A 144,179-nucleotide genomic window follows, 5' to 3' on the forward strand; every position below is an offset into this window, starting at 1 on the left:
GACAAAAACAACACGGGTTGACTCAGCTGTGTTGAAGGTCACCTATGTCCCTGTGAGTAAGGTCCATGCTAATCGCTTCCCTAGTCTTGCAGATAAGGTTTGTTAGGCTTATGGAGCCATAGTTGTAGTTCTGCATGTTAACAGATTGATGTACATCACATATGACATAGGATTTGATATTACCTTCTGTAGTGTAGGTGATGTATGTGTGGAAAGAGTACTGAGACACCAGGGTTGCAGGTATGCAGGTAGCAAAGTGTATACTCATGTGAGATACACCTGTTTGCACACTGCTTAGAAAAGTGAGGTGCATTTCTAAAGTCTGACAGTTGGTATTGAATCTATGAAAAATACCTGCCACTTAACTGAATCTATGCTAGCAGGTGGTAATGCATTGATATTTTCATTTTTGAGGCCAGATTGTACTGGGTTCGAATTTCTCTCTCTCTCTATCTCTGTTTTTTCCAGTGTTTGCGCACTGTACCACTTAGCACAAAAAAGGGAAATGGATAAAATGAATGTCAGGTTTGGCTGTGTTTATCTGGTATGCTTGAAGTGCAGCAATGAGCAAACTGGCCCACCCAGGAAGCAGACATGGCTCAGACAGCCAAAATTAAAAACAGGATCCATTCAATCAACACTACTGGACATCACACAAGCCCACTAAGTGACCCTGTGGCAGCAGGTTTAAGTGTAGGGCTGGAGTATAGATGGTCCTGTGTTCTAGGACAGTCTTTGCAATGTTTGTTTTAGTGTTGTGACTTTGCAGTTTATAGCAATGAACTTGAGCATGAGCAGCTGTTATTTCAACTCTCTTGTGGCAACAAGTGTTAGTGTAGGAATGCCATACGCATGGTCCTGGGTTCAGCATATTCCATATACTTTTAATAGTGTTCTACTTCCCATTAGAGTCACTTTCTGTTATAACCGTTGACATAGTGTACATGATATTAATTATATGTATGAGGGCTGATACACTAATATATTGTCAGTTATTTATTTATTTATTTATTTATGTATTATCACATTTATTATCAACTGTATCACTGTGTGTATACTGTGTACTATAGTCCTGTAAGTATGTTTCTTTTCTCTGGACTGCCATGACTTTCACATTTGTCAAACACAAATAGACAACTGCCTGTACATAACATAACCATGAAATTACATGTCTTGAAACTGTTGTACACCACTTACCATCATGCAAATATGTTACTTGGCAGTGCGTACCACCATGCACAGTGTTTGCACAATGGTAAACATTGTTCAACATTATCAAACAGTGTGCACACTCCCAGTAAATGTGATGACTGGAATTGGTGGGAAACCATATTCTCCACTGTTCTTGATCCATGATAGTCATGGCAGGCGTTCATTGACAGGGTGTGAGATTTAGGGCTCAGAGATGGGGTGTCCAGGAGTCCAAGATTTTTGTTGGACTCCTAGTGAAACACCACAGTGTCAGGTTGCTGCAAGGGGACTATTCTGGGTCCCAGTATAAGTCAGAGACTTGGAATAGTTTGGCCTAAGCTGTAACAAGTGCCACCGGTATCCTCCACAGTGATAAACAATGTAGGCATCACTACAATGACATCCAGAGGAGGAGGAAGAGGGGTACCCTTGATGCTTGGATCAAGGAATTTAGGATTGAGGGCATCCCACAGATGTGTAAGTATCAACTCCAGACAGTAACTGTAAGGCTTAAAAGCTGAATATAGGCAAAACTGGTATTTATAATGGTATTCTTTTCTTTTCTGATTTTTTCCACAGCTGCCATCAAAAGGGAGTGCAATCTTAGGACCCATGGTGCAAGATTGATGAGGATGAGGGAGTCATGTGGTATGCATGCAGCAGAAGAATAGTCTCATTGTAGCACTAATAGTTAAAGATAGCTTGTTTGGTATTTTATACAGTTGTATCAAATTGGGCATGCATATCTCAACTGTAAAAGCAAGTATGCATGCATTAGTCTGTAGCACAAACTGAGAGTACAATATTAGACTTTAGCACACATGCCCTGCTGTAAACTGTAATCTGTATAAATAGAACACACATATGTGAATATATGCACATGTACTTGCTACAATCTGTAGTATAATGTGCATCTGTTAGGAGCTGGTAGTCTTAAAAGTAATAGTTATCTGTTAGGGGGTGGTAGTCTTACCAGTAAAGGTTAAGATAATAGAGTCGAATAATTATATTAATGCATTGTAAGTTACATATGAAGGTACTAATCTTATCTCTTTTTCTTTCTCTCATCCCAACCCTTCTCTCTGTCTTTTTTGTTTGTTTGTTTCATATTATGTGTCATTAAAATGTGTCCTTGTCATCCACGTGTACTTCATCACGAAATCCTCCATAGCACAGCAGGATAGACCTGCCCCACAGGATCTGGCTGCCCCTACTCCACTGGTCCTGGCACCATTGCCCACACATCTGGGAGCCAGCCTGGCAGCACCACCTCTGCTGCTCCTGCATTACCTGTCCTGTCAGGTAGTCTTGTCAAAGAGGATAGTCCAGTGGTTCCCTCCTGGAGCATTGACAAAGGCGGTGAGTTTATCTCCTGTGATGAACTGCCAAGGGTGGTACACATGGTTGTGCACCACACTGTTGGTGCATGCCTATGGTGTATGGAGGGGCTGTTCTCCCTCACTTTAAATAGGACCGGGCAGAGGAGGAGAAGGAAATGTTGAGCTCTTCAGCAAGTGGCAGTGTGAGGTAACAGTGATGACACTCCATTGGGTGAGGACTCAATTCTCATTGTCACCCAGCTTGACAATATTTGGTCCTGGATGTCCCCACCCTCACCCCATCCATGGTGTCCACTGACCTTTTGTGCCACCACCATCCCTGTATCTTGTTTTGTTTGTCTGCAATTGTTTCCTCACCTACCCAACTTACCAGACCCAGACATAACTACCTCCCTTCCCCAAGATTCCTTTTTCAAACTCAAAAAAAAAAAATAGTGACAAACGTTGCGCTGCATTTTACACACGTGTCTTCTTGACACACTTGATTTGGTCCGATTGGCTACAAAACATATTTGTGTTATGGTCACCCCTCTCTCTGGAGGTGACAGGCCAAATTAAGCTAATATTCTGCATATATTATCAGTTTTTACTGTTGAGGAAATGGATAACTCTGGTTCTTTCCTACCTCCCTCCTGCATATTCCTGTATTACTTTATATTTGTTCTTCCCCCTGTTTGGGCCCCATTTCACCACTGTCCTATCTTCTCCATTTTTTTTCTTTAATGCATTATTACATGATGTTATATATCTCACACCAACATGCAGCAACAATATTACGAAAATACTTCAAAGTGTTAGATTAAGCTGTATTCAAACCCAGTACCATCTGGCTCCAAAAAGGAATGTATCACTGCATTAACTGCATTAACACATGCCGGCACATTAGCAGTTAAATAGCAGGTGTATTCCAGAGACTCAGTACTAATTGTCAGACTTTAGCAATGCTGCTCATGTTTGCCCAATGCTTAGCAGTGCACAAATGTGTATCTTGCATGCCTATACACTTTGCTAGCCATCGTGCAAACCCACTGCTCGTCACTCTATGGAAATGTATATATTATGCTGTATTACTGCTGTTTACTGTCCATTTCCATCAAACTGAGGCCTAACTAACTATATGTCATATATTTAAATACATCCATGTGTTGGCACCCCCAAGCACTACATCCCTGGGTTCTCAGTAATTTTTCCACACATATATTAACCACACTATAAAATGTAATATCAAATGTTGTGTACTATGTAATTCACATCAGTCTGGTAACATGCAGAATGACAACTGATCCATATGTCTAAAAAGTCTTATCTGCAAGGCTACTGAAAGAATCAGAATCGACCATATCCACAGGACATAGGTGATCTTCAACACACCTGACCATACCCATGTTGGTTTTGCCAAGGGTAGATCTTGCTTATTGACCCTTGTGGACTTTATAGATACTGACCCCAAAGAACTGGATAAGGAATTACAGGAGATATCAATATGTTCAGTTATCCAAGACCTTTGACACCAACCCCCATTCATGTCTCATAGTGAAGATCCATACCTCTCAACCATACAGAATTCCTTGGTATTTACTGTTTTTTAAGATAAAATGTTGGAGTGGCATGAATTCCTGAGTGGTCCCCTTAATTTCCGAATTTCACGGTCTTTTTTTTTTTTGTATTAGTTACCACTTTAAATTTCTGGCTGATATCACCACTCATCACCAGGCTCCAGAGTGCACCCCTGCAATACCAGGCTACAATTCTTACCACACTTTTCGGCCACAAAACCAAGACTGAAACACTAAAGGTGGAGGAGTGTCCATATTCACCAAGGATATTCACACCTCCAAGCTAGTTGCCCAACACAATGAGTCTGAAATTCTCCAGGTGCAACTAACACTAGGTAAGACTGCAATCCAAATTGTTGCTTGCTACAGATCCCCCACAATGCCCCAAGATTCTCACTACACCTTTCTAAAGATACAACCAAACACCCTAATACTGGGTGATTTCAATTACCCTGTCATTAATTGGGAAAACTACTCGGGTACCAACTCCTTTTCCCAACGGTTCTTGGAATTCATAAATTCCAACGCCTTGTATCAACTAATCCATTGTTCCACCAGGGGCTCCAATATCCTAGACCTGGTCATTACCAACATGGGAGATAGATGCTCCACACCAGTGGTCACCCCCTCATGGGTCAGGTCTGACCATAAGCAAATCACCTTTGACATCCACATCCCACCCCCACCCCCAGTAAGGAAACCTCCTTAAAAAACTTCTCCAAAGCCAACTTCATGCTACTGAAGTCAGAAGTGACAAACTTCACAACACCCACGCAGACGGCATCTGGATGTTCGACTGCAGAATCCTACACTAAGGCACTGTACGAGCACATCCACTCATGCATGAATCATGCCATCCCAAATAGAACCAAGATGCTCTTCTCCAAAAAAAGGAAGCCAATCTCGTGGTCCACTGCTATAAACAAACTATACAACAGAAGGAAGAAACTGTTACAGAAAAGAGGAAAATCCCAGGATGCAAAAAACTCCCTCACCAGCCTCAGTAAGAAGCTGAGATCCCTCATAAAATCCTCAAAAGCTAGTTATGAAAATAAAATTGCCAAAGATTCCAAAGACAACCACAAGGCATTTTATAGTTATGTCAAGAATCTAAATGGCAATGCTCAGATCTGCTCTGAGCTACAACAGAATGGCATTAAATATACTGATCCCAAGGATATTGCCAATATCCTGGCAGATCAATTTAATGCCAACTTCACCCCCCTCACCCCCTAAAGGGCCCATCTCAATACCAAAGGATTGCCAAATTCCGATAATCATGGCCACACAGGTAGAAACCTCACTCTCCAAAGCTAAGAATACAGCATCCACGGGACCAGATGACATCCCAGGCTGTGTACTACATGGACTACAAAATGAACTGGCACCACACCTAAGTGTCATGTTTAATCATATCCTCACCTCAAGCTTCATGCCCACTGAGTGGCGCACAGCTACAGTTATCCTGCTCCACAAAGGAGGATCTGCCTTGGATCCCAGGAACTCCTGTCCCATCAGTCTGACAAGCCTGATCTGCAAGGGCATGGAACGCATTATAATGGAACTTATAAATAAAGACATTGGCAACCTTCAAACACTGGACCCCACCCAGTTTGCGTTTGTGATGGGCCAATCTTGTCTCCTGAATCTGATTGACTTCTTCGATTCAGTCTCCAGAGTTGTGGACGAAGGTAAGGCAGTCCACACAGCCTATCTGGACCTCGCCAAGGCCTTCGACACCATCCCCCACTCTGGAATCATAGATAAACTTACTAAGCTGGGCATAAATCCCTATGTCACTCGATGGGTTGTCATCTGGCTTACTGACAGAAACCAGACTGTAAAAGTAGCCAACTCCAAATCCAGCTCCAGACAAGTGACAAATGGAGTACCTCAGGGTTCAGTCCTGGGACCACTCTTGTTTGGCATCTACTTCTCTGAAGTACAGGCTAACACTAAGGGACTCTGGCTAACAAAGTTCACAGATGACTGAAAACTGGGAGCCATTATTGAATCCCCAAATGATGTGGATATTCTACAAAATGGCCTTACAGAAACAGATGCCTGGTGCTAGAGCCATGGGCTCAAGCTTAATGCCAAGAAATGTATAGTTATCCCCTTTGGAAAAAAACATGTACCCATGAATTACCACATAGGTGGCAGGACACTAAACATCAAAAGTGTGATGAGAGACTTAAGGACACAGGTGGACAGTGGTCTCACTTTTGATAACCACATCGCCACAACAGTCAGGAAATCCTTCTATGTGGCACACCTCATCACTAAGGGATTTTCATCCAGAAAAAAGGAGGTCATTGTCCCACTGTACTTATCCCATTATAGAGTATCATGCCCCATTTGGTATGTACCTCACAAGACATCTGCAACAGCTGGAAAGGCCACAAAAGGCCACAGAAATACCTCACTAAAAGAATCACAGGCCTAAAGCAGATGCCATATGCTGACCATCTAAAAAAACTCCAGCTATACTCTGTGGCATATCGTCTACTCAGAGGCGATCTCTGCTTAACATACAAGGCCATGTCAAACCCTGAGCTGTTGGACATGCTCCACTTAAAGAAATCCCAATCCCTCAGAGCCAAACGCTCCAGGGATCTAAACCTTGTCATCACAATGAACAAAGCATGCTGGAGGGATAGGTTCCTGACCCAGAGACTCCCCATACTCTAGAATAGACTACCCATACATGTCAAGCAGAGTGCCTCCTTCACCCTTTTCAAAAGGAACCTTGATGATTGGATGGGAGATAGGAAATTCACTCCGGGGATCATGTCAGTCGCCCTGCTAGACAGGGGTCCAGGATAGTAAATATTGTGGGAAGAAATAGCCAGGGAATTGTTATGGCTAGGCTTACATAGGCCCTAAGGCCAGTAGCCTAGTACCAACCTATGAACCTATAAACCTATAGGGGCATGCATCATGACATCAGCTACTGCTTGTTGGACTAGGAGGGAATAGGATTATAACAGCAATGGCGGGTGGATTTAAATTCAAGGTAAGAAGAACACAGAACAACTGTTATTATTGCATTATTTTATTTATCTGCTCTGCTGGCCAGCCAAGATACTGTGTGCAAGATACGGTCTGTGTGCAAGTTCTTTATTTGCATTTCCAGCCAGCCTCCCTAATTCAGTCATTGCTATCTTTAGATCTACTTTTAGAGTTTGTTTTCCAGCCAGCCATTTAATTCAGTTTATCTAATGTGTATTTATGGCCAGCCATGTACTTCATCTCTTGCTGCTGCAAGTTAGATCTACATACTGTTGCAAGATTTACATTTAGAGTTTGTTTTTCAGACATCCAGCCACTCTAATTCAGTGTGCATTTATGGTCACTTGAATATGCCGCAAGTTAGATCGACATTTGGATTTCGTTTTGCTGCTGCAAGTGTGTATTTATGGCCACCCACAAGTTAGAGCTACATTTACAGTTCGTTATGCTGCTGCAAGTTAGATCTACATTTAGAGTTTGTCGTTTTTCCAGCCAGCCACTCTGCAACAATAAATTTTAGTGCTCGTTCTTTCAGGCCAGCTGCTCTAATTTAACCATTGCTGCAAGCAACTGTAATGTCCAACTTGTGTATTCAACCATGGTTCATTACTGCTTCTCTGCATTTACTTGGGGGGGGGGGGTGAGACTGCAAGCCATTTGTGAGATCTCTGCAAGTTAATGGTCCATTTGTGAGATCTCTGGAAGTTAATGGTCTGTTTGTGAAATCTCTGCATTTATGCAAGTTAATGGTCCATTTGTGAAAACTCTGCATTTATGCAAGTTAATCATCCATTTGTGAAATCTTTGCATTTACGCAAGTAAATGGTCCATTTGTGAAATCTCTGTATTTATGCAAGTTAATGGTCTGTTTGTGAAATTTCTATAGGTTAATGGTCTGTTTGTGAAATCTCTGCAAGATAATTGTGTGTGCAAGTGTAGTGTATTCAATCATGGTCCGTTGCTGCTTCTTGGCATTTACTTAGGAGGAGTGCAAGCAGTTTGTTTGATCTCTGCAAGCTAATGGTGTGTGTGTGCGTGTGTGTGCGTGTGTGTGTGTGTGTGTGTGTGTGTGTGTGTGTGTGTGTGTGTGTGTGTGTGTGTGTGTGTGTGTGTGTGTGTGTGTGTGTGTGTGTGTGTGTGTGTGTGTGTTTGGCTCCTCTTCAAGTTTGGATGGTGCAGTGGTAGTGTTGTTGCCTCACAACAAGACATTCTCTGGTTTGATTCTGGGCTGAAGTGCCTTTTGTGAAGAGTCTGCATGTCCTCCCTGTGTTTGTGTGGGTTTCCTCTCATTGCTCTGGTTTCCTCCCATGATACAAAGACATGTGTTGTGCATTTATCGCCAGCCTCTTCTGAAGATTAGCTGTGTTCCAAGTTGGACTTTCCCAGTAAACAGATATAAAATAAAATGTATGGTTTTCTGGAAAATCAGTGAGAACTGAATTCACTCAATAATAATAGCCATTTAAGTTTGTCTTCCTATCTTTAAGGAAACACATGGTAACACAACATTTTATTCTAGCAACTTTATAAGATTATACAAGCAATGTTTAAAACATGTCCCCAGTTTCGGGCCTTTGTCCCCCCCAATAAATGTTGGCTTTTTCCTGATTTCTTGTGCTGCACAGTTCTTCAGGGAAAGAGAACTTTAGTGCTGCTTATACAAAGTCAGCTTCTGTTGTTAGTAGCACAACAGGTAGTATACTTGCACTGGCTACAGAAGGCTGTGGGTTCTACTCCCACAGCATGTAGATGGATTGCTGATACTGTACTGTGTTATACTTTTAAAGGGGGTGGATGCTGCAGCCCTGAGAATGTCCTCCTTTGACGGAGATGCCTATTAACTATGACCTGTTATTAGTTTGCCATCTATTTCCTATTGAAATATTGCTAGCTTATCATTTTTTAATGTAACATAGGCAATGTACTCTTCTAGGGCAACAGGCACTTTACTTGTGGATGAAACAATGAAATATAAAGCTGTTTGCTAGCAGCAACCTCTTCATTAGTTACAGATCTCTTTAACGTGGAATTTAGATGACTGACTTCTGTGAGATTGTGCATATTTACTTATACTTGTGGACTGTAGAAGTGTGAGTAGACTTTTATCATGGGAATATTCTGAATTGGGCAGTTTTGTCATTATTGGTTCATGCATTTTGTTTCACTGCTTACTGGAAAAAATGCTCAAAACAATAAATTTAAAACACTCTGTAACAAGTGTGCTGTATTATATAAGGAATATAATTTAATAAACTCAAGAAGCTGTATCAAAGAGCACATGTATGTTTCATGTGCAAGGGGCCTATGATTTGAAAAGACAGCCCAAAGGTAATTTTTATCCACCACTCACCAGATGCATTTTCTTTGAATGTGGGTTTCAGTGTCATTTCAATGAATGTGAGTTTCAAGGACATAGAAGTTTTAATGCTAAGTCTATTTTCATTGTGAGATTGTATTGCTTTATTTTAGGAGATGTGTATTAGTGTTTGTGCTACAAAATGTAAAATAAAATGCAAATGATCATTGTAGAAGTAAAGCAGCATGCACTTTACAATTTTTATGGTAAATGGGGAAAATTAACCAAGTAATGGGACCTAGGAATGGCTGCAGGGGAACTCTGGGGCCATATTTTGGTTGTCTGTTCTTCAGTTTGCATTAGAAAGTTGGCATCCCACAATTCCATCAGAGTGTGTGGGGGTTACATAATTATGTATGCAAATGTTATGTTAATCAGCATACAGATTTGTACCTATTTGCCTTTGTCCAGATTTTTGATGTTTGCAGGTTGAGAGGTATGTGAAGATCTCCCATCTGGGAATTAGGCTATACAGTAACAGATGGAGAGTCAACCGGCTCAATGACAGAACACACACTCTCAAAGTTGGGGACTGCATGTCCACCACTAGCCCACTCATCAGTGGAATACCACAAGGATCTGTGATGTGCTTTCAACTGTTTGGAAATACTTCCCTGAAGCACAGGCAACAGTAGATGGTCTGTGGTTTACCAAGTTTGCAGATAACTGTTAACTGGACACACTCATATAGAGTCTCCCAATGATGGTAACATATTACAGTAAGGGTTAACAGAGACTGATGATTGGTGATAAACTCATGGAATGAACTTCAAGCATACTGACTCTTTGCCATCTTTGTCAATGATGTCCCCCTGCAAAGTATGATATTCATAGCACCCCACTTAGCTCAAACACGGTGTTGTGAAACTTGGTATGGCATATTGATAGAAATCTACACTTTCATCACTATGTGTCCATAGTGGTGACACACACAATCTGCATTGCACACATCATACATATGGACATCACATCCAAGACCAGGATAGTCATAGCTTTGCTGTACTTTATCCTTATCACACCAATAATGGAATACAATGTTCACATCTCTCATCTCTCTCTACATCACCAGGCACCTGCAGAAACTGGAGAGAACACAGGGCTGTGCCTGGGAGACTCCAAGGCCTCCAAACATGACATACATGGAAAGACTGACATACCTGTCACTGTACTTGGTATCATGCAAGCTGCTGAGAGGTGACCTATGAATGTCCTACAAAACAGTCTCAGACCCTGCCCTTCTGGAAGTGATGGACATCTGCAGTTCAAATGGGACAACTGTAAGTTATCCCTGGGTGCTCATCCTAGCCTATGACATAAACAGAACATGCAGGGAGACAGACATATCCTGCAATGATTCACACTCCTCTATAATAGGCTCCCACTGTGTGTGAAGCAGTCCACCTTAATGACTCTTTTCATGCACAATCTTGACTACTGGTTGTATGTCATTGTAATGTCATCTCTGGGGTAGCACCTATGTCCCTCATTGATAAGGCCAGTTGGTACTGCTTATAAATATGGTCTGCTAAAAATGACCATCCAAATATGCTCAATGTGGATACTTTTAAACACCCTAGTTCTATCAGGCTAGTAGTCTCATATGAACCTATAAAGCTATGTGCCTATGCAGGCATCACAACCAGTTGACTCCCATATAGCCTGTTGATGTCATCTATTGTATGTTCACTTGCACTGTTTTATAAATCAGATTTATGCAATGGTACTTGTGTAACATACTGTTTTATGTCATCTGTGTACTTAGATAAGTAACTGTTCTGTTCTCACTGTAGTTAACTGTGTATGTGTGTGTGTGTGTGTGTGTGTGTGTGTGTGTGTGTGTGTGTGTGTATGTGTCTAGACATCAGAGCAGACATATGTACCCTACAGTTGCTTCTCCATTTACATAGATTGCCAGTATTTTGATACTTGCCCATGCCTACATATCTGTTTCATTCAGGCCTCCAAACCTCTTGTCTTCCACATAGCCTGCTGATGTCATGTACTATAAGTTCACCTGCATTCTTTTTTAAATCAAGTTTGTGCCATGGCATTTGCATTAAGTACTGTGTTGTCTGTGTACGTAGATAGGTAGGGGTTCTATTATTACTGTAGTCAACTGTGTGTGTGTGTGTGTGTGTGTGTGTGTGTGTGTGTGTGTGTGTGTGTGTGTGTGTGTGTGTGTGTGTATGTATGTGAGCTGTTGCTTGGCATTACAAAGAGCATTTTACACCAGCATGTGGGACACTGTTACCTTCTTCTCAACAGACACTGCTGATGTAATCAGCTATAAAGTGGTGCCTGATGAACTCCAACTTGGACTTGATCTATGGTGTTCACGTAAAGTACTGTGTTTTGTAGTCTGTGTACTTAGATATGTAAGAATTCTATTTGCACTGGAGTCAACTGTCTGTCTGTGTGTGTATATATATATGTGTGTGTATGTGTGTGTGTGTGTGTGTGTGTGTGTGTGTGTGTGTGTGTGTGTGTGTGTGTGTGTGTGTGTGTGTGTGTGTGTGTGTGTGTGTGTGTGTGTGTGTGTGTGTGTGTGAGACCTGTTGCATGACATTACAGAGAGCATTTTACACCAGCATGTGGGACACTATGTTCTCATCAACAGACACTGCTGATGTCATAATCTATATCACATTTATGGATCTGCAGTGCTCCCACCAGAGCAAGGTCAGAGACTTGCTTGGGGGCCAGACAGAAGTCACATCATTCTATACAATAAAGTTTACAGTGATACAGCCTTTAATCTATCCACATGCAACATGGCATGCTGTGCAGGCCCTATGTTATCTTGCTGAAAAAGGCCTGTGGTCTCTCCAGCTGCTACATGTGTCTGGTGTGGTACATATAAAAATGTGTGTTATACTCTATTAGTGCTGAAATTAAATTTAACTATAGTGCTTTCATACAATCCTAAGATCTCAGTATGATGGTGTGACTTATGATGTGAACAACATAGGCTTTGAATAGCAGTGTGGACACTTTGTGGTCAAAGTTCAGACTGGCTATCTAAATGTGTTCCTAGTGCTTGCATCACTGAGTTTCTGCATTGTTGTAAATGCTGTGACTAACATGGTACTCTACTTTACAGATATGCACATTTCTGCATTTATTTGTACATTGTGTGCCTTTGTCACCATTCAGTTGTGTGGGTTAGCTCCTCCTGTACTGTTATCACCATTCATGGACTTAATAATTGCATACAATATGCAAGAATGAGCAAACTTGGTAAGCCAAAAGCCATATACTTTAGTCTGAACTGTTAAGAAATACAGTTAAAACAGTGAAAGGCCAAGCACAGATCCCTGTGGTTTGCCAATGGTGACAGCTTTACTGGTAGAGGTTGATTAACCAACTTTAACATGATGTGTTCTGCTAGGGAGCCAATTGTTTACCCATCAACTGACTTATGGTTTAATCCCCAGCTTGGGAGTATCCTCAATAATACCTGGATATGTGATTGTGTAAAAACCATAGGCCAGATCACAATAGGTAGTATGCACTATCTTACCTTCATTTAGGTCTATCACATGGAATCCATGTGCTGCGTCAACATCACCAATCACCTATGGGATTACCCAGCACATACACCTTCCTGATACGGTTGAATACACAGTTCAACCCACCATCCACATGGCCTTTATTCCCACACAAAGGTGTACATAAACATGCATCCACCTGAGTTGAGAGGGGGACAGCACCTGATGCATACATGCATAGGGACATCCTGACTCTCCTTGACTGTGAGGCAGACCAACATGTCATCATGGACCTCTTTTACATGTATGCTAGTAATATTCTTGGTGTGTGAAACAGACTTGTGTGAGTTGTTACTGCTGTTCTGACAGATGTCCTCAAAGATGTCATCGAGGGCATGCATGCTGACAAAGTTTCATTTTGTGGAACTTGAAGAGGTCAAGGCATTTGACAAAAATCCAAACTGAGGTATTCAATCAACAATGTCAGATATGGCAATGAACAGCTATATCACCAAGTGGGTAGACCATTCTGTGACATACATGGCATCTCACTGTGTTGAAATGTGTAATGTGACATATATCTCACGTCCAGTGATCAGGTTGGTACATCAGGGGTGTCTGCCAGGCCCTTTCTTGCCCATTAGTTAAGTGATGGACATCACAGATAACACACATGCTCTGTCCAAACAGCTGCCTGAAGGACTACAGCTTGTGGACAATCATTGACTCCAACTGTGATATTAGTCTAATGCAGACAGTATCAACACATAACATTGACTACTGCCACAGCCACGACAACACATGAATTGATGAGACATGTGGAGAGATTTGTTGAATCAGAAAACAGACACACCACCCAAGTATAATGTGGAGAGCACACCATATAATCAGACCAATAGGAATGTGACCTGTGTCCTGGGGGAGATGGTAAGAGGTACATCCACCAGCATGTGGTCACAGTGCTGATTACTTCCTTTAATGTAACATACCTACAGAGTAAGTGAAGAACATGCACATCACAGGCCATAATAACTTCATGGTTCCCAGCCTTCATCACACCATTTACTGTGTACAATGCACCCCTTCTTCATGTAGCTTCCTACATATCTTCCAGTGATGTATAACTGAAGTGTACCACATTTGTCCCAATGCACTGTCACACAGCTTATTGGCCATACTTATGTGTTCTTTCTGGGGAATATACATGAATGCCTGATGGTGTGGAATACCAATAGGTTCATAGGTTCTTAACTGTTTACTAGGCTAAAGACCACAAGGACTTTTTTAAGACTAGCCATGCATTCCAAATCTCTTACAAGTTCTGATAACCTTGAGAAGTGTAAGCAGGGGCTTGAGAGATAAACCATTTACAGGTATCCTGTGTCCAGTAGAGACATAGATGCCAAACCAGGGATGAATTTTCTCTTCCCCATCCAACTGTCCAAGTTACACTTGAATTGGGTTAGGGAGGAACTCTGCTTCACTTGGCTGGGGAGCCTGTTCCAGAGACGGAGTAGTCCCTGGGATGCATACCTGTCTCTCCAGCAGGTACTATTTATATCACAGGCAAGGTTTAAGTTTTTAGAATGGGTAGATCTGGTACTGTTTGTTTTGTGGATATAGAGGAGGTCCATCAGAGTGTGGTCTGACAATGCCCTGTAAGCCAGGCATAGATGTTTCCTCAAAAGCCTGTAAGAGACAGAATACAGGGATAGAGCCTTGAGGTGATCTGCATAGGACATTTTCTGTATGCCCTGTATTCTTTTAGTGAGCAACCTCTATGGACATTCCATTCCAAGATGGTGGCCGCCTGGTGAACTGCATCCACACTGAGCTCCCTATCTCAGTTATTTATATCTTACTTTTTTATATCTCTCGGAGTTTCGGGATGCTCTACGGAACAAAGGAATTGACGCTAGTAGCATAAAGATAAACCATCCAGTACATACAGCTTTTGAAAGAAGCTAAATTCATCTCTATATTCTGTATCAGCTCTCTAAATCTTGTACTTACTGTGATCTAGAAGGCCTCAATCTGCTGCAGCACTCTGAAGACCACATGGCCAGACAGCAAAAACCTTCAAGTGATTCTATATCAATGGAGACACAGACAACAAAAGCTAAGTCTTCGATAATCTTCTCACCAGAAAAAGAGAACCTCTCAAAAAGGCAAAAAACCAATAAACAACAACTGGATCTTAACAAAAACACTACTAATACCACTGAGGATACTGGCTTCCACATGGTTGAATTAAAACAGGCCCTACAACCCATACATGCAGCCATCCAGAATTTTTCGGAACAACTCTCAACCATTGGAAAATCTGTCACTCAGATTGCTGAAAGAGTGGGCACTCTTGAACAAAAAATACAGTCAAATGAGTTTCAAATACAAACTCTTACTGATGATCTTTCTGCTAAGTCTACAGTTATAACAGAACTTCAAATGAAAATAACAGATCTAGAGGCAAGAAGTCGGAGAAACAATATCCTAATTAGAGGCATTCCTGAGAGCTACGACAACCAAAGCTTAATCACTACTGCAAAGCAAATCTTTGAGTCTCTACTACAAAAAGATGGTGAGACATCTGAAATCACCATCGAAAGAGCCCACAGAGCACTCCGGAGAAGGCAAGACACCACAGACCCCCGTCAAGTGTATGTCAAACTACTCAATTTCCAAGTAACACAAAAAATATTAAATGCAGCAAAAAAACATAAATCCTTAATTTGGAACAAACACAAAATTACATTCTCGCAAGACTTACCAGCAACTATTAAGGAAAACAGACAAAAACTGGCTCCGTTCTGCGCAGATTTAATCAGAAGAAACATTCGCTTCCAAATGCGTTACCCTAACAACTTAATATTTCATAACAATGAAGTGAGATACTCAGTCAATAATCACATCGAAGCAAAAACAGCCTTTATTAAGGCTTTCAACAAAGATCCCACTTCCTGAATCAACAATATCGCTAGCGACTCATTATCCTAGCTAGATAACCGATCAGAACTTTGCTCTTATGGACTTATTCAAAACCCGATTAATCTACAAATATCAATCCGACTGAAGAAATATTCCTTTACATACCTGCTAAAAATCTTTAATGGACTTCTTAAATGCTAGCGTTTATCACGTGGAGCTAGGCACAGTTTTTCTAGTCAGTCGTTTCCATATGGGTCCCACTTGACTGTAACACCTGGATACACCTGCAACATCCAAGCGACACTAGGATTAGCTCACAGCCTGCGTCGCATAAGGAGACATTTAACTCCCAGTCCAACATGGCTGAATGTTCTCCGGTACAAGACACACTGACAACCTTTCAAACAACTGAGTCTTCAACTACCAGTTTGAATCAGTTATTAGCTAGCAAGGCGTAACGTCAGGCGCTGTGGGTTCCTGTTGATCTTCGTTTCGTAATCCTTAAGTATCCGTGCGCTCCTTGGAAATGTTGTCCACTTTTTGAAGTCTAGCAAAGCCCTGTCAAGCATCTACAGCCATACTTCCTAAAGCTCACTAGCATGGATGAATCAGCCTCCCGATGCAGTCGCCAGCTGCCTGTTGCTTCTCACATGAAGTACGGAGCTTCTGATAAATCTTCATCCTTGCACCGCGCACCCTGCCCAGCACAAACTTTGAACCTTTTTCTCCCTGACAAGCACGTACATTCTACACGCAACTCTTACGAAGGTTGCAACTCTCTGGTTATTTACCAGTGCTAAGTCTACCAATAACACTGCTGGTCAGAATGCGGATAATACAACGTCTTGTTTATACTGTTAAAAAAAAGTGAAACATTGCTAGGAGGGAGCATAGGATGTCAATGAATCTTACACTATAGTAAATGAATGTCAATACAGTTTTTTACCTCACACATGACATAACAGCTAGATGCTTATCAGAACTGGTCTCTTAATTCAGTCCCAGCAATAATACCACTGTTTTTTAGTAACCTAAATATGCATGGGACTGCTGTATGCATAGTATGCCTATTGTAGGGGTTATCCCCCATACCAGGGATGCCTTCCCTGAGGGAGCAACACTTGTTTACTATGCACAAGCATCACTGTTCAAGCCTCAGTTCTATTGTACTCCAGCACCATTAGTCATATCTTTAGTCGCTTCTTGACCTCTGCTACTGTTTTCTTCTCTAGTATGGTTGTGGGGCTAATAATAACAGCTCTATTTGCAGGTAACCCACTAGATTATAACATAAGGCACACAGTATAGTCTAGGGTTGCAAACGGACCCCAGATCGGGATCTATGTTAAGGTGTTAAATCCAAGGAGTGTAAAATTATGTTTTCTAAGTGTGTAAGGCTCTGTGGCTGAGACAAGTGACTCTACCTAATCTAACCAACTAGATCTTCAGGCCACGTACCCTGATAGGAGAATAGCTGATCGTTTATTGAGCTAACTATAATACTTAGTTGAATTAACCGATCCCCCTCCTTCCCTTTCTCTATATTTATGGGGGATGATATAATACTATCATAACAAGCTGGTGGTGTAAGAGTATTAGACACAAACATATGGTTCAGACAAATGTTTTTTGGTTTGCATCACTTGAGTGTGCTAAATTCTACTACTGTTGAGCCTAAAGGCGTCTGTAGCAAGATGTGAGTCACTAACTCACCTCCATCATCATCAAAACCTTTTTGTTTAAATACTTATAGTTCTTCAGGTACTCAGAATACTTGTTAAACGGTGTACCTCCGAGGGTGTACTTCCCTGTAAAAGGCATGTAGTCATATTTTTCCTTTTATACTACCCTACCCTTCCACAGACCATGCCGCAAGATATACAAACTGCATATTACATAATGTATAGCCTTGGAAGCTCAGTGGGTGGTGTTGTAAGTAATCTAGGTAGGTTATGTTTTGGAAAAGTTATATTTTGTACATATGTATAGTAAAGGTTAGGTTTGTGTTTGTGTGTTTATATACTTCTTCATATAAGGAGTATGGGTGGATAGGCACTGGGGTTAGTTTGAAGAAGCTGTGGGCTACCCTTACCGCAATGATAACTTCTTAGTAGAAACAGTGTTAAAGAAATATCAAGCTCTCTTCCTTCTGGTATACCCAAAAATAACTCTCTCTAAACAAACCCTCATATGTGCAGGTATAACAATAACCTCCCATTCATATCACCTTTCAATAATACTAATTAAATTAAGGAATTCAGTAGCTGGCAAGTAGACTGCTGGAATGTTAAAGGCCTTCAGAACGCTGAGAAAAAAAATTTAATACTACATCTTTTTTTTAAATCTCAGGCTACTATCTGTTTCTTACAGGAGACGCATCTACCCAAAGAACGCTGGGAAAAATCTTCTAACAAAAAATGGATTAGGACTATAATAGCGGGGGGTGATAGTTCAAACTCTAAGGGAGTCGCAATCTTAATCAAGAAACAATTCCAGGGCACTATCATAGAAGGCAAGTCTGATAAATCTGGTAGGTGGTGTTATTTTACATCCATAGTGCCGAATTCCGTCAAACCCGTTTTATTCCTGAACGTATATGGTCCCTGCACTCAACAACACATCTTCTTCATGGAAATCTATAATATCCTTAGCGCATTCTCAAACCACCTCTTTATTATAGGAGGAGACTGGAATGCAGTCATAAATCCCAGTTTAGACCGTACCAGCAATTCCTCCTCATATAACTCCCAAGCTTCTACTGCTCTGGAAGAACTAATGTCGGACTATAATCTCATGGATACAATTGTCTTTGGTACGGATCCATCTAAAAGCAGTATGTACACCTTCTACTCTCAATGCCACAAATCATGGTCACGTTTAGATTTTTTCTTAATCTCTAAATCCTTCTCTAATTTCCAGATCACACTGAGGTGTGAACCTAGGCTATTATCTGACCATGCAAAAATCTCCCTTATGATGGTCTTCGCATCCGATCCCTCCCCCCCTGCGAATTGGTCCTTTAACAATAACCTACTAAAACATAAAGAGGTTGTACAGAGAATCAATAAGACATTGTCTGAACTATACGCAGGATTTGGTAATTCCCAAATAGCGCTTGACATACAATGGGGCCTGCAAGGCGAACTAAGAGGGTATCTGATTAGTAAAGCTACATTTTTTAATAAACTTAATAAAAGGAAAGAATCTGATCTTGCTTCAAGGCTAGCGTCCTTGGAAAGAGAATTTAAAACACACCCCGACCCCAAACTAGAAGAATCGATTAACGCTGCACATAAAGAACTTTGCGATACACTTATATAACTATTCGATTCATGAACAAAAACAAATTGCAATCTACTCTGAGTGGGCACAAATCCCATCTAGAACCCTGTCTAGAATACTCAAAAACAATAGCGGTGCTCCGACAATCTCCATCTTGCAACATAAAGGGGAAACCTACAGAACAGACTGCGAGATTATTAAACTCTTTCACGACATATATACAGACATATATAGCAACAACAAACACAACACCTTCAATCCGCAGATGGCTACATTTCTTAATTCTATCATCTTCCCATCTCTTAATCAGGATCAAATATCCTCCCTATCAGCTCCATTTACTATCCGTGAGATTCAAACCACCATTAATAAACTCAAATTAGGCAAATCCCCTGGCCCGGATGGCTTTACTACTAATTTTTTCAAGACCTTTAACCCAAAAATTGCCCCTATCCTCCTAGAAGTTTTTAACTTTATTGTAAAACATGGAATTACAGACATACACTGGAATAACTCAAAAACAATCCTGCTACTTAAAAACAATAAAGAAAAAACAGACCCACACAATTACAGACCTATCTCGCTTATAAATGTTGATATCAAAATCTTCTCTGCCATCTTAGCCAATAGACTTAAACTGGTACTACCACACCTACTATCACCTGACCAAGCTGGGTTTATGTCCAATAGACATACATGGGACAATACACTAACACTAGACTCTCTTATCCAGTTTACCAAAAAAGAGAAAAACCCGTTATACGCCTTAACCCTAGACGCATCCAAAGCATTTGACAGGGTAAACTGGGACTTTCTCTTCTCCACCCTATCGCTTTTTAACATACCCACAACCTTCCTAGATATGATCAGAACTCTTTATTCAAACTCAAGCACATATCTGTATATAAATAAAAAAAGATCTAAGCCCATTCAGATTACTAATGGCACTAGACAAGGTTGTCCACTTTCTCCCTTCCTCTTCAATCTATTTATTGAACCTTTCTTCCTCTATCTCACTCAAAACACACACCACACTATTCCTAAAATTATCAACACACAAGTAGCATTATCGGCCTTTGCTGACGACTTAAACCTCTACTTCCATTACCCCAACACGGACCTGCCAAAAATATTAAAAGCAATCACTTCCTTCTCTAAGGCCTCTGGATACCAAGTCAATGATAAAAAATCACATATTCTTCCAATAAATCCTGAGGCATAAACCTTTCTTCTTCCCGAATCGTCCTTCCATATCTCATACAGTCTCAAATACCTTGGCATCAACTTTGAACACAATCAAGCCTCTATGCTTCAAAATAACCTGCTAAAATCATGGTCTATCATATGTCAAGACTTACAAAGATGGAAACTAGTGAAATTATCATTCCTTTCAAAAGTAGCTATTGTGAAAATGAATATCCTTCCCAGACTCCTCTATCAATTCAATGCAACAAATATAAATATTTCAAACAACTTCTTCTCACAGATTGAAAAAACAATAATTAAATTTCTCTGGTTTCCTAAGAATGTTAGGATCTCTTTTTCCAAGTTAAGTCTTCCCAAGGAGAAAGGTGGGGTGGGCCTTCCAAATCTTCATCTCTACTATCTGATTATTAGCTCTAATAAACTATGGTCCATTGCATACATGAATAACGAAGACCAAACTTACTACCCAGCGTGGCTAAAGATATGGCACGGACATATCCTATCTAACAAAATTAATCCTAAGGCCACTCCCTTTTTATCACCTACTTCCTTGAATAGCATAAAGCTATCCTCTCTACTGAAACACCAAATAAAACTTTTCCAAAAATTGATTAAGGACATCAATCTTCAACATATTTTACCCCTTTTTCAACCAATACACCTCAACCCAAATCTTAAAATCAATAACAAGATGATAGATCTTGCTGATTTCCCTCTCATCAAAGACCTTAAAGTATGGGATATTCTTAAACATAAAGCTCTGTCTCTTGCCGAATTACGATTAGCCCTCAAGGTTAATAAAAAGTATTCAATTATCCTACGCCAACTCAGGGAACTTATTCCTTCACAAATCAATATTACAGTTCCCGATATACAGCTAATGGACAAACTAAACCTAATTATTAATACAATTTCTAGTAATAATAAAACAATTTCTTCGTCATATAAATTATTACACCCATTACTTCACAAAGGAAATTGCCTTTTTTCCAAATACTGGGACAATCAAAATCCCCCTATTACAGAGGATCAAAAATTACTAGCCATAAAAACTAGCATTGAACTATCTCCCTTCAAGAAATTCTTATACACCCAAATGATGCTGAATAACAACGCATACCTTACTCCTGCAAGAATTAACAAATTTAACTCTAATAGCTCTCCGTTATGTACATGCTGTTCAGGCACGAGCTGACCTTTACATATTATGTGGCATTGCAATAACTCCCATAAACTTTGGTGTTCTCTCAAAGTGCGTCTAAAAAATGGGGTACTATAGCTCCACCCTTTCATGGGAAACGGCTATTCTAAATATTCCCCCTCATGGCCTGCCTAAGTTTCATACTCATATCCTAACAACGCTTTGCTTTCTCATAAAACTTTACATCACCCACAACTGGTTGGATCGCACCAAATTATGTTGGCGGGATTTAAAAATATGGCCATTAAATATATCTCTGCCCAGAAATTCATCATAAATGGACCTATGAAGAGAGCTTACTTCAGTAAACTTTGGAAAAGCCTGTTCGAAGTAATTCTATGTGACTAAGCTATGGTTAACATCTGCACCCCCTGTGCTGAGGGTTCCCCCTTCTAAGACAAGTCATAAGTAGGGCTGTTATTCCCCAATTGTACAAGTAATGGCACTGTTTCTTCCACCCTGGTTCAGTATTGGTAGCTTTGTAAATATTGTTTAGTTTGGTTTGGGCTTCTAGTTTGTGTACTATGCATACTGCAAGATATTGTACTTATTCTATGTTCATTTTAAACATGTCCTTTGTACTATTGTTGTTACAAACCACTTTCTGTGTTACATTTGTGTATTTCCCATGCGTCTACCTTCATAAGTATGCATGGTTTATTACAAAATAAAAAATTATTTTTGAAAAAAAAAAAAAAAAAAAAAAAAAAAAAAAAAAAAAAAAAAAAACCTCTATGGACATTCCAATTGTTGGATATGCCTGGTTAGGCACATACCAAAGGGGATATTATACTCAATGATAGGTATGATGAATGTCGAATACAGTGGAATCATGACTTCCTTGGACTTAGATGCCATATCTTTGTTTATAAGTTATGCAACATGAAATGATTTCCTCACTACTGTAGACATGTGATGGTCAAAGGCTAGATTACTGTCTATGTATGTTCCTATGTCCCTAACTACTGGGTTAATTATAAGGGGTGTGTTGTCAATATAATAATTAACAGGGGTGGATGACTTACTGAAGGATACTATTATGCATTTCTTGGCATTTAGTTTTAGTCTATGGCTCTGACAACAGTTTCTTGTCTGTGTCAGCTCTTCCTGGAGAACATTTGTGTCAGTGTGACATTCAATGACAGCTCCTAATTTACAATCATCTGCAAATTTAGTCAGCCAGAGACCTTTGAAATTGGCCACCTTGACTTCAGAGAAGTAAATGCCAAACAGGAGAGGTCCAAGGAACAAGCCTTGAGGGACTCCACTTGTGACTGGCTTCTTTGTAGAACTTCCTGGGTCCTGTCTGTGAACCAGTTAGCTACCCACTAGGTGATATACAGCCTTGTACCTAACCTCCTAAGTTTGTCACCAATGCCTGCGTGGGGCATTATGTCAAATACCTTGGCCATGTCAACATAGGCAGAGTGAACCATTTTGCCCTCATCAATTGCTTTCATGACTTTCTCAAAGAAGTCGACCAGGTTGAGTAGGCATGACCTGCCTTTGACAAAACCAGATTTGGTTGGGTCCAGTGCCTGGAGGTTGACTGTATCACTATTGATAATTTCCATGATAATTCTTTCCATGGCTTTACATATAAGACTAGTGAGACTTATGATTCTGTAGTTTCCCGGGTCTGTAGATGGCTCACCTTTGTGCAGAGGGATGACTGTTGTTGTCCACCATTCATGAGGCATGAATCATGTTTGGAGATTCCAGTTAAATAGCAGTTCCAGAGGGCCTGATTGGTCATGTTTCATGCTATTTAGAAGGCTTCCTGGGATATTGTCTGGGCCATTGATGCAGTGTTCTTGGCCTTAGAGAGTTGTTACACCAGATGCATGTGTGCTACTTTTTCAGCTTATGCACACAAGGCATACATAGGAGTTTGACTACATTAATGGCATGTATATCATTCATGACAGTGTGGATTGTGCCATAGATATATGCAGTGCACACAAGGCAACTAGTCTGTATTGCCCATATTGTCAAATACAGGTATAGCAGTGTCCCTCCTAACACCTTCTGCAGATATTACAGTACTAGGGCAGTGTGCGTAGTTACCCTTATAGAATGTGAATGTATCATAATAGCTGTCGTGTGTGTGTGTGTGTGTGTGTGTGTGCGTGTGTGTGTGTGTGTGTGTGTGTGTGTGTGTGTGTGTGTGTGTGTGTGTGTGTGTAGGCTCATGTGTTATCACTCCACATCACATATGTTATGTCACAGGCATTGGATTAGTGGTGATATTATTCTGATATTGCCCATGAGTGTGCTTGGTTCTTGCAATGTTTGCCATTATCCTTTACCTATGGCCATGTTGTTGGAGACCTCTGCTGAGAGTACACTCATATTCATGTATAACAGTTTGCACAGCTTCCTAATATGCACCCTATCCCTGATAGGTGTCCTCTGCATTATTCATGTAAGGATGCTAATCACACACACACACACACACACACACACACACACACACACATACACACACACACACACACACACACACACACACACACACACACACACACACACACACACACACACACACACACAAACACACACCCTCCCCATTGTTATGTCACCTTGTGTGACAGTCACAGGCAACACGTTTTCACTGTACAGTCCATGCTGACCCATATAGATATGTGATTGGTGCTGCTGCTACAACCATCATCCATTGACATGCCCTCCTCTGCTGTACATGCAGAAGTTTTACCTGCACTCTTTCCCTGTGTTCATTCCCACAATTCGTCTGTTTGTCCCTAGACAATAGACACACTTGCCCTGAGTGATCATTTTATATGGCAGTCCTATATCCTTTTACAGGTCATTAACACAGCTTCAGTACAGTATGCCAAAAATGGGCTATAACAATATTCTGCACTGTAGATACACTGTCCTGTACTGCATTTGGACCATATCCTTCACATTCATACCTCTCAACTGCCCAGATACTCCCAGAATGTCCAGATGTTTTCCTTATCAAATTTGTGGCTTTCTGCCATAACTGGGATAATCTCTGGACTGGTGTGACTCAATAATACATACATGTGAGCACATACCTCTCAATTGCCCTGATCTGTGTAGACTATACAGTTTTTGTCTCATATTTGTGATTTTTTTCCAGGCAAATCATTGACATGATATTGCACAGTGTAGTCAGAAATTGATGACTGACATTTGAGTTTCAAAATCCATGTTCTTCAGAAAGTTCATGCTAATGTACAGTATTAAACATCTGTCCCATCATGCTAAGATGTAAACTCCGTGTAGGCTCTGCATGAAACCTACACAGAGTTTATTGAATACCCAGTATATGACAGCACACAGTAATAATAAAATAAGAATTCTTTTAAATGGTTGGTTAAGTAAAGAAATACAGATGAGTAATGGAATAAGACAAGGATGCTGTATGTGTTATATTTTATTTGCTTTAGTCATGAGTCATGAATATGGTAGTAAGGGAGTTGAACTGTAAAACGAAGAATGCAAAGTACATAATGCAAACAGGGGTAGAAATTCAAGTTTTTATGACACATGCAGATGTTATTATTGTAATATCTAAAAACAGTGTATGGATGACAAAAATTATAGTTTGCTTAGCTGAATGTTTAAAAGAAAATAGATATGTCATTAAATAAAGATAAAAGCAAAGGACTGGGAGATATATCAGAAATACGGAGAATACAATTTACAATGAAAGAAATTTCAGTGTTGGAAATACATTTTGGTAAAGAAGTGAATAGAACAAAATGGGAAAAAAATTAAAGGAATTCATTGTTTCATGGAAAACATACAGATTATCTTATTAGAAAAAAGTGATACCAGTGGTCAAAATAGTGTATTTATCAAGTGTGTTTATGATTCCAAGAATATATGAGAAACAATTATTTGAAGTGATTTTTATATTTATATAGGATTTTAGAGTAAATCCAGTAAATGCATGAGTATTATATATGAATAAAGAAGAAGAAGGATTAAGATTGCTAAATTTGGTGGCCTTTGTAGCATCTTCAAATTTCTATAAAGTATTGAAATGGCTAAATTAGAAAAATGAGAAACTAGTAATAAGATTGTTTAAATACAAGTTTGGAAAATCTGAGGAATTAATAAAAGGAAGTAAAAGAGTAAAAGAAAAAAAAATGTTTTAATGAAGAAATAGAAAATTATCAAGAAAAGATAAAAATGTGGAAAATAAAGATTTATGAGACAGAAGAATATCAAAAAGTGTGGTATAAAAATATAATGTTACAATATTATTTTGTCAACCCATGGGAAAACTCAGCTGAGAAAAATATTAAAGCTATAAAGGAAAGAAACAAATGGACTAGTAATAAAGTAGAATGTCAAGATTTCTTATGAAAATTGGGAATAAATAAATTACCAGTAAAAGGAAATATGCCATATAAAAGGAAAAAGTGAGAGAATATGTCTATATTGTGATGAACAAGAAATGACAGAGTGTTTTTTTTTTTAATGTAAGAGAGTGAAGAAACTATGAGCAAAATTATGCAAAGAGAATTTTAGGGAATATGAATGTGGATATGACTGAATATGGGTATTATAAAAATAGAAACAAAGTATTTAAAATAAGAATGGACAAAACTGCTTTATACAGTATGGGTAATTTGGAATGTGATAGTAAATTAAATTATGTTTAATAAGAAATGGATATTTTCAATAATATTAAAAAAATAAAATGGTAGTTTTGGTAAAAGGAGTACAGGTTTAGTGTAAATAAAAATGTATAAGAATGATAAGATAAGATTGATTTTTGTATAATGTATAAGGATATAATCAATGAAGCAACTGTGTAATTTTGTAAACACATACATTTGTAAATAAGTAAAAAATGAAAAAAATGTACATAATATGTTATGTAAATAAGATTTAAATAAATAAGCAATCCCTACTTCTTTTAGATAGCAGCTCTGAGATATTTTACATCCACCAGAGCTACCATTAACTTAGGCAGATGGGTCCTTGGTTTAATGTCTCAGTTACTAAAATTAAGAGTACTGAAGATGAATGATTATTCTCACAGATGACCCTTACTACCCATTGAAGTACAGGCCAATGAAAACAAATCAGATAAGGTCAGGGGCTGCTGGTAAAGAGGCAAAGTCTATAAAACCCAATGAATAATACCTTTCCTGATATATTTTATGTTGCATTGCTGGATTAAGAACTTAACCAAATAACAAATAAGCAAACAAAATACTTCTTGACATTCCCATCATGCCTAATGCCAGAATGCAACCTGAATATTTATAGAGTATAAAATGTAAGCTTTCTATTTATAAAGAATCAAGAGCTTCAGTCTTCACGGAGAAGTCAGTCCTAAAAGAAATGAAGTATACATAATAAACGACAGCTGAGGAAGTAATAAATTTCAATAGGTTAGCATAACATAGAAAATGTCTAGTCCACTACAGAAAAAAGCATTCGTAAATCTGTGAACGTCTCCTGAATCTCATGTTTTATAAGAGATCCACTATTCATATAGGCAGAGACTTATTTTTAAAAAGACAGAGAACTCTGCATAATCAAGGACAGACAGCCGTGAAAGTGACTTTGTAGAGTACGTTAACACACCGCAATTTTTTTTATAGATTCATAGATATTCCAGGGCCACTTAACTCTTGTGCCATTCTTGCCATGCCAGTACCCTCTCAAAGGCAGCACCTCCTTTCTCCATGACAGCTATACCAGTCAATTCTGGAGTAAGTTTGTGAATACACATCCAGACGTCTAGTTTATGTCTAAGGGAAGATAGTGAGTAACACTGTTTAACAGACAAAGGAAGGTTATTTCAGAAATTTGGAAGGTGCTCAATTATAAACCCATCCTCTCATTTCGTTTATTTACCTCTTGATGAAAATTTTGGTCCCTGATTCTAGTATTTGTGGAGACACTGAACTTGCAGAAAAGCAGAAGGTCCAGAAAAATTGGTCTTTAATGGTATGGTTACTAAGACAGATATCTTCCCTCAAAAGTCTATAAGACAGTGAATAAAGGGGTCTATATTACAAAGTCGAAGCTTTAGATAATTGAATACCTAAAGTTCGACACCTAAACAGCGAAAGCTGTTAATATCGAATTCCTAGGGAAAGAATTCACTTGGCCGAAGAAAAAAAAAATTATCAAACCCATCCCCTAACTAAATATACCAACTTCACAGTTGCTCTACAGTGGAGAAAAGGGCAGATTCCCTACAAAAGAATTTGTGGAAGTGGCCATTCGATATTTACAGCTTTACCTGTTTAGGTGTTGATCTTTAGGTATTCGATTACCTAAAGTTTCAATCACCTAATATAGACCCAAATAAAGGGATATAATTTCTAGCTTGTCTTTGTATCTCAAGAACTTGAGGCTTGTGATCTTTTGGTAAGGAACCACTGGGATCTTTCTAATCACTCGATGTGTTTAGTGAGGTACATTCTAAAGGGGGCATTATACTAAATAATTGGCCTGATCAATGCTGAGTATAAGGCAGTGAATACCAGTTTTGATTTTGATGATATTCCTTTGGCAATGGGATAAACAAAAGGATTTCCTGACAATCATTATTACATGATGGTGAACGAAGAGGGAGCTATCAACCCAAGTACTCAAGTCCCTAACTCCATTTTCATTTTGTAGAAGTGTGATGTCTATACAGTTTGATGAGAGGAAAGAAACTCTACCAAAAGTAATGATATTACATTTTTTGCATTTAGTCTGAGCCCAGTTTTAGTTCACCAAATGTTTGCTAGGGTGACTTAGTTCTGTAGGGTTTGGGTATCATAGGGTGACAACACCAATCTCCTACTTGGACATCTGAGAAGTAAATACCAAAGTGGATAGGTTCCAGCAGTGAGTCCTAAGAGACACCGCCGGTTACCTTCATTCTTTCTGATGAAGCACCTGCAGCTTATTATTTGTTGGTTCTGTCATTCAGCCAGTTTACTATTCATCTTACCCAGTACAGGTTGATTTTTAAAGCCTTTAGCTGTTATATGATGCCAGCATGGGGAATGGTGTCAAAAGCTTTAGCCGGATGAAGATGCACTATAAGCACTGCATGGTCACCATTTGCAACCTTTATAACCATTTCAAATAAATTTACAAGAGTAAATAAACAGGATCTACCCTTCACAAAAAAAATTTTTGGGAAGGTTATGTTCATAAGTTTATAAGTTCATAGGTATATACTAGGCTAATGATTAGAAGGGTCCATATGAGCCTAGCTGTGCAACCAAAATGTGACCCACAAATTTGATTTATATAGGTGGTGATTTACTGACTGCCTCTATCCATCAGAGACATTGGATCCAGATTGAGGTAAATTTCCGATTACCTATCTGTTGGTCCAAATTGCACTTAAAAAGAAATAGGGGGGAACTCTACTTTACATGGATGGGGTGCCTGTTCCAGAAAATGGTAGTTCCCTGAGAAACATGTCTGTCTATCCAACATGTCCTATTTATGTTACAAGCAAAATTTGGGTCTTTTAATCAAGTAGTTCTGATGCTGTTTGTTTAGTGGGTTTACAAAAGGTTCATCAAAACATGATCCAGGGATGCCTTGTATGCCAAACAAAGATCACCTCTCAAAAGTCTGTATGGTACTGAGTAACGAGAAAGGGCTTTAAGGTCATCACTATAGGACATTCTATTTACTCCCTGTATTCTATTTGTAGGGAACTTTGTGGACATTCCATTTGCTGCATATGTCTGGTCAGGTGCATACCAAAGGGAGCATTGTACTGTATGACGGGTCTAATGAGGGCTGACTACAGCGGTATGTTGACCTCTATGGATCTAAATGCCATGCCTTTGCTTATAATTTGAGCAACACAAAATGATTGTCTTACTTCCTTGGACACATGGTCAAAGGGTAGGTTACTATCTACATGAATTCCCAGATCCCTGACTAGTAAATCAACTTTTGATGGTATTTTATTGATGACATAGTTACTTGGAGAGGTAGACTTCCCAAAATGTACCATAACGCATTTCTTGGTATAGAGTTTCAAGCCATGGCTTAGCACCAAGCATTTGACTATATTAGACCTTCCTGAAGGTTGTTCTCATCATCAGGGGATTCAATGATTGCTCCCAGTTTGCAATCATCTGCGAACTTGGTCAGCCAAAGGCCTTTGAAATTGGCTTTCACATCTCAGAAGCATATACCAAAGAGGAATGGGCTCAGCACAGAGTCCTTGGGAGCACTGATTACTGGCCTTTATATGGAGGTGGCCTCAACTATTCTAACCTCCTGGGTCTAAAATATTACTTATCAGGACCTTCATTCTTTCTGATGAGGCACCTGAAGCTCATATTTTGTTGGTTCTGTCATTCAGCCAGTTTGCTATCCATCTTACCCAATATGGATTGATTTTTAAAGCCTTTAGTTGTATGCCAAGCAAACAGTTAGCTATCCAGCATGCTATAAAGGGGTTTGTGTCTAGTTCCATAAGTTTGTTGACAATGCCTGAGTGGGGTACTATATCAGTTGCTTTAGCCAGATCTAGGTAGGCAGAATACACCATTTTCCCACATCCATTGCCATAGTGACCTTTTTAAAAAAAAACACCAGATTCAGTAAGCATGATCTTCCCTTGACAAGGCCAAAGTGGGATAGATCCAGGTTTGGAGGTCTGCTATGTCCTCATTGATAATTTCCATGATAATTATTTCCATTGTATTGCAAATAAAATTAGTCAGACTAATGGGACTGTAGTTTCCAGGATCTGTTGAATGTCTTCCCTTATGCAGGGTGATGACCATTGCAGTCCTCCATTCATATGCACAAAGCCTGTTATAGGCTTACAGTTAAATATTGACTCTGGGGTCCTGATAAATAATAATTTAGACTTTCCTGGAGGCATCCTGGGATGCTATTTGGGTCCACAGAGGCCATGTTCTTTGCTTTAGGGAGTGCAGCCAATACATGTTCCCTAGTTATTGCTGAAAGGGTTAAGTTTGAGGATATTTTTGAAAAAAATGTTTGGGGATAAGAGGGGGGTAAAGCTGGAATTGAATTTGTCTGCTAACAGGTTTGCTATTTCATTAGGCTTGGTGAGTATGGCACCATTAACCACCAGTTCAGCACATTGCTGTATGCTGCCCTTGAGATTTCTGACATAGGTGTATAAGCCCCTATAGTTATCTTTTACCTGGGAGGCTATCTTAATGTCAGACATGGCTTTGCTTGCCCTAATTAGTCCTCTCAGTTGCTTATTTATTATGATGACAGTTTCTGTCTTTACGGGAATTACCCTTCCTGATATTTTGCTATATCTTTTTCCTTTTGTTGTACACCCTCTTTAATTTGGGATGCCACCAAGACAGTTTGTTTCCAGGGCTAGTCCTGAGCTTACATCTGGTAGGTACAGCAGCCTCTATGCAGCTATTGACATGGTTGTACAGAGTTTCTAAGATCAATTCAGCAAAGAGTGCTGTGTCCTCTGGGATTGGAGGGGCACTGAGTTTTGACAAGTCATCACTTAATAAACGATAATTTGTCTTAGAATAGTTGATTTTGATTTTGAAGGCAACAGTTTTATGTACTGCATTTACCAGGGAGAATGAGACATTGGGAGGGAGGGGAATTCTTCCATATTTGCAAGCACAAGGTCCTGTATGTTAGAAGCTGTATTGGGCATATTCACTGTGTGGCTGAGGGTGCTGCATTTATGAAGTCCAAGAATCCCTGTTCCTGTAGATTTGAGGCTAAAATTCCCAGTCTATAGAGGGGTAATTAAAGTCTACCATTAGCAGGATGTCAGTTTAGATGGTAAGTCTCTCCAGTAGGTCCAAATATGCATTGTGACCTTCTTGGGACATAGAGGGTGACCTATAGATGACTAGAATATGGTACAGAAATTTGCCTGTGGTAATCTGCACATGGAGGAACTTCAGTGCATCATCCTGTGTGGCCATCCTAGAGATCTGCTTATTATTGATGTATATAGACACCTCCTCCTTTAGCACTTGTCTGTGCAGCTACTGGTCTAAAAGTATGAAAGGCACTGAAACCTTGCACTGCCAGGGTACTCTCTGCCACTTTAAAACCATATCTCGGTAACTGCATAGATGTCTATATTCCTAAGTGTGAGGAGGGCTTGGAAAGAGTGTAGTTTTTTGTTTAGGCTTCTGGCACTGAACAATAACACCTTAAGATTCAGTTGATTTGATTTTGCTACATTGGTTGGTTTGTCAATGTGGTATTACCTAAAAAAGGCATTATGGAGTGGGTAAGAATTTAGACAATATTCAAAAGTTTAGAGGGGAGAGGTGCAGACCATCCTTAGTAATGTGGTCAGTTAACCATGCTCCCCCAAGTGGACAGATATTAGATCCCCTTAGAATGACACCAGAAAAATATGCAGTTGTTGAAATCAATCATTTTTGGCTAATATTGTGACATCATCCTCAGTGATGGTAATATGCTGCTCAATGCTAGGCTCATACCAGCCTGAGACACATAGTCTGAAATCTCCATAATATCTGTCTTTCTATAGTCCAGAGAGGTACATCTCAGGTCATTTGCACCAACATGGTCTATGATGCAATCATACTGGTTCCTGTGGCATAATGACTTGAGTGTATGCAAAATTTCGCAGATCCTGCCTCCAGATAAAAAACTGACAGCCATCTTTCCCTTGTTCTTCCTGGATAGAGGGTATATCTTACAATGGAGTCGCCTGTGATGAGAGTCTTCGGAATTGTGTTTGCTTGCCTTAGGGGGTTAGTGTTTTGATCTCCACTGACAGTGACAGTATGTGTGGTGTTAGGTGTTGTTTTCCTGTGTGCCTTTGGGCTTGCTGAAGCATAACTCTGACAACAGGTGGTCAAGGTGATCATTGTTCCTTAGGAAGATTGCTTTTAAGTACCTCAGCATATGTTAGTCATATGTGTGTTGTGCACTATGTGAGATGGGTGTTGTGTGCATGCTTTTAACAACCCGAAGTGCACCTTTATGCATGAGTTTAACCTCTAGTGTAGTTGTATAGTACACCACTCACACATTGTGTCTGCTTCTTTAAGGACTAAGTGGTTACCAGTAAACATGAAACAATTTCTACATTGTCTCAAGATGCCCCATATCCACCAAGCTGACTACAGAGACGTTAGGTAAATGCATATCCACACTGTCCAGCCCTTTTATTAGTGAACTACAAGGGGATGGTGTATTGGGATTAGAAGACTATTAAGGGTGTTTTGTTGGAGCAGATTTTGCTAAACAGTACTAACTTTTACCAACTTTAATATTTACACAATCCTGATTTCAGCTAAATCTGTAGGGATTCCCACTTGACTCGCAAATGGCTGCTCTAAGCTTGTCAGTGCACAAGGTATTTGCTCTATATTGCTGCTTTAGAGAGCATAGTTTTTTGAGCCGTTCTTTCTAGATGTTTGCAATTGTACAGGGCATTGCAAACCCACACAAATACACAAAATTTACAGCAGCACAAAAAAAAAAAAAAAAAAAACAGAACACTAACTAATGAGCTCTCTGGCCAATAAAATCTCTACACTATAAGTCCTTTTGTGCATTTCCTGACTCAGGTAGACCAAGCAATCACCTTCTGTTACAAGATGAATAAACACAGTCCTCCTAATGTAAAAACACTGAAGAAGAGGTCCATAAGTGCAATGCTACCACAAACCACTTAAACAAATAGATGGAAATCCGTTGCTGAAGGCAATTTCAAGACAGTCTTACAACAGTAACAGTGAGAGGAAGAGCAAATTTTTATAAAAAAAAAAAAAAATCATTGAAACGCACACATAAAAGCAGGAGACAGTAGTGATCACTCAGAGTAAGTGTGGTTTAGCAATCAAAGGTACTCATCTTTGCCAAATCAACAAAAGAATGGCTTCACCAGAAGAAAATTAAAGTTTTGGCACTGCCCAGCCAGAGCCCAGACCTAAATCCAATAGAAAATCTGTGGGGTGACCTGAAGAGGGCTATGCACAATAAATGCCCTTGCAATCTGACAGATTTGGAGTGCTTTTGCAAAGAATAGTGTGCAAATTTTGCCAAGTCAAGATGTGCCATGCTGATAGACACTTACCCAAGAAGACTGAATGCTGTAATTAAATCAAAAAGTGCTTCAACAAAGTATTAGTTTAAGGGTGTACACACTTATGCAACCAGCTCATTGTACTTTTTTTATTTTTTATAATTTTCCCTTAACAGATTTGTTTGTTTTTCAATTGAATTGTACAGGTTATAGGTCACATTAAAGGTGGGAAAAGTTTTGAAATTGTTTATTCTGGTCTCTTTTTTATATCACAAAAACCTAGCATATATATATATATATATATATATATATATATATATATATATATATATATATATATATATATGTATGGGTCCCTTTCAGTCGATTGAATGTTTACAAGTTCGAACCACATATGGCCGAGACCATATGTTCGAACTTGTAAAAGGTTGATTGGACTGAATGGAGATCTCCGTACAGAGCGGAAAGGGAAGATTTCCCATTTCCGCAATGTAGTGCGATCTCGTAGTTGGTATATTTAAGTAAGGGAGGTATGGGGAGTGCGGGGGGCACAGCCCCTTTTTTGTTTTATGTGTTTTTATTTCAGTGTTCAAACTTTTACGAGTTCGAACATATGGTCTCGGCCATATGTGGTTTGAACTTGTAAAAGTTCAATCTGCTGAAGTAGATCCATATATATATATATATATATATGTATATACATACATACATATACATGAACTTATATTATTATAACTAGAAATATGTTATAGCAACATTTTTCTATCAACAGCAAAACAAGTACAGCTGTTTGTAATGCTTGCATTCCATAGGATAACATGTAGTGCATAGGAGCGTTTGCCAGTAAATCATGGAAATCTGTTCTTAGAAATGCCAAGCAGTGTTTCATATATTGTCTTATGTGTCCTTTCACCAAATGTAGGCCAGTACTGGTGTTAACAGTGTGACAGTCTGCAGTCCTCCATAATTCACTTATTTATCTGTTTATTTCTTTGTTTATAGAGTACTGACCTACATGGACATTTTTCAGGTTCACTCTTAGGTAATGTGAGTTGAGGCAAACAATTGTTATGTATACAGCTCATAGTAATGCTTCACAAAGATAATATAAATAAAATGAACATGCTTTATAAGCTAGATTTTAACAGTGTAGTTAGAACAACATAATGTTTGCTTATACCTTAGCGATTTATAAACTATATAAACAGTCGCAGCTATGTTCTTAAATGGATTATTGCTTAGAGATGTGATAGAGTTGTGGAGAATTAATTAAGGATATAATTAGAAATAGTTGGTAAATTTTACAGGGTCATGTGAAATGTAGTTCAGGGACGTATTAACCACAATGGAGAAAGAGCTGATTAGCAACTAATTTGCGTGCCCTAGAATCTAATGTTAACACTAGGGCTCATCAGCACATTTATTTATTCATATTTGTTTTCTTGGGTAGAGTACTGATCTACATAGATCTTTTTCACACTCAGCCCAAGAGGGGTGTCGCATTAAAAGACTTGTTCAGTCACACACTTAGACAATGAAGGCTGATGGAATCAAACCGTGCACCTCTCGACCACGGGAAATAGCTCATTAAAAAACTCCTTAATCCTCAATCCAATTGACAAACTTTTTTTGTAGTCACCTCTGGTGGCCTATTCATCACACTGGCACACGCATCCCCTCATTCATTCTCCCTGTACATACAGTCATTAAGACACACAAGCACACACACATATGCACTGGGGCAAAGTGCCATACCACTTACCTGTCCTTGAGATTACTGAACATCTCTGATGTAGTCTCCGTCTTTCCCTGCCAGCCACTGCAGTCAGTCAAAAATGTCAGAAAATTGCATTCTTCTTATTGTTCAGAAACTGGATTGTCATGCCAGACTTGTTGCTCAATTAACTTTATAAGTGCCACATGGTAATATTTAAAATTTCTCTGTGGTGTCATCTGTGTCACTCCTGCATTTGTCCAAAAGTCTTGAGAGTGTCAATGCATACACACACATGCACACACATGCACGCATGCACAAACGCATGCACACACACACGCACACATGCGCATGCGCGCACGCCCACACGCACACACACATGGCTACACTAACATCCTTCACAGCTGTAAAAGTGCACCATGAAACAAAGTCCACACTGACTTCAGGAAGTATAAATAACCAAGGAGAAAGGCAAAGAGAGGTACCAGAATAAATGGTGATTTATACTTTCTGAAGTCAGTGTGGACTCTGTTTCATGGGGCACTTTTGCTGTGTTTATTCCAGTTTCTTCAGTTTTTTGTCTTATTTGGATTGTTGGTGTTTATTAAACTTCACAGCTGCCCCTGAATTGACCTCCTATGTCTGCTGTATCTTAACTCGTATTACAGATAATACTAGACAGTGGAATTTCATACTTAATATTGTTCTGAAACTGTATCAAGATGCAAAACATGATTCTATACGAAGTCCTCGGTTAGTGCAGTGGGCTAAAGTTCTGTCTTGTTATGAAAGTGTTTTTCCTACTAAGTATGCAGGGATTAAAGCTGTTCATCCCTTTCTTAATTTTTATAATTGACTTAAGGTAATAGAAAAGAATGTCCATGGTGTCTAGTGTTAGCACAAAGGACCAAAATTCTACATTGTTAATGAGATGCTTTCTGTGCTGAGGGTACAGTTTCCAAGTCTTTTCCCTTTTGTACTTTTAACTTCATAAAGTGAGTAGGGAAAGCATTTAAAGAGCATCCCTGGTTTTGAATGTTAGCATGGAGGACTAAAGGTCTGTCCTGTTAGATTTGTCTCCTGTGACAAGGGTACACGGTTTGAAAACTTTTCTCTTTTGTTCTTTTAACTTTCTAAGAGACTTTAGGGTACTATTTAAAGAGTATCACTGGTATCTAGTGTTACCCATGCCCCACCCACACATAATTCAAGTTACAAAACCATTGCTCAGTTAGCTTTTTAAGTGAGTTTAGAGTAATATTTAAATTTTCCTGTTGTTTGCTGTCCCCCTCCATGTATTGCACAAAGTGCTCGTTTGTATAGGTATGTATGTTTAGAGGTATGACAGCCACCCCCCACCACAAACACAGACATGCACACATGCATGCATACACACATGCGTGCGTCTTGTGTACACACACACACACACACACACACACACACACACACACACACACACACACACACACACACCCACACACACGCACACACACACACACACACACACACACACACACACACACACACACACACACACACACAAACACGTGCACATTCACACATTCATGTTTATGCTCACATAGCTTCCCAACTCATGCATACAAACACATACACACTAACACACCTACCTTACCAATATCATAACTAACTCTTTTTCTGTAATCACCCAGGCAGACCCACAGTCTGAACATGTAACCATGCACAAACACATACGCACACTCTCCCACCACTACCTGCTTGCTAAACTCCCCATCACTTACCTTTTACTCACAGTTCATGGGTTCATAGGAGGTTACTAGGCTAATGGCTCCAGGGCCCTTACAAGCCTAGCTAAGTTCAACCTGTCTTCTCAAGCATTTCTGGTTCAAGCAGACACTAAAATCAGCACCTATTACCCCTGTCCAAGAGGGACGCAGGTAGAACCCCAGTGTGAATTTGTAGTTACCCATTCAATCTTTCAAATTGCACTTAAATAGGGCCAATGAGGCACTTTGATTAGCATGAATAGGAAGCTTGTTACAAAGGTGGGGCAACCTCTGTGAGACAAATCTGTCTCTGCAGCAGGTTCTGTTGATGTCACATACCAGTTAAGGTCCTATGAGTGAGTGACTCATGTGCATTTGACTTGTGAATGTGCAGCATTTCCATCGAAGCTGGGTCAGACATTGGGTCACCTCTGAGCAGTCTGTGTGACACCGAGTAAAGTGACAATGATTTCAGTCTCTTCGCATAAGACATCTTGAAGACCCTGAATTTTCTTTGTAAGGAACCTTTGTGGTCTCTCCAATTGCTGCAGGTGTCTGGAAAGGAACGTACCAAAGGTAGCACTGTACTCTATTACTGGCCTAATGAGGGAAGAGTACAGGGGGGTTATAACCTTTTTTCGTTGATGTAATGCCCTTAATTATGAGTTGAGCAATATGCTCTTCTTTCCATTGTGGAGACATGATGATCAAAATTAAGGTTGCTGTCTACCTGTGTGCCCAGATCTCTCACCGCTGACTGTGTGCTTAGGGTATTGCTATTGATGTGGTAGTTTGCAGAAACCTCACCCTTGCAAAGGGGATGATAATGCATTGTTTTGCATTAAGGTTAAGACCATGACTTTGGCACCAATCATTAGTCTGAGTAAGACTTTCTTGCAGGATGTTGATATTGCTAGGGTTTTCAATGATTGCTCCCAGTTTACAGTCATCAGCAAACTTTGTCAGCCACAGTCCTTTAGTTTTAGCCTGCACTTCGGAGAAGTAGATTCTGAACAGTAGGGGCCCCAGAACTGATCCCTGTGGAAACCACTGGCTACACGTCTGCTGGAGGAGGTGGAGTTATACCCTTTTTCCATTACTGACCCAGTTGCATGGTCTGCATTTGCAGTGTGAGCCTATAATCGGCACGGACTGCCCTTTTCCAAGAGGGACATAGGTGACACCCCCAGGGCAAATTTACAGTTTCCCATCCACTTGTCTAAGTTGCACTTAAATAGGGTCATTGAGGAGCTCTGTTTTATGTGAATTTGACCTCACCCATTAAGAGTAAATTTTGGCCAAGCTGGTTTACTCTGCCAGCTGAGCTAACTTATATAGTTTTGCGATTCAGCTGAATAATTTACTTACCAGAGGATGTTCTGGAGGAGAGCACCTGGCTAATTAGCTTAGACAGCTCCACAGGATTACCTAAGTAGCATATAGCTCAACTGAGGAGGACAACCCACAGTGGTAATTTTACAGGTAAGTAAGGGGTCTCATTTTTTTTTTTTTGTTCTTGTTGGATTTTTGAGCAAAAATATATGGGTCTTGGAGAAATGTTCTTGCTTGCCATTTTTGAGTAGAAGTAATCAGGCAATGGCCACTAAAAGAAAGAAAAAGGGTGGACAGTTTTGAGACTGAATTAGGATTATCAGTAATTGCAAAGCCTAGCAGTGCGGCGTTGCCTGTTTTTTATTTTTTTTTTGTTTGTTTGGTCTTCTTGCTTTATTCATTAGAAAAGTGAGGCCTTGACTACCAAAAATGTAACAGATCTCTCTTTGATGGGTTTGTGAGGCTGATATGGAAGTAGCAATAGATGATTGTCACTGTTGAAGTGATATCCTAACCACAAAATGTGGTACAAAATGTGTATAAAAAATGGCAAAAGGGGTTGTGGATGGATGGATGGAATTACCCAAGAATAATTATGTCTAGTCCTGGTTTTCTTTATGATACCATTTAAAAGATATACACATTGTTTGAGTCTTGCTGGTGGGTAGAGATAGGGGACTATAAGAGAAAAGGTGGGTGCTGCAATTTTTAAAAGGCATGTTTATGGTTTGTGTTTTTTTAATTTCTCCAATTCTTTTGGGTTTCTAATACCATGACAGGAATGGACCACATTATTAAGTCAAAGTATAATTAAAGTTCTTGAAATTAGTATTGTTTCAGTCTTTGATGTCAGCCAGAAGTGCCCTTAGCAGCATCTGCAATGTGCCTAGTATTGACTCTTTCTGCACTTTGTACGGGGTTACATGTATTGTAGATTCTTTTTTATAAGACGTTGCTCCTACTACCACTGGAACTCTCTGGGTATTTTTCTTCCACATTGCTCTAATTTCTGCCTGCAAATCCTGATATTTTATGACTCTGTGTCTCTGTATGCAAGACACTGTAGGCACTGGGTCTGTCGATTTCAATGATCAGTGCTACTTTAGTCTTCTTTACATGGACTATATCCAATTTTCTAGTATCTGTCTTTTAAACTGTTAGTAATGGGTGATTTCATGTGATGTAGATTACATAATTTTCTATGATGCTTTGTGGCTCATGTTTCCAGTGTTTTTCAGCCACTTCAGTACTATAATGTTTGCACAATCCCTAGTGCAACAGTCTTGACACATTATTATGCCTTTCAGTATACAGTCCTTCTGCCATTAGTATGTCACAATCGGAAATAAGGTGTGCACCTGTTTCCAGTTCTGCTTTACAAAACCTACATTTGTCTGTTTCTCCCCCATGTTCAATGGACTTTGTAAACCAATGTGTACATAGCCCACTATCTTGGGCCACCAATATTAACCTTTCATCTCTTGGTTCAAATTAGTCTCTCCTTAACCATTCCTGCATTCGATCCTGATCAACACGAGGTTCTTCCAGAAGTTTTCTGCACTTTCAACTATATTTATGCATTTTCCACATTTCTTGCCTTCTCATCTGGTCCTTCACTTTATATTCTTTCTTTTTTTTCTGGCGCATTCAGTTGCTGTCTGATTTTTATCTACTTCTGATTGAATTTCCATTCCTGCTTGATGCCGACATGCTTCTGCTAAACTAAGCAGAGAAGTCATCTTAGATTTATTTTCCTCATGTTTCAAAATTTTCACTACATTTGGGTCTTGTCAGGTCAGCAGATATGTGTGCAGTCCTACTATTGCAGATCTATACATGTAATCAATTTCAAGGAGACCCATACCTCCTTCGGAATGGGGAATATATAATTTTGGTATGCACTGATTTTTATAAATCATTTGGTTAGCATTAGGCATCCTTCTTATTTTCCTGTCTAATCTATCCAACACATTTTGAGGCCAGTCAATAACTCAAAAACTGTCAGTTAGGACAGGAAGAGCAAATTGATTTATAGGTTGAATTTTGTTCCTAGATTTCAACACTATTTTCAGGATTAATTTAAGTCTTCTAAAGTATTCCTTACTAAGTTTTATTCACATTTGTTCATGTTTTATTGTTGATCCTTCATCACTCCCCAAATATTTATACACTTCCTCTTGCTCAAGTTCTTTTATATCACATTCTTGTCCCAAACTGATTTCTTGGTGCTGCAGTTTTCCTGCTTTAATGTTGCTTTTGCACATTTATCAAGGCCAAATGTCATTCTTATATCATCTAGAAAGGTTTTGACAACTTGCAGTTCTGCTATCATTTCCTCATCTGATGAACTATACAATTTTAAATAATTGACAAAGAGAAGATGAGAAGTCTTTATAATTTTCTGTTTTCTAGGAGCCAAATTATAGTCATGGCCTAAGCTGTTAAATAGACAGCTCAATGGGTTAAGGGAAAGGCAGAATAGCAGCAGTGACAGAGTGTCACCCTGGAATATTCCCCTTTGAATTTTTATCCCTGGGATAAAATTTGTCCTTTATCATGGCTTAATTGTAAAGTGTTTTGCCACTGTTTCATGGTCACTGTAATGTAGTTGATCAGTGTCGGGTTTATCTTATACATTTTTAAGCACTCTTTTATCCTTGAATGTGGGACACTATCAAATGCTTTTTTGTAGTCAGTCCATGCCATACTTAGATTCTTCCCCTTTTTACAGTTCTCCACTATGGCTTTATTTAACAACAAATGATTCTTTGTTCCATATGACTTTCTTTTATTGCCCTTTTGTTCTTCTGCCTTAATTGAGTTTTCTTCTAAGTGACTATAAGTTCTGTCAGCATCAATTCCTGTGTATAGTTTATCTGTCGTCGGAAGGCAAGTTATTGGTCTAGAATTTTTAGGGTAGCTTGCAGGTTCACTGTTAAGTAGGAGCATTGTTTTTCCTATCATTAGCCAGGTTGGTGTCTGTTCTGGGTGTGCATATAAATTGTTCTTACTCATGGCTAAATCTTCATGCAAAGATGTCAGCACTTTTAACCTAAAGTTAGGTACTGCATCTGGGCCTTGTGTTTTACATTTAGAGGCATTTCTTAACTTGATTTCAATCTCTCTTGCTGCTGCTTCATCCCATTTTATATTCTGTACCTATAAACTTCTTATTTTTCCTTTTACTTCTTCTGTCCATTTAGCATCTTTATGTTCCACAGAATCTTCATAAATACTTCTCCAAAATATATATTTCTTCTTTTTGGTGGTCTTTCCTTTTACCATGTTTCCCAATTCTCTATAAAATGTTTTTGGGTCACCAATAAATTGCTTATTTTGTACTTTTCCTTTATATTTATCTGTATCTCTCCTTAAGTTTTTCAACCTGTGCTGAGATTTTTAGTTTATTTGTGATAGTGCATGATAGATCCTGATCTGTTCTAATACTGCACATTGCTTTTATCAGGTCTATCTTAAAGCTATTTATACAACGATCTCCCATTAATATTCCAAAATGTGCACACTGATTGGTGAGTGTGCACGTTGTAAATCAGAGTTATACTAATGGAAAAAGGTCCGGTCGCCTGGACTTTTTCCATTAGTATAACTCTTTTTTCACAGCAACAGAGAATGCAAGATCTCTGTTGCTGTTTACATACTGTCTCACTATGTTAAACGAGTTTAACATAGCGAGACAGCTTTAAAAAAAGTCATGGAGATCTTCCTATCTCCGTTACTTTTTTTAAAGGTGTCTCGCTATGTTAAACTCCTTTAACATAGCAAGACTCTTTGTAAAAAGCAACGGAGATCTTGCTTTCTCCGTTGCTTTTTTTAAAGCTGTCTCACTATGTTAAACTCCTTTAACATAGCAAGACAGTTTGTAAAAAGCAATGGAGATCTTGCTTTCTCCGTTGCTTCCGCCCACAGCTCTGATGTACTGCGTAAGCATGCGCATGCGCAGTACATCAGAACTACCACAGAATACCAGACAGCTGTGGAAGGGCAGCAAGGAGGCATTATACAATGCCATTATTTAAGAAAAGTAAGTATTTTTTTCTTAAATAATGTCATTGTATAATAACAATAACCCACTTCTGGGTGTGGGTAATGCTGGATTTACCAATGGTTGTCTTTGTTTGGCCACTCGGGATTTGCCCTCGTGACCAAACCACACCAACCGTGGGTAAATCCAACATTAGCCACACCCAGGCGTGGGTTATTGCTATAATACCTTGTATCATGATTATTTAGTGATGACTTTTTGCAGATGAATTAATGCCAGTATTTTGTTTTACAGGAAAAAAGTACTTCCACCTGCCCTGGTAGCTGTTTGGCAGTAAATAGATAAATGCAATCAGGAAAGTAACATTTAAACTTGGGTGCTTCTTGTTTTACACAAGACTCAGTGTCTGACAGAATGTCTGGTTTTTCAGTCAACAAAAAAGCATAAAACTGTTTTAGTTTATTTGGAATTTTTCCTGCATCAAACAAAACTATTTAATCAATGCTGGTTTGTGAGTTGTTAATGATTGGCACGTAGCACAGATGATTAAGGCTGTAAGCTGTATGTTCATTAACACCTAAGTGATGTCACACCTTTAGCAGCCTATGTACCAGAGCATTTTCTGAAAAATAAACCTAAAAAGCATAAGATAAACAAAAGTATGTATTTTCATAATTACTAACAACAAAATAACAATATATCATACACACACACACACACACACACACACACACACACACACACACACACACACAAAATATAAATGGGCACTGGCAATGGATTTTCCTGTCTCCCACCATGGCATATCACACCATATCCCTCAATATCATGCAGATATGAACATAAATATGAAAATATGAATAGTAAGTGATGATCCGTGATAACTTTGACTACTGCATGACATCTTAGATTAACAATATTAGTGTCATTTTGTTAATAAGTCCTTGCCCTTTCTAATATTGCCTATTATTAGCTGGAAAGTCACTTAATAAATAAATAAAGCTAGACCCAGAAAAGTTCTGGATGCCATAAGGAGTTATGGGTGTAAACTGTAAGTATGCAAAAAATGTGCAATCGGCTTGAATGAGTTAACATGCTGCTTCCTGTAGTTAGGAGTTTAATTCCTTTAGCTTCCTTTTGCCAACAGTATGATTCTGAGCAAGCCACTTTACTAGACTGTGTCTCTGGGTTACCCATAAAAAGCAAATTGGGTTCAATGGGTTTATCCAATTAATAAATACAATATTTAAAAATTAATATTGGTAGCAATAGGATTGAAGACCTGAATTTGATTTAAGATAACTGTAAAATGAGAATATTCTCAGCAGAGGGGTTAAGTATATTGTGAATTTAAGAAACATTTTTGTGAAGGAATGTTTCAGAAACCAGTTTAATACTAAAAGAGTTGTTTGGGGTATAGAGATGCAGCAAATAGTCAAGTTAGAAAAAATGGCTTATTGTGGGATTATGTGATACATATTTGATGTTATGCTGTAAGATAAATAATCTACAAGTCCATTTATACATTTGCAATGCCTGCTTTTATATTCACTCTTTACGTTGGGCCATAGGTTCATAGGTGTGTACTAGGCCAACGGCCCTGGAGTCTTTACAAGCCGAGCCCATAGAAGTGCTCTGGCATCATGCCGCTGTTAGCTCCCATCCCATGTCTGAGAACCATCCATCTACCAGTGCATTCCATCATTATCAGCATCATCATCAACCCTTTATTTCCCATTTTTACATGAGGAAGATGTTACATAAACTGCTGCCACCTGTCTCTCTCTCCAGAGACACTTTTTCAGCAATTATACTCACGCCTGTCAGGTTTTTTGTCTCATGAAATGCAGCCCTCTCTTGACTGGCATATTTATCTCTTCTTGTTTTCTTCCTTCTCTCCCAAATCTGCTTTACCAAATCATCTTCTGCTTTCCTAAACATGCAACAAAGCCAATGTAAGCTGTTCTCCTTGACCTTTTAGTTAATTGAGGCTACTTTGGCTTGACTGATGTAATTGTTTCTTCAACTATCTCGCAGTGTTCATCCCATTTCCCTTTTCAAGTGTGTCAGTTTCATCTCCTCTACTTCCTCAACTGCCCTTCCTCCCCTGCTCAGGTCTCTGTTCTATGCAGAAGCCCTGCTCACAACACTGTTTTGTATACTTTACCTTTCAGCATCTTTGGAATTACACTACTCCTGACAGTTTATTCCTGCTAGCTGCAGCATCATTAATTCTGTCTTTAAGAACCTCATTCAGATTTCCCTTCTTCTCAACCTCATCTTCCCAGATACTTGAAGCTACTGATGTGAGCCATGATTTCCCTCTTGTCTCAGTTTAAACTTCTTCTGCTTTCCTGTATTTGCTGCCATAATTACTGTCCTGTCTACACTCATATTCTTCACACATGCCTTCAGTTTTGCATTGCAATCACCTATAATTAACTGATGTACCTGTTCAGAATCTTCTTGGATGCCACATCCCCTGCCTACAGTAGCTTTGTTGATCTGTCCCCTCTAGTCTGTCTGTCAATATAGTCCTTCACTAGTATGAACAGGAGTCTGGTCACATCTGTGACCTAATGCACATCAAGTCCTACTAGGAACCCCTCTGTGAATTTGAACGCTGCTTATACTTTTGTCTTTCTGTCAGTATATACATAGACTGTGATAATTCTATCAATGTTTCTGGGATAGGAATACCCAAACCTGCCTTCCTGGGACCTTAACATATACTTTCTTCAAGTCTAAGCATTCCTAGTGGGACTTGTCCCTCATCTCCAGGTTCTTCTCCACTGTTCAAATGCAAACATCGGGCCACTTGTACTGCATCCTTATCTGAATTCTAGCTGTTCATCTGCCATTTACATTCAACAGCTCTGCATATTAATTTACCAATTACTTTTTCCACCATTTCCATGTGGCATGGCAGGGGTTTGATACCTCTGTACTGCCTACAGTTTTGATTACCCCCTTTTTCTTGTACACTGACCCTAGAATGCTTATTATCAAGCTGTCTGGGATATTTTTCTCAAAGTGCTATAATGAGTACTCCCTGGAGCCATTTCTCCCCGAACACAACCAACATCCTGACTATATCTGCAGTGACCTCATCTGACCCTGCCATTATTTCCCTTCGTACTTTGTATTTCTTCTAGGGTTGTTTTTTTTTTTCCTCTTTTGTTGTAGGCTGTGCATGAAGTATTACAGCTTTTGTAGGGTTTTCATCATTTAGAAGCTTCTTGAGCTACTCTATCCATTTGTGCTTTGTCTTCTGGAGAGGTGAGAAGATTGTTGCTGGCATTTCTTCTGCATGGTGTCTGTTGACTGTTTTCTTTATATTTCTCTTGTTGCCTTACAACCATTCACAACCTGCAGGCTGGCCTGATATAAATAAAAAAGTGCTATTATTGGAACTATTAGGAAGTCAGTGGGTATTTGCATTTCTCATTAATGTAGTTTGAAATGAATCACTTACAGCAGCAGAGGCAGTATGGAAGAAAATTCAGAATGTCAGTTTTGTTGTGTGTTATGTGAAAGGACCAGTCTCTTTTCTTTGTACTACCAAGGTTTTTGAGGTGAAGTGCAAAGCAGTGATTGACATGTAGTAGTTGGTAAGAGAAAGAGAAAAACCTGAGGTTCCTTTTACTATTTTTTTTAAAGTAGTGTGGTCTTTCTTGCTGGGCTCAGTGTTTAGCGCAGTGCATTCCAAATTGGCCATTGCTTTCTATTACAGGCCTAATGTGGAAAGAATAAAATGGGATTATGTCATCCTATGATCTGAGGAATATATCCTTGTTATTTTATTTGACAGAGAAAGGGGATTTCCTAATTATATGTGATATGTGATAACTGAAGACCTAAGGAAGGGGTCTAGATCTCTAATGAACATGGTGATCTTCAGTGCAGTCCCATTTTATGGTTATCAGTGGGATGGACTTGTTTCCCAAAAGCAACTGTCATATATTATTTGCCATTAAGCTTAAGGCCATGTTGGTTCACCTTATGCAGTTTTGGGAAAGCCCCTCTTGGAGGTTATGAGCATTTCTGGATATGATAGTAACAACACTCAATTTTGAGAATCTTTAGCAGGTTCAATTAGCCATAGAGCTTTGGCACCTGCTTTCATATCAGAGCTGTAGATATTCAAGCGAACAGGACTCATAACAGGGTCCTCAGACACACCACTAGTGATGTGCTTTTTAGGTGAAAAGTACCAACAGCTTTGATTGGGAGTATTAGGGTGGAGAGCCAATTGGCAAACAATTGCATGTTATAGGGATTCATACTTAGACATATGACTTAGTCAGTGATGTAAGCACAGAAAATCAAACTGAAGGATTTAACAAAGTCAAGATAAGCAGAATGAAGAGAATGGTCTTTATCAATAGCATCTTTTTGAAATAAAGGTCCAGACTAAAGATACAGGAAGGATCTACCTTTCATGAAGCTAGACTGATTACAATCAAGAGCTTCTAAAACACAAACCATATTCCTATCAGAGAAGCAAATACTTTATTGGGTATGGACCATCATTTTTGAATAAAACACAGTTTAAACCGGCATAATATTTAAACTTTTATCTGACAAAACCAGTCTCAATAGCATTTATTGTGCTGACAAGAAAGCATTATTTCAGACATATGCCAAGATATTTAGAAGTCTACTTGTCTTCAGAAAACTGGAGTCATAAGATACCACACATTTGGGATCATATGAGAAAGTATGTAATCCCAGAATGGCCACATAGCTTAAAATACAGAAGACTAGGTAATACTGTGTTTTTAAATGCTCTGTTTTTAATGTATCTTAAAAATGTATGGAATCCCGATGTCTAAAATGCTTGCATTGTCAGCTCAAATATGTCGGACATGTGTGTGTGTGTGTATACATATATATATATATATATATATATATATATATATATATATATGGTCACTTCTTAATTTAATTTTTAAAAGCCATATATATATGTGTGTGTGTGTGTGTGTGTGTGTGTGTGTGTGTGTGTGTGTGTGTGTGTGTGTTTGTGTGTGTATTATTTATGGTCACTTCTTAGTTTAATTTTTAAAAGCCATATATGTGTGTGTGTGTGTGTGTGTGTGTGTGTGTGTGTGTGTGTGTGTGTGTGTGTGTGTGTGTGTGTGTGCGTGTATGTGTGTGTGTCTGTATATGCCTTTTTTATATGATTAATCTCTTGCCCCTTTTTAATTTTGACATCGGCTGTCCACGTTTTATCCATCATAATTGTGCATGATAGGAATAAAGCAACCAGTTTATATACTCTACAAATGTATAAAGAATATCATGTCATTATCAGAAAAGATTTGAACAAGGCAAGCTATTTAACTTGTATACTTGCTTTATGCCTGTTAAAATCTCAAATTAATTAGTGTTATATATAGGTAGTATTTAATTATTTATTTTATTTTGTTTGGCATTTGTTGACTGGGATAGTCCAACTGAGCTTGCACCCTTTTTCAGCAGAGGCCCGGGGAGAAAAAGCTCCACAGTACAAGTTATATAAGTAAAACATTGGCAGTGCATATTATGCAAGTAAAAAATGCATAGGAGTGATGTAAAATACAATAAACACAATAGAAGTTTATACACTAAAATGATAAACCGATGTCAACTACATTACAAGTAAGAGATTTCAGCAAATGAGGCATTTCAAATAAGTAGTAAGAAATGAGAAGGATGGAAAGAACAAAGTGGCAAAAAAGATGTAGAAACTTGTTAATAAGATATAGTTAGAATAGGTAGCATAGTTGTAAGAAATGAAGAAGTAGGAACAGGAAAGAGGGAGGGAAGAATAACATTGGGGGTGGTGGATTTAAAGTGAGATGATTACGGCGACAGGATCAGGTGCTGTATAGGCAATATATGAGAGCTATGTTGATTTCATGAGGATAGGAAATATTTCTGAGGCCCATGAGAAGCTTATTCAGTGAGAGGGTTGGAAGGTAGCTGTAGAGATTTTGTCCAATTGATTTTTTAAGTTTTTGAATTTGTAATAGACATTGGTATAAGCTTCTGAGGGAGTGTGGTAGGTTATAGAGAGACATAAGAGAGGATATGCTGGGGCAGTAGGAGGGCTTGTTCAGGATAGTGTGGATGATGAGAAGTTGAGTAAATAAGAGTTGATTAGGAAACTCTTAACCAGCTGATTGTTTGGAGAGCATGACAGTGGTGAGATTTTGGTGTCAGATTAGCTGCAAATCTAGCTACTTTGTTATAGGTGGTTTCAAGTTTGGAAAGTATTGAGTTAGTTAAGTTGTAGAAGCAGTTAGGGAAAAGATAAGCCTTGGCAAGTGAGATGTTGGAGTTGGGAGTAAATAACCTTTTGTTTCTATACAGTAGACTGAGCTTTGGTGTTTTTTTTTTTTTTTTTTTTTTTTTTTTTGATACAGTGGTGTACATGGAATTCAAATTTAAGTTAGTCGTCAATAATTACTCCAAAGAGTTTAGTGTGGGGTTCAGTTAAGGTTGTAGTGTTGCTAAGGGAAGAGATGGTGAATGATGATATAAGATAGCAGTGAGGTTTGGGTAGGAATAGGAGATGTTTTGTCTTTTTAGGGTTTAGTATGAGTTGGTTGTTAGTAAGGCAAGTTTCATTGAGGTTAAAAGAGGTTTCTGTTAGGGTGAGCAGGTCAGAGAGGTTGTCAGCAATGGTGATGACAGTGGAGTAATCCGCATACAGTATGAGGGATGACTGTGAACAGGATGTGTGAAGTTGGTTAGTAAAGATGTTAAAGAGAAGGGGGCCTAGAATTGATCCTTCTGAAATGCCCATTTTTATGTTGAGAAAGAGAGATAGAGCAGACAGCCATTTGACAGATTGCTGTCTGTTAGTGAGATAGGTGGTAAACCAGGAGATAGTTGATGGGGAGAGGTTTAGTTGAGAATGTTTCGAGAGTAGGATAGAGTGGGAGACAGTGTCAAAGGCATTGGAGAGATCAAAGAAGAGCAAGAAACTAGTTTATTATTGTCTCTGGCTAGGGAGACGGAGTTAGTAAGGAAATGAGAGTGGTTGTAGTGCTGTGGTAGGAGCAGAAGCCATTCTGGGTAGGGGTGATGAGGTTTTCTTGAGCATGAAAAGCCAGGAGTTGTTTATGAATACAATGCTCAAGGATTTTGGAGAGGGGAGAGAGTATGCTGACAGGAAGATAATTAGAGAGCTCTACAGAAATTCCACCTTTTTCAATAGGTATGGTACAGAATTTCTTACAGAGAGTAGAGACAGTGGATTCATTAATTGAGTGATTAATAAGGATGAAGACTGGGTATACTAAGGAGTCAGCAGCAGACTTTAGGAAGAGAGGTGGCAAGTGGTCAGCTGATGGGTAACAAGGTTTAAGTTTAAGAAGAAGATTTTTAATGTAGCTAGTAGGGAAGGGGTTTAGTGAAAAGGGTCGTTTTGTAGTAGGGGGATGTGGGCTGTGAGCATACGTTTGCTGATGATATCAATAAGGTAAGAATTGAAGATGGAAGCAGTTTTTGGGGTGAATTATTAGGGCAGGGGGTTTGGTGTTGAGGGATTTTCGTGGTGGAGAATTTGGTTGATGGTATTCCAGAATTTTTGGGGATTTCTAGGTTTACTCATTTTACATTTAAAATGACAAATTTGTTTTCTTCCAAACAGTATAAATGTTATTATATTATACAATGGTAGCTCATTAAAAAAATGTGCATGCTGATTGGTCAGCCCAACTAACACGGCCGTTAATTGAACATATACCAGCAGAAAAAAATCCAGTCGACTGGACTTTCTTCTGTTAATATATACTAAGACATTGCAGTTTTCTTGACCTAAGAAGTCAAGAGGTACATATGGAAGACAGAGAAAATGCAAGGAAAATCGGGTACATTATGCAAAACGAAAGAAAGATATCTGATTTTCCTTGTATTTTTGCCCTGTCCTTCTCATACGTCTAAACTATCCAGATTTTACAGTTTGCTTTTTTTTTTTCAAAAAAAGAAGCAATGGAGGTATTTCTTTCTCTGTTGCTTGCTTTTCAAAGCACTGATGTACTGCATAAGGATGGGAATGTAAGTCCCATACACGTGCAGTACATCAACAAAGTGGCAGAATGCAGAAACAATGTGGGAGAACACCACAACACTGTTATACAAAGGGATTATTTAAGAAAAGTAAGTAATTTCCTTGTTAAATAATGCCTTTGTATAATAGCAATAACTGTCTCCTGGGTGTGGTATATTGAGATTTACCCATGGTTGCTTTTGTTTATTATACCATGATCCCCCCAAAACGTGCACGCTGATTGGCCAGCGTGCCCATTGTAAATCGAGTTATACTAATGGAAAAAGGTCCGGTCGCCCGGACTTTTTTCCATTAGTATAACTCTTTTTTTTTTAAACACTGTCTCGCTATGTTAAATGGGTTTAACATAGCGAGACAGCTTTAAAATAAGCAACGGAGATCTCCGTTGCTTATTTTAAAGCTGTCTCGCTATGTTAAACCCATTTAACATAGCGAGGCAGCTAAAACAACGGAGAAAGCAAGATCTCTGTTGCTTTTTAGTGTCTCGCTATGTTAAATGAGTTTAACATGGCGAGACAGTTTAAAATAAGCAACAGAGATGTCCGTTGCTTATTTTAAAACTGTCTCGCTATGTTAAACTCATTTAACATAGCGAGACATAAAAGCAACGGAGATCTTGCTTTCTCCGTTGCTTTTACAACTCTGATGTACTGCGCAGGCGCGCAGTACATCAGAACCGCGGATGCCAGACATCTGCGGAAGGGCAGTAAACAGGCATTATACTATGCCATTATTTAAGAAAAGTAACAGTTTCTTTTCTTAAATAATGTCATGGTATAATAGCAATAACCCACTTCTGGGTGTGGGTAATGCTAAATTTACCCACGGTTGGCTTTGTTTGGTCCCTCGGGCTTCACCCTCGGGACCAAACCACGCCAACCGTGGGTAAATTTAGCATTACCCACACCCAGGCGTGGGTTATTGCTATAATCACTCAGGTGAGTGATTAAACCACACCAACCACCACTAAATCGTCAATATACTACACCCACTCATTGGTTATTGCAATATTGTATTATATTATATTATAATCACTACAGTGAATGTTAGAGAATTCTAACCTAATTCTCTAAAACACCCACTCCAGCAGTGTTCCTAAAGTCCGTTCCCCTAAAATTGGCAATCCATATGACAGCATTAAGAAAAACAGGTTTGCTGTGAAGAGGTAATAACAATTGTAAATGTCATGCTGTCATGAACTTACAGCCCATAAGGCTTTCAGTTTGCCCATTTTGCAAAAACTCATTACTGAAATGCTACAGTTATTCAAAATGTAGATGGCAGCTAAGACCAAACACCCTGAAACACTAAAGAATAGATTAACATTTAACAATTATGAGAATAATTCTGCACATTTTTTATACTCTTCACTCCCATCTAAGACATAAAAACACAATCACTGCACCTGAGGTTCAATAGGTCCAGGCATCTAATCTCTTGGATTTAAGCAATACAGCTGAAGTCAGCAAATGGTATATTGATTTAGAAGAAAGGTGGCATTTAAACTTTTTTAAGTATCAGAGCTGTTCATTTGTCAATAACTACATGACCTGTGTAATTAACTAGCAGGTCTGAGAAAACACAGTGGAATGTGGGAGCAGAAATATTCTTGAGTTCAGCTGAATCAGATGCAGAAGTCACGTTTCCTTCTTTACCACAATTTCAAGGGGCTTGGCCTGCTTTTCATTTCCCGTCATGGATGCTAAAGTTGATTTTCAAGCGCTGCAATATCTACCTCAGTGTCAGCCAAGATTAGTATTTAGATACTGAAGTAAAGTGTTGTTTAGTCTATCGGCTGTGGAGGTGTTAGATTTCAGAAAGGCTGAAAAAGTGCAGTCCAAGTGTCAAGCACCATCTGGCAGAAAATGATGTCATTCTCACATGTTAAAGATTTATCCACAATGATATTATAAAAGTTGCTTCAAAATAACTTCTAAATTATTCAAAAAAAGAAAAAACAAAAATCACTTACTCATTATTTGAAGTACTGCAGAACAGCGAAACTAGTCTGTATGCCTAGACTGTTTTATTAATTCTCAGTCTTTGACAATCAGTTAATAGTTTCATAATGCATTAATTAAAATACAGCTGTTACTTTTAATATTAATATCTTAATACTAACAAGTCCAGACTTTTAAGCATTCTCTTGAGGTCTACAAGCATATATGATCTGCTAGCAGTCATGCAAATGCGTATATTTGAAGACTGTCCAGTTAGAAACTAACATATTAAAGTTTCTTTTAAGTTAATTTTCGCATCAACAAAAGTATTATTAATAATAATAATAATAATACATAATCACCATCATCATCATCATCATCATTATTATTATTATAAAGGCAGCTGTGCCAGTGTGTAAATTAAAACTTTTCCAGATTTTCATGAAAAACATACTTCCTTGCTGTGATGGCTAAGATCCTTGATGCATAACATCAGTAGCATGTTGGAATGTATACAGTGATGACACCACAGAATGCAAACTAAACAAAGTTCCTTTTGGAATCATGAGATGTACCTTGTGAAAAGGTCTGCAAGGCTGACTGAGCTCTGCAGCGACAGTCAGACAAATCGAGTTAAACAGAAAATTAACCTGAAGTGTCAATATGCATTGCGTATGAAAACTTTTACTACTGATCTTCTGCTGCAAAGCGACACCTTTAATTGCAGTAGCTTGGTAATCCTGATTAGAAATTGCAGACAAGAAGAGCCAGGATGATCAGAGAGAATGGAGAGAGTGGGGAAGCTGGCAAACACGATTTGAGGACACGACAACTCCATGGGACTTGTACAGTCTCACATGAAGACTGTTGCCAAGTATATATAAGGAATAAATCAAATTAAAGGAATGGAAACCTCTTGATATATCTAGGTGCCTAATATGAATGTCTGCATTCTTCAATTACAGATGTCAATTAAGCATTTTTGTTCCAGTCAAATTATGAAACTAGAGAAACAAATTAAATATGGATTATTTACTTAGTAAAGATATGCTAATAAACTAAATGGGTTATTGCAACTGAAATGTCAGTCTTAATATGAACTGCAAACAGAACTAATTGGCTCACTCAATACTATATAGTAAATCAATAAGCAGATATGTTATCAGTTGTAAGGGGAATGCAACATGTGCAGCTAAACTCCATATTATTTTAGAACACATGAGCATTCTGTTTAATGGCAATGTTGTGCAGGTAAAATTAAAAAAAAAAGGAGAAGTCGAAGGAAAAGCCTTTAAGATGTCACATTATTGCAGAAAATGTTATTGAATACTTCATTATAATCTTAAGACTAGATTTTTGATCTGATCAGTTCAAGAACAACCTAGGGATTCATTAATAAGTCTGTACATGTCACGCTAAGCCTACATGTTTTATTCGTATTAGCTGTATGAGTAGCAGTGCTTATCAAATGTGCAAGCTGCTAAGGAACCTTACACATTAAGAAGCACCAATTCATGGCCAGAGCTCCTACCAATGGCCACATTGAGGTGCAGAGAGGCTTCAGCACATAATATAAAGAGCAGGCTATAAATAATCACAGTAAGCAACCATGCGTGGACAGCACAATATAAGGCAATGGTAATTGAATTACATAATTAAGAGGCAGGGGGAACTAAATGAGTAACATGTAGTCATGATTTCACTTTATAATCTTGAAATACTGAAATGTCGAATTTCAGTATTTTGAGACTATAAAGTCGAAAGTGCAGTTACGCAAAACTGCATAATAGCGAATGCGGAAATGTTGGTGCAGGGGGGCCTGCCCCCCTGCTTTTAGCAAGAATGTTTGTGTGTGTGTTAGTTTTGTTGTGTTTGCGTGTGTTGGTTTGTTTGTTTTTTTTAGTGTTGGCAGGTAGGTGTATTTGTGTTTGTGTGGTGTAATGTTTTGTTTGTGTTACATTTGTGGTTTGAAATTTCGCAGTTTTAATGTTTCAGGCTTTTGATTTTTCAGCTTTATAGTCTTGAGATACTGAAATTCGATATTTCAGTATTGGGAGATTATAAAGTGAATCCGTAGTCATATATAATTAGATTAGTGTACAAACACCACTGTTTAAAATTAGGACACATCTGCATAACACAAACGCAATGTTGACAATGGGATTTGAGGACACAGCTGCAGTGTAATAAAAGGAGTAAGTCTGATACATGTAAAATGTATTAATTTATTATTTATATATTTGATATTTACCTGGAAAGTCTGACTGGGCCAAAAAGTGTCTATTTTCATTCGTGGCCTGGAGAGAATAGCTCCACAATCACAATCTTTCAAAAATCAATTATAGATATAAATGACAAAGTATTGTATAACGCTACAAAACATATGGGTAAAAAATGTTGTAATGAAAAAAACATAGAACATATGTTTCACAGTAGAGTGCAATAAAAAACAATAACAAGAGCTGGAGAAAATATGCACGTGATTGATGTTAGAACATACATACAGGTTAATGGATTATTAACGTTTTCACTTCCTTATGTGTATGAAGAAAACAATAGTAAAGTTGTAATGGCAATGTATACACTTGTAATAACGGGATCATAATGAGAAGAAGCACGCACACCTGTGAAATCATTGCAATAATAGTATTAATTCCAGAAGAAAGCATTTGTCGCTGCAACCTACATGTTGTGAATGGTTGAAAGCATGATTGTTCATGCATGCTGTGCATGTATATACTGCAATCCAGAAGGGCATGACATATATAGAGAACTGCCACTTTGACCAGTGTATTATCAAAATATATTTCTGCTGTCCATACTTCATAGGTTCATAGGTAGGTAGGTACCTATTTAAGCCACCCAAGAAAATTATATTCCTGTGCCCCTGTCGAGCAGAGCTGCAGAAGTGATCCTATTTCCCATCCAATCATCCAGATTTTTCTTGAAGACTGCTAATGAGGAGCTCTGTTTAGTCTGTTCCAGAGTATGGGAAGTCTCTGGGACAGGAATCTATCCCTCCAGCATGTTCTGTTTATTGTGATGAAAAGGTTTAGGTCCGCATGTCCAATAACTCTGGGTTTGGAGATTGCCTCTGAGTAGGTGATATGTGATGGAGTAAAGCTTGAGTTTTTTCTGTTTGAGGCCAGTAATCCTCTTTGTGAGGTATTTCTGTAGCCTTTCCAGTTGTTGTAGATGTCTTGTGAGGTACATACCAAAGGGGTGTTTGTACTCTATAACGGGTCTAATTGTGATTATCAAAGGAGAGATTACTGTCCACCACCAGGCATCTGTCTCAGTGAGGCCCTTTTGTAGTATGTCCACATCGTTTCAATTATGGCTCCTAGTTGCAGTCATCTGCAAACTTTGTTAGCCAAAGACCTTCTGTGTTAGTCTGTACTTCAGAGTAGTAGATACCAAACAGGAGAGGACCCAGGACTGAACCCTGTGGTACTCTACTTGTCACTGGTCTGAAGTCAGATTTGGAGTCTGCTACTTTTACAGTGTGGGTTCTGTCCATGACTCAGTTGGCAACCCATCTTGTGACATAGGGATTTATACCTAGTTTAGTGAGCTTATCTATAATTCCAGAGTAGGGGATGGTGTCAAAATCTAGATAAGCTGTGTGAACCACCTTACCCTCATCTATGGCTTTGGTGACTGCTTCAAAGAAGTCAATCAGGTTTAGGAGACATAATCTGCCTTTTCCAAACCCGAACTGGGTAGGGTCCAGAGTTTGGAGATTACCAATGTCTTTGTTTATGAGTTCCATGATGATAGGTTCCATGGCCTTGCAGACCCGGCTTGCCAGGCTAATAGGGCGGTAGTTTCCAGGGTCCGTCGTGGCTCCCTCTTTGTGGAGTGGGATAACTATCGCGGTGCGCCATTCAGTGTGCACAAAGCCTGAGGTAAGGCTATGATTGAACATGATACTTAGGTAGGGTGCCAGTTCATTCTGTAGTTCGTGTAGAATACAGCCTGTGTATTGTCAGGTACCATGGATGCTGTGTTCTTGGCTTTGGAGAGTGTGTTTTTTACCTCTGCAGCCGTGATTACAGGAACTTTGCATTCTTTCGGTATAGAGATGGGCCCTCTAGAGGGTGAGAGGGGGTAAAGTTAGCACTGTACCCATCTACCAGGATGTTGGCAATATCAGTTGGTTCTGTATATTAGTGCCATTGTGCTGTAACTCAGAGCAGATCTGAGTGTTGCCATTGAGATTATTGACATAGCTATAGAATGCTTTGTGGTTGTCTTTAGAGTCAGTGGCAATTTTGTTTTCATAACTAGCTTTGGAGGATTTTATGATGGATCTCAGCTTCTTACTGAGGTTGACCAGGGTGTTCCTCTAGTCATGGGATTTTACTCTTTTTTGCAACAGTTTCTTTCTTCTGTTGTAGAGTTTGTTTATAGCAGAGGACCACCAGATTGTCTTCCTTTTTTTGGAGGATAGCATCTTGGTTCCATTAGGCATAGCATGATCCATGCACTCGTCTAAGTGCTTATAAAGTGCATTTGGGTAGGATTCAGCAGTCATACCTCTATTGAACGTTTGCATGGGTGTCATGGAGTTTGCCCACTTCTGTCTTAAGAAGTGTGAAGTTGGCTTTGGAGAAGTTTTTTATGGTGGTTTCCCTAATTGGGGGTGAGGGCGGGATGTGGATATCTAGGTTGATTAGCTTGTGGTTGGATCTGACTAACAAGGAATTGCTGGTGTGGAAGACTGGTTGCCCATGTTGGTAATGAAACATACATATGTTCTTTGATACACCTTGTGAGGGAGTGAATAAGTTGATCCAAGGCATTGGAATTTATGAATTCCAGAAAACATTGTGCAAAAGAGTTGGTACATGAGTAATTTTCCCAGTTAATGGTGGGGTAGTTGAAATCGTCCATTATTAGGGTGTTGGGTTGTACCCTAATACTTTCCAGTGTATCAAGAAATGAGGGGTGGGAATCCTGGGGCATGGTGGGGGGTCTGTAGCAAGCTACAATTTGGATTGCAGTCTTGCCCAGAGTTAGTTGCACTTGGATCAACTCAGATGCATTATGCTGTGTACTTACAGTTGTTTGAACATAGCAGTCATGTGACATATACTAACATGCACAAAAATCAAGGAAAACATCATGTGTACTCATTCACTTGGCAACTGGGTTGGGTGTGGAGGAATTTCAGTATATCACTGTGTCTAGACTGTATGTATGTATCCATCTGTGATACAAATAATGCAAGTGGATAAGTAGCCCATACAAGAATTAGGCCAAACAAACTAATGTGCCAGCAGTAATAACATCAGCTGCAGAGAGAAAGTATCCATTCTCATGTTATAATTAATTGAATATGATGCATTTGTGTGAATGCAATCAGCCAAATAACGTGTGTCCTTCCTGCTTCACCTGCCACACCATCATACCTCCCAACCATACCGAATTACTTGTGGTCCAAATAATGGGGTGCCATGATTCCTGAGTGGTACCCCTAATTTCTGAATTTTTTCCCAGCTTTTTTAATGCTTTTCAGCTGACATCACCAGCAGTCTGTCGGAATTGAGCTCAAGGGCTGTGCACGCATTCCCAGCTGGCTGCACTGTTTGAAAACTTTGAATGGATCTTTGGATGGATCTGCTTCAATGTGGCTGCATTCACTAACTGCTCTGTTTCTGCAGTACCTTAAAATATTTTTTTTTACCTGGATGCTGATTACTTCTCATTTGCTGCATGGCTGAACAGCAACGGCAGTAGCTTAAGGCATGGAGACTGCTTTCACTAACTGCTCTGTTTCAGCAGTAGTGGGTACATCAAGTTGAACAGATTTATTACCTGGAGAGAGGTGTTAGATTTATTTTGTTTCTGAACATTTATTTTTGGCAGTCACTTAAGGTATACCTTGTTTCTGAACTTCTCATTTGCTGTGTGTTGGATTTATTTTTGGCAGTAGGTATGGGCTGAACAGACCTACCTAGAGTCAAACTGTTTTTGACACAACTCAACACAGCAGCAGAAAAAAATGTTGGTACCACAAGTACATACGAGGCAAACTTATTCTATTAACTTGTCTATTCACCTTAATAAACTTCTAAGTTTTAATATACTATTATATTTATGGCCATTAGCCAAGTATCTACGAGCGTTTTAAACTTGGTGAATGAAAACTTGTTGAGATTAGAATTAGAAAAGAAAGAACTAAGTTGGCAACTTCGTTTGGTGGCCTGTAGAGAACCAGGACTGAATGAAGTATGCTCAATTACATGTATATTAAAACTTAGAAGTTTATTAAGGTGAATAGACAGGTGTCTTGTTAGTAGGATTTTCATGAGTTCTTCCAGCGTTTGTTTTGGCTAAAAACTATTATTAAGTAGACAATTTATAGTCTAACCCAATATTTGGGTGAGGACATGAACACTAAACAACAACAGTGAATGGGCAACAAGGAAAAAACACATGTTAGGTGGAGTTAGACTTAGTAGAGGTTTTGACTACCATATACAATATACATTTTTCAATTTTAATTTATATTGTTTTTTAAAAAAGGTCAATGTTGTACCCCTCATTGGGAGGGCTATTAACAGACCTTTTTAATTTGATTTTTTTAATAACCGGGAATGAATTCTAACTAGGTTGAAGCCAATTTTAGTATTAGTTGAAGTAATGTCATCCTTACAGTAACAGCTTTTAGATATGAGAGATGGATTGTATACGGACTAGTTGAACAAGAAAGGAAAGTTTTATTTAGAGAAGACCTGGATTTGATGTTTTATTATTATATATAAAATGTGGACACATTGATTTTTTTATTATAAGGTTCAACGTTATTTATAATGTGAAGTGAAAGCAGACACATCCGAAACAACGGTTGGGGAACATTTGGTATATTAGATTTGGTTCTTGTACCTTTAACTGTGGTGAAATTATTTAATTTATTTAATTGATTAAATGAAGTAATGATGTCATAATGAATTATTTAAACACGGGGATTTGGAAGTGTCAGTGTTTGTCTGAAGAAGTTCGGACACTGTTTCGAACGAAAAACGCCAAGTGTGTTTTACGTTTATTGTTTTTTAACAAAAGTATTGCTCGCTAATAAACTTTGTGGATATTAATAGAAGAAGTTTGCCTCGTATGTACTTGTGAGACCTACCTAGAGTGTCGTACCTTGTTTCTGAACTTCTCATTTGCTGCATGGTGGAGGTATTTGTTTAAGGTATACCTTGTTTCTGAACTTCTCAATTGCTGCATGGTGGCGGTATTTGTATGTATCTGTAAATGCCCCAAGTGAATACACCCGGTAGCTAGAGGTACTCAGGTTCAAACCCTGTACCTTGGGTACAGGTAAAAAGAGCCTAAAGTCCCTAGCCACCACTACTTCTGAATTTTTGCCTCATATTGTTCTGTTCCTCATAAAATATGTGTTTTTTTCAGGATTTTTGTGGCAAATCCCTGAAGGATTGAATTCACTAACTAATGACAAGCATTTGAATTTTAAACTTCATATTCTTCAGAAAATACATGGTAACACAAAACCTTTTATTCTAGCAATTTTCTAAGTTTATAAGATCAGTATTTGAAATTTGCCCCTAGTTTATAAGATCAGTATTTGAAATGTGTCCCTATTTGGGGGCTGTATTCCCGATTATTGGCTTTGTCCAGGTTTTTTGTGCTAAGAGGTTGAGAGCTATGGTGAGACGTGAGAACTGAATTCACTAAATGATAGCCATTTAAGTTTCAGTCTTCTTATCTTTCAGGAAACTGCTGATTTGGCATAGCGGTATGTTGCTCTGACCCTAGTACACAGGGTACTGTGTTCAAGACTTGGCATTGAAATGCATGGTGGTAACACAACATTTATTCTAGCAACTTTCCAAAATTATACAAGCAATGTTTAAAATGTGTCCCTGGTTTTTGGTCTTTTGTCCCCGTTCCCCCTGCCAAAAAAACTCAAAAAAACTGAAACTGAAAATAAGTGCACGAAGCTGTGCAAGATGCCTATGGCTTACACTACTGTCATTCTATTTATATATATATATATATATATATATATATATATATATATATATATATATGTGTGTGTGTGTGTGTGTGTGTATATATATACATATATATATATATATATATATATATAATATTGTGTGTGTGTGTGTGTGTGTGTGTGTGTGTGTAAGTGGACTTTTATGATGGAAATATTCTGAATTGGGCAGTTTTGTCATTATTGGTTCATGCATTTTCTTTCATTGCTTACTGAAAAAATGTTCAAACAATAAATTTAAAATGGGATTTTGTGTGTGTGTGTGTGTGTGTGTGTGTGTGTGTGTGTGTGTGTGTGTGTGTGTGTGTGTGTGTGTGTGTGTGTGTGTGTGTGTGTGTGTGTGTGTGTGTGTGTGAGTAGACTTTTATGATGGAAATGTTCTGAACTGGGCAGTTTTGTCATTATTGTTTCATGCATTTTGTTTCGTGGCCTACTGGAAAAATTTTCAAATAATAAATTTACAATACACTCTAAGTCTAACCTGTGTACTGTATTAATCAAGGAATATACTTTAATAAAGTCAGGAAGGTGTATCAAAGAACATATGTATGTTTCTTGTTTTGCATGCAAGGGGCCTATGATTTGAAACAGACCAAAGGTAATCTTTATCCACCACTGGCCTGATGCATTTTCTTTGGATGTGGTGTGGGTTTCAGTGCTGTTTCAATGAATGTGAGTTTCCAGGGCAGAGAAGTTTTAATGCCAAGTCTATTTTCACTGTGAGACAGTATTGCTTTGTTTAGCAGATATCCATTAGTGTTTGTGCATTGTGCTATAAAATGTAAAAATAAAATCCAAATTATCATTGTAGAAGTAAAGCAGTATGCACACATTAGAGTTTATGGTAAATGGGGTAAAATAGCCAGGTAATGGGACAATGGAATGGCTGCCGGAGGACTCTGGTGTCATATTTTGGTTGTCTGTTCTTCAGTTTGCATTTGAAAGTTGGTATCCCACAATCCCAATGGAGTAGGTGGGGTTGCATATTTATATATGCAAATTGTATTTTAATCAGTGTACAGATTTGTACTTATTTTTCATGGGCCTTGTCCAGATTTTTGATGTTTCCAGTTTGAGAAATATGCACACCATACACATTAAAATACTAAAGTCTATCAAAGTACACCTGTAACTGCAGTATAACATCATGTTATACATCTCAATTAACCTGAAATGAGCCTTGTTAATCACATTAGTAATTTCTGTATGACAGTACAGCAACATAAATCATGGACATGTGAAACAATAGCATGTATTAGTAAGTTAACTGTTGGCAATTTACATTTCACATACACCAACTGTACACTGGACTGTAACTAATATTGCTGTCTTCAATGCATAGGTCAATACTCCATTGCACAAAGATGATAAAATAGAACAAATGACCACAAATAACAACTATATTGTAACATTGATTATTTAATGTACTTTGTTCTAAACAGTGCCCATCTACTACTTTATTATACTGTGCATGTTCATAAGGAAGTATATCAATGTCTACAGTAACATCAACTATTCACCACAAAACTCTAAAAAAATCATAACACAGGGTCATTCACACTTTGTGACAAATGTTTAGCATGGTAGGCCTCAAAAACTGATGAATAATCCATTATTTCCTTTAATGCCCTATATTGTGAACAGAATAATAAATGATGCATCTAACAGTTTGCATGAAGTGATGCAGGACAGAACAGTAATTCAGGGAAACCAAATGTCCATCAGCAGTTACATCCTGCCAGTCTGAAATGCATGGCTGAGGTCAGAGAGAAGTGTATTCAACACAACTGAAAGACGCATATCAGTTGTGTCATGAAGAACAGACTTCAAGGTGTGAACTAAAACAGGCTTTTAATGGTCATGTATGTAATACAAGTTATTCTAAGAGATTTAGTAACATTGCATTTCATACAAATATGATTTAACTATATTACTCTTTGTGGGGTATGCCACTGTTGTCCACCCACATTGTTTTGCACTTACACATTCTAAGATTCGAACCAATGTCTATCTGGGTGCACATGCTGTAGAAGTATTAACTGCATGCACCAAATGTGATTGAAAGTAATGGTGGAGCCCTCTCCAAATCTAATTCTACACAGTAAACTGTGGAGGATGCCTTTCATCCCTAGCCGTAAATTCAGACATATTCAGTGCTGGTTTTAAACACCTACCTATCCAAGTACACAAGCCACAGGACATTGTATTGACTGTGTGTGCCACTGGAAATGTCTTACTACAACTGTGAGACAGAGCACATTTGAATGAATGACATCATTATAGTGGTGCAAGGTATATAAGTGTCTTAAAATGGATTGGAAGAGTGGTGTGATCTGTCTTGTGTCATTATCTTGTATGATGGTAGTTGTATACAACCACATGTTTTGCATAATTTAGTCATCAATGTGATTGTGGACACACACATATGCACAGCACTTTAAGAAGGCCAGATTCAAACTAATGCCTAAGTCCACAAGCTAAAGAACACTAGCATTTCCTAATGCCACAGGGGGGATGCTTACCACAAGGGAGATATAAATCAGATTTCAACAAATAGCCTCATCAGTGCTTAACAAAGCAGTTTGGGCTAAAATTGAGAGAACGTAGTAGAAAAGCCCTCTACCCTATACAGCTCAAATCAGACCTTTCGGTGATTCGGTGATGCCATTACCACCTATGTTATATATTAGCATTCACACACACACACACACACACACACACACACACACACACACACACACACACACACACACACACACGCACACATTAATGTATGGATTTGAACTTCACACCTAAGATCATATGTTATTGGATATTACATGAACTGCAATTACCACATGTGAAGTTTGATTGCTACTGGGAAATGGTGCACATTTGAAAAGATGACATCAGTAATGTTTGGCAAGTGAGATGTGTATAGTAAAAGGGACTGAGGATGGGGGGTGCAGGATGTCACTGTCAAGCCACATCAAATCTGTGGGTGAAGCCACTAGCATTACCATGACATGAACACAAACTCATAGTAGTCAGTCACTGTGGGATTTAACCTATCTTTCTATTTAGTTACACAATCCAGAGTGCACTGTATCAACTGCAAACATCACAGGAGAAAACCTAGTGTGATTTAGAGAACATATTAAAGGATGGCCTCATCAGTGTGTTTTAGAGACAATGTTGTGGATAAAAGTGGAAGAAATTGATGAAGAGCCCTCTCCTACTGTAAATGTATGTCCTAAGTGTAAGTGTATACAGAAGATCTGTTTTTGATGCCATTTTTACCTGACAATACACACACACACACACACACACACACACACACACACACACACACTCGTAACATTTTGTCACTGCTGGATTCAAACTACTTACCTAGCTACACTTACCTAGTTACACAATATAGAATAAAAAGTATCAACCACAAGTGACCTATTTAAATAAGTGATCTGTCTAGTTACAAAATGTAGTGCACATGGTATTAATCACAGGAGCTATCTTATTTTAACTGTGAGCTAGAACACATTTGAAAGGATGACCTAATCCATGTGTGTAGATAAGATGTTTTGGATAAAAGTGGAATACATTGATAAAAGCCTTTTTCCAGTGTCTCCTAAGTGGATGTTTATATGTAAGATCTGGTGGTCAGCCTACTTCTACCTGACACTACAGACATACTCATGCTACTTCTTCACTTTTGGATTTGAACCACCTAGCTATCTAGTTACACAGTCTGAAGTACACAGTATCAACCACAAGTGGCAGAGAAGAAGCCATATTTAAGTGTGAGTAAGAGCACATTTGAATGCCTCATCAGTCTGGAGTAAAGAAGATATTTTGTATAAAAGTGGAAGCAATTGATGCAGGAGCACTCTCCCAGTGAAAATGTTTCTCCTGAGTGAAAATGTACACATGTGATGTGTGGGTACAGCCAGTACTGCTTGACACTACAGTCACACAAACACATTCTAGTTCCTCAGTGCTAGGTTCAAACTACCTACCTAACTACTTACACAATCTAGAGTATACCTTATCAGCTGCAAGTGCTACAGAATGCTGACTACAAAAGTGAGATATGTCACATTTGAAAGCTGACCTTCTCAATGTGTTGCAGAGATAATGTTTTGGCAAAAGGTGGATGAAATAAATGGGGGAGCCATGTCCCTATTTAAATGTTTCTCTTGACTTGAAATGTCCACATCAGGTGTGTGGGTGAAGCCAGTCCTATGTAGCCACTAGAAACACACAAGTGCTAGTCAGACACTGGTATATTCAAACAGTTACCCATCTAAAATACATTGTATCAACTGCAACCGCAACACCAGAAGTATGACTCTAAAATTGAATTCCTGAACATTTCTAAGGAGCAACACATTATTATATTGCAGGAAGATAGTATGCACCACAGATTTGGGTGAAAAGGGATATGCCTTCACAAGTAGAAAAAATAACAATATGTTGATCACAAGTAATTACATACAGCTCAGATAAGTTATATACCCTGTCACTCATGTGCATTGCAGTACTGTGTGTGACTTGTAGCTGTTTCACAGTATGGTGTATTGTGGATAATCACACTTATGGACTGACAGCCAAGCATTCCTGACTGTTTGTCATAATAATTATATGGGGACTGACAGCCAAGCATTCCTGACTGTTCAGCATAATAATTATATGTGGACTGACCGCCAAGCATTGAGTGTGGCATAATAATTATATAGAGTATAATTTTCAATATTTCATCATGCTTGGACAAAGTGCAATGTAAATTAGAAACAGACAGGCTAAACGTGAAAGTTCACCACCTATTACCACTCAGCAAGTATGTGTGCAAAGGCCCCACACCACTGTACATTGTTTGCAAGTCTAATGTGTTGGAGTGCAGACATAATTTACAGTATGTAGTGTTTTGACATCATCATCACAATGAACTCGTCAGAGCTTGAGTACAATAGTCTGTTACAACATGCACAAATAACAGAAGTAATATAATTAAAACAAGACATAACTTTATAGGTTCAGAGTTTCATACCTATATACTAAGTTAATGACCAGAAAGGGAACTTATAAGCCTAGCCAGGTAACACAAATATGACCCACTAGTCTGATTTATATAGGGGGTGATTTACTCACTGCATCTGTCCATCAGTGACATAAGTACCAGACCAGGGGTGAATGTCTGATTACCCGTCCATTAGGATAGGGTGGAACTCTACTTCACATGGATGGGGAGCCAGTTCCAGAGAATGGAAATTCTTTGAGAAACATGTCTGTCTCTCCAACATGTTACGTTTATGTTGCAAGCAAAATTTAGGCCTTTTAATGTAGTAGATCTGATGTTGTTTGTTTTGAGGATATGCAAACAGGGTCCAGGGATTCCATTCATGCCAGGCAAAGATCATCTCTCAGAAGTCTGTATGATACTGAGTAAAGAGACAGGGCTTTGAGGTGAACATTGTATTTACTCCCTGCATTCTAAGGAACCTTAATGTACATTACAGTTGCTGCATGTGTCTGGTCAGTACATATGGAAGGGGGCATTATACTCTATGATGGGTCTGATAAGGGCTGAGTACAGTGGTATGATGACCTTTCTGGACCTAGATACCATGCTCTTGCTTATAAGTTGAGCAACATAGAAGGATTTTCTTACTACCATGGACACATGTTAGTCAAAGCCAGGTTTCTATCTGCATGAGTTCCCAGAACCCTGACTAATGAATCAACTTTTTGGGGATTTTTATTGATGATACAGTTACCTGGGGTGGTTGACTTCCCAAAAGGTGCTATAATGAATTTGCTGGTGTTGAGTTTTAAGCCATGGCTTTGGCACCAAATGTTTGTCCGTGTTATACCTTCCAATCTTGGGGGGATTCAGTGACTGCTCCTACAATCATCTGCAAACTTGGTTAGCCAGAGGCCTTTGACTTTAGCTTTGACATACAAGAAATAGGAGACAAAGAGGAGTAGACCTACATTGTGCCCTGGGGGACTACATTGAGGAATGGCCTCTTTGTGGAAGTACCTGCACTGATTCTGACCTCTTGGGTCCTATCAATGAGCCAGCTTGCTACCCAGTGCATTATAATCGTGCTTATACCTAGTTCCATAAGCTTGTTGACAATGCTCAAGTAGGGTAATATATCAAATGCTTTAGCCAGATCTAGGTAGGCAGTATGCACAGGTTTTATCATTATGCATTGCCTTAGTGGTCTTGTTGAAGAAGTCCAATAACCATGATCTTTCTTTGACAAAGCCAAACTGTGATGGATCAAGTGTCTGAAGTTCTCCTACATACTTGATAATTTCTATGATAATTCTTTCCATGGCTTTGCAAATAAGACTATTAAGACTATTTGGTCTGTAGTTTCCAGGATCTGTTGAAGGTCCTCCCTTATGAAGAGTGATGACTGTTGTAGTCTTCCATTCACATGGTACAAATCCGGTTTTAAGACTATTGTTAAATAATGTCTACAGAGATCCAGAAAAGTCATATTTTAGACTATTCAGGAGGCATCCTGGGATGGTATTGTGACTCACTGAGGTCATGCTCCTGGTTGTAGTAACTACAGTTAGTTCATGCTCCCTTGTTATAGTTGGAGGGGTTATTTTGAGGGTACTTTTCGGTGATTACTGTGGTTGATTAATGGGAAAGGTTGGAACTGAATTTTTCCACAAACAGGTACACTGTATTTCCAGGATTGGTGAATGTGGCCTATTATCCACCAGTTCAGCACATTACTGGGTGCTTCCATTGAGGTTTCTGACATGGATGAAGAAAATCTTATGGCTTTCCTTCACATTGGAAGCTATTTTAACCTCAACGTTGTCTTTGCTTAATCCCATTAGCCCTCTTAGTTGCCTGTTTAGTTTGATGAAAGAGTTTTTATCTTTATGAGAATTATACTTCCTGATTTTTGTCATAATATTTTTTTGTGCTTTTCTTGTATAGATTGTTTAATTTGGGATGCCACCAGGGCAGTTTGTTTATGGAACTAGTCCTGCACTTAATTGTAGTAGGTATAGCAGCCTCTATGCAGCTATTGGCATAGTTGTAGAGAGTTTCTGAGAGCAATTCAGCATAGGCTGTTGTGTTCTTGGGGTTTGGAGGAGCATTGGATTTTGATAAACCATCTATTAACAAAAGGTAATTTGTTTTGGATTAGTTCCTAACTGTTACTGATTTTAATAAGATTATGGAGTTGATTTTGATTTTGAAGGGGACAACTTCATGACCAGATCTTACCAGGGAGGATGAGACATTGAAGAGGTGGGGGGTGTGCAATGTTCTCTCATATTTGTGTGCACAATGTCCAGTATATTGGAGCTTCCAGTGGGTGTAGTCACTATTTGGTCAAGGCTGATGTAGTTACAAATTCCAGAAATTTTTGTGCCTATAGATTTGAAGCCATGTAGGATTCCCAGGCTATGGGGAGTTAATTAAAGTCTCCTATGAGTAGGGTGTTAGTTGGATGGTAAGTGTCTCCAGTAGATCCAAGTATGCATTGTGATCTTCTTGGGACAGGGAGTGTAACCTATAGCTGCCTAGGATATGCTACAGGATTTTGTCTATGGCATTCTACATGTAGAGGAACTCCAGCACATCATCCTGTTTGACTACCCTAGAGGTATGCTTTTTACTGATGTATATTGAAACACCTCCACATTTAGCCCTTAACTGTGCAGCTACTGGTCTAAAAGTGTGGAAGGCACTGAAACCTTATACTGCTGTGTACACTCTGCCACTTTAAAACATGTATTGGTAATTGTACAGATATCTATATTCACAAGTGTGAGGAGAGACTGGATGAAATGTAACTTTTTGTTTAGGCCCCTGGTATAGAGCAGTAACACACTGAGTTTCAGTTGAGTTGATTTTGCTATGTCCTTCTCAGCTGTAGATTCTTGCATCTCTACCTATGCATTAATCATCAACCCCCAATAAAACCAAAGTAATGCTCTTATCAAAAAGTGAAACCCTGACTGTCTATCCTCCCTTCTCATCTATTGATTTAACTATGTCAAGATTGATCCTGTATCTCCCACAAAACTGCATGGAGTCGTTATAGACAGTAACATGAAATTTGACAAACACCTTTCTCTGATCATTAAAAAGGCCCACATAAAACTAAGCTCTCTAAACAGACTCAAGCCATACCTCACCAATGCCACTAGACAATCTATTGTCAGAACTCACCTACTGTCTACACTGCTTCATGCTTCTCCCATCTTCACTAATCTTAAAAAAACAGATTTAACTAAAGTAAAAGCCCACTATAACAAGACTGCCAGATTTGCCACCAGCTCACCATATAGATCCCACCATTATGCTGCTCTTCGTCAACTAATCTGGTTAGAAGTACCCAGTCTATTAACCTTTACCAACTTTCAACTGTCCATACCATGATATACTGAAAAGATATGTGCCTTTCACTTCAAAATCTACTACATCTGCACTCCAATATTAGATCCCTGAGAACGTTTGACAAATTTCTACTACAAATTACAAAATCTAATAGCACTTTTGAGGACTCACTCTACTCCAGCCGTATCTGCAGGGCTTGGATCTCTATTGTTCAACATATTGTAACTTCTCCAGCCATATCTGCAGGGCTTGGATCTCTATTGTTCAACATATTGTAACTGCTACCAATCTCTCTAAGTTCAAACAACTGCTCAGGACTTACTTAGCCAACACCTGGCTCTGCACGTGCTCATTGCCTGGCTGAAATCTGTAGTTCCTCTATTTCCACTTCTTTCTTCCTTAGTTAACTTTTTCATATGCTAAGTGTCCTACTCAAATCGAATACTCCTGTCTCTAACATCTCCACTTCTCCTATATTTCCTCCAGTACTTCTTTAACTTTTTTTTCTTTAAACATGCTTATTTTCCATCCATTTTATTAGTGTCTTCTACATATATTGTATTTCTGCTCTAACTCTAATCATATGTACCATGTAATTTAATTTATGATTTTAGTATTTATACTGCGTAAAAAGAGTATGCTTGTTAATCTGCATTTTGGGGCTTTACCCCCGGACCTCCTCTGACAATGCACATTTTGTCCAGTTGGACTTCCTTGGTAAAGAAATGACAAATAAATAAATACATGTCGGTAGGTTTGTCAACTTGGCATTCACTAAAAAAAGTCACTATGGTGGTGAGTAAAGTTGTAGCCAGTATTCGAAAGCCTTGAGTGGAAAGGTGCAAACTATCCTTGAAAAAGTTAACATGGTCTGTTAAACATGTCCTTCTGAGCTGGCAAATAGTGGATCCCCTTAGAATGACACCAGAAAGACAGCTGATTGTTGAAATAAATTATGTTTTGCTCATATCATGGCATCGTCCTTTGGTGATGGTAATGTTTTGTTCAATACTAAACTCAGCTAAAGACACATAATCTGAAAACTCCATAATGTCTCTTTTCATGTAGTCCAGAGAGATACATCTCATGTCATTTACACCTGCATGGCCTATGATGGAATCATACTGGTACATGTGAAGTAATGACTAAAATGTGTATGTGATTTGGTGGATCCTGGCTCCAGATAAGCACCTGACAGTTATCTTCTTCTTGTACAGCCTGGTTAAAAGCACATCAGTATACCTTACAATATGGTTCCCTATGATGAGAGGCCTGGGAAGTGTATTCACTTGCATTACAGGCTTTGTGTTTGGGGGTCCACTAAGAGTGACAGTATGTGTGGTGTTAGGTGTTTTTTTTCTGAGTTTGTCCAAGACACTTCCTGAAGTGCAGTGCTAACAAGCTTATTTGTGTGACTTAGGGGGCAAAGTATTAGCCCATGCATAATTATTTTTTTTTAGGTTTTGACATTAGATTGGGAATTAACAGTGGTCTATGGTGCTCTATGCCAACCATCATGCAAATAATGAGTGCAGACATATAAACAGTTCTGACTGAACTGTACAGAGTTTCACAGAATGTCCAGAGTTTTTTCATAAATGTATGCTTTTTTGGCAAGCTAGTGGCAAATCATTATAGCTTAAAGTTAGAAAATAATGACAGACATTTGAGTTTCTGACTTTACACCCTTCAGAAAATTCATGCTATCAACTTTCTAAGTTTGTAAGAGCAATATTTAAACACTGTCCCTATTTGTGGGCCTTTGTCACACTTTTTTATGGCTTTGTCCAGACTTCTTGCTCTCAGAGGTTGAGAGGTATGATTCTGATCCACTTTAGACTAGATGTGTGTTTTGTAAATGCTTCCTTTGTCACAATTTACACATTTGTCATGGTAATTGCAGTGAAGTACTAATTATATGGATAATACTGGTACATATTTAGACTGTCCTCCTATCTGGGAACTGTTCATAGATTTAAGGCATGTTGTACGGCTCCATGTGCAATTGTACATGCATATATGACATCGCTGAGTGCTACAGTATGTACATGATAACATACATGTTGGTTAATTATATTAAAGACTTCAGAAAAGGGATGGCAATGAAAAATAATTCAGCCTATCACCTTCTGTGTATATAGCAGCAATACCTGTAAAAAGCACGTAATGTAATATGCTTGTTATCCCATTAATCCTTTACTATACAAATAGCATGCACTTATTGTTGGTATGGTAGGAACAGTTTTTGTCTGATTGTGAGCCGCACAAGGGTACAAACGTATTTAATGCTGGTAGAATCACAGATATATGCATAAACCCATAGGTCAAAAATTAATGAGAAATGATAACATAAAATATTTCTGGACCTGATGCTGGATTCAAACACCTGATAATCTGCATCAAAAGTCGATAGACATGAACAATAGGAAGGCAAATATCAAGTGTCAAAACATAAAGACATTTGAAGGGACTATGGAAACAATATTAAGCAAGGAAGTTTGTGTACAGCATGCTTCATAACAGTAGTTAAAATTTAAATATGCCATAAAGTGTGCATTCAGCTCTGCATATGTCAACTGTCTCCTCATAGGGCTTTCATTCTGTCTTTCCCTACTACAGCGAAGAGTAGTGTGAGGGGCAGCAGACTAATGTGTCCAAAGGAAAAAGCTCACCAGTTTTTGCCATGAGATATGAACTGCCATTCATCATCAGTTACTATTGCTGCTCAATGTCAGGAGTCATGCAAATACTGAGGACAAAGAGTGATGAGACAGAAGGGAGGGGGAAAAGAGAGAGACAGTGAGAGAGATACGGGAGACATAACATTTCTGTTTATGGGCCATTTCTGGCCATCTTTGTGGTGTGTTAATCCAAGGTTTGTCATCATAATGTTTATTAATAGCATATGATACCAAGACTTGTACACATATTAAAAAATATAAAATAATGTTTTACATACTTCTGGATTTGAACCCTTGACACTATGCAAAATGCAGTCAACAGACCTGAGCACACTACATAGGAACTCATTCTTCGCTTGCTAAAAAATCAGACATTTGAGACAGTGACAAAAGCTTGAAGCAAGGGAGAATGTAGGCATCAGGCTTCATCACAGTAATGGCAGTTGTAACATCCTGTCAGTTATACACTACATTTAGCAGCCTACTAAACACACATGAGTATCTGTCTTACAATAGTGTTATGAGTCTACATTTCTACAGCACAGCAGGGTTAAGCATATTTGTATGAGGATAACTGTATTAGTGTGGTTAAAATTAAAATACTCAGTTTTTGCCATAGGACTTGAAACAACATTGAACATCACTCAGCACTAGAACACAATGCCAGGCATCATGCAAATACTAATGACAAAAGTGCAAGGTTTTTTATGGGCGATCTCTGACCATGTGTTTTGTGTGTAGTTCTATTTTTTGACAGGATTAAACAGGTGAAAAAGGGTTTGATAGGAAAATGGTAAAAATGGGGGTGATGTTTGGGGAGGGCAAGCAGACAGTAAGACACATGGGGAAGAAAAAATAATGTGTAGGATAGTGGTGGGAGAGCACCATAAGTATCCCCTTCTTCACACAATAAATATACACTTGCAATACGAGTCTGATGAATGTGGATAGTCATCACATCAGGGTTGGGTGCCAACAACTGAACAATGTTGTATAGCCGATTGGATCATACCATTTTGCATATCCCTGGATGGATGCTAGTCAGGACATCAACTCTGCATTTTGACTCAGTCCTTTTTCTACTCTGCCAATTTGGGCACTGAGTCCCCCCTACATAATGTTCTTTTCCAGCCCTGGCAGTTCCTGATGGGTGACAAAATCACTGCCTCCAGTAATACTACATCTAATAGCTACCACTGAACCAGTCTCCAGGGCAGAGTTACCTGATGGGGTTGGAGCAGATAGTGCAGGAGTTTTGGTGGCAATGCTGTCAGGGTGGGACTCAGATGCCACCACATTCACCTGTGGATGTATAGCAGTCATATCCCCAGTGATCAGTCAAGCTCTCCATGCTGATGGTCATTTGTTTTGCAGTAGCATTGTTTCCCCACAGAAAAAAGAGAGATATAGGGTTAGGGAAAGAAAAAACATATAATAACATCACTTTTATGTCATATTAATATTTTGAAATATAAACAAGTTGACACAAACATATAGTAAAATTTGCCTCATCTAGATATGATGTGAAGTCATAAATGTGCCATAAAATACATCAATCTCAGTGCTATTATACACTTTAGGCAAACATTTAGGCAACTATGGCCTATACGATAAATGCATTCCAACTAAAGACATTGATTTACAAAAATAAAAAGTTTGCTGTTAGTTAATGATTGCAGAAAATAGATTTTATATAGTATTCTGTACTAAAAGCTAATTGTTGCTACTTGGAATTGAACCCACACACAGCTAAGTTGATTTACACATTGTCTAATGCAATGATCAAGGGCTATCGGAGCAGGCATGTATGCTTGATATGTAAGAAAGGTATGCATACTCAGTGGAGTGTGTCTCAAGCTCATATAGACCGATGCCCTGAAATTTGATAAATTTAACTAAATTAGGGATGCATTATCGTCTTGTTTGTTTTTATAGCTGATCCATACCAATCCCGTACCTCTCTGGGGGATGCCAATAATTCCTGATGCACCTCCTTGTTTCTAGCTATGTCTTCTGCAGCTAAACAGAGCACACTATAAACAAATAAGACACATAATGAAAAAGGGTATTTTTCTGGCCAGTCCCTGGTATCGTTTTTCTGGGGAAGGGTCACTATATTTATAAAAATCAGGAGTGCTTGCATTTCTAAATTCTGCCACCCGTCAGCTCAGGATGTCCTTCTTGCAACTCTTTATGTTACAACAATGATGATAACATTGTTCACCAGTGAGTAGAATGCCAGCTGTACCAGTGACAGTCTTGCCAAAGCCATTCCAAGCCACAGCCTCATACTGAGACCCAGTATAGTCATCCTGCATAAGCCTATGGCTGTAGCACTTTATGAGGAGTGCCACAACAATTCTGGACTCCTGACACTACCTTTGTGCAATAAATGGAATGTCACTCTCACATTCATCAGAAATACACATAGATATATAGCAGTGAACTGGCACTCAATACAGATCTCACTTCTACCAGCCATGCTATGAGCAATGATAGACAACCTTGTCAGTTACATTTGCATGATAGAAAGGACAAAAATGACCTTGAAGAGCAACTGAGTATGATTCTTTCAAAATACACTGCAGGTGTGAACTGTGGCAATGAGACTTGGCCATCTGTGATACTCACTCTAATTACACAAGTTCCACTATGACATCCTCAGATGTTTCTGATGATAACAGCTGAATTATATTTCAAGGGACATATCGTCATCTCTGGGCATGTCCTCTGTTATGGTGGATGATAATCATACATACAGTCTTTTGACATACTGATATTACATGGCATAAAATGTATGATGCTGGTAATAATCATTGTTGGTAAGAGATAAAATTACATAAATCAGGACATAATTTTTTGTTGTAAAATACAAATTACAAACTTCAACTGATACTACTTGGGAATAGAAGCTATGACTAAAAAAAGGCTAAACTGCCAAATTCTGTTCATCAACTGTTTATGCCGTAGGAGAGCTAACGTTTTGAACTTGTATGCTGAGCTAACAATTTCAACATGAATGGAAGTCTAATTATGAGACGCCTCCATGTGTTTGACTTGTTATGTTATATGTTGAAGCCATTACTTATTGCGGGTAAATCAATTTCATATGCATTAATTTGAGTGAGCTGAGTAAATATGAGCTCATTGTCAAACATACTTTACTTGACATACTGTTCTACACACCTTATAATTAGATTGTTTTGAGTCATACTTTTTTCAAAAAACTATTATGAAGATTATATATATGCAAGTGTAGTTTAACTGTGAGCATTGTTATGCTTAACACAATTCACACAGAGTATAGTTAACTTGCTTAGCCTTCATTAAAGATATTTGTTTTACAAATTTCATTTTGCAACTTAATAGTTTTATTTCTTGTTTAGTTCCTAATTATTATTTATTTACTGACATTTGTTTACCAGGAAAGTCCAACTAGGCACAAATGCCCTTTTTCAATGGAGGCTCGAGGAGAAAAGATCCAAGGTATCATATCTAATGCAACCAAAATTTACAATAACAAATTTTATAATACAGTATCAGTGAAAACATAGCATAAAAATGTAATACAATTTGTATTCATATTCACAAACATTACATTTACAAGCCTTGTGCTGAGACTTTACAGATATAATAGTGATGTATAAGATAGGTATGATTTAATTAGGATATACAATAGAATGAGGTATTAGAGGAGATAAACAATTCTGACTGTTAACAGAGATGTAGTGATAGAACAGTAATTTGGTACTGCTAATTACAAGTAGGTATAGTTGTTTAAAAAGTACAATAAGATGAGGTATTAGAAGAGGATACGCAGGTTAAGTTTTTTAGTGTTTTAAAGGGAGGTTTAAAAAATATGATGAAGGATGTTAGAGGATCTATGCCCTAGATGAGGAAAAGAGACAAAGCCAGGAGGCAGAGAGGACGTCTTTTAGTAATGGTTTGAAAAGATGAAGGTGGGTAATAGACACAATTTATATCAGCATTTTATTCCAAGTTTTAGCTGCACTACTGGTATAGAGACTGACCCAAGCAGCTTTTCGCATTTTGCAGATGGTAGGCAGTTGTCTGTGAAAGTTTGACCAAAGGGGACAATTTGGAAGAATAGTACTGGAGTAAAGGTGTAGTTACTGAGAAGGTGGATGGGGTATGAATGATGTTATGGGTTAAGGAGAGCTGAGTATAAGATAGGTAGTGATGAAGCTTGAGCCAATTAAGTGTTTTTATTACTGTAATGAAAAAGTATTTTGCAATAGGTACTACCTCAGTAAAACTATCTGTAGTCTGGATTCAGATCCTGACTTATGTCTCTTGTTATTTCAAACTTACTGCATTAACATTCCTTGAGCTGCAGAAAAAAGTTATTTAGCAGGTGTATTTTCTTCACAAGGACTGTCCAGAGTGCTGACTGAAGTGCACAGCATCAGTCTCATTTGAGCTACTGATGGCACCCTATATTAAATATTTCAGTTTTTGCCTTGGGAAATGAACTGTCATTGACAGCAAATGAACACTACTAGTCAACAGTGGGGATTTTCAAGCTTTGAGCAGAGGCAGATTACCCCCCCCCCCCAAAAAAAAGAATGCATAATAACAATAAGCAGTGTACTGATTTATTCAAATTGTGAGCTTTTAAAATATCTAGCACTGAATCCAACATCTACAGTATTACCCTAACAAATTCAATCTTTAACAGTGTTTGTCACGTAATCACTTGCAATTCTGTTACACATTATCATGCCTTCTTAAGGAAAGGGCCACATGACATTAAACACGTTTATTTTGTACACAGCATATGCAAACAGAGAAGAATTGCATCTTTATAAGGAAAATGTCTTAGTGTCTATATTGCTTTTTCTGACATCCGTCAAATGGTCTGGAATAATTATCTGTATTTCACAAGTCATTATGTTGCTGATTTTATTTCCTCACACTTTAGTCCACGTCATATTTGTTGTATTATACATATAAACATGAGGTATTACTAATACCAATATTTCAGGTTCTAACACAAAAACATTTGTATAACTGTGAATAGTAAATTGAAATATCAAAAACAAAACATCAAACCTGGTATCAAGCCATGCATTATTGTATCTGTTTCTCATGTGTTTCTGCATTAACCCCTTGAGACACAGAGAAAGTTACTTAATAGGTGAAATGTGTCTCTTTGTGATGACTTATCAGCTCTCTGGTCTTCTACCATTAAAATGTGAATAGTAAGGGTCCCTACTTTCACAGAAACATTACCATCCCTAAATTTTAACCTTCAAACCATGGCATTACCACAAGACTTTAAGGAGATTAAAAGTATGTGCTACACACTATGAGGTATTTATGAACAGAGAAAGTGGAGTAACTATACACCTAATTTGACACTGTAACCCTTTACATTGATGGAGCAATGTACCCATGTTCACAAAGTTTTCCTTTGTCATTTCACAACAGATGTCTGGATGAATGTGATGTTTGTACCATTTAACTTAATAAGTTATATCATAGTTAAGAACAAATGTATGCAGTGCCACAGTGTATTCCAGCATTGCTTATTTGAGTAATACTGTCTTTTGATGCAGTAGTAAAGTGATTGCATCATGATTTGCATTTATTTAGAAATTTACTGTTTGTGTGTTTATTTTTTATATACTTCATATAGCTTGTACACACTTTGCACTCAGAGGTTTATTTATCCCTTAAGCATATATTGAAAAAGGTGGTATAAACAATACCTCCTAGTTAAGTTTATGTAATCTCAAACCTGTTTTATGAGTATATCCTCCCTAAAATGCCCTCTGTAAATGTACATAAAGGTGACAGGAGTGTTAAACACATAAGTATTTGTGCACTACTGGTAATGATTCATACGTTCAAGCCATTAGCAAGCCCTACTTCTCAAAATTCACTCTTAGTCTGCTAGGACATATGCATGGCATAATGTAGATCCTCACACCATGTTACATCATGTTTACCTGCACAGAACTTCAAGCAGAATGACTAAATCATGAAGGATCTTGAGCTGACACCTGATTTACATATTTACCATGTCCAGAGGGATGAATCTTCAATATATAAGAACACCCTGGAGCTAAGGAACATGTATCATAGTAGGGAAGACTGCCCAAATTCATCAACTTCAGATACTGCTGTTTGTTGCTTTACTTTTGGAGAACATTCCTATAAATCCTATCAAGGTATGTGATGTTTCTTTAGAAGTAACAGTTAAACAGTTCTGATGTTATTATTTTTTAGAGAAAATTGAGTGATGTCTGCATTTTTCCATTTGTGATGGTACAGAAGGTATAGCAGTTTTATTGAAGGATCTTTGTCTAATGTTACATCCCTTTACAGTAACACTTCCCTGAGGATGTGAACAAATGTAAGAAAATTATATTAGTAGTAGTAATGTGAAAGTTACATTTTAGAGAAAAATATGTGTTAAGCCTATAGTATATGCCTTATGTAAGTAAATGTTATCCCATTAGAATGTTGTGTGCTTGGCATATGTGTTTGCAGATGTAGGGTGTGGGAAATAATTTTTCATTGGTGGTCTTTGATTTTCATTACAGAAATCAGTGCTGTCCACAATTTGTAAATTCCATTTTTATGGGGGGGTTTAATGTTTGCTGCTAGAGGAATCTCATTGACTTGTATTGCATACCAAAGTTTTGATTTAAGAAGCTTTATGATCAGCATTTTGTACATGAATAGATTAATACCTAACAGGATAATAATAGCTGCAAACGACATGAGCGATTTCAAAATATTTTCTCCCCACCAAGAAAGCAAGTTAGTCAACCACGCTCATTAACAGCAGTCAACCTCTTTTGCTTGAGACAGCTTTACAACCTTTTGTATAATTTCTAAGTGACTGTAAGTGCTGAATGAGCAGAACTCCAGTTTCATGACTGCACATGTAGTACCCTTAGAAACAAGGATGAAACTAAGAGCTATTCTTTTCTGCAGCACCACACTGAGTGTGGCAGTCATTTCAACAATAATCTAATTTTTTATTCAAAAGTAGCATCAATTAACTTTTATAATAATTTAGACAGTTTTCTCAACTCCCAAATTGACTCTACTGTCCCATAAACAGGCAGAATTCCAGCTCCTGAAATAATCCCATCACAAAGATCACAGTCCTATAAATGCAGTCTTCTCTATGTTATGATGATAAACCCAGGAAGCATCTATGTTTCCAACTGGAATTTTAATTTTGTTTGCATCCATTTTGGGTCAAGCATCAGCAATTTTCCAACTAGGTAAAGTATCTGTATTTTGAAAAGCTAGAATAACATACTTAATGTACCAACATCCCGACCATTCCATTGGTAACTATGGATACGCATAATCTCAATATATATATATATATATATATATATATATATATATATATATATACATATATATAAAATAAAGCTCATGTAATGCTGCCATACCCAGTTCTCCAGCCCCATCATATATTTTTTTGAGTAATTTTACAATGGATCCACCCATCAGGAAGTGTTCCAATTTTAAAATAACAAATATGTCCCTTCACAGTTATTAAAAATTGCAGTGGAAGCAGTATAAAGGGTGTTGAATTATGCAAGAGTTATATTTGCCTTCTAATTTTTGGTTAAAAAAGACAAATGTTTTTACAATTTCTGCCACAGAAATGAGCACACCAATCATGTGCAGTTGGTATATATGTGCACACACTCAACAGTTATTGACATTCATTGCCTTTTAATACATATACAATACAGCTGAGAAAGTATTAAACTTAGGATAACAATTTTAACCAAAGAGCTATCTCTGAATTTAACCAGACACTTATCACTGATAAAACATTGTTCTGTACTTACAATTCTGAGGGTTCCTAGTGAAAAAAAGAACATGCAGTAATAAAATAGTGATGAATACCACAATAGCAGTAGCAATAAGAAGTCCAAGTGAACAGAGGACTGCGTCTGGAAAGGATTCACAAGAGTTTGCAAATAAAGATAACAAACTTTTTTTTAGTAGTTCATATAGCATTAATTTCCAAACAAACTCCATCCTAAATTCTGAAAGGGTTGAAATCCTGCAAGTGGTGATTGGTCATCTGATTCATTGCATGGATCCTGTACTGATTTCCACTCATTGTCCATTGTAGATGGTGCTGCTGGATCAGTAAGCCTCACTTCTGATAATGTTTTTGATGTTGAAGAATCTCTAAGCCTTATGCCTGACCACAATGATGTTGCTGAATCTCTAGACTCCACTTCTTCATACCTTGGTTTCCCTATTTTTTTCTTCCTCTAGTACAGGATGTGATGGGTTCATCATCATTGAATGGAATGATGTTGTTGGCATCTTGTTAATATCCATCACTATGGAGGCTTTCTTGACATGTGACACATGACTCCAAGTGGGTGATCCTTTATATCAGAAGGCTGTAGCTGTTGCAAGCAGAACCTGGAAGGGTTCTTTCCATCTTGGCCAAATAGTGTACCTTCTGGAATGTGACTTGAGGAATCCCAGATCTCCAGTGAAACATTGTGAGAGGAGGTTGGACTAGGCTGCTGCCATGCTTCTATGACTTTTTGATGAATATGCTGCAGGACAGAAAATGGACACATAATAAAGAAAACAGATTCATCAACATTCTGCAACTTCAAATTTTGGGGCAAAATTGTTGTTGGCATTCTCATAGCTCTTCCCAGGAGAATTTCATGGGAGGAATACTTTCCTGGACTGCTTATTACACTAAATACACTATGTGTGGCAAACTTGACCACACCTATTTCCTCGGGTAGCAAAAGTGCATTCAACAATTCATTAACAAAATCTGAGTTTTAATAATAGTCCCAGCTATGTCTTTTCATGAACTACCTCATATGCATAATGCAAGTGTATAAAAACCATTACTGTTTTGTCCTTTGCTAGTTTACATTCTTCAGAAATAGCTGCAAATTTGAGTACTTGAACATACACATTTCTATTTAGTTGTCTTTTTAACAGTACTTCATTCTGTAAAACATGGAAGATGATGCTACTAAGGTACAGTCTTCCATTTAAACACAGGATCCATCAAGAAATAGAAGTAACTTAGAATTTGGTAGCAGGGCATCCTTTAAATCCAGTCCAGTAGGAAATGTGGTTAACTACAAAAACAGAGTAGTGTGGTTCTCCTTCATCTGCTGTAGAAATTAAAGAAGCAGGGTTAAGAGGTGGACATCTAATAACCTGCAGAGAATGTTTATTAAGCAAATATAATTCATGTCTAGACAATCATATAGCAAATAAATGTTGCATTTTGTTTTTTAGTAAAAATGCTTCTACAGAATGCAGAATTGCTACAAACGTCTTGTGCCCAAGAGTTAAAGCAGCTGCCATTTCTATTATGCAAGATGTTGCAGCCACCACCATAAGGCACTGTGTGTGGGGTGGGGGTGGGGGCTGCTGCTACAGGATCAAGATTTATGATGAAATAAGCAACAGATCTATAACAATGACTTTTATCTTGTGCTAATAAACCTGACACTACTTTATTCCTTTCACAACAAAATAGAAAAAAATCCATTTGAATAATCAGGTAACTCAAGAGCAGGTGTGTTTAGAAAGTAGCGTTTTTAGCTGAACAAAAGCTTGTTCTTGTTGTTCCTGCAAGTGTAAGGGGTCAAGAGTGGATTTCTTTAGTAATTCCAATAACAGTTTCACTAATTCTGCATAATTGGGAATCAATTGTCTGCAATATCCTGCCAGTCACAGAAAAGCCTGTAACTGCTTTAATGTTGTAGGTAGTAGTGCAGCCTGAATAGCAGTAATGCATGAGGGTAAAATTTAACAGGAGCCTTCTGAAATGAGATCTGCTAAATATTGAACTTCTGATTTCCACAACTGTAGTTTTGCTTTATTATCCTCAAATCCTTGTTCTGCTAATTCATTTAAAAGGAGTGTTTTGCTAACAGCTGAGTTAAGAATCAGAAGTTAAAAGCAACTTGTCTACATACTGTATTCAAGTGGACCCATAGTGGAATGCAATTTTATCTAACTATTTCTTCATTTGTCTAGAGAAAAGAGTAGATGATTCTATATATCCTTGAAGGTAGTCTTATCCATATATATTGTCATCCTTTGTATGTAAAGGCAAACTAATACTGACTATTTGATTGAATACAAATAGAGAAGAAAGCAGAGGAAATATCATAGGTTCATAGGTTCATAGGTAGGTACTAGGCTATCTGCCTGACGGCATTTATAAGCCTAGCCAAAATGTGTCAGCTTTCGCCACCCCATTGATTAATTAACTGATCCTCTGTTAAGCTGAGCCAATGAAGTGATCCCAGGGGTGTATTTTCTGTTACCCATCCACTCGTCAAGGTTTCTCTTGAAGAGTGTTAGTGAGGGACTCTGCCTGATGTAATTTGGAATTTTGTTCCAAAGCATGGGGAGTCTCTGTGACAGGAATCTGTCCCGGCAGCATATTCTATTTATTGTTGTGGCGAGGTTTAACTCACTAGAGTGCGTGGCTCACAGTGACTTGGATTTCTTTAGGTGGAGCATATCCATCAATTCTGAGTTGGACATGGTTTTGTATGTCAGGCAGAGATCACCTATGAGTAAGTGATATGCCACTGAGTACAGCCGGAGTTTTTTCAGTCGGGCTGCATAGGACATATGTTTGAGACCAGTAATCCTCTTGGTGAGGTACTTTTGTGGTCTTTCCAGCTGTTGGAAGTGTCTTGTGAGGTACATCCCAAATGGGGTATTGTACTCTATGATGGATCTAATGAGTGACGAATAGAGGGGCACTATAACCTCTTTATATCTAGATGTGAACCCTTTAGTAATTAGATGGGCTACATAGAAAGATTTCCTAACTACTTTGGCAATATAATTGTCAAAGGAGAGATTACTATCTACTTGGGTCCCCAGATTTCTTATTACCTTTTCTGCATTAAGGGGGCAGCCACCTATGTGGTAATTCGTGGGTGTTTTGTTTTTCACAAATGGGATGACTATGCATTTTTTGGCATTTAGCTTGAGGCCATGACTTTGACACCAGATGTCCTTCTCAGTAAGGTCCTTTTGGAGGATGTCCGTGTCAGCTGGAGAGTCATTTATGGCTCCCAGTTTGCAGTCATCGGCGAACTTGGTTAGCCATAGTCCTCCTGTGTTTGCCTGTACTTCTGAGAAGTATATGCCGAACAGTAGGGGTCCCAGGACCGAGCCTTGTGGGATACCACTTGTGACTGGTTTAGAGTCAGACCTGGAGCCTGCTATTCTTACCGTCTGAGTTCTGTCTGTAAGTCAGTTGGCAACCCATCTCATGATGTAGGAGTTTATGTTCAGGCTGGTGAGCTTTTCTATAATACCCGAGTGGGGAATGGTGTTGAAAGCCTTGGCGAGGTCAAGGTAGGCTGTGTGAACCACCTTTCTCTCGTCTATGGCCTTGGTGACTGTCTTGAAGAAGTCAACCAGGTTTAGTAGGCATGATCTGCCCTTAACAAAGCCGAACTGGGTCGGGTCAAGTGTTTGGAGGTTCCCAATGTCTTTGTTAATGAGTTTCATGATGATACGCTCCATAGCCTTGCAGACCAGGCTAGTCAGGCTTATTGGGTGATAGTTACCAGGGTCAGTTGTGGCCCCTCCTTTGTGGAAAGTAATAACCATTGCTGTGCACCATTCTATGGGCACGTAGCCTGTGGAGAGACTGAGGTTGAACAGCGTGTTTAGGTGGGGGGTCAGTTTGTTCTGTAGTTCGTGCAAGATGAAGCCTGGGACACCATCTGGTCCCATTGATGCTTTGTTTTTGGCTTTTGAAATGGCTGTTTTCACCTGTGCATCTGTGATTTTTGGGACACTACACTTTTCTGGTATTGTTGTGGGCCCTTTTGGAGGTGAGAGGGGGGTGAAGTTTGCACTGAATCTATATGCCAGGATGTTGGCAGTATCAGTAGGTCCAGTATATTTTGTGCTATTTTGCACTAGTTCAGTGCATATCTGCGAGTTGCCACTTAGATTCTTAACATAGCTAAAGAAGGCTTTGTGGTTATCTTTTAAATCCTTGGCTATTTTTCTTTCAAAGTTAGCCTTGGATGATTTCATGAGGGACCTCAATTTCTTACTGATACTGATCAGGGATGTCTTTCCTTCTTGGGATTTGCTTTTTTTCTGAACTAGTTTCCTCCTTCTATTGTATAGACTGTTTATTGCAGGGGTCCATCAAACTGGTTTCCTTCTCTTAGAGGAGTGAGTCTTGGTTTTGCTAGGGATGGCATGATCCATGCATCCTTGTAGGTGCTCATAGAGTGCATTTGTAAAGGTTTCTGCATCTTGGGCAGCATTATCCTTTAGCTTGGGGGCTGTGAAACTTACCACCTCTGTCTTAAGTAAGGTGAAGTTTGCTTTAGATCTGTCACTGAAAAGGTGGTAGCTGTTGGCAGGATAGAACTCAGCATTAGTACCAGGATAGCTACTATAGAAAATGTCACAACTACTACAGCATTAACTGCTCTTAAGTCTTGTACAAGCCAATAGGGGGTCTTATCTGTGTTTATAATGTCAAAATAGGTGTATTACATGAGGTTCTAGTCTGGGAAATTACTCATTGCTGAAGTAATGCAGAAATGGCAGGTTCAGTTCCTTTAGCTACCTCAGTTGATAAGGCATACTGAACTACTATTGGTAGATGCTCATAAAGTTTTAAAATTACTGTAACTGGTTCTGCATCTTTAATGAGTCCTACCTCATTGTCATGTGTAGTTCACAGCTGTGGAGGGATGGTTTCAATATCCTGAGATCAGCCTTAGTAATGGCTTGTTATGATCTAGGTACTGCAAAGTGTGTGTCTTTGTCTGCACAAATATTAGCTGAATACAAACAGAAATGGGAAGGTTCTTTTGGAATATCAAAGAAAACTTCATCCAGTGTAGAGTATACAGTACATTGTAATTTACATAATAAATCCCTACCTAAAAGATATAAAGGGGTAGTATTCCCTATAATAAAAGCATGTTGCTCTTTTAATTGACAAATCTAAATGGAAATAGGTTTTGTCTCTGAGTAATCCAAAGAAACCCTAGAGACACCCACATCCCAAACTGATTTTATGGAAAGTGGGTGGTGTTCTGCATTTGATGAAGTGATCATAGATGGAGTTGCTCCTTTGTTGACAAGAAAGAGAAGGGTGGAATTACACACTGTAATATTACCAAATGGACTTTCTTCTTCCACCACTACCAAAGAAAATAGCTGTGACTCCTTTTCATGATTGTCCTAACAATCATGCTGCCAGAAAGCTGGCTGCCAAGTGATGCTCCAAGTAAGAAGTTGTCTTTCCACTTGATGTGGGACTTAGATATTGGGTTGAGTTGTAGGCCGAAAAGGTGAGTCTGTGTGCTGAAGGAAAGGGCACTCATTATGCCAGTGTCCACTCTGACCACGGTTAAAGCAGGGGCCAATATGTTGTTCACAATGCTGGGTCTGTGGTGAAGGAAGGGGTAAACATTTTGTGGATATTGCCCTAAGGCTTGCTGTGGGAATAATCTATATCTGTCTCTATCTCTAGCTCCACAATTTCTCTACCCCACGCAATTCCCCATGAATCAGTATTGAATTGTTGAAGCTGAATATTTATTACTTTATTTTACTATTTTTTTTTTCTCTATGTTGCCTGCCACATATTACACTTGATTAACCATTTCATGAATACCTAGACTGGCCCAATTATGACAAACTTTGGTAATCTGTGCTTGCATAGCTGGTAATAAGCTTCTAAGAATGCTGCTGACAGCCCATTGTCTGTCTTTCCTTGGATGCCCTGAAAATGCCTCTAATACATCTCTCATGCATTGTAAATATACAACAGTAGATTCATTTTCCTTCTGTACAACTGCTTTAATTCTTGCCCAGTAAAGTGTATGAGGGCATGCTGTACTAATTGCCTTTAGTAAATTATCTCTAGCTGCCAGGAATCCATCATCTGTGTGTTTTGGAATATTATCTTCTATAGCTGATTTTTCCCATATTTTTCTAAACATAGCTAAGGACAGGAAGATTTAAAACTGCCCATAAGTCTCTTATAGTAGTGTTTTGAAACTGCATGTGTCCTTCTAAAATGTTATCATATTTAGCTGAATATATTCAGATGAGAAGGAGTGAGAATCTAATCAGACCTCTCAACCATACTGAATTCCTCGGTATTTACCAGTTTTGAGAGCAAAATATTGGGGTGTCACAAATCCCCGAGTGGCCCCTTTAATTCCCAATTTTTTTACTTTTTTTTTTTTTTTTTGTAATACAGCTTTAAACTTTGACTGATGTCACCATGCACCCTGCAACAGCATCAGCGTGCAGAGACGTGCGTAATGACATCAGCCTCGTAAGGCAGACTGCAGCCTATCAGACACAGGCAGACTGTTTTCAGTTGGAATACAGGCAAGCGCCAAGCAAGCAGCAGTAGCATGGAGCTAATTGGAGCTGCTGTTCACGAACGTTTCTATAATATCAGATCAACTTGGCTTCAACATTAATATCTGTTGCAGCAACAGAGTCAGCAAACAGTCCACCCATCCAACACCTAGTACCACCACCCGTGCTATGTCTGGAGTCCACACAACAGGAAGAATGAGAATTGAGAAAATGTACTTTCTCTGGCTTCTCCGGTAGCACAACCTCTGGGTAAGTAAAAACAGTTTAAAAAAAAGTGCATGTTATGTATGCACAAGCACTAAGCAGTGCAGCAGAATCTTCAGTTGACAGTGTAACACTTGAATTTCTTTTTTTTGTAAAATAATTAGTCATATATAGCGAGTGCCGCATTTGTATGAATGTGATGTGCGTCAGTGAGTGTGTGATCATCGGATTCGGGACGGTAGCTGCCTGGACTGCTTTAAGTGATTCGGGTATAATTTTCTATTTCTAGCTCGAGCAAGCATGCATTATAGCAGGACCAGCACAATATCAGAAAACGGTTTACTCCTGTGTTTTCCTTGATGCACGATGCTGCAGGAGCAGGATTATTTAAATTTTATTAACAACACGATGACTGGAATATGGTACTTGCTGGTATGGCAGTAGTACTCTTCAAGGCAGGAATTATATGTAGGGCATCACAATACAGTGGCACGCAATTCTGAAGTAGGAATGTACCGTATTTTGCAATTTAACTACTGTCTTCAAGTTTGATGAGCAGAGTTTTGAAAGTTTTGTTACGGCTTATATTATGTATGTGTTTATTTATTTAAGTTTTGTTACGGCGTATATTATGTATGCGTTTATTTATTTTTCTTTTTGTTTTTATTGGCACCATCTGTCAGGTAAATGGAACTGTAGTAACCCTAACTCAGTTTCCAGAAACATGTAATGTATTACTAGAATACTTAAAAATTGATGTCAGTGTTACATTTATGTCTTTTATTTTTGCCTTTTACTTATGCAATGTACCAAAATAATGGCATGTAGTATTGCTGCAACAATGTAAGTTTGTTCGTTTTGAAACATCAGGTTTGTTACTGTATTTGAGTTTCAGTACCAGTACCAAGGGAACTGTAGTGTACAGCATCAAAATACTTTACACAGGGATTAGATGAAATTAAAATTAATATTTATTGTACCTTGATATTTCATTGCATTGTATGTATGTAGTTACAGTGCTCTGGGTTGGAAGACGTATTAATAAACTTGTCCCCATATTTTCTTAACATGCACTAATAAACAGTCCTTAATCATGAATGCAATAGTGATGCTGTCCATCTTTTATTTAAATGAAGCTTAATATACTTCACAACATATTCTCTACCACTGTATTTTCACACACCATCACTACTCTTCTGCAAACTAACATTCTGCACTGACAAATGCTCCCCCACCCAACAGGAGCTAGAAACTGTCAATATTTACTTAGCCCACTTAGGAGGTCAGAAACGTGCCTATCAAGAAACATTTGGGAGCCTGTCAGCATTACTAAGGGGAATCTAAGTCACTGGAACCTGAAAAAGTGGTTATTAATTGAATGAATAAGTCAAGTTTTCTTGGTTGCACTGTTAGAATGTGAAATAGAGCAATGCTATCCATTACTGCAGGTATGATACAGATACTAATAGTACTTACAGTAAGATGGAGTTAACATTTTTTTTCAGTTTCTAACTGTAGAAAGTAGCCAAAGTCTATCTGTGAATACCATTATAAAGCAAAGAGATTGAAGTACGGCAAGCTCTGATTTAGCTGTACTGCAGGAATTTGCTTGGCATCCCACAATTCCATTGAGTGGGTGGGGTTACATAATTATGTATGCAAATGTTATGCTAATCAATCTACAGATTTGTACCTATTTTTCATGGGCCTTTGTCCAGATTTTTGATGTTTGCAGGTTGAGAGGTATGTCTACAATGGTGTGAAAATCTACAGTCCACAGGCATTCTACTTTTGTGGTAGTTTCAGCATAGGTTCATAGGGAAGTAATATGCTAGCTGTCCTTGTGGGCCATTTTAAACTTAGCCAATTTCCTTCAAAGGTACGAATCAAGCTGTGTACCCTGTGTCTGTGAGGTAAACACCTTATCCATTATGCCAATCCCCAAGCAAATGTAATGATATGTAACATCATTGTCTCAGGCTGTTGGAGGGTTAGGTACGTCTTGCAATGGATAAAGCTGATTAACAGATGGTATGCTGGTAGTGGGGATGTCACTATCACAGGATGATTTTGAAGTTTGGGGGGTTGTTTCCACCTATATTCTTGTCTGTCAATAATTATTGGAACTGTGTAATTAAATTTTTGAACTTCTTTAAAGTACTTGTTTTAGTAAAGTGTTTTTATTACCAAATTGTTTTAACTCATCTATATGTTTTGTCCAGATGCACGCTTGTGTTTTAGATAGAACTGTCTACTGTTACTCGCTATTCTTATTAACATTTGGTCAGACTGTGAAACAACAAAGTATTTTTGTCATGGCTGTCAGAATCTAGCGTTGTAAATTGATCCTTTAGCATGTGCAGAAGTACTAGAAGTGACTTGCGAAGTATCAGGAGAAATAGCAGAGGAGTTGTCTCCAAATAGTTGTACTACTTGCTCACCCAGAGAGGGAGGGGTATCTGCTTCATAGGAAGCAGAATGGTCGTAAGGGGAGGAGGAACTGAGGAAATTAGAGGCCAGTCATTGACAGAAGATTCCAGTTATTTTTAATTTTTCTATTTATTTATAATTGCTTTGTGCAGTAGAGTACTGATCTCTATGGACCTGTTTTAGCCTCGACCCAGGAGCGGTGTCTTGCTCAGAGTCACACAACTAGACAATATGACTCTAGTTGGTTTAAAGGGTAAAGTTCCCATTTGCCATGGGATTTATCTGTAGCAATGTTTTTACTGTTCTACTGGCTGTCTGCTGTTGTGTTTTCACTCGTGCAGAATTATATTTTAAACAACTAATTGCAGATTATTTTTTGTTATTTTTAGATTCTTCCTGCTAGTCAATAAAAGCTGACAAACAAAACAGAAGGTACTTATTTTTCTTTTTGTTTTAGTTTACTTTGAAGATTTTCTAAAATAGCCTTATCGAGTCATTTTTAGTGAGCTCATACGACTTTACAAAATAATTACAGCTGTCTCGTCCATATTTATGAAACATATGTCTGGCTGGAGTTCCAAACTCTGGCTCACCCACAGCCATTGTAATTTAAATACAATGTTAATATCATTCATTACAACCCACTCTCATACAATATGTAATGATGATTAAATCCTGTCATACATGCATGTGATTAAACCCTCTCTCATAAGGAAATATGACTTGTTTGTGGTATAAAACCCACTTCATACAAAATATATGTACTGTAACCTGCACTCACACTTTCTCATACAACTACTACAATTCATGTTACAAATACCTTATGTGTAGCGATATTAAACACTGCTGGAAGTAAATATATATAGTTGTGAGTTGGCACACCAGAAATATACCAAACAGAAAACTTGCCAAGGATGGGCCCAAAAGGTAGAGTTATCTGCTGTAGCAACTCACAAACAGCATGAAATCCAAGACTTCAAAACACCAAACTGTTAACATCAAAAATAACTTCATACAACAGTTCAAAAGAGTAGAGTAATTACATTTATTGTAAAGAACACACATAGGTGGAATACTATGCAATCAAGGTCTTGCCTCCTTGAACACAACAAACGTCATTCTTTTATATTGTAAAGAACTTTTTGTATCTATTAAACTATAGAGGCTGGCCAATTAAACCTAATCACCTTTGATTATTTTGCTTACAGATAATCTGCAGGCCTCTTATCTGTGCCTTTATTTGTTAGGCATACGTTCCACTCTTCCACATTAGACCTTTCTGCATTAGCAATATTCACTCTGGCAATGAAAGAAAACTAAAGACAGGCCTAGGCTCTCAGGATCCATCTTGAAATGGAATGGATTCCAAAAAGAGAAAATAAAATGTGTATACTAAACATTTTCCTGCCTTACCACTTCTTCCTTCACAGTCCAATATGCATCAGCCTGAGACAAGATGATTGACAGCCCTATCTGCTTTGCTATGGAAGGACTGCACCTCTCTCCTCATGGCTTTTATATGTTGGCCAAAATATTCTCCATCCAGCCATATATCCTTTTATTAGGTATGATCAATCTTTTCAAACTACTAACTTGTACTTGTGAGAGTACAGTTCTGAAGAGGGTCTATATTACAATATCGACTGATGAAAAGAGAAAACACTCTTTCATCGAACCGATAATGTCGAAAGTCCTAAACAATGAAGACATGGAATATCGTTTTTGTTCCCAGGGAAAAAAAAAAGGTGGGACATGTATTTGGGACTTTGCCATTTCCTCCACTATGGTGTGATTTCGGAGTTGGCATATTTAAGTGGGGGCTGTGGGGGGCACAGCCTGGGGGTTGTGAAGGTCAAAGCCCCCCACTGGTTTTGTGTTTTAAGGTTTTTTTTTTTCAGAGCAACAAATTTTTTCCCTAGAGAAAAATTTGCTCTTCCATGTGTTCGCTGTTTACGACTTTCGGCATTATTGGTTCGATGAAAGAGAGTTCATTTCATCAGTCGATAATGTAATATAAGCAGTCTGAAGAATGGAAAGATATTTGCTGTATTTCCTTCTTGGTAGACATATCAAATATAGATGCCTTTGATTAACTCATCAGGTCAAGAAAAAAAAAAACTTAGGTTAGAAAAGTTAATCTGCTGAAGAAGTTATAATTTTGAAGTATATTTGATGTACAGTCAAAGGGTAAGTTATAGAATGCAGATTTTTAAATAAAAAAGATTAAATATTCAGACTAACTACTAATCAGGTAATCTGTCTCCATAGACCATCTAACTGAAGCTGTCACTCAGTGGCCCAGTTGTTCAGAATTCCTCAACTGTTTTAATTTTAATGACACAAGCAAATGAAGTATAATCAGTAGTTTAATAAGATTTTAGCACACAACTTCTAATGTTTGTAATAAGGCAATAGTAATAATTTTTGTGAGGCTAGCCTGAGTAAACAAATAGATGAACAACAAACTCAAGTCTTTTTTCCCCAGGCCTCTGCTGAAAATGAGACTTGTACCCAGTCAGACTTTCCCTGTTAAAAAAAAAAAAAAAAAAAAAAAACAATAATAAATAAATAAATAAAACAGGTAATGCCCACCCCATATAACAATTAGTAGTACAAAATTTATGGTGATAGATATCTTATTTAGTGCAGCCTATCAAATAGACACCATATGATGCAAGCTTATTTGGATGTAGTCTGTCAGTTAACCAGCAGTATGCAATGAGTTTTACCTGAGTGTTGTATGTTGCCAAATACAGGTTTGTTAATAAGTACAGTAAAAATATGGTGCCCATTTATTTTAGCATTAATCCCATAAATCTGGTTTGATTGTAAAGGTAAATGAATAGGTATCAGGTTAATGAATAAGTGTCGGTGACATACTAGATTCAAGCTTAACAATAAAATTAGTGACAATATTTTTTACAGGAGTCAACATGACCATAGTGGAAAAGCAGAGAGAGTCTAGAAAACTTCCTCTGTGAAAGGGACATCCTGCTGCAAGCTGTTAAACAACAGGGACTTCATCTGTTAATGAACAGGCATACTATCTATTCAGTTAGGGAACAGAACAGCAGTTATTGTTCTAGGACATTAACTGCACAATCAGGCTGTGCCACTGTATCATGACCAACATGGTTCCCTGTGCCAAGGATGCACAATATTAAGATGGAGAGGTCCACCACAGTGGCATAGCCCTAAAAGATCCACAAGCTGAACAGAGCTGTAAGAATTTGCATGTAATTTGCGTGTAACTGTAAGGAGGGGAAAAACCAAGATTTGTCCAAGAATATAGTTTGGATGTTGGTGTTACACTCAGTCCAGCCCTCCCATATCTAACTGCATAACAACAGGTCAATAGTATCCAGCAAAACTATACATATACAGTTATTATGCATACAGATTGTAGCCTAGTGTAGCCAGGTTGACACAATACATCCTTATTTTCCTAGGCACGTTAGATCAGAAACAAGTCATGGTGCCAAGGAAGGTAATGCTGATTTCAACATAATATGGTGCTGGAGCAACTTTTCCTTTCCGGTCATATAGTCAGTATTGTAGCTTATGTTATTGTGTTCACTACAGTATTCTGTATGTTATGCATTCCCATGTATCAGATGTATTGTGCAGAGAATAGAAATGGCCGAGGCTAGGCAATGAAGCTGAGAAACATAAACATGGGTCACAATCTGAGGACAAAGTCAAGCTGTCTGTCTTATTCCTAGGTGAGACACCCACCATACTTGATATATGTATAGCCAAACATATTGTGGATCCTGTGACTTTATAGGCTGATCACATAGTACTACCAGAGGAGTAGGGTCCTCCTGTAAATGACAGCTTCAGAAGTTCTCTCTTGTGTCTAATGCATTATTCTGAAATGTGCTCATTGCTTTTGATGTGAGCAGACTGACTATATGCCAGGAATACAAGGACACAGGGACAACTCATGCCTTCATATTTCACAAATGCGCCTTGACATGTGAGCATTGCTGGAGATACCTCAGTGGATATGCTGGAGTGTCATCCAGGTAAAGCCTGCTGCCACACGACCCTCAGTGGATCTGACCAGTGTGCTACATGACATTCAACATTGAAGGGACTGCTGCACCACCACCACCACCATCTTTATCTTCATCTGGATATGGAGACCAGACGCTGTGAAACAAATGGCATGGTGAAGACTGAGATGATACATAAGGTTGACACTGCCATAATCGTTGTACCGCTGCGGTACTGTGTGTGGCTGAGATAAGGTATGTGCTGGGGCTGGAGGTGTATGGAGGCCTTTGTAGGGTATACATTTAACAGCAGCATAAGGACCTGCCAGAAGGCCTGCCTTACCTTGTCATCATCAGCAATCTACCTCTAGCCCTGGATCCCATCATAGTTGTTCAGTAGATCTTCAATAAATCAGTCCTGGGACACTTTCTCTTTATTTATGTCCTCATTTCCATTCGGTAAAGGCATAAGGGTAAATAAGTATTGGAAATACACTGAAGTAGGTTCAGTACTGAGTAATATTTATGACCAAGGTGCACTGCAAAACATTTTGGATAGTTTGCATAGGTGGTTTAATTTGAAAAAGGTGTATTTTAAACTAACAAATGCAAAGTGTTACATTTTGGTTTAGTCAATAACAATTATCCCTAATAATTCATTACAACATGATACAAGAATCAAAAATGGAGAAAGATCTAGGAATGGAATTTGATAACCAGTTAAAATTTGATATTCACTTCCTTTCATTTCATAGGAAATGTTACACACCATGAAAGAAATTTTGCAAACTATGTGTAGTAGGGAAGAGTGTCTGTTGATTGTCTAATATAAATATAATTGAATGTTGTGAATCAGACTGTATTTATAATTCTTCCTCACTGGCAAAATCATTTGTTATAAGGACAGGTTACGGCACCTTAACCTATATTATCTAGAAAACAGCTTGTATGGGGGTGTTATTCTGGTCTACAAATTTTTAATAATAAGATTTTGGCATCTATGATGGGACAGCATTTTCTTGCCATACCCAGGACTGAAGAAATGAGGACACATTTGTGTAAATTTTAGTTGCTAACTCTAGAACATTGTTTTGTGTACAGATCTAGATAAGTATGAAACATCCTTCTTACTTTAGTTAGACACTCTAGAACATTGTTTTGTGTACAGGTCTGGATAAGTATGAAACATCCTTCTTACTTTAGTTAGACACTCTAGAACATTGTTTTGTGTACAGGTCTGGATAAGTATGAAACATCCTTCTTACTTTAATTATACAGGTATCTGCAGTGACTATGTTTAGGTTCCATCAGCACAGCTGATGCTGGGATCAGGTATATGACACAAGTAAAAGTACTTGCAATGTCCCTGGAAGCCTGTATTGAGGCTTTCTGAGTTAGGTATTTTATTACACTGTATGTTGAGCATCATGAGTAAGCTCCATCCAGGTGCTGGTTATACTGTATCACCTCATCATACCTCTCAATTACTCTGATAAAGTATATCGGGCAAAGTGAAAAAAAGTGGGTAACGAAGAAAACCAGGGACAATTTATAAATATTACTCTGTTTCACTTGAACAGCAGTCTGCAGTGGTGGTGCTGCAGTAGCGTTGTTGCCTCACAGTAAGACGTTGTCCTGTTCGATTCTCAGCTAAAGCATCTTCTGTGTGGAGACATGTGTGAATGGGCGTACCTTCGTTGAAGGTTGTGCGCCAGGGCTGTCAACTCGGTATGTAAAATTCTACAGCCAATCATTAGCAGACTGGAGTTCCTCTTTGGCGACCCCTAACCAGGAAAAGCCGAAAGATACAACAACTCTGTTTCACTTGAACAGTTAAAAGAACAATAGCGTTTACGCAAACACGCAATTTCTGAACAATAAGAAGTATGGCACTCAGAACCACAAAGTGATGCAGAAAAGGAGAAATAAGCCAGGAACAAACTCTTGACTGACAAATGGAATCATTTATGAAAAGAAATCAGGTTTTGTCATAAACACATTTTATGGGACTTAAAATTTGCCACTCTTTTTATAACGTAAGTGATGTAAACTTTACATAACAAGCAGTAACTAAAGAAATACTACACCATTAAAATAGTAAAATAATATGAATATGTGACTTCATAAAAAATGGTATTCTATAAAGTTCATTGCTTTAGAAACATTACCTTCTTCTTACGGCTTTTCCCAGTTAGGAGTTGTCACAGTGGACCACCTTTCCACTCATGACTGGCAGTGGAGTTTTACGGTGTTGAGTTGCCAGCCCAGTGTCCAACCTTCCACAGAAGGCACACAAATGCATGCACTCATGCCTAGGGCCAGTTTAGAGTGTTCAATCCACCTACAGCATGTCTTTGGGATGTGGGAGGAAACAGTAACACCCAGAGGAAACCCACGTGACCACAGGGAGGACATGCAGACTCCACACAGAAGACACCCCAGCTGAAGACTGAACCGGAAAACTTCTTGCTGTGAGGTGGGAATACTAACCACTGCACCACAGTGACCACTCTACTTTAGAAACAGTAGCTATTTTATGCTATTAAAATTGATTTATCAGATCTGTGTTCTATGATTAAAATAAATAAAATATGACTTAGTACATAAAAACTATGTATATATGTCAATGTCAGTCTATATTAAAACTTCTACAAAAATAACTTTGAAATGTATTTAATATAATAACAGATAGTAAATTAAGTTGATAAAAAATATTTATTTATTTATTTATTTATTTTACATTTGTTGACCCGGCTGCACTAACTGGATATATGTCCATTTTCAGTAGAGGCCCGGGGAGAAAAGCTCCAATATAGGCAATAGTATTTTAGCATAAGTATCTACAATAGAAGGAAGTTAAATTACATTATTTTAGATTAGACACAACACAATTGTGTACAGCATTACATGCAATATCAAAAAAAAAAAAACATTGGATAACATATGATAAAAAGATAAAGAATACCAAGAATTCTTATTTTAAATCAGAGGCCTGGTTACAGGCATAGAATCCTATACTTACATACAGTAAATATTCAGTAGAGGCCTGGGGAAAAAAGCTCCAATATAGGCAATAGTATCTTAGAATACATTATATAAAATAGAAGGAAGTAACATTACATTATTTTAGGTTAGACAATAGGGAGTGAGTTCTTTTAGAGAAGTAAGTCATGAAACAGTGCAGAGAGGAAGTCTTTTTAATGTTAGGAAGTGGTTAGTGTTCTAGTTGCAATTGATAGGATAATAAAACAACAGAGCAGAGAGGTAAAGGGAGTGGGAGATAGGGAAATAGATTTTAGTTAGGGCTAGAGCAGGGACATAGCCAGTGTGTTTTGAGATATTCTTTAAGATATTTTTTGAAAAGCAATGTGGAAGAAAGTGATGAGTGTTCCTTAGGAAGCTGGTTCCAGGTTTTTCCACCTGTGTTGGAGAATAGTGAGTCCCCAGCCTTGTTGTTAGATTTAGTAGTGGAGACTAGAAGCTTATTAGCTGAGAGTAGTGTTGCCAGATTTTTGTATGGGGTAATCAGACTAGTGAGGACTGGAGTATTCTTAGGGTGGTAGAGAATATTTTGGGTGATAGTAAGTTGTTGAGAAAGTAGTTGGTTCTGTAGTTCTAGCCATCCTAGCTTTTTAAGGTTGTAAGGTTGTGACAGTGATGGGTTCTAAAAGGGGAGCCAGTGGCAAATCTGGCAATGTTATTATAGCTGATTGCAAGTTTGCTAAGGTTGTTTTTAGATAGGTTAGTGTAAATAGCAGAGGCATAAAACAGGGTAGAGATGAGGTGGGTTTGGGCAATGGTAGAAGGGTTTGATTCTATAAAGAGAACCTAGTTTTCTGTTGACTGATTTTGTAGTAGTATTAATATGATCATCATAGCTAAGGCTGTGGTCTATTGTAATACCTAAGAGTCGGGTTGTAGTGTCTGGGGATATGGTAGTTCCATTGTTAGAAGTTACTGTGAAGTGACATTGTGGAGACCTGTGGTTAGGAGTAAAGAACAATAATTTAGTTGTTTTGGGGTTAAGGAGGAGGCAATGTTGCATGAACCAATTTTCAACAGTATGAAATACAGTTTGGGTGAGGGTCTGGAGTGAGAAAACAGAGGTGGCAGAGCATATTAAAGTTGAATCATCTGCATATTGTATGCAGGTGGCTTGTGGAATTTTAGAGTTAAGATCATTAATAAAGATTGAAAAGAGAAGAGGGCCTAATATGGAGCCTTTGGGTACTCCAGTGTTGACAGGGAGGGCTGTGGATAAATTATTATCCCAGAGAACAGCTTGAAGTCTGTTATCTAAGTATGATTTAAACCAAAGTATTGCCTGTGGGTGAAGAGATAGGGATTCTAGTTTTTCAATAAGTAGGTGATGGTTAACCATGTCGAAGGCTTTTGACAGGTCAATAAATAGTGCAGAGTAAAGAGAGTTATTACGATGTTTGTTAATACAGTCAGAAAAGGATAGCAAGGCAGTGGTTGTACTATGGTGAGGCCTAAAGCCATGCTGACAGTTAGCAAGTAAATTATTAGAGAGAAGGTGGATTAGTAGTTGTCGTTGGATACATTTTTCCATTATTATTGCTATTGGAGAGAGTAAGGTTATTGGTCAGAAGTTAGAAATCTCTGTAGAGGAACCACCCTAGTGCAGAGGGATGATGTGTGAAACTTTCCAGATGGAGGGGATTGTACCTTCTGTAATTGTTCTATTTATAAGGATGGATATAGGATAGGCAATGGCTTTAGATGCAATTTGTACGTATTCAGCTGGTAGACGGTCAGCTGAAGGTGTACAAGGTTTGAGTTTTTGAAGGAGGGAGCCGATGAGGGATGTTGGTACTAGTTGAAGATGAAATGAAGGAGCTGGGCTATTTATGCTGATGATAGGTTAGTGCTAACAGGGGGTAGTGTATTTGCTAGAGTTTGAATAACTTTGGTGAAGTAGTTGTTGAAGGCATCAGCAATATGCTTAAGGTTATCCTGGATTATACCTGATGGGGTGGGAGTTTTGGAGTGCCCGGGCTGAAGCAGTTTGTTAATGCCTGACCAGAACTTTTGTGGTTTATGCTGGTGGGTTTGTTGTAGGTGAAGGTAGAAGTTTTTTTTGTCTAGCAGAATTTCTTTTTTAGTGATATTTTTGTAACTGTTTAAAGTAAAGATGGTCTGCTGGGTTTTTAGAAGCTCTCCATTTGGCCCATATTTTATTACGTAGGAGGATCTTTTGTCTAGTTTCTTTAGTAAGCCAAGCAGCAGTTTTGGTTCGTATTCTGGTAGAGTGAGAGGGGACATGGCAATCAAGGATTTGTAAAAATTTAGTATTGAAGTAAGGCACTGCTTTTTCTAGCTGAAGATGATGAAGTGGTGACCAGTCACAAGCATTAAGTTCATTTAGGAAGTTTTCTTTATTAAAGTGTTGTTTTGAATGTGAGGTTTTGAAAAGATTTGGATTGGGGCTATGGATTTTTTGTTTAACTATAAATGTCAGAGTGTGGTCACTAATGTCGTCTGGAATGGTACCTGGTATATAAGTATCGGGGTGACTATTTATAAGGATCCAGTCTAGGGTGCTTACTTTATTACTTGGTTTATGGATTCTAGTAGGGATGGTTATAATTTGGGAAAAGCCATATAGATTGATGTGGGAGGTAGGATTAGGTGAGCTGCAAGTAGCCCAGTCTATATTAAAGTCACCTAGTATTATGGTTTCCTGAGGTAGGTGAGTGGAAAGGGAACCAAGGATATTTTCCAGAGTGTTAATATTATTTCCAGGGGGCAGATAGGAGCAAATTATGTAGATAGATTTACAGTTGTTGATTTATAGTTTGACAATAAAGATTTCTGCATTGGTATTTGAGGGTAGGTACGCATTAAAGGTTGTAACTTTTGTAGAGGATGGCTACTCCTCCACCCTTTTTGTTCACCCGATCACATCTCAGAATGTTATATCCAGGTGGGGTAATTTCCTGGTCCTGAGTAGTAGGCTTTAGCCAAGTTTCTGTAATACAGAGGATGTCAAATCAGTGAATTTCTAAGAGTGCATGAAGGTGGGTTATTTTATTGTTAATACTATGGATGTTAAGATGGGCTATCAGGAGGGAGTTAGAAGATCTTGTTTGGGTATGGGTATTGGAATTTGGGTTCTGTGGTACCTTGGTGATTTTATTTGTAGGGCCAGGGTTTGGATGAATGTCACCATCTAATAGGGGGTGTTGTTGAGGTTTTTGTATAGTCTTTATGATTTTATAGTAGTTATTTAGGGTTTTTTTGCCTTGGAAATAGATAATGTTGTTGGATCTATGAAATTTTGGAAGTATATAGGTGGAAGTAGAGTTTATGTTTATATGGTTGAGGGAGTTGCCTTGAGAAACTGATTGTGTTTGCTGGTGGTTGAGGTGAAGTTCACTAAGCGAAGAATGTTCATAGATGGTTAGAGTGTAGGGAATAGATAGTGAAAGTAGGATAGTTTATGTGAGTAGAAGGTGTGTGTGTAAGTAGTTTTCTGCATTTGGGTCATGAGGAGGATGTGGATAAGAGTTGGAATAGATTGAGGGAGAGAGTATGCTATAAGGTATAGTATAGGAAGTAGTAGCAGAGAAGGGTAGATCAACGATGTGTAGTTTAGTAATGAGTATATTTCAAGTGGAGAAGGTAGAGTTTAGTAATGAGTATAGTTCAAGTGGAGAAGGTAGAGTGAGGTAACATAAGGTGCAAAGTACCTTTAAGGTGTAGTAGGAAGTAGAGGTGGGGTATCTAATGGGATGGAGTTAGTGGTTGGTTGATGGGGAAAGGGGTGTGGTTTAAGGAGTATAAGTTTAGGTGCACTGGGTGGGTGGGTTTTGGGGGTAGGGTAGGGCGAACAGAGTGGGTTAGAGCAAGTCAAGATAGAGAAGCAAAAAAAAAAGTATCAGCAATAGGTACCCAATAAAGAAGTTAAGTGGGTAGGTAATGACTACTATATGGGAACACAGAAACTAGATTAACAAGGTGAAGAAAAAAAGAGAGACTTTGAGATATAGCAAGAAGGGAGTGGATATATAAAAGTAAAGGGGGTAGGGAGTATGTATTTTAAAAAATGGAAAGTATAGCCAGCATTAGGTACTGAGGCCTCTAAAGAATAATTATCTTTCTAGGTTTGTAGTGTGCAAGTGCTGCCACCTAGGGGTAGAAAGTGGTAATAAAGGATAATAGGCAAAAGTGATATATAGGTCTTAGGTGAGATTGGAGGGGGGGCAGTAGCAAATGGTCCGTGGTAGGCTGCTTATAGAATGCACACCTGAGAGGGCATACAAGCACAATAAATGGGTAATAATAGTAGCTAAGTAATGAGTTTATAGGTAATTTCTTTGGCTACGTACATTCATACACAGTTTGATATAGGGAGTCCTCACAGATGGGTTGCTTAGTAGGAGACCAAGGCTAGCATGCAAATTCTGGGAGTTCTTCTGGGTTTAAGCAGGAGATCTTCCTTTTGAATATATAGGCAGGGAGGGAGCACCCGGGGTGGAATAATTCATACACAGTTTGATATAGAGAGTCCTCACAGTGGGTTGCTTAGTATGAGACCAAAGCTAGCAGGCAAATTCTGGGAGTTCTTCTGGGTTTAAGCAGGAGATTTTCCTTTTGAATATATAGGCAGGAGGGAGCACCCGGGGTGTAATACAGAAGGCGAGCCTGAGCAGCCTGACCAAAGGACCGGGACCGGGAGATGTTGAACACTGTTGGCCTTTTTAAAATCACAGTTTGGTTGATCTCAGCTAAAGAACTTGTTTAATATATATAAATTCATTCAACCTTCAGGAGGTACTGGCATTTATTCTAAGTTTCCACAAAAGTTCTTTGTATTATAATTTGGTTTCCCATTAACACCCATGAATTATAAATATCTTTTCTAGAATGCTGAACAGGATTTTTTGAAAAACTGGACAGTGGAGTTCTTATATGATGCACTGTTTTTTAATGAAGTCATAATTGCGTACACAAATTCTTTTTCTAAATGATCATTCAGGTTTCCCTGCATAAAAAAACAAGGACTACTGAACATTTAACCATGTATACTTCACCAGAAGTTGAAGAGTTTCCTCTTTGCATTTTAACTGTGGTACCAAATATGTTTTTTAAATTTAAATCTATGCCCTCAAATATGTAGCGGTATTTTCTGGTCCCCATTTTTAAACTTTCATTGTCAAAATTTTCATATCTGTTGTTACTTTCAATTATGCCTTTAAAATTACATGCTGCTTCATACACAAAACTTGCTTCCCCCACTATATTAAAAAAGCAAGTAATTTGCTTTCATGACAATCCAATTTTCTCTATAATGTTTTTGATATCCTTAGCTCAGTCATTGTATTGAACAACTACTGCTATTTCCAGTTTAGTGTCTTTGTTGTAGTTTTCTTATTGGAAATGTTAATCTGAATATTTAAGCCAATACGCAGAAGGATTTGTATTTATCACTCCATTGTTGGATTATTTCTTTTATAATTGTTTGTACTAAGAATTCTGGGTGGCCCCTCTCTTAAACTGTCTTTCAATTAATACATATATGTCACCAAGGAATCTTTTTTTGATATCATTGGACTACCCTAATACTTTGTGCTTAATCAAACTTTTCTTGTAACTTATGAGGTGGAAGTAGGAGCAGTATAGATATGCATTGCTGAAAATGGGGTTTCTGTACATAATAGAAAAAGATGTATCAGAATGCTTTATGGTTGTGTCAAGATAGTTCACCGAATGTATACTTAAATTAACACTGAACTTTAAAAATTCTATTGTAGTGTGCAGATAGTTAATAAAAAAAAAGCAGATTGATTCTCCTGGATCCCACTGTAGGATACAAATATCCAAAAACATAAGTATAACTTGCAGAACTTGTAATATTCAGACCTGAAAATAAATAATCTCTCCTAAGAGAATAAAAAAAAGTTTGCATAGATGGGGCACAAGCAGCACCCACTACCACCCTTTTATTTACCTTCAAAATATATGTAATAGCTGGCTATTACAATGGAAACTTCAATCCATGATCCAATTAATTTCCATCATGTTGAAAAAGTCACAATATAGCAACCTCTCAGAGAAAATTTAAGTCCATCATCCTTAGGAATGCAAGTAAACAAGTCAGTGCTATCTATAGTTAGGAAATATAAAATCGTATCCCACAATTCATTCTTTACACTCCCTAAAAAATCCTAGGAATCTTTAACCTTATACATTTTTTCAGTAGAAACTGGCATCGGAAGATGGTAAGTAATCCCTCCCTGTGGGTACTTTTTTGATCCATGTGCTGCAACAGTGGGCCTAAATGGAGAATTTAAAATACTTTTGTGTGTTTTTGGAATACCAAAAATTGTAGGAATCTTAGGATTACATTTTTTTATGAAGTTGAATCTAATAGGTGAGTCCTTTCTTCCATGAGTAATTTTTCATATTGTAAAACAACTTTATAGGCATTCCATTCAATTCAAAGATTTTAAGTTTTTTTTATTCTCTATTTTAGAATAAGTTTCACCAAGCCAGGGAGGGGGGACCCTGTAGAGTCTAACAAATTAGCTTGGATTATAAGATTAGAAGCCACACATATACCTGGCATCAGGGATAATACTTCTATAGTATCAGTTTTAAAGAAGAAAGCTCTTAAATTATAATCCAGCTTCATTTAGTAAGGTTTAGATTGTTATTAGAGTTTGAAAAAAGCTTATTTTTTACCTATCTTTTATATTTAAATATATATTTTTTTATATGTATGTTACATATATATTTCTTTGTGCTAATTAAAACATTACAAATGTTTTACTGAAGTTTCATTGAAGTTTATTAAAGCAATAACCAATGACATTGGTGTGGTATATTGAAGATTTACCCACGTTTGGCGTGGTTTAATCATGAGGGCGAAGCCCAAGTGATTAAATAAAGCCAACCATGGGTAAATTTCAATATACCTCACCACAGAGTTGGTTATTGCTATTATACAATGACATTATATAAGAAAAAAATACTTTTCTTAAATAATGTCTTTGTATAATGCCTCCATGGTGCCCTTCCTCATTTTACTGGTATCCTGGGGCTTTTTTTCTGATGTACTGTGCATGTGTATGAGACTTGTGTCCGCACACTTATGCAGCACATCAGTGCTGTGTAAAAGTAGCTACGGAGAAAGGAAGATCTCTGTTGCTTTTATTTTTTTTTTATAATTGAAAAGAAAAAAGAGTTTTGGAGAAAGTACGTGATTATCATCTTATTTTTGTCTGTGCCATCTCCCTCATTCATTTGAGGTTTTCCATTTTCTCTTTTTGTAAAAAAAAAAAATGAAAGAAAAGATATACTAATGGAAAAAAGTCTAGGTAACCAGACATTTTTCGGTTGGTATATTCTTGGATTTACAATGAGCGTACTGGTTGGGCTGACCAATCAGCATGCTCGTTTTTGAATATTAATGGCAGTCATTGTATAGTTAAGTTTTTTTATATGAAAATAGGACAATGTACGGTAAATACTATTTTCTTTAAAAACTATATTTTTAAAGACAGCTTAGGTGTATAACACCAACTTCTCCTTAAAAGGCAATATTCAGTGGCTTGATTATTTAATTCCATTATTCAATCTCATTTCATCAATTCATTTATTTGGTATGGATATTTATATGGTACCTATGAGATTACTTCACATGCTCTTAAAAAGTCTATATTACTTATATCAGATGAAAAGCCAGCAGTGAATTGCTGTGCTTAAAGTCCATTTTGGGTATAATAAAAGATTTGATGGCTCCGTTCCAGTTGTGGCTTCATTTTTGGAGTTGGTCAGTTTTGCTGGTTTGTCTTAGTAGTGAATTTTTTATTAGTGCTTTTATTGAGTTTGAAATGCCATTTCTTGGAATGTTCCCTTTTCTCTCTGAGGTATGGTGAACTTAGAGTTGATATATAACAGTTTGGGGGGGGGGGTGTAGGAGCCTTACTTCTCTACAAAATAAATTTTAAGGAGAAAAGTGATTTTTGAGATTCACTGGTCTCTGGGTTTTCGGTCTTTTTTTTTTTTTGGCTTTTCAACACTCAGCATTTTGAGTGTCAGCATTTCTATAGGGGGGCCACTCCAGTTGGGAGTTCCTGCTCAGTAACATGGAACCACTGTAAATAGCTCCATATTAAGATCAGGCAGACAGAGATGAATGACTGATGTATACTTGCTTTTCCTTTACACTTTTTTCCTGGTATAAGTTGGCATTCGTTATACTATGAGTGTGGATGATAGCATGTCTCATACCCCAAGGTAAGCCAACTTAAGGTACCACAGAAATTCCTTGCCACAGATGCATTCAGATGCAGTAATAACAGAATACACTAAGACAAAAAATATTAATGCAGTTAGAATGAGATACTTTCTTAATTTCTTTACTTTCTTCTACCCTCAAGTTTACATTACAGTCCAAATATATATAAGATATAGTGATTGTCATATGGAGCAGGATATCTTATATAAGGACACACATCTACAATTACAACCACTTTTTTTGGCCTACATGTCAGGATGACCATGTTAGAATTGTCAGTTTTCCTCCTTCCCCCAACTCACATAGGTCAGCCCCCCCCCCCCCACACACACACACACAGACCAGGGTCAAAAGCCTGGGGACACATTTGAAAGACAATTCAACCATCTTCAGGCATGGAAGAAGAGACAGAGTAGACATGTATTACTGCTATCCACTATTAGCTACAGAAATGTTTTAATATCCTTAGATTTTTTGAAGGAGGGTAGTGCAATGACATACATGAGTACACCTGGGTGCCCATACCCTTTTCATATTGATGTATGCTCTCCCTTTTCTGTATGCATATGTAGTACAACATTAATGCTGCTTTCCAGCATTTTGCCACAAAAAATATCACAATGACCCCCAAAAATAGTAAGCTGGGCATATGCTGCTCAGACATACCTCACTGGTGACCCCTCTACTTTTTAGGTAACTAGGCACCAGTGTTGCAGACTGACTCCTTGCCCATGCATCAATGGGCTGAAGTACAATCCTAGCAACTTTCAATGGTGTATGCCTAGCTGTTCTGGGATCACGTCACTGGTAACTGCAGTACATGCTATGAAAGCATGTTCCGACATTAGTGTGATTCCTACCTTTGAGTAAATGTTTGGACTGCATGCAGACTATGTTGTGCACTCTGGCTGGGAGTCATAAAGGTTGCCACTAAATCTATATGATGTATATGCTTAGTGTAGTCATTCTGAGTGAATAGACAGCTCAAGCAATGTACTAGGGATGTTCCTGAGCATAAAAAGTGTAAACTAAGTGTTCACTTAGCTGTAACCTTTGCGTATAGTGTTTATGAATAGCTTGGCTCATATCAGTTGCACAAAAAGTGAGAGTCTGTCTTCAAGTAAACTTCTATGGAACATTACATGTCTGAGTTCCTTTTTTTTGTGTTGTTTTATTGCTTTTGTATACATTCAAATCATTAAAATAAGCACTAAATACTATTACACTAAAGCACAAGTAAAACCACTGTAGCCAAATAGCACTGGCTGTGAATTAAAACCGATTGCTATGCATGAAGACTATGATCAACGCATAAGTTCTAAAGGTACTGCATGTCTTAAGTGGCCTTTTAAAGTAATTCATCTGCGATACCCCTTCACCTCAAAGGAAGGGGTGGTTGTAGCTGATGTGCCAACTATAATACCTTTAAAAGACAGCTGTTGTTGCATCTGTTACAGAGCTTGTGGTGTCACTGTTTTAATCATCAGAAATTACAGTGGCATTATAAATGTGAACTATGTAGTTAACCAAAGAAGAGCAACGTGCAGTTCTATTTCGCCAAGCAACTTCTTTTTCATAAACACTTCGGAGACCAACAGCAGGTAAAAGAAAAATGAAAAAAAATGTACATCTCAAGTAATCAGATATTTAATTCTTCTGGTGCAGTCAATAATTTATTTCAAATACATGTTTCAAAATCTTTGAGCTATGTATAATTGCTTGCAGTAGCAGTGCCTTCACTTGCAGGCTATTTCCTTAAATAATTACAACGTTCTCCTGTTTGCTTCTCAGAGCATTTGTGTCCATTAATGAAACAATATATATGTAGCAGTTTTCAGGTTCAGTGACTATAACATTATTTTCATTATTTAACTATAGTTCTGAAGAAAGTAAAATCACACTGGAATATGAGCAGTCAGCATGAAATAAAATATAGGCTCCACCAGAATACAGAAAGTTTAAATTCAGAAAATCATCTCAGTGTTTGCCAGGAATAAGATTATATTTAACAAGACTGATGCAATGCAATGTGCATGAAACAAGTAAGAATATGACAGTCACTACAGAACAGTAATACCCTAGAAATTGCTGAGCACAAAGTTTGCTGGCATTTAAAGAATGAAAGCTTCACATCTCACATTTTTTTCCTTTTGGATGTGATGCTCAGTTATTTGCTCTGAAGATTATTTTGCACAGCAAAATGAGTTTTGCAAGATTTAGGAAGATTTTGTTAGCGAGAACTACTTTGTTAAAGCAATGAAGTGAATTTGTTCATTTCAAGGGATATGAGTTTAGCAAGAAAATCCAAAAAAGCCACAGCTAATGAAAAATTTTGTAGTGATTCAAGCAGACAGATACCATAATAAAGGATACTTCCTAGCAAAGCAAAAATGTGTTTGATATTAGGTTTCACAGGAAGAATATGACAATTACAGGCAGAGTCTGAAATATTGGCTATACTTTGTAGGAGCTCACAGTCGTCTGCATCTCCTTAAACCACTAATTAATTACATCTGAATTAGTTCGATCTGGAGTTTGGGAAGTGGCAGAGAGCACAATTTCTTGCAATGCACATGCCATTAGTGAAGTACAAAATGCTTTGTGTGCTTAATCTAGTACAGCACAACAGTACAGAATGAGAAATATTAAGTCAGTAATTAAGATAATATAATATTAATGGGAAGCAATCGCAAGGAGCACGCTATGACTAGATGTGTGTTTGTGCATTGCACATCTTATGAGTAAAAGTGAAATACAGTAATTTGTGTAGCAAAAAATTAAAAATCCTAACATGCTTTGGTCAGATTGATAGCCTGGTTGTCTTATAAATGCTGTAGCCCATATTGCAAATAAAAAAGCAAATTAAGTAAATAAGTATTCATATCCATGTACTGATCCATATACATATAGTGCAATGCACACACACACACACACACACACACACACACACACACACACACACACACACACACACACACACACACATATATATATATACACACACGTACACACACACACACACACACACACACACACACACACACACACACACACACACACACACACACACACACACACACACACACACACACACACACACACACACACACACACACACACACACACACAGACACACACACACACACACACACACACACACACACACACACACACACACACACACACACATATATACATGCACGCACACACAAACACACATACACAACCACACACACACACATACATACACACACACACATACACACACACACACACACACACACACACATGCACACACACACATAGACACACACACACACACACACACACACACACACACACACACACATACACACACAGACACACAAACACACATGAACACACACACACACACACACATATAGAGATATGCACACACACACACACACACACACACACACACACACACACACACACACACACACACACACACACACACACACACACACACACACACACACACATACACACACACACACACACACACACACACACACACACACACACACACACACACACACACACACACACACACACACACACACACACACACACACTAAATCATTATTAGCAGCTTACCTCTGTTTACAGCTAGTGATGATGACTCTGCATTTTTCTTTGCTACCTTAACTAAATGAAGACTCGAGTGGAGATATTATAAGCTCTTCCTGTATTAATTCACAGAGTAAGAGATTAATTTAGAAGGATGAATTTAGTTGGGTTAAGGAGTTATCCATTTTTCAGTGTGAAGCAGATAGGTCACTAAATCTCATATATTGAAAAGCAAGGTGCTTCAAGCTAGAGAGTGTATTGGTTACAAGTCCTGGTGGTAACTGAAATTTTACATCCATCTTCAATGCTTCCAAAGGAGAACCATGCTGGCTAAAGCATTACAAGAACCACTTCATGTTGATCAAGGTCCAGTTTCATCTAAAGGAATCATTTGTTGTTTATGTGCACAAGGTGCAAGGAAGCATGGTTCTTGTGTGGAAACAAGATGGCTGTGTACTTAAGAAAGAAAGTGCATCCTACTCAAGAGAGAATTTGGGAGAAATGCTTGTGGTTTAGTTGGACATAATCTCTCCTAAGCTGGGCAGACAGACTGGGAGACTGTTATCATTGCTAAAAAGGATACAAAAATAAGGATGATGATTCTGCCCCATGTCCTGCATGCAATCAGAAAAAAACATTATGGCCAGTGATCCACGCTCATTAGTAATATCAGGTAAATATGCAATTGTTTTGCTTGAAATGGAAGTACATTCTATAGGCAGGGAAAAATTATGAGCAACTAAAGTGGAAGGTGGGTGGAGCGATCTAGGTTTTAAGAGATACATTGTTGCAGCCAATTTGATTGGACAGCTAACAGTGTAAGAAGAAACTTGCCTCACTTGTACAAGTGGAAACTGAGTAAAGACACAAATATCATGAGCTGCAGTAAAAAAAATGTTAGGCTTACAACTGAGTTTTGAAAGGAGTGGTGATATTAGATGAGTGCAATCATAAGACTGAGACTGAGTGAGAAAAATGTGAAAGCATAGTGAATATGCAGGGTAGAAATATGACAGAGAAAAAAATATTTTTAAGGTCACTTTAACTGATTAAGCAAGGCTCTATGATAACAAAAGGAGCCTAGCTGAAGTATGAGAGTGATACGGCTTGGAAAAAAGGAGCAGAGATAGAAAGGTTTGTCAAACAACATGTAGAAGGTACAAGACAAGGACTGCCTGTCTAGTTATCTGCAGAAGAAAACAGTCAGTCTTGAAGATTTATAAATCATGAAGAAGAAAAAGAAAAGTATGCAAAAGCAAAAGAAGTGGGTTAAAGAATTCTTCAGCAGGGGAAAAGGAATAATTTTGACCCAAGATCTGGAAATGTCTCATAACTTCAAGTAGATAGGAGCATTTTGTGTCTCACATTTGAGAGTGGCACACTAGTAGTATAAGAAACTGAATGAAAAAAACTTAAAGAGCTTTTGTAATGTTAAAGAAGTTGGCTGCCAGAGATCTGGTATGGTGCGGTGCAAACCAGTCTTTATATGTGCTGGGAATAGCAGCTGGTAAATTTCTTATGGAGGAAGGCAAACATAGTGATTACCGCAGTCCAGAGTCAAAGTGTTCCAGATCATTGGATCTTTCCCATTTTGGGGGATGAAGTTGAGAGAAAAGCAAACAAAGGCAATTAATACAATGGGCTGATTAGTAAGGGTGCTATTGTAGGACCTGTCTGTTGTGATCCTGGCACGTAGTGACTGGCTCAGATCATAGATTTATTTTAGGTACTAAATATAATTATGATGGATGCATGTTTCTTCTCTAGAATGCCACAATTTTATGGATTTACTGTATTTCAGAGCAATAGCACAAGGTGATGGGTTGGTAAAATGATTAAGGTTTTTAACTCACAAATACAAATTACTGGGTTTGGTTCTGACTTCTGGTTATTACCTAGAACTGTAATACTCTGCAGATTAGTAGTCTAATTTCTACCTGGGAAGTGTAATAAAGCCTGTGTGTGTGTGTGTGTGTGTGTGTGTGTGTGTGTGTGTGTGTGTGTGTGTGTGTGTGTGTGTGTGTGTATCATTCAGGAATGCATTTTTCTTACAATTTCTGATTGACTCATAACTGATGTATCTTAAGATTGTTGTGAGGTGCAATAGTATTCATGGTGGTGGTGGGGGGTGATGTCTCACACCCTTAAGGAAAAACATTATACCACAGGGAAAACTAACCCTTTGGGATCATTGGAATTGCTGGTTGATCCTCCTTAAAATCAAGAAAAAAAAAAAGAAAAAATGAACTGTAGCCAGTCTCATTTCAGTCTTTAAAGTAATCATGCACTTATAACTTGTTTAGAAATTGATACTTTTTTATTGAAAGACAAAAGATATTATATAGATGAGCATTTTAACGCTCAACACAATATCAGATCTAACTCCAGTTTACATGACATGCATTATTTATGTGCTTTAACACATAGCTCATTGTCGATTCACTTGAGCTGGGGTCATAAGTGTTTGCCATAGGCTGTTTGGATTAGCTAAGGTAGGATAGGTTTCTTCTTCAACCTTGTTCTGCATATGTATTCCTAATGGTAGCTAAGAGGTTATAGCGTATAAGTTATTTTCCCATCCTATTTAGCTAGTGCCTGACTGATACATGCACTTTGCATACCTATTGCCACTGGCTATACACATCCATTAATAATAAATTAACTTATTTGTGAGTGATAAGTATGGGTAATAAGTAGGTGTCGTTTGCCCTACAGAGGCAACAAGTACTAACAAATACATAGGAATCAGTGAACTCACCGTCACCCACCCAAGGATACCCATGTTTTTGGCCTCCCTAAGCCACAGAAAAAGCTTGCTGACCCCCCATATGGTCCATTGGTAGTGGAAGATGGGTCTGCTACTGATCAACTATCAATTTATTTGGAATTTAAAATAAAGAAAATTGCCACAAATGCTCCATTTTACATCATGGACACACTGAACTTCCTGTAAAAGGTGAGAGAAGTTAGGATCAAGCCAGAAACTATATTAGTCACCACTGATATGGAAACACTTTACACTCAAAGAATTCTTGCCCACAAAAAACGTCTACCACACCCATGGAAATATATGCAACAGGTGAGCTTTTGGACACATTACTTAAAAATGACACCTTTCATTTTAAACAGAAATGGTGCAAGCAAACGAGAAAAAACAGCTATGGGAGAAGCAACGGCCCAAGACTGGCAAACATAGCCTTAGCAAAGTGGGAAGAAAATACAATTTACAACTCTGAGTACTTCACATATACAAAATGGTATTGTCCCATGCCCTTTAATAATGCACACAGACACTAAAAGACATTTGATGACCTTTATTAAATTCAACAGAAACCAATAGCTTCATTCCAAAACTGCAACTGAATCATGACATTCTTCTTAGACCAGAGCAGCATACCCACTCACCCTGTCTGAATAAGCAGTGTCCATATACCAGTTGTTTATTCTTATCAAGCAGCATCCTGCAGATCACTTGATCCCACAACTCAGAAACATCAACACCATCACCAAGAGGGGGAAAGAAGAGGACAATCCTCTCCTTCTTCGCTGCCAACCAGCCTGACCCCAGGTTGTTCTCCCTATTCTATCCAAAAACTTTCATCATACCCTCTAAAAATAATGTAAAGTGTACATTAAATAAATCCAGGCCAATGTCATTCAAATGCACAAAATCAACTCTAAACCAAAGCAAATGCCTGTCATCAAAATCCTGATGTTCTGTTCATGCCCAAAGCTCCCAACTGTATAGCCAACCTTGTCATTCACAAACCTCTGCATCTGCTCCAAAGCCTGAAAACTAACATTATTCCTCCAACTCAAGCATGGCAGTATCTCCAACCATACTATACATGTGCCTGGATATAGTGCTTGCAATATACACAAATCATCTTTTATCCTTTCTACCAGCTGGTTCTTAGGAATAATTCACAAGTCATTCCCACCTAGGTGTACCACCAATATTAGAGGAAAACCTAACCACAACTTTACCACTTCAACTTCATGCATAAGCAAACTCCACCTAAGACCTTGAACCCCTTGCCAACTAACTGACCACCCAAATCAAGATAATCCCAAATTCTTTCCAACTGTCCTGCCACCTTTTTCTCTGCCCTATAGGAATGTCCCAAGATGACAATCTGATTTCCTGAAAGGCACACACACAAAATAAATAAATAAATGAGTGCAATTGAATCCATTATCTAATATAAGATAAATAGGCATTAGAAGACCAGCTCCTCCCTCTTCTAATAACCTCAATAGCTCTGCCTTCCTTTGCCAAATCTGAAGCCCTACTGATATGAAAAGAATGCACTGTAAGCCTCTCGGCTGGAAATCCCATACACTGAAGAGCCTTACTTATGACCTGTACAAACCGACTACTCATTACCATCCTCCCAGTTCTCAAACAAAATAACAAATAGTGAGGGCCCCCACTTGAGTCTACCTGAGTCCTGTAGCCCAACCTACTGGACAAATCCCTGCATTCATATCTTTTCTCAAGACTATCGATATGCCTTTCCCCAACTGATCTGATTTAGATCTCCATAACCCAATGACAAATGCCCCTGAACATATCATTACATCCCTCCAGAGTAATGACCCCAACAATTCTGACACCTGAAATGCACTGAAATATAGTCACATACTCAAAGTAACCCACATAGCATAATCAAGTCCATCCCTCTCCACTAATGTCAAACCTTTTACTAGCTTTTTCAGAATCTATCTCGTCAACGGCCAATACATAGGTTCATATCCATATTCCATCCAGACACTCTATCCCATCCTCTCAACATATGTCCCACCGTCCAAGACTTTGTGAAATCCCACAACCCAGCCACCTGTTCAAAGATACAAATAGCCGCCAAATCAACTTTAACTGCTTGCACTGCCTTACCTTGTCCCCAAAGTCAAACCAAGTAGTGAAGCAACAGCTCCTCTGACCAAAGCCCTTCTTTCTCAGGTAATTGAAAAACAAATTTATCAAAATCATAAAGTGTCCTACCATATGCCCTCCTGGTGGACACTGCCCATGACTGCTGCACCAATCTCCTGCTTATGTCAACCCAAGATGACACACTTGCTCTGGCAAAGTCACCAGCCTCTCTTCTTCCCCTGGAGCCAAATGTCAAAATCTGAAAAACTGAAATCGAGACAAATTGTCAGCAATTGCATTTCCACACCCCAGCCACATGCACCCCTGTAAACGAAAAATTAATTTTCAAACTCTGCAAGACTAACTTATGTAAAACTAACAACAGTGTTACAAATCTAGCAGTCTTTGTCTGCAGAACCTGTACTATTGCCATGTTGTCTGAATGGAAAATTACCCCCTTTCCCCTCAATTTCTCCTGCCAGACTACTGATGCTACATAAATTGGCATTAACTCCATAAATGCCATGTCTTTTTCTACTCCTCCTTCCAATCCTGAGGCCATTGAGCAGCAAACCATTCACCTCCAGAAAATGCCCTCATCCCAATACCTCCTGCTACATACATGAACAGCTGCAGTTCCTCCTGCCCAACTCAATCTGTCTGCCACAAGGAAACCCCATTAAACTGCTCCAAAAAAGATAACCACAGAGCCAAATCAGCCCATACCAACTTGCTAATCTTAAACCTATGGTCTTTACTCTTCCACCCTTTAAATAAAAAGGTCACTGACCTGCAAAAAGTATGCCCTGGATGAAGAGCCCGACATGCAAAATTTAGAAACCCTAAAAGTTCCATGACTATCCAAATGCACACCTTAACCTTATCGACCACTGCCCCGATCTGCACTTTCAATTTGTCTGTCTTATCCATAGGCAAGCAAAACAGCCCACATCCTGCGTCCACTAACAGCTCCAAAAATTCCGAAGCTTTGGCTGGGCCTTCCAACTTATGCCAGGCCAATGGAACCCCAACTCATCACACATCCCCAAGAATTCCTGGAAACCTTAATACGCTCTCTCAAATCCCTCCCCCACTAACAAGAAATTACCTAAATAATATGCAGCCCTCTGTGTACCCACCCACTGCTGCCATATCTAATGAAGAATCATGCTGAATTTCTCAAATGTAGCACAAGCCACAGAACAATCCGTTGGCATAACCTTATTGAAATAAAATTTTCTCCCTATTACCATGCCCAGTAATGGGCACTCCTCCTCTCTCACTGGCAGCAAGCGAAAGCAGATTCAATATCCATCTTCACTAAGAACAGATCGGTAAATCTCCATATAACCTTCACAGCATCATCCAAAGATGCAGTACTGACTTTAACATCCTCAACCAAAATGAAATCATTCACTGAACTTCCTACCAGGTATGGCAAATAATGATCATTCAACCTGAATTCACCATCCACGTTCTTCGGAACCAAACTCAATGGAGAGACCTTAAAACTCTGAAAGGGACAGCTGTCAAAGGGACCCAGCAACCTACCTGACTGCTACTCTTTCTCTAGTAAACACAGCAGAATATCCTACTTACTCCTTATGGACCACAAATTCTAACAAATACCCCATCCCCCACCACCCTTGATTTAATAGAAAATCCCTTAGAAAAACCTTCAATTATTTCTTCTGTAAGAGAAGTATCGGGAAATTGCTGGAGGATACTCCACCATACGTCCACCTTAATAGGTGAATGCGACACCAGCCCTTCCTATAGCCTCCCCTAAAGAACACCCAACCCTGTAACACTCAAAAATTGCCCCTACCTCTAGTTTTCTGAAACCTTTAGGATAGAGGAAATCCCCTTTCAGCTAAAAATGAGCTTGAAGTCATTGGATGAACCTCTCGCCACCCACATTGAACCACTGAATGATCCCCCCCCCACACTTCGAACAAACATGGGAAAACTTACAGTCCATCCATGAACAGCTTCCACATTAAAAGCCCAATAAACTCCTCCGCTTTCACCCCTTACCTTTCCCCGTCTAGTATTCCCCACAAAACTATCCATCATCGTAGCCAGCCAGATATCTGGATGACAAACTTCCCAGTGAAGAGAGTGATCCACTGCTTTATGTTTACAAAACCTCTGGTCATACCATAACCAAGCAGTTCCAGGCCTCAATTGCTGATCCTCCCATATTGTAAGAAAGTAACTCAATAGTGGCAATACCAAAGACGTATCCTTCTCCAACAAAACTGCCATATAATAAACAAATCCTACTACCTAGTTATCCCATGACCTAGGTCACAGTCTACCTTCCCTCCTCCTCTCTAGAGCAACTAAGGCAGCCAAAATATCTTTGATGTTTGCCGACTACAACTCCACCAGCTGATGAACCCCTTCTGCATCTATCAGTTCATAAACATTGATATACTCCCCTTTCCAAATCTTCTCTTTAACTGTAGACAGAATGTGAGGAGTCAGAAAAAACATCCCTGGCCCTTGCCCCAATGTCTGGGTAGCTAACCAGTTGCCTGGCTGTATATCAAAATCAGAACCCACTTCCAAAAACAAAGCCATACTGCCAACTGACTCAATGATGTCAGCCTTAAACCCATCTTTACTTGTATCCTGTCTTCCCTGTGCCTCCCACCGTAATCTTACCCATAACCTCCTGCTCACAACAGCCATCATCTGATATCTCACCCTCATCCCCAAACACCCCAAAGCTGCCCTGCCTAACTGAATACCCAATGCCAGATTATTACCTGTTGCTCCATATGGAGTTGCTCCAGCCACTTTTGAATCAACTGCAGCCACCTCTCTTGACAGTCGTTGCCTCTTCCCCTGTGTCACTGACCTGGTCCTCACCCCTGAACATTATTTCTTCCAGCTGGTCTCCACTGCCTGGTCCACAGTCTCAGTGCCAGAGCTGGGCACCTCTTGGAACAACTCTTCATCCTGCACCACAATGGCCAACCACCATCACAGTAGACTCTGTATGCTCGCCATCTGTAACAAAAGGAAAGTTCATTAAGCAGTGATGACATATATACATATATCTATTGAGAATGAAAGGGAGTGGGAGAAACAAAACAAAGACAGGGCAGCATTTTAAGTTTCCATGAAGCTATACATGTTTGCCCACTACCTTTATAATGACCAACAAGGAAAAAAAAACATAAACTCCTCTCTGAAAAACACCACCCCAACACATGCACCAGTGTATCCACCCACAACAGTTCACCAGGCAATAACATGTTTACTTCTGGACAGAAGAAAATCTTCTAAACCTTCTTGTATCCTTGTACAGCATCAAACCTGGATTTGAACTCAATGCTATCCAATCTGTTCCCTCTACCTGAAACCACTTGGCACCGGACATACAGTTAGAGAGACAACATACATAAGTGAATGGCATATAAACAGGTGTCCCATGCCACTAAGTAGAGATGCTTCAATCCCATGATCCACTCCCTCAAAGAAATGACTGGTTAAAGGCCAGCCGCAACACAACTAGCCCCAAGGCTGTGAAGTGGCCCAATCACATAGCAACAAAAACAACTGGTTTGGTCACTGAGTTCAGGAGAAGGGGCCAGTGATGTATAAACAGAGAACCTCTCATTCCCCCCTCCCCACTCCTCTTCCCCTTTCCCTCATTATCTCTTAAACCCCTTCTGCCTCAGCCATGCAAACTAACTGCCACCGACCTAACTAATTCCTGCCTACCATGCAACTCGGTGACAGGAGAAGGGAAAGACAGAAAAAAAACACAGACACACGTGTATCATACCTCTAAACCTCATAGACCAAGAAATCTGGACAAAGGGTAAACAAAAGTGGGACAAAGGCCCAAACATAGGAACCATTTGTAAATATTGCTTTTACAACATAGAAAGCTGATAGCATAACAGATTTTGCATTAGCATGAATTTCTGAAGGGTTTAATGTCTATAAGTCAAATGCCTGGCAATATTTCTAACTTCACTCATCGATGTTTCACCACTAATTTGTTAGAAAAGCACCAGTTTTATGAAAAACAAACCAAAAATATGAGGCAAAATCTGAACACACTGCAAAAATCTGAACAGCTGAGTGGTACAACTCGTATCCCAGCATTAAACCAGCATGCTTCATGACCATTAACCAATAACTTCTCCTAGCCGCACTGCACATGCTCTGCATTAAACTTACAGCATGATGTTCTCAAGCCTGTGAACAGCACAGAACCTCCCCACTGACCCATCACTCACCACCAAAGAACTGAAAACAAAACATGACACTGCTCCTTATAATTGACTCCTCTAACTACCTTACCATTGGAACCGGTACATCCACACTCCACTAATAACTGGAATGACGCCATCTACTCACCCTCCAGCATATGCACCATTAAAGGGGGATGAACCGGCTACATTTAATCTGAAAATTAACCACTCCACAAGGCAAAACAAATTCAAACACTGAGAAGATAATTACCGCACTGTACCACACCAGAGGGGAAATGAACAATTGAACTACACCACTTCCCAGCCCACGGACAACCTGGGAAACTGCTATCCAACCCAAATGCATAACACTGATGAATGAAACTGGAAACTGGCAGGCCCCTACACATTGAAGAAAGTAACCAGTGGCGACTACTATCTAATATGGTAAGACAAAAAAAGGCTCCCAAAATCACCTATTCAGGCACAAAAAACAACCACTATTACTAAACCAGCCATACAAAATAATGATTCCAGACTAAAAGGAGTCTAAGGCCTACTTGCCCCCTTGTACCTACAGTTTGTCATGGACATGGTCCTTGCAGTTTCAAGATTACACCAAAAATGTGATACTACTTCCCCCACTACAGTATTATAAAACCTAAACTCCTCCCTAAATCTACCTCACTTCCTCTGAGTCCCACACTATTAGCCCATTACCATCCATGGCCTAACTAGCCTAGCCCTATCACTACACTTAACCATCTATCTATCCCTACCCCCTCACCCTCATTACCTTTATACTAACCCCCTAAGATGGTTCTGAACAAATTAGTTTGTCACCAACTTCAATTATCACTTTATCAAGAATATTTTCATTTCATGGAACAGCTCAGTGGAGAAGCTTACGCAGTTTTTTGATTACATTAAAAATTCCATAGACTTCCTGCATTTTACTAACTGCTGCAGCTTTGAAAAGGTAAAATTTCTGGATCTCACTGTTTACAAAAAGAAAATGATTCCATGTTAAACATAGATGTTTTAGAAAAACCATATGGGTAAACCTGTTACTACATGTGACAATATACATCACACAATTACAAAGAAAAATGTATATGTATTAGTACAATTTAACCAAGGGTGATGCAGGTGCAGAGACATTCATTAATCAGGTGTTACTTCAGTTGGTGTTTAAAGTCTTTCAGGTTGCAGACTGCTCTTAATTTGAGAAGGATAGTATTCCAGCTGTTAGCAGTGCAGTGCGAATACAGGGAATATCCTGCATTGTTGTTAGGTATAGTTATGGAGGGTAAGGATTTGTCAGTAGAGTGCAGAGTTCTCTTAGTAGTGTAAGGGTGAATGATGCAATGAAGAGAAGTTTTTTGCATTCTGCACTATGACAGTTTAATTATGAATACAACAGAGAATTAATTAATTCTAGACAGTCTGCTTGTTTTAATGAGAGGCAGTGATGTGATCTATATTATTGGTTGGTTGTGAATTTGGCTACTTTATTGTAATATTTTTCTAGTTTGCCTGATGTAAAGGAGTTGAGATTGGTTAGGTTAGGATAGGAGAGACATTAAATAAGGTGGGAAGCAGAAATGAAGTGACCACGCTTTGTCTAGCAGTAAAGTAGTGTTTAGGCAGCCTAGCTTTTGGTTTGTCTGTGTTATGGCTTGCTGAAGGTGGAGATCAAATTTCAGGTGATCATCCATAATCAAACCTAGTAGTTTGCCGTGGGATAGCAGTTCTATAGTGGTCTTGTTGGATGACTGGATATTAAAGGTAGTTTTTTGGGAGGAGAGAGAGATTTGTGGTTGATCAGTAGTATTTTTTTTCCTTTCTTTTGTAGTGTCTTAGCAGGAAATATTAGAGTGGAGTTATCAGTGTATTGCACTATGTTGGCCTCTTTGGCTGCTGTGTTTAGGTTATTGATAAATAACTTGACAGCAGTGGTCCTAGGATGGAGCCTTGTGGGACTCCAATGGATATAGGAAGGAAAGAAGAGAAATCATGTTGCCATTTCACTACTTGGGCCTGTTAAAGAGGTAACTAAGAAACAGTTAAGCGACAGTGATGATATTCCATAGGAAAAGAGTTTAGTTAGGAGAATTTGATGAGTGACTGTTTTGAATGCCTTGGATAGATCCAGAAACATGGCTAAGGTTAGAAGACCTGAATTTCTATTGAGATTTATTATAAATATGAATCTTAGTAAGGCAGTGGTTGTACTATGATTGTATATGAAACCATGCTGTGATGAAGCTAGGAAGTTATGAAAAGCAATATATATATAGTAAGTTGAGAGAGAATACATCTTTCCAAGTTATTGGATTAGGGTGAGGGAATTTCGATTGGTCGTTAGTTTGTGAGCTTGACTGATGAGCTGCTTTTAAGGAGTGGTATTATACAGGATTTCTTCCATAAGGTGAATGCATATTTTTCTTGGACAGAACAGTTTGACTGAACTGAAAGAGTATATGCAAGGGTATCTGCAGTGAGGTATTCATTTGGAGGTTAGTCGGGGCAATGGTTGTTGTCTTAAAGCAGTGCAGTTATTTTTTAATTGTAGATGTTGGTACTGAATTGACTGTGAAGGTCTGTTATGGCTTCAGTGATTGCAGTTGAATCTTTTGATTTGTAGTAGTTTTGTTTTACAGGGGGAAGTTACTATTTATAAAATGTGAGTTAAACTATGAAGCAATGTGTTGGTACTTATTGGCTGAGGATAGACTGGGTTGATATGATTTTCCAGAATTGAGTAATGTATTCACAGATTTTCAGAAGTTTCTTGGATTGCTTAACAAATAATTTTGGGTGTTGCTATAATAATTTTTTGGGCATATTTTGCCATCTGTTGTCATTTGGCAATCATAAAAAGGGTATATTACCTTGAAACATATATTAGACAAGCACATGTATATTCATATATATCTTAAACAGTATTATAGTAACACTCAATATACAGAAGTGACAAATGACAACATAGATCTGATGACATTGCAGTAGTTCCTGGTCTCCATTCATAAAAGGAGCGCATCTACTGCATAATAACACTGGGCATGCTCACAAGAAATGACAGCAAACACTGCCATAATAGCATGTAAACAACACAAACATACAAGAAAGCATCCTAACACAGGCCACATCATACTTTAACATGATCATACATCAGGCCATGCAAGAACAAAGGTTATATGAGTCCTCAGATCCTATAAAGCTGCACAGTGTGAAGAAAACTATTACACTAATATGTAAATGTTTGGAGGAAGACATGCAATATAGATAATTACTATTTGGAAGTTAGGTAATGCCTGTGAACAATCAATGGCATACTCAATGTCTGCATCTTGTCAGACCTGATATCAACAAGCTGTCTATCAATCTTTGATGCCACAGAAATAAGCATTCTGTGTGTGTCAGAATGAATACACTTAAAGGGCTTCCATACAACTGTAGACAATTTTAATGTAGTATTTCTTAATATCCTCGCACAGCAAGTACCACAAAGAACCAAGGAAGTTAAAAAAAAACAGCCCCTTGGTTAACTTAAAAAAACAAAGCAATGCATGCAACCTGGAGATAAAGCCTGGAAGTCATGGCTACAAACCAAGTCTCAAACATCCTTGCAGCAATATAGGCAGTTAAACCACGACAACCGATGCATAAATCAGGAAATTCACAATTCTTGACCCATGCACATTAACTGAAAATGGGCATGCTAATAAAGGGTGTGATAACTCTTAAACCAACACCATGAAAAAATGGGAGTAAATGTGATATTAATGTTGATAACATGCTGAGTTGAGATAACAGCCAGGTCAATGGATACGTTATGAGCTATTCTCATAGAGTGAAATAATTGAATACAAGTATATACAGGGGAACATATGTGTAACAACTGACAGTATGGCTTTATTCACCACTTCACATCATTCATGTCTAAACATGAAGAAATGAGCCCTTCATCTGTTGTGTCATGCTCATCAGAAAGGGGCGTACTTTGCCATCTGTCGTCATTTGGCAACCATAAAAAGGGGTACATTACCTCAAAACATGTATTCGACAAGCATATGTTGTATATTCATATAAATCTTAAACAGTATCATAATAACACGCAATATACAGCAGTGACAAATGACAACACAGATCTGATGACATTGCAGTAGTTCACGGTCTCCGTTCATAAAAGGAGCACATCTACTGCATAATAACACTGGGTATGCTCACAAGAAATTACAGCAAGCACTGCCATAATAGTATGTAAACAACACAAACATACAAGAAAGCATCCTAACACAGGCCCCATCATACTTTAAGATGATCATACATCAGACCATACAATAACAAATGTTATATAAGTCCTCACGTCCTTTAAAGCTGCATTGTGTAAAGAAAGCTATTACACTAATACATAAATACAATAAAAAACACCTCACTGGTAGAACAATAAAGGAAGTAGGAAACACTAGTATTAGCAAAAATAAATTGTGGTGTTCACTAATACTAGTGTTTCCTCCTTCCTTTATTGTTTTACCAGTGAAGTGTTTTTTATTGTGTTGGTGTTATTTTTGCCATTCCATCTCCTTGGACTAATACATAAATGTTTGGAGGAAGATATGCAATATAGAGCATTATTATTTGGAAGTTAGGTAATGCCTGTGAACAATCAATGGCATAAACAATGTGTGCATCTTATCAGGCCTGGTATCAACAAGCTGTGTATCAACCTTTGATGCTACAGCAATTGGCTTTCTGTGTGTGTCAGACTGAACACACTTAAAGGACTTACAGCACTGCCCTATTGTAATGAGTATGGATGTCCTACCTTGTAGGGTGATACCTTAAAAATATGGACCTCTGACAGTGACATAAATGCTTTATTTGTCTAAGCTACTCCTATCATAGCTATCTATCAGACATATGTTACCAGATTCGAACCCCTGCCTATCATACTACACTGTACAGAGTGGTGTACTGACTGCTTCTGCACATAGCATTACAATGCAGCTTCTCACAAATAACTGACATAAGAAAGGACATTCTGTGATAATTTGTACAGTAATATGTCAGAAGGATGACAAGGAGATAACTATATTAATGTCACACAAGTGTGAGCACTGCAATATCAATGTGTTTTGTCCAAGGAAGCTGTTCCTGTTGTTTTATACAGCAGCATTGTCCCAGAATTGAACTGCACTCTATCAGTGTAGATATGCTGCACAAATCATTACTAAATGCAAGTGCTGCAGGAACGCTCACACCATGACATTCACACAACAAACATTTCATTGGCAGGATGTTACAAACTTCTTCAAAGTAAACATTGATAATAACTTCATGCAGTGGTGTATGTGCAGCATCATTTCATTCACATTATCTTTCCTTTTGCTTAAATTAAACAGCAAACTGTATAGGGTCACCAACTAATGATGTGTATGAATGACAAGCGACACAGCTGAAGTCTTAACAGACCTCTTAGATTGCACTTATGTATAGTAACTGCATCATATGATTGTGAGGCAAATGATTTGTATGTGATAAGAGGGATGGGGAGATTTATCCCACTGTAATAGTACATTTTTTAACAATTGTGGATGTCATTCATGCACAACAGCATAAGGACACAATGCTTCCGGTCAGTCAACCTGGGTTTTGAACACCTGACTATGTGACAACAGGAGCTACATGACATTGTAAAGATTGAATGTGCCACAATGGATATGCCACAATGAAACTGTTGACAAAATTCTGAGATATTTCATTACTTGAAGCTGTGACATCATGTTATTGTTGCAAGGGATATGTGTGCCTGTGATTTCTGTAAAATACTGTTGCCATATGTCTATTACTTAGTATTTCCTGCTGTTAGGCATATGCAAACACAAGTGATGCGTAATAAAGTTGCCACTGTGATGGGAGAATGGAAATAATGCACAATGTGCTGATAATCACAGATTTGAATACATGCCTTACTAAGGCAACAGCATACAGAACACTGTCTCATTTCATCACACCACAGCTAAAGTAGTTAACCTGGGAAAGCCACCTTTCATCCAACAACATCGTTATCTAATAAAACATTTCTGTATGAAAAATGAATAGATATTCATATAATTGGAATCCTTAGCTATACGTGTACAAAGCAGATAGCTGGGTGGCAACACTGTTACCTATATGCACAGTCACAGTCATACTAACATAAGTGCCTCTAAGGAGTAATGGCTGATTTGAATGGAGTACCTCAGATCCTGAAGTATAGAACACTGCCTGAATCAAACAAGCCACTTGAGACATTGGCTTACAATTGTGACAGTACACATTTGAGTAGATGACATCACCATTATTCAATATGTTTATTTTCTTCTAAAATGGAAAAAAAGGTGGTTGAAGTGCACAGTAAAAATACACAGCTACACATGCAATATAAGCATTAGAAGCCTTCTCTATACAACAAGATAGGCAAACAAAGTCACAACAGACAATCATTACTGGATTCACACGACCTACATATTAAGTTATGTAGTCTAGAAAGCACAGTATCAACAGACAGTAAGGCAGGCTAAGTCATAGTGCAAGTGTGATGTAGTTCGTTTTTAAAGCATGATGTAATCATTGCGTTTCCAAAACTGGTTATTGCCTGGTGGTAATAGAATTTTATTCGGTAGCCCTCTACGAGTAAAAGTATGTCTTCTAAGTAGAACTTTGTATATTTTCGTCCCAAAGATGACTGTACCTGACAGTATACACTGTCTAATCATTTAACCAATGTTGGATTTGAGCCCCCTACCTATCTAATCACACAATCTATAGAATACATTATTAGCTGCAAACACCAAGGGAAGCCTGTCTTTTATAATGAGAGACTGCACTAAGAAAGAATGACCTCATCAGTGTGTTGCAGAGAGATTGTTTGTAGTAAAAGAAGGATAAGGGGATGAGGGAGTCCTCTCCCAGGTTAAATTATTTCCCTGAGTGGGAGTTGATAAAACACATCTGTTTGGGAAGCTATACATACCTAAAATTGAAGCCACACACACACAAGTTTTCCACTATGAGATTTAAACCTCCTACCTATTGATTTGGCACAGTATTAGCCACAAGGGCCACATGTAAAGTCTGACTTTTATAGTGACATACTGCACTTATGAAAGGATGACCTCATTAGTGTGTTGCAGAGAAGATGTATGTAGTACAATTGGGATAAGTGGATGGGCCAGTCCTCTCCCAGGTTAAACTCTTCCCCTGAGTGGGTGTCAGTAAAGCACAGCTGTTCAGGAAGCTATATGTACCTGACATTGAAGCCACACACACAAGTTTGCCAAAGTGAGATATGAACCTTCTACCTATGTATTTACATATTATAGAGAGCACAGTGTTGGCTGCAAGCACCACAGGAGAAGTCTGATTTGTATAGTGAGAGAGTGCACTTATGAAATGATGACCTCATCAGTGTGTTGCAGAATGTGTTAAAAGTGAGATTACGTGCAGAAGAAGCTATGTTCAAAGTTAAAGTTTTGAGGTTTATTTGCCTCTTACTAGGGCCACACACACACACACACACACACACACACACACACACACACACACACACACACACACACACACACACGTGCGCATTCACCACTGTGAGGTATGAACCAACTACCTAACTAGTTACACAATCTAACGAACATAGTATGAGTAAAAGTACCTTGGGAGAAATCTGACTTTTAATTATATGAACATGCACATAAACCCATATCTATGTGATCACTGTAGAAGTAAAAAGAAAGGAAATAGTATGATCACTGACAGGTTTGAACAATGTTTTATGGTAATTCAGGAGAGATAGTCGAGTAAAGGGATACTGGTATGGGTAGGGGGCTCAGTCCATTACCCTGCCTCGGGCCCCATTTGTCCATGATCAGGTTCGGCACATGTAGACAAATTAAGAGATTTATTTTATGGTTCATTTCTGCACACATTTGGGTTGTGTTACTGTTTGGTTTATCATCATAATTAGTCAGGCAAGATCTGTGCAAGACAGTGTTCCCAACAGAGAGTAGGCATATTAACACAGCAGCAGGATGATAAGAAAATATGTGGTCAACGCTTACCACAAAGCAGTCATAGAATACACTGAAGAACACTTTGTCATTCATCGGGATTTGAGCCTTGACACTATTAAAAAAAAATCTACAAACCTGAGTATCCATGAACCACACCACATATGAACTAGGCTTCACAAAGTTCAAAACAGACAACAGACTGAGGAAAAGGAGAATGTATGTATGTATTAATCTTCATTGTAATCTCAACAATTGCAAAGTCACATAATGTCTATATTACATCTAGTAATACAATAAATTTAACACAGTAAAACCTTTGGACAAACATACTTGGCACTGTTAGGATTGGATTTGTTCTTTCCACACATTAGGCTGATGCTGGTGTAGTTAAAAGAAAAAAGTAAGGTGAACTTGAGGACAGACTATAAGAGTAAAAAAAGGAAAGGGGTATAATAGAATGCAGAGTAAAAAGGAGGCTGGTACAGGAGAATGGGTGACTGCTACATGGGGAGGGGGGCAGGCCATATTTCATACACATTTTGGACTCCAGCATGGTGGGTGAAAGATTTGAGATAAGTTGGTTAATGAAAGAGCACTATGTCAGATCATTCCACTTGTTTAGGGATGGAGGAGTTGATTCCTCCTATGATGGCATGATGACAAACAGGCCTATATGGTGAAGACCCATGTGGTATTAAGTTAGCTGACACTGACTACTGTAGGCCCAAACATAATTTACTGGTTAGCTGAACTTCCTTTATATGTTAGGGAAAGCCTTGCTTACAGCTTTCCCCAATGCTGTGATGACAAACCTATAACACGTGTGTCAAAGGTGAGACATGCCACAATGTTTTGGGTGACATGTCAGCGATCACCAACACCTGATTTACCAAAGACATTGCTTTTGTGTTCATTGCTCATGTGACGTGCACCAAATTATTTTCTGCCAGAAGCTTTTGACATGCCAAATGCAAAAGGTTCGCCATCACTGCCCTAATGTATGGTTGGTGGTTATAGTTAGGTCTAAGGAAAGGGAAGAAGGACAATGACCCATAACTAATAGGGGATTAAAAGTTCAACTCTCTGTATATGTATGGATGAAAGCAATGTTCCCTATCTAGTAGAAGGTAGCAGGTGATATGCTGGATGAAGTGGAATTGAGCAAGTGAACGCTGGGATCCTCTAGTAATAAATAAGGCGGTCTTAGTCAGCATTGGGCACAACTGGTTATGGTTTGGGAGGATTAGAAGAGTTCATTCTTATTCTGTGTAGAATCTGCAAATCATATGGCTGTGGGGGACCCACACAGTGTCTTCCAAGAAATAGTAAAATTGTCTACAAATTGTTGCTGAGTATGACAGAGAGAACTGTTTTATGGTTAGTAATATATTTCACAGGATCTCCATCTATTCATCCATCCTCAACCCCTTTTCCCATTTTGCACATGGGGTTGTGGTGTCAATTTCAGCAGTGACAATCATCTTGAGCCAAGGTTTACACCCCAGGGTGGCTAGCCCTGCCATGGTAGTTGATTTGTACCACTCACTTGCACCCACACTTTTACCTACAGCCAATTTAGAGTGACCAATCCACCTACTGCATATCTTTGGAATGTGGGAGAAAACTAGAGCACCTGGAGGAATCCCATGTGACTGCCGGGAGAACATGCAGGCTCTGCAAAGAGGGTACCCCATCTGAGAATCAAACCAGTGAACCTCTTGCTGTGAGGTGACAACGCTAACAGCTGCACCGCCGTGGCTACCCAGTTTCACAGGATCTGTAAGATGGAAATTAAATGGAATTTATGAAGAATGGGAAACATAAAAATATTTATAAAGATGTCTTCAAATCAATTTGCTGTGATTAATAAAATATGTTCAGAAATGCATTTGGACAGGGGAGCTCAGGACAAAGACTGATTAGCTTCTGTTGGTGTAAACAGCAGGAAACTAAAACAAAAAAAAAATGCAGATTTGTGCTTTACACTTTTGTACACAAAGACTGTAAGCATGTTTTAGTTGTTTGGGAGTCTTAGACTTCCAGGAACTATATATCAAAAAAAACAAAATCAATGTAGCAGATCATGAGATGGTTGAGCCACATTCTCAGATGAGCTGTAGTCTAGAACTGAGGCTTGGCTGAGCAGCAGAGAATTGCTATTTGAAACATTCATTTTAGGAATCTTGAATATGGTAGAAGGTATTAAATGTGCTAGCTGTTCCTTTTTTCTTGAAGTAAATTTTCTTACTCTGCCACTGACCATCCATGACAGTATTAATAGTTCATCTCAGTAGGTTAAATCATATTTTTTTAACATTTAAACAAATACCCCATTGAAAAATGCTGTGTAAATTCTTAGTCTGGATTCTTTCACTTATATTTATTATTCGATATGCAGTCCGAAAGCCAGCAGATGAGAGATGAATACATCTCAGGAGGAATGGTTTAATAAGAAAAAAAAAAAAAAAAAAACAAGAACATGCACTGAAGTCAGTCTCTATGACCCAGCATTTGCAGATGCTGAAGGGAATAGTCATAGTCATGTTTGCTTTGGGATTTTTTCCCTAAACATTAGCATAAAATGAAAAACTTAAAAGCTTATTTAAAGAGCTTACTCATGTCCTACATACATTTAAGGTAGCTTATCTGCAGTCGTCTTTGCCACTATTAAAATTAATAAATATCCTCTCAACAAACCATTCAGTAATTCACTTAGAAAGTTTTTCTTCTGGAACAAAGCTAAAAATATCCACCCATATTTCCCAATATTACATAAAAGAGTTAAACTGCAAATTATATAATATATAAAACTTGCTAGTAATTATTTACTTAAGAATGCATTGTATTTTAGTCTAAAGTATATTTATTGCTCTACATTTTCAGTGGATGACTTAGAGAAAATGTACTGTTTCTCAAATGTAGACCAGTTTATTTTCAGTTGTCACATTACTGCTTATCTTCTGTCCTGCATGTTCGGCTATGAATCCAGACTGCTGAATTTGAAAACATAGTTACTTCCATTTGTTTGCAGAGAATGTTCAAATGGATCACAAATTACCCTTTTCAATCTTACATTATATTGTTACATTGTTAAAATGCTGATTTAAACAGTCCTGTTTGTTCTGCATGTAGCAAAACTGTGAGAGAGTAATAATTACCTAATAATAAATTACAACAAAAAAGATTAACATAAGGCAAGACAAGTTCTGTTTCAAAAATGGACAGCTGTAACTAATGCAGAAAGACTGGAACAAAATCAAGTTGCAATATCTAACAAGTCATGTTGAGTGAAGAAGAAACAATATAAGAAAAAAACAAATCAAACTAAAGGTTAATACAAAATTTGTAGAGTTAGGTGCACAAATACGTTTTATGCTTGTGGAGAAAAGGTCCTGAGGGTATTAGAGTTTAGAAAGAGTGTATACATACCAGAAGTTTAAAATAGACCGTGCCAGTGGGGAAGAAGGGAGGGTAGATTTTGTGTGGTGATGATCCTGTTGTCTCAGGTGTGTAGATATTAACATGGCTGGAGGGTGAAGAAGAGGAGATCGAAAAGGCTGTGACTGGTTGTTTTCCAGAATGGCTACTTGCATAGCTTACCTGACATGTCTTTAGCAGATTAGTGTCTACTTAATCTGAAGCTGTTAGTGTCATTTCGGATGTCCACAAAATGTTCATGCTTTGTATATACTTCTTATTTATTACATTTAACTGGACTTTTCCGTCCTTCATGACTCCATTTGAATGTGGATTACTTTGTCCTTCCCATGGCTGGGTATTGGTTGAAGTACTACTCTCTGGCTTTAGAAGTCCCAAGAATAGTCTTGTATGCAAGATCTGTTGATTATCAATGAAAACCTATATTTTTTCCTCCTGAAAATGACTCACTGTTTTAACAAGTTTTTCATCTCTGATTGCACAAAGTAGCAGATGCAAAATGGATTCACAATGACCCGAATCAAGTTTCACAACAGAAACTCTCGATTACAAGAATAAAATTGACTATGTACTCATAAACTGTTGATCTAAAAAAAAACCCCAACAAATGTACTTCTGCATGGAGTGCATCTGATTCTATAAAAATATTAACTCTAAGCAAGTATGTATAACTTTGGGACAAAGGAGAATGTCATTATCCTCAAGATTCATTAATTTCAACAAAATTAAGGCACGGTATATCACTAAAATGAGTCACTTAAAACTATTTGCCATATCATATACAAGCCAACTCACTTGAAAACATGTATCCCATAAAAGACATTCTATAGTTTAAATACAATGGAGTCTGATTCAAACTGGTGTGCACTTTATTTCTGAGACAAAGTCATACATATAATATCGACATACTTCATATCTCCTTTTGGATTTATTCAAATTCCTTGATCTAAAGTAGGTTAGAACCTTACTGAAAAGTGCACTAGTCGCTAAAACTTACATTAATCATGTAGGCCAATACTTAGTAAAAAAAAAAAAATGTACATCTCAGTTAGTAGGCTGTACATATTTACATAGACTGAACACATCTTTTACAGTTTTAGGCAGAGGCATTACATTGTTAGTAGGGGTTGCATTTTTTGCCAGGTGGGGGACATGTGCATATCCATGTGTGCTTTAGGTGTTCTTTCCTGAGTCTTTAAATGTAATCTTTGATCCTGCTGCGGTAATAGCAGTAGGGAGGGTGTTCCAGATTTTGCCTATGTAGTTAGGGAAGAGGAAGTCCCCTGCTGTATTGTTGGTCTTGGTGACCTTGATTAATTTTTTGTCACTAGTGTGAAGTTGTCTAGTTTTAGCTTGTAGTTCTAGTAGATTGGCCAGAGCTGGAGTTTTGTCTGGGAGTAGTAGGAGATTATGTGAAAAGGAAAGATGATGATAGTTTAGGAGATTAGGGAACTCAAGCCAGCCAAACTGTTTTAGGGAATGGCAGCGATGGGCTTGGAAGGGGGCACTGGTAGCAAATTTTGCAATTTGATTGTAACCGGTGTTGAGCTTGGCAATTTCAGTTTTGGGTAAGTTGGTGAGAATGGGTGAGGCATAAAATAGTGTGGAAAGGAGGTGAGTTTGAATAATTTTTATCCTAGCTGGTTGTGTTAGAAATTGTTTATTTTCTATAGACTGCCCTGTTTTTTGTGAATATTTTTAATGGTTTGATTTATATGCTGATCAAATTTGAGGTTATTATCAATGGTCACTCCTAGCAATTTAGTGTGAGTGTCAGGGGAGATGACAGTCCCATCCCTGGATGGGATATTAAATGGGCTGGGTATTGTGGTAGAGTCATTAGGTGTAAATATCAACAGTTTTTTTTTTTTTTTTTTTTTTGTTATTTAGTATTAGGTTTTTGTTAAGAAACCAATTCTCAGTGGTATGGAAGGATTTTTGGGTTATAGAGAGGAGTTTCTGAGTATCATTGGCTGAACAGGCAAGTGTTGACTCATCAGCATATTGTATAACTGTTGCATCTTGACAGATGCTGTGGAGGTTATTGGTGAAAATGGAGAATAGGAGGGGACCTAAAATGGAACCTTGTGGGACTCCTGTAGTGATGAGTAGCAGTGTGGATAGGTGTTTGTCCCACAGAACTGCTTGTTGTCTTCCTTGTAAATAGTTCTGAAACCAAGTTAATGCTTGGTTACTAAGGCCAAGGTCAGTAAGGGCTTGTACTAGTTTAAGATGTTTAACATGTTTCAGTCCTTTTGAGTACCACTTTGAACTTCTAAATATATCAGATTATGCCACACAATATGAAACCACCGTAAATTCAGTATTGCAAAAATCTATCTTCCTTGAATTTTATCCAGCTCATTCAGCCTTAATGAGCCCCTGAATGCCTCTATGGGTTTGTTCTCAAAATAATGGAGGTGTAGTGCTTGTTGCATCTCAAGTGTGTCTCAAATCACTTCAATTATTGGAAAATACCTTTTAATAGTTTACTTCTAATGTCTAGGATTGCAAACCATCCATCATCATTACAAGTACTGGAAAACGTTTCTTTGTCATTATTCATTACTGACTACTTCTAAATGCAGTCCCAGTATAGTAACACCTCCAGCCTATCTCCTGTACTTACACCCTTTGTGAAATGCTTGTTAGTTGCTTCACCATATTTATTCTTAGCATAATTTACTTAATTTTGCATTTTTTTATCTGCTTTATCTTGAAGAATGTTATTACTGGTATATTTTCTTAATATACTTTAATTTTGGTCTTTTTGTATGTTGATTGTCTATAGCACATATTATTTCATACACTGATAATCTGTAAAGGTTGCACAATGTACAATGTTCAGTCCTGACCTCCGGCCAATGCCTGCATTGACTTTGTATGTTCTCGCTGTTTCTCTGTGGCGTTCCACCCACCTCTCAAAAACATGCTGAGTGTTTCCATCTTAAACACATTCAAGAAATGAAGTTGAGGGCAGCAGCACAGACTCTAGATTGAGCTCTATAGGGGAAAGAGTTGTATAGACCAACCACTTTGGGCATCTGCTGTAGTGGGCAACATCCTTAAGATAGGAGAACATGGATCACAGACTGCATGCCATGGCTGGGCTAGCCACTCAACAGTGCAAAATTTGACTCTAGGTGATTTGGTCATGTTGACTAACGTTGCCAAGTGGGCAAGCGTATTTAAATGCGATAAGTGGGATGAGAATCAAGGCTACCCAAAACTACGCTAGGGGCACAAGCTAATGATGGGAGAGGTGTATCTGCCCCTAATGGCCAGTGTGCGCCTACCATAAAGAACAGAATTCCTGGGTGAATAAACTGCTGGCCAACCAGTGTCTAGTTGCCCAGCTTGGTTACCTGAGGTAGCTTTGTTGAGAGAAAGTTGAATATAAAACCAATCAACCTGCCAAACATGAAGTGAGAACTGTTATATTCAGTGTAGGTTGACTGACAGGACACGGCTTGGAAGCGGATGACACAATGGTAAGGAGGAGACTGGACAACCTATGTATCCAGGAGATAAGATGAAAGGGCAGTTCAACAAAGCCACTTGGCTTGGGATCCAGAGTTTACTGTCAGGAGGAGGGCAGACTAGAAATGATGTGGGAATTGTGCAGAGGGAGAGACTTCAGAAGACAGTGAGGGATGTCATCAGAATTAGACTCATGGCAAGGAGACTCCAGTGTAATTAAAGAACATTATTCATATTCTTGGCCTATGCCCCACAGCAGGGTTGTGATAATGGGGAAAACAGGGCATTCAGGCAGCAGTTGCAGGACCTACTAGATAAAGCAGGTCACATGAGTTGGTGTTGATAATGGGTGACCTGAATCACACATCAGGCAGATAGAACAGATAGGAGGATTGCTACGGTCCATATGGGTGTGGCAACAGGAATAAAGAAGGATCTGCCATTCTAGACTTCTGCCTGGAAAATGGCTTGATGGTGGCTTACACATGGTTCAGTAAGATAGACTTTTACAAGATCATATACAAAAACACTGTTACAAGATCACATACAAAACTAGCCAACATGCAACTCAGCTAGACTTCCTCCTAGTAAGGAAAGGGCAGGTGGGGGGGGGGTAGAATCAGCAGCTACAAAGTCTCCCACAGTAAAACAGTTGACCAACAGTATAAACCACTGGTTGCCACAGTCAGTTGCAAGCAGTTATCAGAGAAGGCTCTAAGGTCAACAGAGACTATGCTGAAGACCTGGAAGCTGACTGGAGAGAAAGCACAACAGTTCATGGAATTAGTCTAGGCTCTAGTACCTCAGGAAGATGAAATATGTAGAGTTGTAAAAGAATGGCAACACATCAAAACAGCATGTGTGAGGACTAAAGAACAGATATGCAACTCAGCCAGGTATGGAAATAAGGTACATAAGGAAAGCTGGTGTTGAAATGAAGAAGTCATCGAAAAGAAAGAAGGAATTCAATAAAAGTGGGAGATGAAAAGACAGCGCAGGCTTCGAAGGAATACTTGTTGGCTAACAAAGAGGTTAAGAAAGGAATTGTAAAAGCAAAGAACAAGGTATCAGAGGTGCTCTATGAACTTCTGGAAAGTGACTCAGTAGATAGTTCAAAGAAACTCTATCAGGATGCAAGGCAAATACAGAAAGATAATGAAGACACTCACCCCTTCATAAGTGATGCCAGCAGCAACTTTCTCACCAGTCCACATCAAAGGCAGATCAAAGGAATACCTCTATCAGCTTATGAATGAAGAAAACCCCACAGAAGCTGTACTGCCTCAGATACAGCCTACAGTGTTACAAGAGAAGGAGCCCACCATATAAAAATAATAACTGCAGTAAGGAATATGAAGTCAGGGAAAGCAGCAGGCTCAGATGAGGTCACAGCAAATATGATATAGACGTTGGGTGAGATGAGGAGAAATGGCTACTGAGGGGACTAATAGCAGAATGGAGAGAAAGATGTATCCCAGGTGACTTGAGAATAAGCATACTAGAGCTAGTGTTCAGGAACAAAGAAGACATTTCAACTATGGGCAACATAGAGTTATCAAACTCCTATCACACTGCATGAAATTTCTGGAGAGAATGACTGACAAACAAATACACAGAGCAGCAGAAAATAAGATGGAAGATGAGCAGTTCTGATTCAGATCATTATGCAGCACATCTGACCAAATGTTTGCAGTGAGAAAGATAGTTGTGAAGAAACTAGAGATGAACAAAGAATCTAACTGGGAATTTCTAGACTTGGAGATATCATAAGACAATATCCTAAGAAAACTGATTTGGGCAGTCCTGTGGTGGTCTGAAGTCCCAGAAACATTAGTGCAGGCTATGTACAAGGACCCAATGACTCAAGTGCAAACTGTGTTTGATCTCACAGGAGGGTTCAAAGATGCAGTGGCATGCATCAGGGCTCACCTCTGAGCCCACTGCTGTTCATATTGGTGATAGACTACATTACCAAATAGATTAGAGGGGACAGATAAACAAATTTGCTCTATGCAGACAACATGGCATTGCAGGCAGACTCTGAAAAAAAAATTCAGCAAAGGATAGTGCAATGGATTATAGACTGTAGGCACATGGAATGAAACTGAGTAAAGATAAAACCGCTGTAATGGCAGCAAATGGAGAAAACCAGAAGAAGCTGAGAACTGAGACAGAAGGGAAGATAGTGGAACAGGTTAACAGTGTTAAATATCTGGGAGGGGTGATGAAGAGAAGGGAAGTCTGAATGAGGAGATGAAGGCTAAAATCAGAGGGGCTACAGCCAACTGGCACAGAGTGGCAGGGGAAGTGTATGACAGAAGAAAGCCAAAGAATCGGAAAAGGAAGATGTACAAACCAGTGGTGCAACCAGTACTTCTGTATGGTACCAAAACCTGGGCAGTTAATTCAGAGCAGCTGAGGAAGCAGGAGTTCATAGAGATGAAGTGGCAGAGAGATAGATGGTAGGATGCACATTGTGGGACAGATGAAGACATGAGGACATCTGAGCAGAAGTCAAAGCAGTTCCAATTGCAGAAAAAGGTCAAAGGAAAGAGATTATGGTGCTTCAGGCTCATATGCAGAAAAGCAAAAGGCAATCTGATGAAGAAGATTTGGGACAGACAGGAAGAAGATAAGAGGAAATGAGGGCATCCAGCAAAGAGGTCGATGGATTCTGTGAGAGAAGACCTGTGATGGTCAGGCATGAATGTCAAAGAAGGTAGGAGAATGGCAGTGAATAGCGAGAGATGGCGACTTGTGACACAACACTCTGACCCCAAGGTAGAATACAGAAAAAAGGGAGTTGATGAGGGTGATAAACTGAAAAGGTACTGTTCTATAGCTGCCCTATAAGAATTCTTTGGAGGCCCCAGATGTATACTTTTGCTGGTTCTAGGAGTACTTAGCTGCAGCTATCTTAATCACTGGGGCATTCTTATAGGATTTGTTTCATCCTTTTGCAGCACATCCTGATGAATATTAGTTGACTTGAATGGCACTTGTAAAACTCTCAGTTTTTTCATTTGTCAAATCTAGAAATAGCAGACTTCTTCACTACTAAAAGTAAACAAATTTTGCCTAAGGTCAGTTGGCAGCACTCCCACCCACTTACTCTTATGTGATAAATACATGGTCACCTAAACTTGTAGAAGGGGAATATATATATATAAAGTCCATCCTGTCCAATTTAAAACATCATTGAAGCTGGAATATTGTATTAAGTGAATCTGGAGGTACTGTACTGCTTACTCCCTAAAAAAAACAAATTGCTGTGACATTATTTCAAAAGCTGATATTCTGGATGATGAGACAACATTGTATTGAACTATGGCAGCGTAAAGTAAATTTTAATTCTGCCATTCAATGCCTTAATTTTCATTTAAGTTCTATTGAGCTTTTATGGCATACATTATGCCCTAATGTCCTTTCTTTTTATTATTTTGAGCTATTTGTTATGCTACATTTTGTTCTATTTGGCTTGAGACATGGCAGAAATGGATTTCTTGTTTACTGACTTACCCTTTTACTAAATACATCAATTATCTATACAGAATCATTGAATAATTAGATGATACATTGAAATACATTTGCTTTGGATGTTTATATCCTGTCTGGCTTACTGAAGCTAGTTGCATTATTTTCTAGAAATAAACCACAAGATTACTTTATGGCATTTTATTTGAAGCAGAAGTTCGGTATTCGTGGAAGACTGCTTATAATGTTAGGCAAGCATCATGAATGTAAGTAACCTGCTTATTTATAACAAAATGGTGCAATTAGCAATTGTAAGTACTAAGTCCAAACCTTAACAGTTTAGCTATACATTTTTTCTTTGTATCTAGATTTTACCATAGTGTCTCCACTTGAAAGAAACTGTACCATGCTTGTATGAATAGTATAATAATGTCTGCTTAGTGAAGAGCCATAATATCTATCTGCTTCAGTTAAAGTTGAGTCACTAACATTTATATGAATAAGAACTTGTACACCATGTCTGAATCCAATATAAAAATCAGGGTCTACACTTTACAGTCACCCCCCTCTTAGAAAATGGCATCAGATAGGGAATAGCAGAGATGTAGAAGCTTTCATTTCTAATTTGGATTTGGCATCAGGGTCCAGTGATGTAATGGATAAGGCATTGGTCTCCAAGGCCAAGGATTTGGGTTTTGAGTTCCATCTGGTTTTGGTATTTTTCTCTTATAGCTTGTCAGTTAAAACAGAGCATTAAGGCAATGACCTCTTAATGTGCTACTTTCTGTGACACTGGGTTCTTTTTCCGAGCATACTGTGTTAGTTTTAGCAAATCACTTAACCTGGCATTGCTTTGGGCCACTTATGAATTTAGGCTGAGATGCTTAGTGGTCTCCAGGTCTGCATGCCTTGTAACTATCTATGAGCAGACAATCATCCATTGAAAAGTTAAACATTTATACCAAATGCTTTCACCAGATCAAACATGGTTCAATTAGTGCCTTATCTTATATTTTTTACATTGAGTCCAATATTAAATTGGAAGGTTTTTAATAATCTTAGTTTATATAAGCAAGGACAGCCCTAGTTTTGACAGGTCCAAGGAGAAGAAGATATTTTACTTCTTATCATAACTGCAGTGGTCAGAAAGAGTCAGTCAATGAATATAATAGGAATGTATAACATCTTGCCTTAAATGATATGTGAGAGTCTCAGGGTATGTTCAGTTCATTGGGTATAATTTATAAGTCATTGGACACTGCAGAAAATCTCAAGTAATTGTATTACACTTTGGAACATAATTTCTATAGATGACATATGAGTAGTTGCCACTTCATACAAATTCTCCACATATTACAGGATAGACACATTTACTAGAAACAGAACTCATTGGTTATTATTTATTTACAGATGTTTTGTTTCAGTTCCATTAAAGGTTGTGATGTAAGTAATAACTCAGGCATAAAAATGCCTTAACAATTATTTTATTTTCTGTTTAATACTTGTTGATAGAAGCAAACACAAGTAAGATGTAACTGTTTTTTAATGTTCCCCATGATAGCAGATTGCAGATCATGGATTTCTCAGAATATGATGATATTTTCCCATATTTATTTTCCTTTTTTAACTATTAGCTAGCATATCTGCTGTAATCTGCTTGTATGTTGCTGTTCATGATGGAAATTATGATAAACAATGTGTTCATGATTTTAAAGATCTGGTGATTATTCTTCATATACAAAATCACGTTAATGATAGAAGTCAGTCTGGTCTAGGACATGAAAAGGCAGATGGACTTTCAGAAAAAAGAAAAAAAAAAAAAACCCTGAGTGCAATGACAATGTGGTGTGGGTCAGCTGTAAGATCCTCTGATATTGTCTATCTACAGACTGCATCAAACATATGTTATTTCGAGGTAGGGGCTTCTTGCTCCCCACCATTTTCTGATCATCATCCTCTCCCAGCCGATTGACCTATTCGCTTCTCATCACCTATATATGGATCAGACATGAGGAGGTCATCATTTAGATAGCCATCAGGGGTGGTTTGAGGTTTTCCTATAGCCTTGTCCCCACAAATAATCAACTAAGAGGCAGTCAAGAGTATGCCCTTGGCTGACTGCAGAGGATGTCCCCTCACTTCTGCATGAAGTACTGTCACGAAGCAGCACTGACCCTCACATATAGCAGGAGCGGTGGTTTCTCCAGTCTCCACTAGGAAAATCACACTGCCTCTGTATATCCAAGAGTGCATGCTGCCCCTTTACACTGCTCCAGTGCTGGGTGTGCTAGTCAGCTTCAGTCACCTGGATTGCAATAATGGCTCCATCTCTCTGTTTCACAGAGAAAGACTTTATACAAATATTATTTTGTTGCACAATAAATTGAGTTAAATGCCCTACTGATTAAGAACTCCTGTACAATATAATTTTATTGGTTGCTATCACTGTTCAAACTTATTAAATACAGTTGTATTTTGTCATGCATGATGCAGAACACCTGTCTGGTTAAATTGCTTCAACATATCAAATAGTATATAAACAAATGTTGTGCTAATTAAATTCAGATACTTTTTTTTGTCTTAAGGTACATGACCATACTCCCAGACAAAACAGTCACGTAGGATATCAGTAATGGTGTATGCTTATTAGTCAAATGATATACTTATTGAATGGCTGTTATTCGAACACTAAATATCGAACATACTTTTCATCATATACTCATATCATCGTAAATCACGTCATTGAATTGGCATAGCTGGCTACCAGCAAGGAAGCAGCACATAGTACGTGTATACCACACAGTAAACGTGCTGCTATAATTAATGTACTTTTGCTGTAATATGTTAAGTATAAAATTGCATAATGTATTCAAATACTAAGTTGCTGCAGTACATTTAACTTGTTTTGTTGAGCACAAAGACCCTGCTCATGTGGATGCCTGTTCCCCCCTCACCCCCCGCTAATTACATATATGAGCTTTGAGATTGCACTACAGTGGGGAAAGGACAAATTTCCACTAAGTGGCATTTTGTTTCTCTGGGAAAATTATGATATTTGCCCTTTCACCATTGTAGTGTGATCTCAGAGTTGGTATGTATAATTAGCGAGGGCTGTGGGGGGTGAAGCCCCCGACATGAGAAGCATTCTTGCATTCTACAAAACAAGTTAAATGTACTGCATCAGCTTAGTATTTGAATAGACTATTTAATTTTATACTTAACATATCACAGAAAAAGTACATTCATTATAGCAGCACGTTTACTGTGAGGTTTACATGCACTACGTGCTGCTTGCTTGCTTCTGGCCAGGGATGCCAATTTTTATGACATGATTTATGATGATATGGCTATACAATGAAAAGCTCATTCGATGTATACTGTTTGACTAATAGCCATTTGATAAGTACACCAATCAAAGAATAACCATAAAACCCATCAGTACATGACCATAGTCCCAGACAAAGCAGTCATGTAGTATATCAGTGCATGAAACTAAAAACATTATCTAAAAAATACTGGCATTCGAAATGTTTTCACATCTCTTTATCTAAAAAATACTGGCATTCGAAATGTTTTCACATCTCTTTGTAAAATATGCATCAATACTACAAATTTCTCAGCATTTACCACCATAATGTTAATGATCATTAATTTAAATACGTTATCTTTTTATTACTACCTGCCTTAATAAATAGGTTCTTTGGTAAGTATGGGACAATCAGTCTGCAGACCATTACAAGTCTATACAAAAACCTATATTCAAAATTTTCCTTCAGTCTCAAGCAGGGAAACACAAGACAGATTATGGTAGTATTTGAGGCTGCCCAGCAAATTATCAATGTTTACATTTAAGTTAACAATGGTGTTGCTCTGCTTGACATGTAGAGGAAGTTCCTTCCAGAGTTGATAGATATTTTGGGAGAGGACTCTATCATGCCAATTTGTCTTACCTATTTGTTGATGAAGATTAATTCTTTAACCAGTTAATTGAGGAACCTTTTGTTCTAAGCTGGAACAAGAGGATAAAGAAGGTTGGATTTTTCATGGCTTGAAAATCTAGACACCGATCTCCATGAAGGAGTTAAGAAGAAACTTAATACAGCAACAGAGCTCTGAGTCTGTCCTTATAACAGAGATTTCTGATGCCATTGATATTTACAGTTATGAATCTGTGACGTCGATAAGGAATGATCAACAAGTGTGCCTAGATCTCTTACACCAGGGTCTGATTGGAGGGTGTTGTCACTTATATGCTATGTAAAAATGTTTTGTTTACTGAACTGAACTATGTTACATTTTTTTCACATTTAATTTGAGACTGATGTCCTTGCTCCAATGCCTAACACGGTCTAATCCGTGTTAGTGCAATTGTGAGTCAGTGGATATCAGATAACAAAACCTAATTTACAGCTGTCTGCACAGTAAAGGAGAACTCCTCAGGAATGCGCTACAGGGTAATTAATGAAAAATCAATTCTTTACACCATGAAACATGATCCATAATAATAATTTGGGTATTGAAGCCACATTCTTCAGACTTTCTGGTGCCAAATATCCAGAAGCAACTGCTACTGTGTCTTTTTTTCTTTTTCAGAAGTATAAAGATTTTGCATCTGTATTTGTACTTGAAATGATAATTTTGCAACTGCATTTGTTGATATACCTGAGACCTGAGTAACTTATAGAGGCAATGTCCTGCATTAGTGCTTTCACCAGGCATTTTATTTAACTTCTGATATGCTATCTATACTGATACACATATTTTAATACTATGTTATATGGGTCCGTAATGATTGCATACATATAAAAGTATGGCTTTGTGCAGAAGCCTATGAAGGAATTGTTGGACAGAAATGTGCATATAGACCCCAAAGTACATTTGAAGACCTGATTCTCACTGAAATAAATTTCTGAAACAGTGATATTTATGAATCATGCAATATAACAGCCATTCCATCTTAGCACTACAGATTTTCTGAGGATGTGCAATGTCTCACTTTCCTTGACAAATATTACAGATGCTGCCATCACTAAAGGAATGGTCCTTTTAAATGAAGCTGCAACATCTAAAGGTGATGTGGGCAAGAGAAGAAGTAAGTTGTTTCATAATGTATTACAAGTTTAAATGCAAATTTACGGTGCTCATTGCATTTTAGAATGAGGCCAGAGTAAGAGAAATGTAAAGCTTTGTAGTTTAATTATATGTTCTTATAGATGCACACTTCAAATGTTATGGCAGTTCTACGTTTTGACAAGTAATTGTTGGATTTCCTTGAATGCCATTCTGTGCTACACTGTATTCAACAGAGTATGATCCGACTGTTACATGAAGAATCTGCACTGCAACTTATTTACATTGTTTTATGGCACTAAATAATACACAATATAATGCTTATTATTGAATGAGACTTTGTAGTGTGATGTTAAAAGAAAAAATAAGGTATTCATTATTATTATCTGTAGTGGTCCAGATACAACAGATTTTTCTTATTTTGTTATTATCTTATTATCTGTCTTAATGAAGACTGACTTGCCAACATTTTGATCTTAAGTATGTTCTGATAAGTTTCTAAGGCAGATATTATGTTTTGACTGATCATTGCAAATGTGGACAAGATAATTGTAACTTAACAATATATGCATATATTATAGATAAGAGAATATACAAGAAAAAATGTACCTTTCTTCTGTAGACCATTCTGAATTCAGAAGTATTATAATTCATTTTCAGTTGAGAGGATGTATCACAATGAATATCCTATTGAAACTGATTGCATATGTCCAATTGTTAATGCACAGGGTTTGTGAGAGGTCATAGTATCTTGGGAACTATTGAAATAAGTCTCCAAAATGATATAGTTGAGGCTGTAGAGTTAATGTATTTAGTTCATTGATTCACTTTCTGAGTTGATGTTTGCTTTCAATGTCAAAGGTACAAACACCTTTGTTTCTCATTTTAGAGCTGAATGCTTGTTTGCAACAAGAGCTCAAACTGTATGGTTTGCACTATAAGACAAAGTTCATCACAACTCTGTGTCAGTTTTTAGGCATTTGTGAAAATAGATATACTATAAGTATGACATGCAGAGTCCATACATCTTAATGGAATATTGCAATAAGGACATTGCACTCACCCCCACATTTGTACCAATCTATCTGCATTTTACCATTTTGACCAGGTTACTCCCATTAGGCTAGCAACCTCTTTTCAGGAGAGACCTAATGTGGTATTTATACCACCAAGGGAAATTTGTACAGGGCATTGGGAAACTTCCTTTATTCTGTTTGATAGGTACCATGGGATCTGATAGGATTATAGGATCATAGCAGGTTACTAGGCTATAGACCCAGAGTACAGTTCAAGTCAGTATCCAGGATTGTATTTAGTAATAACTGTCCATTTCTAGGAGGGTTGTTTGCACTATCCCTGGTATGAATTTATGGTGGCCTATCCACTCATCTAGATTCTTTTTGAACAGTGTCATAGATGTGCTCTGCTTTACATGAATTGGTAGCCTATTCCAAAGATGGAGCAGTCAATGGGAGACAAATCTGTCCCTCTAGTATGTCCTATTCAAGTCACCGGCCATATTTAGGTCCCTGGAATTGGTAGCTCTAGTCCTGTTTGATTTACGGATGTGCAGCAAATTCATTAGGTTTGGGTTGGAGATTGCTCTGTTAGCCTGGCATAAGTCTCCACTAACAAGTCCATATGATACTGAGTACAGTGACAGGGACTTTGGTGGGTCTGTGTAAGGCACATGCTGGAGTCCCTTGATCTTCTTAGAAACCTCTGAGGTCTCTCCAATAGCTATTTTGTATGGTACATGCTAAAATAGGCATTATACTCAATTATGGGCTTAATTAATGATGGTTATAGTGGGGTTATAACCTCCTTTGCTCTAGATGTGATGCCTTTTTGCTAATCAAGTGTGCTACATAGAAAGCCTTCCTTACTACAATAGACAAATGGTGGTCAAAGTTAAGGTTGCAGTCTACTTGTGATCCCAAATCTATTGCCACTTCATAGGTGCATAGGCTATTGTTGTTAATTTGTCAGTGTGAAGGGAAATTGTTTTTAAAGAATGGAATAATGATGCATTTCTTTGCATTCAGTTTGGGACCATGACTAATATACAAGTGACTGGCTTGCATAAGAGTCCCTCCTGTAGTATAGTGACATCATTTGGGGCTTCAGTAATTGCACCCAGTTTGCAATCATCCACAAACTTGGTCAACCACAGCCCCTTAGTTTTGGCCTGAGCTTCTGAGAAGTATATACCAAACAGTAGGGGAGCCCAGCACTGACGCTTGTGGCATACAGCTGAGCTATTATCAACTCAGGCAGATGGAGCCACATTTTAATGTCTTAACTGAAGGACAACACATACCTTATGCTGTGCTCTAGGGTCAGCAATCTGTCTATCTGGTGTGGGGATAGAACCCACAGCCTTTTGCATCAAAGGCATGTGTACTATCTGTTCAGATACTGAAACTGTCTACATTTTACTGTTACAAAAAGTACTTTTTTAATTGTACTGCTACATATTTACAGTTGCTATTTATTGCATTGCTGTGTTTCTGGTATCTGATTCAGTGTTGCCATGAGATTTGTCTTAATTCTGCTGTTGTTTTATACGTTTCCACTAGTTTTGGTCAAAGTGTTAGCTAGCTCAGTGGTGGTTGCTCTATGGCAGAGAGGATTTACCCTTGCCATTTTTCTATTGGTTCTTCCATTTTCTCTGCTTAGATGAAGTAAGCTGGGTGTGTGCCCCTTGTTGTCTTAATTTAAAGACTTCAGATAGCCCGCACAGAGCATGTGTGCTGAATCTATGGGTGTCTGTTTTGAATTATTTCTAATGTAAAGCACAGAAAAGTATTTGATTTCAGCTGCACTTAAAATTGTCTAGTGATTTCTACAGTTTAAGTGATGTATTCAAGTTTCATTTTGCTTTGTTACTGCTTGGCTAAAAGTTAACTTTTCTGCTATATTTTTACAGTTGTCTGACTGTTACTGTATTGCTAAGTGTTTCTCAGTATTTAATTTAGTATTATAATCTGTTTTCACTAAATTTTAGTGATGCCGATATGTTTCCAGCTAGATTTTGTCAAAGTGTTCGCCATCTAAGAGACAGTGGTGGTTGTTCTGCAGCAGGGAATAAATTGCTACTGTATCTGGAAGCAGACATTATTGGCTAAAGCTCTAACTAATTTTCTATTTGATCTTTTGTTTCCTCCGCTTGGATAAGTTGTACTGTGCTGTTTGCCCTACAGACACTTCCAGATTAAAATTCTCTGTAGACAACCTTTGTCAGTCTCTCATTCAGTGCAAGACAAAGGTTGTTTTCTCACACTATCTAGAAATAGACTTACAAGCAGTACTAACTGTAGATAATTAGGAACCTTTTTATTTAGCTTAACTTTATCTAATATTTCCAAACTAATCTACACTGCAGCTGTGAACAATCTCTTAATATATTCTTAAAACCATATTATCATATGTTTAGGAACTACATTAAATTATTTTATTGGAATTACTAAATATTATTTTTTTAAATCAGATAAATATCCAAATATTTCCCTGTACTCAAACTAAAATGGAAAGCCAGCCATGTACCCCCACCATTCACCCCTCCCCCCACACACACATACACACACACACACACACACAGCTGCCAGCCACGTAGAACTTGGTATGTTCAGGCTGTATAAAAATTGCATGATGCTCACAGATAATGAATGCAAATGCACACAACCACAGCTTGTGAACAAAATACCCCATCACAGTGCACCACATAAATATATGGCAAATGAACATATGCTTATGCTATAAAAAGTCTTATCAAACCCACCAAGACAGATTAAAACTAGTGTTCAGCATATAGCACAACCATAATAAAAATTCACCAGACAGCAAATCACTCCATATATAGTAAAGCAAAACACCCTTATAAAAAAGTGTAGTAGTGATTGTTAATGATTGGTAAGTCCTTTGTCAGGCATACTGACTCATCTTTCATGAGCCTAATGAAAGACAGGGTGGTAGTGAGTAGTCTTTCAGGAGCAAAGATTTTTGACGTCTAAAGGGTCCTAAAGATCCTTAAAACAAATAAGTGAAATTATGACGTAGTGTTGGTCCATGTGGTAGTACATGAATTGGCATGCAGAACACTGATGGATAAGCAGAGAGCCAAAACAGAGCTCCCTGTGCATGTAATAAATGCAGGAAAGACCCTGGTATTGAACAGAAACCTTCCCTCTCCATTAATGATGCTAAAGTTTATAAAATATGATTATTTTCAACAATTGTCTACATTGTTGTTGTC

The sequence above is a fragment of the Protopterus annectens genome, chromosome 2.part1 (genome assembly GCF_019279795.1).
Source record: "Protopterus annectens isolate FY-2018-M chromosome 2.part1, PAN1.0, whole genome shotgun sequence".
NCBI lineage: Eukaryota > Metazoa > Chordata > Ceratodontiformes > Protopteridae > Protopterus > Protopterus annectens.